This window comes from Anomaloglossus baeobatrachus, chromosome 1 (genome assembly GCF_048569485.1).
Source record: "Anomaloglossus baeobatrachus isolate aAnoBae1 chromosome 1, aAnoBae1.hap1, whole genome shotgun sequence".
Lineage (NCBI taxonomy): Eukaryota > Metazoa > Chordata > Amphibia > Anura > Aromobatidae > Anomaloglossus > Anomaloglossus baeobatrachus.
The window spans coordinates 242,751,715-242,873,610 of record NC_134353.1 but is presented as its reverse complement, the minus strand read 5'-3'; the positions used below and the strand labels follow the sequence as shown (position 1 = coordinate 242,873,610).

The 121,896-nt window shown below is 44.7% G+C and overlaps 1 protein-coding gene across 2 annotated transcripts; it reads left to right on the top strand.

Moving 5' to 3' along the window:
* The first annotated feature begins 9,942 nt into the window (after window positions 1-9,942).
* On the top strand, window positions 9,943-112,072 carry INTU (inturned planar cell polarity protein). Of its 2 annotated transcripts, none has more exons than XM_075336186.1 (16): window positions 9,943-10,297; window positions 44,857-45,416; window positions 52,225-52,310; window positions 56,606-56,809; window positions 75,971-76,089; window positions 81,030-81,119; window positions 82,269-82,346; window positions 82,580-82,769; window positions 94,907-94,960; window positions 95,260-95,322; window positions 95,552-95,770; window positions 96,440-96,943; window positions 99,827-99,927; window positions 107,956-108,145; window positions 111,258-111,403; window positions 111,737-112,072. In XM_075336186.1, exons 1-16 carry the CDS (start codon window positions 10,209-10,211, stop codon window positions 111,846-111,848), a joined length of 2,805 nt encoding a protein of 934 aa, XP_075192301.1. In that variant the 5' UTR covers window positions 9,943-10,208; the 3' UTR covers window positions 111,849-112,072. The 2 variants fall into 2 exon arrangements, with proteins under 2 accessions (XP_075192301.1, XP_075192292.1); XM_075336177.1 differs by lacking the exon at window positions 9,943-10,297 and adding an exon at window positions 25,635-25,881.
* The last annotated feature ends 9,824 nt before the right edge of the window (window positions 112,073-121,896 follow it).

Genomic DNA, 121,896 nt, shown 5'->3' with positions numbered 1-121,896 from the left:
CTTATGAGATTGCACGTAGGTCGTTCATTTGCTGTCACACGTGCGTTAGTAGTCTATGTTAAATTGATCAATTTTGTGTGCGATCCTTTAGATCATGTGTTCTGTGACGTATGCATTGGGCACCCTTTTTTTTTTTTTATTGACTTGCCAAGCGTGTGTAATGTGTAGGGATGCATTTTTACTATGTCATCTGCCATTTAGCTCTGCTACATGGCCGCTAACAGCAGACACAGCCAGCCATGTAGCAGAGCTGAATGGCAGATGACAGCAGACACAGACAGAGCCGCACGATCAAAATGAACTCGGGTTAACTTCACCTGACTTCATTGTCATGCTGCGGCTCTGTCTGTGTCGCGTCCTGATTAGCGGTCACCTGTGAAGGGCTCACCGGTGACCGCTAAACTCCTGAGTAACTGAATTGAGCAGCCCTCTCTCATATACTCACAGATCCCCGATCTCCGGCGCGGCGCTGGACGGCATTCACACTGCTCCGGCGGCTTTCACTATTTTGAAAAAGCCGGCCGCTCATTAAACAATCTCGCATTCCCTGCTTTCCCCGCCCACCGGTGCCTATGATTGGTTGCAGTGAGACACGCCCCCACACTGAGTGACAGGTGTCTCACTGCTCCCAATCACAGCAGCCGGTGGGCTTGTCTATACTGTGCAGTGAAATAAATAATTAAATAATTAAAAAAACGGCGTGCGGTCCCCCCAATTTTAAAACCAGCCAGATAAAGCCATACGGCTGAAGGCTGGTATTCTCAGGATGGGGAGCTCGCTTCCAGCTCTGCTGCATGGAGGTGACTGGAGCTGCAGAAGACACAGCCGCTCCTGTCAGCTCCACGCAGCAACTGAGGACGGCCGCGCGATCAGCTGAGCTGTCACTGAGGTTACCCGCTGTCACTGGATACAGCGGTGGCCGCGGGTAACCTCAGTGACAGCTCAGCTGATCGCGCTATTCCCTTCATTAGCTGCGTGGAGGTGACAGGAGCGGCGGTGTCTTCTGCAGCTCCTGTCACCTCCATGCAGCAGAGCTGGAAGCGACGCTGCAGCATCCTGGATTACGCCGGACATGGAGGGCTTTTTCGGGCTTATTAAAGTGGTGAACCAGGGTATATGTTTGTGTTTTTTATTTCTAATAAAGGATTTTTTCGGGTGTGTATGTTTATTTACTGTCACTTACAGATTAATCATGGAAGGTATCTCGGGGAGACGCCTGACATGATTAATCTAGGACTTATTGGCAGCTATGGGCTGCCAATAACTCCTTATTACCCCGATTTGCCAACGCACCAGGGCAAATCAGGAAGAGCCGGGTACAGTTCCAGAACTGTCGCATCTAATATATGCGGCAATTCTGGGCGGCTACTGACTGATATTGTTAGGCTGGGGGGCTCCCCATAACGTGGAGCTCCCCATCCTGAGAATACCAGCCTTCAGCCATATGGCTTTATCTGGCTGGATTTAAAATTGGGGGGGACCGCACGCCGTTTTTTTTAATTATTTAATTATTTATTTCACTGCACAGTATAGACACAGGGAATACGAGATTGTTTAATGAGCGGCCGGCTTTTTCAAAATAGTGAAAGCCACCGGAGCAGTGTGAATGCCGTGCAGTGCCGCGCCAGGGATCGGGGATCGGTGAGTATGAGAGAGGGGGTAAGAGGGATAGACTGACATGGACAGAGAGAGAGGGACAGAGATAGTGACCGACTGACAGAGATTAGTGAATGACAGACATTGTGAGGTGCTTCAGAATGCAGCTTTTCAGCTGCGCTCTGAAGCGGACCTTTTTTAAGCTGCGGTGCAGAGCGCACACCTGCGCACATAGCCACAGACATCAAAATCGTATGAGGGATGTCACACGTTACAATTGAAAAGGTTCGTGCAACAAAACGTTCAATTCTAGACAAAGATACGATGTGTTTGCGATCAACGGTTTTGCGTTCAATCCTGATCGCACGTAGGTGTCACACGCAGATACCTCACAAACGATGCCGGACGTGCGTCACTTACAACTTGACCCCAACGACGGATTGTGAGATATATTGAAGCGTGTAAAGCGGGCTTAAGGCTGTAATATATTGTGGTATAAGGCGTGCACTGTACATTGTGTCTATAAGATGGTAGTATATAAAGTGAAAACAAAGTTTCCTCAAGCCCAGAAATGCACAACCCACAACCTGGGGGCGCACACCTGATCTCGCTCTACGCCTCCTCCGCCCATCAGGGCATGCGCATTTGTGTCCTAAAGGGAATATGTCAATAAAAAATAACTGCCACAAGTGTGTCATGGCCTGATTTGATCTCGGGGAGATCTGGTATCAAAAGGTCACAGCTAATTGAGGATCGCAGATCCGTTTTAGTGCCTCCTTGTCATTTACCCCGAGTTGGAGCATATTTCCTCAGGTACTGAAGGGGTTAAGGTTCATTTCTATTCTGCAGCGATCTAACAGTAGTTGTAGCCTTAGCTTCAGCCATTCCCTTCTGTAATGAATATTCACTCCTCCCTCCTTCTCTATGCCAGCTACAGCTCATGCCTAAGCTGACCATGTGGAAGGAACTCATTCCTGCATAGCTGTGGTGTTGTTTATATTGCAGCTGCCCAGGTTCCTACTGAAGAAACCTAGGATATATTTTTGTTGCGTCTTTCCCCACCTGTTTGTCATTCCTATTTTTTGTTGTCTTATTGTAGTGGCAAGACTAGTGTCTCGCTGGCCCTCACTATTCAGGGTGAGTTTAGGACCAGTGAGGGCCTAGGCACATGATCGTCGCACAGGGGGAAGAACCCATCTAGAAACATTAGGGAGTGCAGGAATCAGCCTCAGGTGAGTGTTACGAGGTGACCCAATTCCTTTCTCCCTGGCGCAACACCTGATGGTTTTATTGTGTACACTTTTGTTTTGCGCTGCTCGCGGGAGGTTTTCCCCTCCCAGGCATAACACTACCCTGGTGTTCCCATTGTGTTGCGCCATTCGCTGTAATACCTTTCATACCTGGCGTGACACCTGTAGTCACATTGTGACAATAGTAATTCAAACTAGACACAAGCTCTTGACCCACCTTCCTACCTACTGCTTATATTCTAGCTGTTTCCACCCTTCTCTCACTCATATGAAGCCAAGCCTCTCAAGCAAAGTAGAAGATGGTAGAGATAGATGGAAAACAAGTGGATGGGAAGTTGCATGAAACGATTTGGCTATGCCAAGGGTGCACTAAGTTCCTGTACTTGATGATCACAGTCATTTTGTGCTGACAGGCTCCCTTTAATGGTTCAGAATAACACAGCTGTCAGAAGATAGCCGCATCCTTCTCATATAGAGAGTTTAGGAAACTCCAGTGTAGATGTACTTATAATGTACAAATAAGTACTTACAGTAGTTGGAAGGTTATTCACAAAAATATAGGTTATCTGCTATATGCTGGAAATACATGGAACTGCCAGAAATAGCAGAGCATTATACTTGGCTTTTTCAGACATTCCCATAGGCAATGGAGATCCGGTCAAGCATGTGCTCTTTCTATTCAAGGTAGGGCCTTGCAAAGCCTGGTTCCCGGGATCCAGAGCCTAGTTTTTGGACCCTTAGCAATCAAAAAGTTATATCCTACTCTAAGGATAGGTGATTTGGGGGGATAGCCCTATAACTACTTTCTGCATTTGGAGGTACATTGTGTCCCGCTACAGTAGGTGGAGATGAGGAAAATGTGCTGTTGAGGAAGAGGAAAATATGAGAATATACTGCTAAGAATTAGAAGTGCAGCTGAAAGGGAAAGGGTGCAGTATAATGCAAGGGCACTGTGAAACGTTAAAGGTTGGTCTAGTACAGTGGTGGGGAACCTCTGGCCCGCGGGCCATATCCGGGCTGCCATGACCTTTTCTGCGGCCCCCGGGCAGATTCCTTTAAATCCGCACATGTGCTGCTGTGCTTACCAATGTGTTCTCCCACTGGCCAGTGCCAGCGAGAGAGGACTAATTGTGGGCGGGTTTAACGCTCTGCATTGCTCGCCCTCTGCCCTCAGGAGCCTTGTGCCCGCCCTCTAGCCTCTGGAGCCATGTGCCCGCCCTCTGCCCTCGGAGCTGCGTGTCCGGCACCTGCTCTCCGTTGCTGTGAGTCCGGCTCTGCTGTGTGTCCAGCACCAGCCCTCTGCTGCTGTGTGCCCTGTCCAGTGCTTTGTGGCCTCCTCCCCCCAGAGTTGCGTGCAACAGTCAGTGCTGTGTGCCCCCCAATGCTGTGTATTACCCAAGGTTTGTGTGTCCCTCCCCCCAGTGATGTCAGAGCTCCGCAAGTGATATCTGTGCCCCCCCAGTGGTGCCTGCGCCCCAGCTCCTCTTGTGGTGTCAGCGCCCCAGCCCCTCTTGTAGTGCCAGCGCCCCTGCCCCTCTTGTGGCGTCTGCGCCCCAGCCCCATTTGTGGCGTCTGCGCCCCAGCCCCACTTGTGGCATCTGCGCCCCAGCCCCTCCTATGGCGTCTGCGCCCCAGCTCCTCCTGAGGCGTTTGCGCCCCAGCCCCTCTTGTGGCGTCTGTGCACCAGCCCCTCTTGTGGCGTCTGCGCCCCAGCCCCACTTGTGGCGTCTGCACCCCAGCATCTCCTGTGTTGCTTATGCCCCCAGCATCTCTTGTGATGTGCATGTCCTCAGCGTCTTCTGTGATGTGCATGCCCCAGCATCTCCTGTGATGTGTATGCCCTCCAGCATCTCCTGTGACTTAAACATCACAGGCAGGGCGGGGGGCATATACATCACAGGAGGGTCTGTGGGCACATACATCACAGGAGGGGCTGGGGACATATACATCAAAGGAGGGGCTGGGGGCATATACATGTCCAAAGCCCCTTGTGTGATGTACAGTACAGACCAAAAGTTTGGACACACCTACTCATCTCTAGAACAACTGTTAAGAGGAGACTTTGTGCAGCAGGCCTTCATGGTAAAAACAGCTGCTAGGAAACCACTGCTAAGGACAGGCAACAAGCAGAAGAGACTTGTTTGGGCTATAGAACACAAGGAATGGACATTAGACCAGTGGAAATCTGTGCTTTGGACTGATGAGTCCAAATTTGAGATCTTTGGATCCAACCATCGTGTCTTTGTAGAAAAGGTGAACGGATGGACTCTACATGGCTGGTTCCCACTGTGAAGCATGGAGGAGGTTGTGATGGTGTGGGGGTGCTTTGCTGGTGACACTGTTGGGGATTTATTCAAAATTGAAGGCATACAGAACCAGCATGCTTACCACAGCATCTTGCAGCGATGTGCTATTCCATCCGGTTTTGTTTAGTTGGACCATCATTTATTTTTCAACAGAACAATGACCCCAAACACACCTCCAGGCTGTGTAAGGGCTATTTGACCAAGAAGGAGAGGGATGGGGTGCAAAGCCAGATGACCTGGCCTCCAGAGTCACCAGACCTGAACCCAATCGAGATGGTTTGGGGTGAGCTAGACCGCAGAGTGAAGGCAAAAGGGCCAACAAGTGCTAAGCATCTCTGGGAACTCCTTCAAGACTGTTGGAAAACCATTTCTGGTGACTACCTCTTGAAGCTCATCAAGCGAATGCCAAGTAGTAATGAAAGCAAAAGGTGGCTACTTTGAAGAACCTAGAATATAAGACATATTTTCAGTTATGTCACACTTTTTTAAGTATTTCATTCCACATGTTTTAATTCATAGTTTTGATGCCTTCAATGTAAATCTACAATTTACAGAGTCCTGAAAATAAAGAAAACTCTTTGAATGGGAAAGTGTGTCCAAATTTTTGGTCTGTACTGTATGTGCCCCCAGTGTCTCCTGTGATGTATATACAGCAGTCCCAGCATCTGCAATGTGATGTATATACAGCAGTCCCAGCGTCTCCTATGTGATGTATATACAGCAGTACAAGTGTCTCCTAAGTGATGTATATGCCCTCAGCCCCTCCAGTAATATATGTGCCCCGAGTGTCTCCTGTGATATATATACAGCAGTCCCAGTGTCTCCTATGTGATATATGTGCCTCCAGTGTCTCCTGTGATGTATATACAGCGACTGTTATGTGATGTATATGATTTACCAATCTTATCACAAAGAGTTGACTGTGTTCCAGACCCAGACAAAAATGAAAAATCAGCTGTGAGAAGAAACCTGATTAGTATCACCAAACATCACAGCCGCACCACAGAGATGCAGCTCCGGCCGCCACAGTAGGGGTGAGTTAATTGTTTGAAAAAATATAGCAGGGCCATTTTCACATTGATAATTTTGTACGGCCCCCGAAGGTTGGTAGAAATTTCCAAATGGCCCCCAGCTGAAAAAAGGTTCCCCACCCCTGGTCTAGTAAAAAGAAGTCATTGATCAGTTGGGATCCAACCTCTTTAACCCTCTCCAGTAATCAGAATGGTGAACTTTTATCCCCGTTAGTATGAAGGGGCAGATTGCATGCGAGACGCCTCTACATTTCTTCTCTAAGTTTTATGGGGGAGTTCATACCATATAGTGCTAAACACCTACTAAAATGCTCCAAGGAAGGAAAAATGGTGAACCAGCATGAGAGTCATTCACACACGAGGCCACCTAATGCCATTAACAGGAATGTCTGATGTTATATTCCATGCAATTTACCCTAATGGTGAAAGTTTTAATGGGGTGTTTGTTTGTTTTATTTAAATGAATTAATAAATAAAAATCCAAAAATGTAACTTAACGTCTAAGTACATTTAATTTGGAAAGGTTAGGGGTTACATTCTTCTGGGAATACTTCAGATTTCACCCAAGATCATATGAGGCTTTGAAAAGAACAAGGTTGCCAGTCAAGGAGGCTTTGTGAGCGGTGAGCTCAGGCACTAGAGGAAGAATGCCGCAGACAAGTGAGGGTATTACTGTTATACAAGGACACACAGGAGTCTAATTAGTGTCTGGGATTTCTTGGGTCCCACTTTTTAGGTTTCCAAAGGCTTCCCATAGTTTTTCATTATGGTGATTTATAAAGTATTTTTAATTAAAGAGAAATGTCTTGGAAAAGAAAAAAAAAGTCAAAATATCATTAAAGGAAGGATATGATCAGAACATGATCTGTTGTGTAAATCAATGTTTTGTATTACATGTATTTTTTACATATTTTGGCAATTTTTGTTTACATATCACAACTTGTATTAAAAATAAAAAATAGTAATCTTGCAATTTTCACTCTGGCTACCGGGGCGCATTTAGACTCTGCCTTCCTATGGTTTCAAGAAATAACACATGTGCATAGCCAGAATGGTCAGATCCAAAATATATTTTATATTGAAGGGTCTAATGAGTGTGTGTGTAAAGGTTATTGTGAAGGGAGAGTAGACGAGACAGAGACCATTGTGACTGGTGGATTCTGTGTTACCTGCTATGTATAGAAGTGTTACCGGTAATTGGAATCCTGCCTCTGATAATAAGAAGCATTGCTGTAAACTCTTTCTGAAGAAACAGGCGGTATGAGTCTAGAAAAGATGGCCGTAATTCTCTCATTAGAGATAATCAGTCCAATTATGTAAATAACACTCTGATCCGAGTATCAGTGTAGCACCCAGGGGGAAGGGGGATGTCAGGCACGGGGAATCTCGTACCTGCATTACTCGTCACCGGGCTGGTGTGATGATCTGGGATGTCGTGGTGGCCTGCCCGGCTTCATGCCCCGAGGTGTACACCAATAAGGAGGGTAGATGATGGGGGTAGTAGTAGGATGAGTGTCATGATGCCACCTGTGGTATGCGGCCAGGGATTTAGCCGCCGCTGCTGTCGCTGTCCTCTGGGGCAGATATTAGTAGCAGCCAGAGATAGTATCGCTCCTCACAGGTGGAGCAGGCCCCGGGGAGGATGATGAGAGAAGTAGTAATTGCGTTTGGCGCCGAGGCACAGGGCGGTGGTGCCGGTAATAAAGAGTCCTAGTCTGCTGCTGCGGTTCCAGGTGTCTTTATTCACAGATTATGCCGCTCGCCTGGGTAATACCCGTCACTTGCTGTAATGGGCTCCGCCGACCCCGGATAAGTTGGGAGAAACCACCGGTGTTTGAAAAGAAGAAGAAAGTCCCTTCTCAGAGTGGTCCTTGTAGCTGTGAGGCACCTGGGCTGAGTGGTACACCCCCAGCCCCAGGCCCCTTGAAGAGAGAAGAAAGAAGTGAAGGTGTCCCAGAACTGATGTCCCGGGTAGACTGTCTAGTGATTGTGTGTGTTTGCTCCTCTTCTACCCCCAAGTGGAACCCACCCCCAGGTGGTTGTCCTAGTGACTGGGGACTTTCCATGCTTTGTAATGGCCAACCCCCTGCCTTCCCTAGCACAGCTCCCCAGAAAGAAGGCTCCTAAGCTATATGCAAAGTGTAAATGTGGAACACCGGTGACTAACCCCCTCCGTACCTCGACGCGAATACTGCAACTTGAATGAGCTGCAATACTCTGTGGCGACTGAAGCCTCAGGGGTGCCACATCAGCACAGTGTGGTCTGATTCTCTCGGATGAGAGAATTGGAGCGGACATTGTGAGGAGAAGATGGAGGACAGATTTTGTCTATCTCCATTTTGTGAGTCTGTGGAAATCAAACTTCACTTAGAGATTACCAGAGTGTAGTCTGACGATTTTCATGGAGTCATTGACTGCATTGCCACGTGCATCTCAAATATTGGACCAAACTTGGATATGCAGCAATTTGTTTCCTCAGGCAAACTCTGTCCAAGGAAAAAATCTGACATGCTCAACCCCATAGAATAACATTGGTCCAAGTGCGATACAATGTTTTTTCACATCGCACTCAGACCAAAAATACGGTCATGTGCCCCTACCCTTAAAATATAGTAAACTTTTTTTGACAAACAGGAAATTTGTAAACTTTAAGTTGGTGTATTAATTAGAGGCTCTATAGGACATACAGCAGTGTGTGTTATTGCACCTGGTTGTAATCCCAAAGTCGTCCGTTAAGGCCAAATATAAGTAAATATATATTCCAAGAGTTCCGAGGACCACCACTTACTTACAAGGTGCTCATGGCTATCCATGCATCTTACACAAAAGCTTCTATAGGGAAGTGTTTTATCATATTAAAGGGGTTTTACCACAAACAAATTTAATTTCCAAGTTTATTTTAATCAATAGATCTTAGAATAATAATTTCAATTTGAGGTGTTTAAAAAAAAAGGTTCATGTGCTGAGATCTTATAAATGTGCCCCTGCTAAGTACTGTGTAATGGCCGTGTCTGACCGTACAGGGACATGGTTTGATCATACCACATCTCCTGGGCCGGGTAAGAAGCAAAAGAGAGCATAAAAACAATTCAGTATGAGATCGTATCTGATTCTTTTTGTGAGGTAAAGCATTTCTCTGTCTGTTTTATAAAAATATTTTACCTCACAGAAAGAATAATTTGCGATCCCAAGCTGTAATATCTGTATACTTTATTAATTCATCCACTGTGGAATGATCAGACTGTGTTCCATGTACGGTCACATACGGCCATTACACAGCACATGGCAAGGACACATATATAAGATTATCTCACCACAGGAACATTTTTTTTTAAATACAATCAAATTGTAGAAATTATTATTATTCTAAGATCTATTGATTAAAATTAACTTTAAAATCAATATTATTTGTGGGGAAAACCTCCTTAATACACTCTGTAGTCCTGAATTACTGCAGGTAGAATTGCCTTTAAGTTATGGAAAGCTCACAACTTGTTATAATTTAATGCAAAAGGAAAATGATCTTTCAGAAAGCTAGTAGTGCTCAAGGTCTCATATCCTAGCATGGGGTAAGCCAGCTATACCTGACAAGTCACTGTTGGACAAGTCTCTGAGTCCCCGCTGGTAGGTTTTTTTTTCCATTTCCCTGCCGTCTGTGAAATGAATGGGGAGTGGGAGGGCTAAGGCTTTGGTAAAATCACAACTATGAGCTGCTGAGAGCCAGGAGAGAGGATGGAAGAGACTGCATGTGCTGATAACGCAGCACATAGGGTCCCTAAAAGCAGAGGGGACAAGGGACCTCTCCTTGACTGTGGCCACTCAATCATCTGCTGGAGTTGGGTTGAAAGATGGGGCACAAAGGAGGCTGCAACACAGATGCATTCAGCTTCAAGGCTCTTATTGCTATAGAAATGACCTGGACACTTGAGATCACTATATAAATGCACTAAACAGATAAGAAAGCTACAAGATGGGCACGGACTAAAACATTTTCTCTGTGCTATGAGTCAAGCCCCAAGAGGACAATGTTTAAAGTTGGTGGTCATATTATCCCACGGCCTGTCACTAGGAACCTAGATGATCTGGACTCGGTTCAAAGCATCTTGTTCCACAGGTAAGTCAGGGAAATGACTATTCTTTATTTAGAATTATGGAAAGAGCTTGCAAGTAAAAGAAGATAAATGTGGGGTACGTGGAGACATAACATGTAACCAAACCAGATCACAATTGTTTGTTGGTTATTTATGATTATGTAGTATATTGTAGGTGATCAGTAAATCAAAGGCATGTTAGATGTTCTTAAGCTAGCCAAGGGCATTATTGTTTTTTATTTTTTTTGCTGAAACATGCCACTAATATAAACAAGATTATAACAATATAGTCTTTCGGGACTGGCTCACATCCCCTGTGAATGTCAACCTGTTTTGTGTCCATGACCAGTATTACTGTCGATTGAAAATAGAACGTTGACAACCTGCCAAACCCCCTGCACCTCTCATGCAGCATGTCCAATTAACTAGAAGTGCTTGGCAGTCTCATATCCAGCATATTATTACATCCCACCATTATATTTCCTCACAGGGAAAAATGTTGCCTTTCACTGATACATTGTATCCCCAATGTCAGAAGTGGTGAACATATCGAATGATCAAGGCTGAATGTGATGTGCTCTTCTGACAACTTCCATAATTACCAATTCCATTTTACTAATCTGAAAATGATAAAATATCTACAAAAAAAACAAACAAAAACAGCATATAAAAGGTCTATAGAAAATGAGGCACAGTGAGTATTTCTCTGTACATAAGGAATTGGTTAGGGTATGTCACCGTTCATACTGAATATTTTGAACAAATTAATGACGTACATAAGGATGGCTTCAGGTTTGAAAATCTGCAGCATGTCCTAAAATGTTTCTGATGTTAAGTTGCATGTAATATATCTATTTTTTTTAAACCTGCAACACTATACCATGTGGCAACTAAACGTATGATAACATAGTGTCATTAGAAATGGATTATTCTGGCTGAAAAATCCATGCAAAGAAAAACAACCTTCAAAAATTACATGTTTTTTGTACAGTTTTTATGTCGTTTTTCAGTATTGGTCATTTCTTTTCTTCTGCAGACATATTTAGACAGGTTACTAGCAAAAACATCCAAAGAACTGTCACATTGCTTCTTTTAACATGTGGAAAAAAGCACCCTCTTGTGTACCGGATGAAATCAATAGGAAACTTATTCAAACAGTATGTGAAGTGCTTTTTAATGTGGATTTGAGAAAAATATGCTTGAATATCCACATAAAAAGTCTACTTTTAAGGGTAGGTTCACACAAGCATATAAAATGACAGATTCATCCAGAAATAATACAAGTGAAAAACGGCGCTCCCTTTAATGTAGGTGATCGGATAGGATAATAATACAAGTGGAAAATGGCACTCCCTTTAATGTAGGTGATCGGATAGGATAATAATACAAGTAAAAAACGGCACTCCCTTTAATGTAGGTACCAGGCTAGGATAATAATACAAGTGAAAAATGGCACTCCCTTTAATGTAAGTGACCGGATAGGATAATAATACAAGTGAAAAACGGCACTCCCTTTAATGTAAGTGACCGAATAGGATAATAATACAAGTGAAAAACGGCACTCCCTTTAATGTAGGTGATCGGATAGGATAATAATACAAGTGAAAAATGGCACTCCCTTTAATGTAAGTGACCGGATAGGATAATAATACAAGTAAAAAACGGCACTCCCTTTAATGTAGGTGCCCGGATAGGATAATAATACAAGTGAAAAATGGCACTCCCTTTAATGTAAGTGACTGGATAGGATAATAATACAAGTGAAAAACGTCACTCCCTTTAATGTAGGTGACTGGATAGGATAATAATACAAGTGAAAAACGACACTCCCTTTAATGTAAGTGACCGAATAGGATAATAATACAAGTGAAAAAACGGCACTCCCTTTAAAATAATACAAATGAAAAATGGCACTCCCTTTAAAATGATACAAATTAAAAAAGGCACTCCCTTTCCCATGGCGATTTCCCATAGCGGTGATCCCGCATATCCATATGCACCTCTGCTCCTTTACAACCTATCACTGACCACTAATCTGTGTGTTTGAAAAAGGTCCAGGAAAGGACCAAAACGTCACTGATTGACACACATTGTGGTCTTTTGTTTATTCAAATAAATCTTGGAATTTTCTTTGGAATAGTGCCGGATTTCTTTTCGAATATAGATTCTTCCAGAAAACGCAAATGATTTTTTATTGCTCGTCAAGCATGTGCAATCTGTTATTTGATAGCAGCAGTTAAATAAAATGTATTAGACTATTCAGAGTTTCCCAAGTCACAGAATTGCTATATATGCTTAAAAAAAGGATGCTATATGTATATCCGTGATTGCGGTACCTATAACATCCATTTTCATACGTACCAGAGACACGGATATGCACAGACCCATTAAATTCAATGGGTCTGTGCACACGGGCATGTGTCTGTATCCATGTGTTCAGCACAGAGACAAGTCCGCTTGTCTCCGGAAGCACTGATGTCACACAGACCACACACTGATGTGATCCGTGTGACATCAATGTGACACACCGAAGAAAACACGTTTCTTTGAAATAAAATTATTTTCTATACTCACCTGTCTCCAGAGCTGCTGTCTTTGGCGCTACTGTCACTTGCTCCTGGGCCCACTCATTATGCTCATAAATATTCACTGTACCACGAACCCGAAAGCAGCAGCACCGGAGACAGCAGCGACCGCACACAGCAGCGCCAGGGACAGATGAGTAAAAAGTTCCTGATCTCAGTGCTATCACAGATAGTACATGGAGAACACACATGTGCCAAAATCATGGCACACAGAGGGCTATACGATCCTTCAACACGGACCGTGAAAAATAGGTTTTTATTATGGACGTGTGAAGGGGGGTCTTAGTGGTATATTTTGGTTGATATTATTTGCGTTTATTTATGAATATATCAAATTTTTGAAAATTGCTAAATTTTCACATTTTTTTGTCAAACTTTTAATTTTTATTCCCTTAAACCAGAGAGTTATACCATACAAAATACTTAACGAACAACATTTACATCACCATCATTTTTAATTTTTTGGGGTTTTTTTTGTTAGAAAAGTAAATGGTTACCAGCAATTTGACGTTTCCAATAAAATTTACAAAACCAATTTTTTTATGGACCACATCATATATGAAGTGTCTTTGAGGGGCTTATGTGACAGAAAATATACTCCATTTAAAAATAAAAACTGCACCTTTCAAAGTGCTCAAAACCAGATTTGAGAAAATTATTAACCTTTAGGTGCTTCACAGGAATTAAAACAATATAGAAGGAAAAAAAAGAGCATTTTAATTTTTCACACAAAAATGTTGCTTTTGCCTCAAATTATTTATTTTCACAAAGGTAACAAAAAAAAAATAAACCATACAATTTGTTGTGCAATTTCTTCTGAGTATACCAATACCCCATATATGGTGGAAAACTACTGTTTGGCTGGAAACACATCTATGCGAGTAAAATCAGTCCGACTGGGCTGAAAAAAACTCGGCTGATTTTAGTTCACTTTAGGTCCGAGTGCAACGCAAGTGCGATGCTTTTTCTGAATAAATTAATGATTTTACTAGCGTGTGTAATGCGTGTGTAATGCGTGTGTAATGCGTATTTTTTTACTACGTCATCTGCCATTCAGCTCTGCTACATGGCCGCTGACAGCAGACACAGACAGCCATGTAGCAGAGCTGAATGGCAGATGACAGCAGACACAGACAGGTTAACTTCACCCGACTTCATTGTCATGCTGCGGCTCTGTCTGTTCGGCGTCCTGATTAGCGGTCACCAGTGAAGGACTCACCGGTGACTGCTAATCCCCTGAGTGACTGAAGTTAGCAGCCCTCTCTCATACTCACCAATCCCCGGCGCGGCGCTGCACGGCATTCACACTGCTCCGGCGGCTTTTACTATTTTGAAAAAGCCGGCCGCTCATTAAACAATCTCGTATTCCCTGCTTTACCCGCCCACAGGCGCTTATGATTGGTTGCAGTGAGACACGCCCCCACGCTGAGTGACAGGTGTCTCACTGCACCCAATCACAGCAGCCGGTGGGCGTGTCTATACTGTGCAGTGAAATAAATAATTAAATAATTAAAAAAAACGGCGTGCGGTCCCTCCCAATTTCAATACCAGCCAGATAAAGCCATACGGCTGAAGGCTGGTATTCTCAGGATGGGGAGCTCCACGTTATGGGGAGCCCCCCAACCTAACAATATCAGCCAGCAGCTGCCCAGAATTGCCGCATACATTAGATGCGACAGTTCTGGGACTGTACCCGGCTCTTCCCGATTTGACCTGGTGCGTTGGCAAATCGGGGTAATAAGGAGTTAATGGCAGCCCATAGCTGACAATAAGTCCTAGATTAATCATGTCAATTGTAACAGGAGAGAGTGGACCTTACAATTTGTTGTGCAATTCCTCTTGAATACATATGTGGTGGAAAACTACTGTTTGAGCGCACGGCAGGGCTTGGAAGGAAAGAAGAATTATTTTGGCTGGAATAGATTGCAGATGCCATGTCACATTTAAAGAGTCCATGATTACCCAAAACAGCAGAAACCCCCACAAGTGACCCAACCCCTCAAGAAATGTATTTGAAGGTGAACCTTGAACCCTAGGGTGCTTCACATAATGTTATAATGTTAAGCTGTGAAAAGGAAAAGATATTTTCCACACAAACATGTTGCTTGTTCTCTAATTTTTTTAATTTTCACAAAGGAAACAGGAGAAAATGGACAATATAATTTGTTGTGCAATTTCTACTGGGTACACCAATACCCCATATGTGGTCAAAAATTACTTTTGGACACAGTGCAAAGCTCAGAAGAGAAGGAGCACCATATTGGAGTGTTGGAGTGCAGATTTTGCTGCAATCGTTTGAGGATGCCATGTCACATTGGTAAACCCCCTGACATGCAGTAAAGCAAGCCCCTCATAAGTGATCACACTTAACAAACAACACCATTCAATTAATATATCTAGTGGTGCAATGAGCATGTTGACACCACAGGTATGTCACAGAATTTTTAACAATTATTTTTAGGGACCATATCACGCTTAAAGTGGCTTTGAACGGCCTATACGACAGAAAATATCCAAAACTGACACCATTCTAAAGGCCCCGTTACACGCGTCGATTAATCGTGCAACCGCATGTGCGATCACACACGCCCCCATCGTTTGTGCGTCACAAGCAATTTATTGCCCGTGTCACACAAAGTCGGTCACCCTGTCACACGTACTTACCTCCCAAACGACCTCGCTGTGGGCGGCGAACATTCTCTTCCTGAAGGGGAAGGGACGTTCGGCGTCACAGCGATGTCACACAGCGGCCAATAGAAGCATAGGGGCGGAGATGAGCGGGACGTAACATCCCGCCCACCACCTTCCTTCCTCATTGCCGGCGGGACGCAGGTAAGCTGTGTTTGTCGTTCCCAAGGTGTCACACGGAGTGATGTGTGCTGCTTCAGGAACGACGAACAACCTGCATTCAGGAATGTGACCGATATTTTGAAAATGAACGACGTGTCAACGAGCAACGATAAGGTCACGCTACGATATGTCAAACTATGCCGGATGTGCGTCACAGAATCCGTGACCCCGACGACATATCGCCCGATATATCGTAGCGTGTAACGGGGCCTTAAGAACTGGCTAGCTCAAGTTGCTCAAAAACATATTGAAGAAGCTTATTAACCCTTCAGCTGCTTCACATGAACTAAGGTAATGAGGAAGTAAAAAATAAAAATGTTTTTTTTCCCCCAAAAAATGTTACTTTAGCCCCTAATTTTGCATTTTCACATAGGTGACAGGAGAAAACACACCATACAACTTGTGCAATTTCTCCTGAGTACAGAGATACTCCATGTGTGGCGAAAAACTACTATTTGAGCACACAGCAGGGCTCGGAAAGTAAAGAGCACCATTTGATCTTGGCTACAAGTGGCCCCAATACTCCATCAGTGGTCGAAAACAACTTTTGAGGCACAGTACAAAGCTGAGTAGGGAAGGACCACCATATTGTAGTGCAGATTTTGCAGAAAAAAACCCCCATAAGTGACCTCATTTTACAAACTACACCCTCAATAAATTAATCTACGGGTGCAGTGGTCATACTGACACCATAGGTATGTCAAAGAATTTTATACCAGTAGGCAGTAAAGAAAAAATATTTACATATTTACCCCAAAAATTTAGTTTTCGCCCCTGATTTTATATTTTTCACACAAAAAAATGGGTGAAAATAGCACCAAAATTTGCTACACAATTTCTGCTGAATGTGGTGATACACCATATGTGGCTATACAGTACAGTTTAGCCACATTAGCGGACCGAGAGGCTACCACCCCCTATTTGGATCTTATTTATTGCCTGAATTTATGGACCCGATTTTATGCGAATATTTAAATAAAAAAAACTTGCTCAGCAAGAAGAAATTTTTTAAGTACAAATATTGAAATTCTGGAGTTTTTCCGCTGGAGAATTTAACCTTTCTACGTAGAAGCATTAAAATACATTATACCTGTTATTTTTACACTGAGACAAGCATCTTAGACCCTGCTCCTGGCATGGTATAAGACGCTTGCCGTAGTTGACTGACCTGAAGGTCGTTATGAAGATGTGAATTTTAAGGAATGTGAATAACATTTTTTTCATATGAATTCTCCTGCGAAAAGCTTCATGTCTCAAACGACACCAAGCAGTTAAAAGAAGTGCGCTAACCACTGCTCAGGCGTTTTCTGTTCTGAAAATGCTCTATGCTTTATATAGAAGCTTTTCTCTGGCTTTTTACTAGTGTTTTTGATTGGAAAAACAACCAGCAATTTCTTCATTGTTGAAAAGAAATAAAAATATGACCAGAAAACTACAGTAACAAAAGCCACAAAAATGTTTTAACAAGGCTCAAACAAACCTCCAATGGTCAAAAATGTGAGAAAAGCACTCAGAAAGTGAAAATAAACTAACGGTAAAACATACTCTTAGGGGGAAAAAAAGCCAGCACTTTCTTACGCCAAGATAGGAATACTGCACTTCTTGAGCTATCAGGGAGGTGCACACACCGAGTCCTGTCCTATAATAAATAGTATAAAAAACTTGGTACTGCAAAATTATGCATGTATTTTATTTGTGCATGTAATTTCCAAAATAAACGTTTTGGTCTCATCTGACCTTCATCAATAATACAGATTGTTTTTAGATATAAATAGCAGTAAGACAGCCCTATCGGAATAGTTGGTGCATCTGCAATAGAAGCACACAGACTATTCCGATAGTGCAGTCTTGCTTTTATTTATATCTAAAAGCAATCTGTGTTACTGATGAAGATCATGTAAGACCGAAATGTTTATTTTTGTGGATTGCATGTGTAAGGAGGTAGCCTAGTCATTGCATTCCCCTTGAAGACACCAATCGCGTTAATGTTATGTAATGTGAATTATGCCCATTCTTTAATGTGAAGTGTAATGTGAATTGCATTATTGTGATGGTGATGTGTACTGTTTACATGTATAGTAATATGCAATAAGGTATGATGCATAGTGAATAGCACTGTTATATGAAGAAGATAGAGTTAATTGCTGGTATTGTATTATGATGTGTGTGTGTGTGTGTGTGTGTATAGAAATGTAGGTGAAAGGTTAAGTCTGTCCAGCAACAGACCGCAGGGGCAGAGACAGTTTACAGATGGGATTAGCCAGTAGGAGAGGAGCTAGTGCACAGGGAGGCAGTTTCTGTTAGAACGTCAGTTAGGACCCAGCCTGCAGCAGAGATGTAACTCAGGTCTAAGTTGCAGCAGAGTCACATGACTTGGGTGAAGAGAGGAAGAAAGTTACAGAGGATTACGTGACCGAGGAAACAATTAAGAAAAAGAAGGAGGTGACCATAACACAGACTGATGTAGTGGAGCCGGTTAATCAAACTGACCAAAGGAACAAGTGATCGAGGAACGAAATGAGTGTCTTCAGGGGGTGTCCCCTAGGTGTCTGCAGTAGCTTATACTGTAGTTCATTCTGGTCATATTATCAACATCCCTCTAAAAGGTGTGGTAGATTAAGCGCTCTGGTAGTTGATAGCATTCACATAGGCAGGCAATGCAGTTATCCAAAACATTTTCATAAACTTACAGGTACGGTTTAAACAAAACAGCCTCTCCCGAGCACAAAAGGTAAAACAAAACCAAAAAATGCAAAATAAATAGTCCTTAATATAGCACGGCCTCACCCGCCTAACCAAAACAACACCACTTTCCTTCTGTTAGCCCCATAATGCCACTGACCAGCTGCAGAAGGTCTTTTCCTCTCTCCAGAGAGACCACTTCTGAGAGAGCTCAGCTGCTCTAAATGAGACCTATACTGCTTGACAAAACCAGGGTTGGAGGTATCAGAGTGGTCAGTCCCACCCTGCACTTCCAGCCGCTCCTAAAAACTGGACTCAAAATCTGGACCCATGAAACCCTCAGCACTATACAAGCTGGAGTCTGCTTTCCAGGTTTCACACCACTGAGGCTAGGCACCTTGATGACACATACACATTATCCAATACATGTCTTGCTGTCCTCTTACAGAGGGAAAAGATGTGGAACTGCTTGAGGAGGAGAATGACTTCCAAGGACTGTGATGTAGTACTAGGCTGGGTAGTGTTGGGCAGAAAAGGACTTATGGAGGTCTGAAGGACTGAAGTGATGCTCTGTGACAATAAAACGTATGAGAAAATTTGTGCACTTTCCAATGTACACCATTGATTTCAAGTTTATGTTCAGTAAAACTATGTTTGTTATGAACTTGTGGAGGAAGCCTTTGAGATGCTTTGTATTAATTATTCAAATTTTCTGAGACAATGACCTTTGGGTTTTCATTGGCTGTAAGCCATAATCATCAACATTGATGTGAGACAGAAAAGAGGCGCACGTGGTGTCTTGCCTGGCGGCACCAGTTAGCAATGAAATTAATTCTACTAACCTGATTTGGTTGTGTAAAGACACAACCACTGAAAGCACGTAACCAAAAAGCTGGCAGCTGCAGAATACACGTTAATCGATAATAAAGGTTAGGAGACAGACAGGGTTAATCCGCTTTGCCAAACGAAGGAAGATCACCGAAGATCGATCAAGTTGAAAATTCTAATTTTATTTTCTACGCATTCGGAATTATTCAACTCCTTCTTAAGGAAATTACTGATTTTTCCTGACAGATTAAAATAACTCCGAAACGCGTAGAAAATAAAATCACAATTTTCAACTTGATCGACTTTCAGTGATCTTCCTTCCTTTTGTAGTGCAGATTAAAGATTTCTATCTCCTAACCTTTATTGTATAATCATCAACATTAACAGAAATAAACACTTGAAATAGATCACTCTGTGTGTAATGACTCTATATAATATATGTTTCCCTTTTTGTATTGAATTACTGCAATAAATTAACTTTTTGATGATATTCTAATTTATTGAGATGCACTTGTACATACCACCAAGAGTCCGTACATTCTAGGCTCCACCACATACACACAGATACACACTTCCATTCCCATCATTGGGCTTCTGCGTTATACAAGATGAGTCCTCCAGGGAGAGACGCTCTTTGTAACCACTTATACTCTAACCAAGAAATGGGGGTTCTGAACACAGGACCTGTTATATTAACCTTCGTCAGGCTGCATAATTTTACAACGTTAGCAGCGACCCCTTATCTCGGAAGGGGGTGGAGATATTTTATTGAAATTTGGCCAATATATTCTGGACCAAAACTGCAGAGATGTCACGAAATTTCAGCCCTCTACGGCTTTTGGAAAAAAAAAATGTATTGCAATTTTAAAACGGAATAGTTACAATTGTACCTATTCAGTCGGACAAAGGTTAAGAATTAGCTAAAAATGTTTATCAAAATAGGTTTTATAAACTGCAGAGTCAGTAAGGAGAACATATTCATAGGATCATTTACTTAAATGTAATTTTCACCACAGAGCTCCATGCACTTCATACTAAAGTCTATATTAACACAAAAAAGCTACATTTGAATTAGAAAGCCCCATCCTGGTGTTCCAAAATCCCTATGACAACATTTCCTGTCTTGTGTTAGTGGACTGTAGAACTTAAAAGGGAACCTGCCACCAGATTTCCCCCTATAAACTGTGGCTACCACCAGTGAGCTGTTATATACAGTATTCTAGAATACTGTATACAAGTGCTTTGGCCGCTCTGTATAACATAAAAAAAGCTTTTATTATACTCAACTGCAGCGCGATCCGGTGGACATCATTGATCTTGATCTGGCACCTCCTTTCTTCTTGCGATCGCCATCCTTTGCCTGCTCCATGTGGATGACGCGTCCTACGTCATGCCCAGAGTCGTTCATCCACGCCTGCTCACTCACACTACTCTCTACCCTGCTGTAATATGCAGGTGCGGGGAAAGGTCAAAGAACAGCTGCGCATGCGCACTACAATAATTTTCTTCTGTCCTCAGTAGGGCAGAGATAAGTGTGCAGGAGCAGAATGGAGGACACTGTGTAGATGACATAGGACATGTCATCTACACGGAGCAGGGAAGGAGGACTACAATTGCAAGAAGATAGGAGGTGCCGGACCGAGACTAGCGACGCCCAACAAACAGGACCGCCCCACAGGTGAGTATAATAAAGCTCTTTTTTATGTTATACAGATCGGCTTAGGGAACTTATATACAATATTTTAGAATGAAGTACATAAGGGCTTAATGGTGGTGGCCGCAGCTTATAGGGGACAAATCTGGTGACAGATTCCCTTTAATGCCTTGTAAGTTCTGCCTGCCTGATTTTAGGAATCAAGGAGATACCCTAACCCTAATTACATTTAATGGATATGATTTTTCTTTTTAGTTTGTTAGTAAACCCAACATAAATATTCAAATAATGAAGCTCTCATAATGCTATTATATGGCTATTGTAGGGATTTTAACCCCTTCACCCTCGTGCGATTTTCCATTTTTTGTTTATTCCTCCTCTTCTTCCAAGAGTCATATTTTTTTTTATTTTTCCTTCCATATAGCCATATAACAGCTTGTTTTTTTGCTGGATGTGTTGTACTTTTGAATGACACCATTCATTTGACCACATAATGTACTGGAAAACGGGAAAAAAATTTCAATTGCGTTAAAATTGCAAAAAAAAAAAGTGCAATTCCACAATGGTGTTTTTGAGTTTTTTTATTTACCGTGACGATTATCCAGGTTAGTACTAGTACGCAGATATCAAACATATAATTTTTTTCTTATTTAAGTGGTGAAAAATAATTTTGACATTTGTAAAAAAAAACAACAAAAAAAACAACAAAACTTTGCTTTTGTCTCCTTTTCTGAGACCCATAATGTTTACATTTTTCAGAATATGGGGCTATCTTAGGGCTTATTTTTGTGCTGAGCTGATTTTTTTACTGGTACCTTTTTGGGGCTGATTTAATGTTGATTGTCTCTTATCGCATTTTATGACAATACTGTGGCGACCATTAAACGTATTTCTGTCATGTTTTTTTCTCATTGTACCGTTAACTAATCAAATTAATTTATTTTATATTTTGATAGATCGGGCTTTCACAAACGCAGAGATACCAAATATGTGGGGTTTTTATTAACTGTTTTAATGCTATTATCAGTGTAGCTCCGGCTGTAGACCTTGTGGGGAACCAAGGGAGTGGGGCCCGGGGTAATTACCCAGTTTACCTCTCCCCCAATGTCGGCCCTGCGCCTCGCCTGCATCTTTCCCTCTAACAGCTGTGGGTGAAAGGGTGCTCTGGAAGCGGCTGTTAACCTGTGACATGCCGCTGTCAATCTCTGACAGTAAAGGCCGCTTTACACGCTGCGACATCACTAGCGATGTCGCTAGCGACTGCACCCGTCCCTGTCGTGCGTGCGTCACAGGCAAATCGCTGTCGGTGGCGAACAATATTGCTAGTACGCGTCACACGCACATACCTTCCTAACAACGTCGCTGTGGCCGGCGAACAAAGTCTTTTTTAAGGTTGAGGTTCGTACGGCGTCACAGCGACGTCACACAGCAGGCCACCAATAAGGGCGGAGAGCAGCCGCATTAACGTCACTCCCACCTCGTTGCCAGAGGACGCAGGAACGCTGTTGTTCGTCGTTCTCGGGGTGTCACACGTAGCGATGTGTGCTGCCTCAGGAACGACGAACAACCTGCGTCCAAAATGAGCAACGATATTTGGGAAAGGAACGACGTGTCAACAATAAAGCAACGATTTTTGCCGTTTTTCGGATCGTTAGCGGTCGCTCGTAGGTGTCACATGCAACGTCGCCAACGACACCGGATGTGCATCACGAATTCCAGAGATATCTCGCTAGCAATGTCGTTGCGTGTAACGGGGCCTTAAGGCTAGGGACCCACTTTGCTTTTTTACCTGCGTTTCTTCAGCGTTTTGAGAAGCACCTTTTTCATGCCAAATGGCCTGCGTTTTTCGTTTCCATGATATTCAATGGATAAATGTGATTTCCAGACCCCACTTTGCGTTTTAAAACGCTGCGTTTAATTTGCATATTTTGTGGCAAAAACCATGCGTTCAAAGAAGCAGCATGTCAGTTGTTTTTGCCATTTTGGGTGCGTTTTGCTAACATTGGAGTCAATGAGAATGGTCAAAAACCAAGATTCCTTCAAATTCTTGCGTTTTACCTGCTTTTTCTGTACAGAAAACATGCGTTTTGGACTTACAAAACGCATGCTTTTTGCACATTAATTTAATGATTTCATATGTCCCTTTACACACACACACATAATCCGACAATTAAATTAAAGAAAATTTAGAATTTATTGCTATTTTTCTAATAAATACTATATTACTGCTATAATTTCATTATATATTTCTATTTTCTTTATAATTTATGAAATTATGTATTTAATCCTTTTCTTTCTCTTTTTTCATTATTTTTGACTGTTTAAACTTTATTTAGCAGTGTAAAGATTTACAAAACGCATCTGGCAAAAAGCAGGTGGAAACGCATGTAAAAAGCGCTGAAAACGCATCAAAAACGCGGCAAATACGCATGCGTTTTTAGCGCTAAAATTCTGGAACGTGCGTTTAGAACTGCAAGTAGGTGAACGCAAAGTGGGTCCCTAGCCTAACATTTAGCACATGCTGGCGGGCACGCTGTTCTATCTCCTGCAAAGTGATGGCGGGATGCCGATGTGTTGTCATTACTGTATGTAGAACAAGTGATCACACTGTCGCGGGCGGCGGGGCGCTGCGCTCACCACGCTCGGGTCCAGCGCTGCTGCTGCTCGCTGGCTCGGGCGGTGGGCCGGATCCGGGGACTCGAGCGGCACTCCTCGCCCGTGAGTGAAAGGGGTGGTTTGTTGGTGTTTGGGGTGTTGGTTTGTGACGCCACCCACGGTGTGTGGTGAGGTTGGGGCACCACGACTGCTCTGTACGGGGATCCCGGGAGCGATGACAGGGAGCAGCTGGTATGTTTTCCTCCCCTCCGTGGGTAGGGGGATTTTGGTAGTCCCGGGGCCCGGAGTTGTTGTCTGTAAGGTGGATTGCGGGGCCTGGCCAGGTGCAGGGTCGCGGGGCAGCGCAGTGCCAGACGGCACAGTGGTACTTACTCAGCCAGTAACGTACACGGAGTCTCTGGTAAAACAAACGGCTGGATGGACGAGTCCCACAGATGGCTGCGACGGTCACTCCCGGTAGGTTGGCGGTAACTGTCTCTCCCTGCACCGGTATTATGTTCTCGGCCCCGATGGCTTCCCACCGGTAAACCGCTTCCCAGCGGTAGGTTGGCTAAGGGAGCCCCTGTTTGCCCGCAGGCTCTGGCCCTGGGAGCTCTAGCTCTGGCGGTAGCTTTCTCTCCCTCACGGTTTGGACGGTTGCCTTCAGTCGGGTCTTTACTGCTGGGAAACCCCGGAGGTTCCCGTCGCTGACGGATTTGACCGGTTTAACGGCGACTCCTAGCCTGGTCGGGGTCCGTAGGCCCTGCCGAATGGTGCTGGCTTCTCTTCGCTCTCCGATCCGGTACTGGCGGGCCACCGCCCGTCCCCGGTCCTTACGGTTGTGCGTCAATCGGCCTCTCCTGCAGACGGTCACCACCGTCTGCCAACCTTGCTGTCAGGTGCCCGGGCCACGTACCCGGACACGGCCAGTCAGTTCCTCCACTGCTACTTCCCTGACTCACACTCTCAACTGCCTTCCTTTTCCCGCCTCCAGGACTGTGAACTCCTCGGTGGGAGGAGCCAACCGCCTGGCTCCGCCCCACCTGGTGTGGACATCAGCCCCTGGAGGGAGGCAACAAGGATTTGTGTCTGACCTTGATGTTCCTAACCGGGGTGTGGGGTGTGTTGTTGCAGTACCTGTAACGTCCTGGCTTGTCCAGGGCGCCACAACACCATTGCAGGTTCAAGTCCCCAAAGTGAATTATTAAGTTGAGTAAAAAGAAAACAAATATGGAAAAAAACAAACGTTTAAATCTCCCCTGTTTTACCACAATAAAAATTAAGAAATAAAAACACAGATAAATCCAAACTATGAAATAAAATAATCTGATCTTTAAACAACATAATGATAAAAAAATAAAAATGCCAGAATTGCAGATTTTCGGTTGCCGCAACAACTGAAACAAAATTAAACAGATATAATAACAGGAGATCAAAACATTGTATATACGAGTATACCCCAAAATAATATCAATAACAACAGCTCGGGGCGCAAAAAACAACGGACGGAACACAAGGAACGCAGGAACATTGTGAGCACTGTCCAAAATCAGGGATTAATCTTGCTATACTTTATTTATATATTATACTTATATAGTCTAAATTCGATAATCTTTCAATATTCTTTATTTTTTATATATATATATATATATATATATATATATATATATATAATTATGTTTCTATATCATATAATCTCTCGATATTTAAAATACAAGCCTCATTCACAAGACCGAAGCCAGAATAGACATAGAAAGTGTAAGGGATTAAACAGTGGCAATACAGAAACTAGTTCCAATACAGACCACTATTTGTCCTTCCCCCCACAAAAAAAAAATCCCCAAAATGTTTGTATTTTTTCTCCACAAGTTTTTTAATGCATTTGATTACATGATGTCTCTACAGCTCAGGCTTCTCCCCATAGACTTTACGTGGTGTCTTCTGTCTGCACTGTACTACAGAGGTCCCGGAGGATGTAACCGCCGGCACAGCACACTCTCCCCCTGGAATCTTCACTTTTTTATCCACACAGACTGAAAATATATACGGCCCAATGAGCTCTGGGACTTGGAGTTTACCGACCTATCCAAGTGTACACAAAGCTACACTTACCTAACTACAATAACCAGAATTCAGTGCGCTGGAGCGTATCACGTGTACGGCCGCACCAATCACTTTGTGCTCCTGGAAGGGGCGGATCTATTAACTTACCTGGAGCCGTTGCTATAACGCTCTGCACCTCGGCGCTGGTGTAGGAGGCGGCGCAGCGACATGATACCCTGAGCTGTGCTGTGAAGGCGCGGAGTATGGAAGTGCTGAGGGACAATAACCCCCATGAGGAGGGAGAGGATGATGAGGGAGGAGGATGGGACAGCCGCTCATCATCATATACTGACTGCAGCAGCTGCTCCAGGTAATGCTGTTATGTGGTGACTGCCCCATGACCACGACTTGTCACACCTGACTATAGGGTCCCCAGGAGCAGTAACGGGTCAGTCTGCTGTAAAATGTGCTGCTCCGGCATTACTGGCCCTGGGGTCACAGGACGATGTTGGCCGATGACCACATAGTGCTGATGGAATGGTTATCACTTTTGGCCAATTGGCCTCATGGCACTGGAGGCCTCTTGGCGCTGTTGGCCCGTGGCCTCTTGGCGCTGTTGGCCCGTGGCCTCTTGGCGCTGTTGGCCCGTGGCCTCTTGGCGCTGTTGGCCCGTGGCCTCTTGGCGCTGTTGGCCCGTGGCCTCTTGGCGCTGTTGGCCCGTGGCCTCTTGGTGCTGTTGGCCCGTGGCCTCTTGGCGCTGTTGGCCCGTGGCCTCTTGGCGCTGTTGGCCCGTGGCCTCTTGGCGCTGTTGGCCCGTGGCCCCTTGGCGCTGTTGTTGTTGTAAGCAAAGTGTCACGCCATTGTGATCCGATCCTGCGATCACAGCACAGCTGTGCAGGAGAGGGAGGGATTAATCTCCTTATCTCCTCTATTGTCAGCTGATCCATATATCGCACTGCACTCCGCTTTAGGCCCCCTTCACACTTCAGTGAAAAACACTGACGTTCTTCACTGACGTGTAAAACACGCACGTGTCCCTCCGTGATCCGTGATTGCAAATGGACATTACTCACCTGCCTTCGCTCCCGCTGTCCATGGTGCTGAACTCCTCGGCTCTGCAGTGTCCGCCCACCGCTCTCTGCAGCTACTTCCGGTCGGCTGTTCCTGCTTTCATGAATATTCATGAGCCAGGCAGGAGCTGCAGAGAGCGGAGGCTGCACAGCGAATCGCTGGCAAGGTGAGTGGAAAATGTTATTTGATATGTCAGTGATTTTCTGGTACGTGTTTCACGCATCACACACGGATCACACCATAGTGTGGTCAGTGAGTCATCAGTGATGCCAGAAAAAAACGGACTTGTCTCCGTGCAGAATCACGGACACGCGTGTACGCTGCACGGAGACACGTTCAGTGAAAAATCACTGATGTGTGAGCAGACTCATTGATTATAATGGGTCTGCGTATGTCAGTGATTCTGGTACATATAAAACAAGCACATACGTACCAGTATCACTGACGTGTGAAGGGGGCCTTAATGCGAGTGCAGTGCGATATTTCTCTCACATCCATAGACTTGTATGGGTGCGATTGAAATTGGATAGACATCTAGTCCTATCGTGATAATCTCCTGCTGATAAAACACTTTTTTTTTTTATTGACATTATGGCCTAAGAACTAACAGGTGGTTGCTAGTTACCTTTTTGCTTTGGCTGGTACAGCGCGTCACAGACCGCTTCTTCCGGCGATTCAGCAGCTTCTCTTCCGCTGTGCACAGTTGACTGGGCGAGACTGACGACATCATGCTGGTTGTATAACGGTGACGATCATGTCGTCGGTGCGGCCCAGAACAGAAGAGGATCCATATTAAAAAAAAAAATAATCCTGGAGAAGCCCTTTAAGTGACATCACTGGAATCAGGATCTCAGCCCTTATATCATACAGCTCTCGGTTTACATAACAAACACCTGCTAACTGATTCCCTCTATATACGCCTCTGAAATCCCGTAGCAGACCGCACATACTGTCTGTTAGTTTTACTCCTCATTCACATCCATGATTTGTCATGCGCAAACCATGGACAGGTTATCAGTGTTTCACCAGTGATTTTCACGTATGGATGAAGAAATGACAAAATTTCTCCTATCCATTCCGGTATTACTCGCCGACAGCCCGCAGTGTTACCCGCTGATGCCATCCGTGTGCTGTCCGTGCTCATGCACCAGTAGACTTTTATGGATCATTTTGATCTGTGACATGGAGCAAACTCTGACATGTCTCCATCCTTTTTTGGAGAAACACAAAAAACAAACGTGAACAGCTCAATAGACAAAAAGTGCGTGTTCTGTTCGTGAATAACGCAGATAATACATACGTGACTCGGGAATGTCTAAAGTAGGTCTAAGGCGGGCTTTGCACGTTGCGACATCGGTAACAATGTGTTACCGATGCTGCAGCGATAGTCCCGCCCCCGTCGCACGTGCGATATCTAGTAAAAGCTGCCGTAGCGATTATTATCGCTATGGCAGCTTCACATGCACATACCTGCCGTGCGACGTCCCTCTGCCGGCGACCCGCCTCCTTCCTTAGGGGGGCGGGTCGTGCGGCGTCACAGCGACGTCACACGGCAGGCGGCCAATTGAAGCGGAGGGGCGGAGATGAGCAGGATGTAAACATCCCGCCCACCTCCGTCCTTCTCATTGCAGCCGGGAGGCAGGTAGGTGATGATCCTCGCTCCTGCGGCTTCACACACAGCGATGTGCGCTGCCGCAGGAGCGAGGAACAACATCGTACCTGTCGCACCATCGGCATTATGGAAATGTCGGAGGCTGCAGCGATGATACGATAACGACGCTTTTGCACTCGTTCATCGTATCAAAAAGGTTTTACACGTTGCGATATCGACTGCGACGCCGGATGTGCGTCACTTTCGATTTGACCCCATCAACATCGCACGTGCAATGTCGCAACGTGCAAAGCCGCCCTAAGGCTAAGTTCACGCTCGCTTATGAAAAATTGTCCAATTATAACAGCCATTATTTGCAATGAATCTATTAAAAATGAGCATCATTCGTGTTTTTTTTCTGCATACACCTTGAAATCTATGGCTGAGTCTCATTGAAAGTATGAGACTAGACTTGCAGATAGGAGGGGCTGCTGATAAGACTTTGGCTTTACCCAGAAAGCAAGGATATAGTATGATGAAACTTTACATTTATTCCACATACTCTCCACTGATGTCAACACACTTCTTACATCGGTATTTCAAGTTCTGTAAGCCTAGCAAAAAGAAGGATTTCGGTTGTGCCTCACACTAGGCATCCATAGCAGCCATGGCATCAGAAATGGTATGAAATTTGGTACTCTTGAGGTGTTTCTCCAAGTTTGAAAACAGATGATAATCGGAGGGAGCTAGATCTGGTGAATAAGGTGGGTGGTCAACCAGCTGGAAACCCAGCTCTGCCAGTTTTGACGTGGTCGGTTGTGCAGTGTGAGCGGGGGCGTTGTCTTGCAGGAACAAGATTCCTTTGGACCGCTTGCTGTGCTTCTTGGCCTTCAGGGCTGCCTTCAGTTGGTCCAAAAGTTCAATGTAATACCTTGAATTGATGGTGGAACCCTTTTTAAGGTAATCCACTAGCAGGACACCCTCCTTATCTCAGAACACAGACTCCATCACATTTGTGGCTGATTTTTGCACTCTGAACTTCTTTGGACGAGGAGAACCACTGTGCCTCCACTCTTTTGACTGCTCCTCATCGATAGTGACCAGTCGATCCAGGAAGCTCTTATCAGTCTGGAAACGGTGACAAATGGACTGGGAAGTTTTCACTCGCATGTTTCTCTGATCTGTTGTCACACACTTGTGGACCCACGTTGCAGATAGATTCCTCATGTCCAAATGTTCATAGATAATGACACAAACACGTTCACAGGAAATCCCCATGATGTCTGCTATTGCTTTAGCTGAAATTCGTCGATTCTCCAGGATGAGATTGTGCACAGCATTGACGATCTCCGCAACAACAACCACTCTTGGTCGTTCCCCATCATTAGTGCTGAAGTGGTCCATTTTAAATTTGGCAACCCAGTTCTTAACTGTGGAATATGAAGGGCATTGATCCCCCAATGTATGCGACATAGCACAATGAATATTCGTTACCATAGAAACAAAAAAAATCACAAAGCCAAAGACTTATTAGCAGCCTCGTGTGTGTGTGTGTGTGTGTATATGTGTATATATATATATATATATATATATATATATATATATATATATATATATATTTCTATATCTTTTTTTTTTTTTTTTTTCCCCAAACAGACTGTTGGTTAGCGTGAACTGCTAAATTAACAGTGGTCCATGTGCTGTGTGCGTGTGGTCCATCTTACCTACAGACAGCACACAGACCCCAAAATGAACCGGCATGTATAGAGGTTGTCCAGGCACAACATAGACCTTTCTGTAGTAACTATCACCAGTATCGAGAGGGGGGTCCAACACCCGGCATCCTCATTGATCAGCTGTTTGCTCTGGCGACTGCTGGAGGTGAACACTTTGGGCCTGATTCCTCAAAGCTTTTCCACAGGTAAATTCTCATAGTTTTGGGGCATTTTGAGGCTGCGCTAATATTGTGCATCTTTTGACGTTCTCACAGCATTTCCGTCTAGCTCTCACAAAGTGGGTAAAGCTGAGATGGAAGGGGGGCAGTGATCACATTCATGACAAGCGGGGGTGTTCCCTATGCCACAATTCTTATCCTAGCAGGAACCAGATTTCTGGTGAGGCGCGTCTGTGTACCTTCATGAATCGGGAGCTTCTGACTCCATGATGTCTCCTCATCAAGACCGTCATGGACAGCGCTGGTCTTAATGAGTCGGGCCCCGCAGTAGCTCCATTCAGTGTTTAGCAGCAGCTGCCGAGTACTGCAGATCAGCTCCTATTTTCTTCATAGGAGCTGTTCAGTATCCAGCCTGACACCCGGTGCCCCCACCAATCTGATATTATAATCTCACGTTTACCTATAAGGCTTAGGGCAGGCATTGCGGTATATGGCCAGTGCAGTATGGCTGTCTGACCCTGGCCACAGTTCGGTCTATGAATACCAGTGTGAGTGACGGCCTGGTGATTGTATACCTGTGTTGGTCTGTATACATGATGGGAACCATAGCACGTTTGTTGGTGTCGTCATATTCTGGGTTCGGTTTCTGTTGCTCAGTACGGCTGCTGTAATATAACCCGCGTCCTCTCCACTGTTCACTGCTTTCATGGATGTGAATGATTAATGCTCACATCTGTCAGCTTCACTTAGAAACTGCTATCAGACCACCACAATAAATCTGAGGAGGGACGTGGATTTCCAGTTTATGAAGAGTGAAGACAAACTGGGCACAAGGTTGTACAGTACGCCTCTTCTCTTGGTGCTGTGTGCTGCATTGTACAGCCTGGCCATGGAAATCAATGAGTGTTTATCTGTGGTATCAGGAGAAGAAAAGACAAAGAATATGCACGGTACACCGACAATCCTTAAGGCTAGTTTCACACTTGCGTTCAGCGCCTTCCGTCACTATGGAGAATAGCGCAGTCCGTTAACGGACCGCGCCATTCTCCATAGAGTTGTATGGATGACGCACTGTAACACAAGTGTCTGCGTTGCATCCGCTGGACGACGCAGCGACGTTATTTTGACGCTGCGTCTAGCGGATTGAACGCAGCAGTAACGTTTTTTGGAGCGTTAAAATAGCGCACCATGACGGATTCCGTTGGAATCCGCCACGGTGTCTAATGATTGTCTATGGTGGCGGTTTCCGCCGCTATGCGCTAAGCGGCGGAATCCGCTGACGGATTTCGTCACGTTCTACTGCACATGCTCAGCATGTCCAGCAGAACGATCGAAATCGTTTAAAATCGCTCCTGGTCTCTGTCCCCCCTCTCCCCTCCTCTCTCATACTCACCGATCACCGGCGCGGCGCTGCACGGCGTTCACACTGCTGCGGCGGCTTTTCCTCTTTTGAAAAAGTCGGCCGCCCATTATTCAATCTCGTATTCCCTGCTTTCCCCGCCCACCGGCGCCTATGATTGGTTGCAGCCAGACCCGCCCCCACGCTGACTGACAGCTGTCTCACTGCAACCAATCACAGCCGCTGGTGGGCGGGTCTATACTGTGCAGTGAAATAAATAAATAAATTAAAAAAAACGGCGTGCGGTCCCCCCCCCAATTTTAATACCAGCCAGATAAAGCCATACGGCTGAAGGCTGGTATTCTCAGGCTGGGGAGCCCCACATTATGGGGAGCCCCCCAGCCTAACAATATCAGCCAGCAGCCGCCCAGAATAGTCGCATCCATTAGATGCGACAGTTCTGGGACTGTACCCGGCTCTTCCCGATTTGCCCTGGTGCGTTGGCAAATCGGGCTAATACGGAGTTATTGGCAGCCCATAGCTGCCAATAAGTCCTAGATTAATCATGTCAGGCGTCTCCACGAGATACCCTCCATGATTAATCTGTAAGTTAAAGAAAATAAACACACACACCCGAAAAAATCCTTTATTTGAAATAAAAGACAAAAAAACCACCCTCTTTTACCACTTTATTAAAATCCCGAAATACCCCTCCAGGTCCGACGTAATCCAGAGGTCCCGCAACACATCCAGCTCTGCTACATGAAGCTGACAGGAGCGGCAGTAGAACGCCGCTCCTGTGAGCTCCACGCAGCAGCTGAAGTGAATGGCGCTGTCAGCGGGGACGTCACTGAGGTAATGCCGGTGTGTGTGTGCGGTGATGATGGGTGCGGTAGTGTCGGGATGTGTGCAGGAATGATGAGGGCTGTAGTGTCGGGCTGCGCGCGGGGCTGTCGGGCTGCGCGCGGGGCTGTCGGGCTGCGCGCGGGGCTGTCGGGCTGCGCGCAGGGCTGTCGGGCTGCGCGCGGGGCTGTCGGGCTGCGCGCGGGGCTGCCGGGCTGCGCGCGGGGCTGATGGGTGCTCTCTCTCTCGGCCCAAAGAAAACTTAACGCAATGCGTTATTTCACTGGAATCCGTGGCCTTTATTATCACACTTTTTGCAAGGTATCCGTCACATGCGTTACACAACGCAATGTGACGGATGCCGTTCAACACAAGTGTGAAACTAGCCTTAGTGGTGTGCAGTGCATATGCCTTGTCTTTTCTTCTGGTTACATTTGTTACAAGCATAGAGCACCCCCTTTCTTTATATACGGTATTTGGACATACAGTAGCTGTGCATCGCAATCTGTTCTAGCGACTTCCCTGAGAGCTGCTTATCGGAGGTGATCCATAGAGAATTCCCTCCTTGTTGTCCTCTTCACGTCACTTTTTCTGTAAGTCTGATGTATATGGCAGGGATGTGACTTTGTGTAAACTCAATCCTGCACATCTAAGAATACAAACATTGTGTGTATATATTAGGATATATGTAAATGGTAAGAGGTATTTGACAACCTTGCAGCCCTGTTCCTTCAAAAACTGTACAAGAATACGCAGAGGAGCTGGGGCTGTTTTGAGGACAAAGGGAAGTCACACCGACTATTGTTTTCATGTATTTTTTTTTTTTTTTTATAGAAATAAACTATTAATACTTCTATTTTTTCCATTACCGTACATGACAACACCACAGGAGGTTGTGTCCCCACCTTGATTAGGGCTAGGAAACATATAGAGGTTAAATAGCCCCCGCCTCCCTCCATCATCAGTGGTTTTCCTGTCCCTAAGGGCATGAAGTAGTTTTCCTGGGGTGCTGTGGCCAGTGATCAGTCACTCCTTCAGTCTTGCCTTTCAATAGCTGGGCAGGCAGGGGTTGCTCTTTGCCTTCCTCCTTTTTTTTTTTTTTTTTTTAAACACCAAATTTTATTCCAAATTTTCATGTGCATTACATCTTATGAAACAATATAGCAAGTATGAATTCACTATTTCCATTAACAGGTTATTGTCAATTAACTATTCCTCCCGTTTCCCTTGTTTCCCCCCCCTTAACTATCTTTCGTCTTTCTTCTATTCTAAAATAACCCCCCCAACAACTTAGCACACTTTTTTTCCTCCTGTCTAGCCCACACGAAGAACACCCAACAACGCCACATTTTGTCATTTTATCATCACCACATGTCTCTAGATGAATCATTTGCCTTCTTATCACTCCTTCACATTATGGCTGTTTTAATTTCCCCAATGTTCCCTTAATGTCTTCTAGTAGATACCACTATGTGTACGTGAAGGGGGTAACTATTGTTTGTAATTCTGTAGCTTCACATTGTGTTTCCATGAATTTTCTCCATTTCTTAAAGAATGCGTCGGTCAAACCGTCTTTGTTTTTTTCTGCTGTCCTCTGTTCAATTCTAAGTAGCATTTTAATCTGCCTCATTACCTCGTCTTCTGACGGAACGTTCCCTTCGAGCCATTTGCCCAGTAAAGCCCTTTTTCCAATTATAGCTATACTATGAAACAGCTTTGGTATTCTCTTTTTTCATTCACTCTTGCCATTTGTTCAACATGGTCATCATGAAAAATCCATATCAATGGGTCCATCGCCACCTCTACCCCCCATATACTAGTTATTAGCGCCTGCATTTTTTTCCAGAATTTTTGACTCTCTGGGCATTGCCAAATCCCATGTAACAGATCCATGTTTAACGTCTTACACTTGGGACAATGTACTATCTTATTAACCTTCTGTTTGTTTGGTATGTTGAAGCCATAGATCGCCCTATGTATCAGTCTAAAATGTGTGTCCCTCCAGCCCTCATTAACCACCTCTTTGCCTTCCTCCTTTTTATGCTTCACTCATTCCTCCTGGAGCGGAACTGCACCTCGGGGCAACCCTGAATGGTGTTGGCTTGGGGTCCTCCCATAGCTCTTCAGCCCGCATCCCTCTCCGCTGTTTCATGCATGCTATGCGTACACTGGTGTGATGCAAGGCACTGGAGTACTGGACCATCATGACGCTTATTGTGCGTTCCAGGGTGGAATACATAGCGTTCTTCAGCAGGAATTTGGGACCGCCTTTGCTGGATCTAGGTCTCTCAACCATGAAAGCTCAGAGGTGATCCACTAAGGCTCAAGAAATGGCACATAATCTATGGGTAATTTTAGAAACTTCTGTAGCTGTACAGTAATGCTTTCATGTGTCTGAGATGGGCATGATGTTTTGTACCTTAATTTTCCAAGAGAAATAAAAAAAATGTAATCTGTTACCATGGAAACATGTTCTACGTGTCATTTCAAAGTAATTGTCATCTATGGATCGAAATGAAAGATCTGAACAATAAAATAACCAAATTTCTCCCTAGCCACATCCCACTATACATGCAGTTATGGGATGTAGATCTATTCATTCATCTGCATTAATTCTTGTGTAGGGCCTAATCTTTGGTCTGGACACCCCTGTGCATTTACAGTGCATAGAGTCTTTATATAAAACCTTTGTTTATGCCATAGACCAAGGTTTTATATAAAGCCCATGAACGTTTCCACATTACAGCCACAAACTTAACTCTCTTTTATTGGGATTTTATGTGATAGGCCGGGGCCACTCGGGGCACTAGTGCGATCCTCACATGACACTCGGCTCACGCTGGCAGCATGTCATGAGTGTCATGAGTGTCCCTACGACTGAGGTTCGATCATGCGATCGGACCTCAGCTGCAGAAGGCGGACCGGCACTGAGGAGGGGTGGGCCAGCGCTGTGGGGGGCGGGCCGGCGCTGAGGAGGAGAGGAAGGAATTTATCTCCCTCTCTCCTCCGTAGCCGGCTATTGCCATTCTCGCCCTGCACTGGCAGTACACCGGTGTACTGCGAGTGCAGTGCGATCTTTCTCTCGCCCCATAGACTTGAATTTGTGCGAGAGAAAGAGTCTCGCATTACAGTCACAGCATGCTGCGATTGTTTTCTCGGTCCGATTAGGGCTGAGAAAATAATTGCTCATGGGTGCTGACACATAGGCCAATATTGGTCCGAGTGGAATGCAATGTTTTATCGCACTCCACTCGGTCCGATTTTCATGCCGTGTGGCTTAGGCCATATACCAACACTAAGCAGTATTTGTGAAGTGTAAAGGAAATTATGCCTGATATTTTCTAAATATTTTAAATATACAAATCTGAAAATTGTGACGTGCATTTGTATTCAGCCCCCGAGTCAACACTTTGTAGCACCACCTTTCACTGCTGTAAGTCTATTGGGGTATGTCTCCTCCAGCTTCACACACCTAGAGGCTCACATGTTTGTCCATTCTTTGCAATATATCTCTAAAGGGGGCTTTACACGCAGTGACCTCGTTAGCAATGTCTCTCATGAAAGCACCCGCCCCCATCGTTTGTGCGTCATGGGCAATTCTCTGCCCGTGGCACACAATATCGCTAGTACCCATCACACATACTTACCTTCCTAGCGACGTCGCTGTGGGCGGCGAAAAGCCTCTTTTCTAAGGGGGGGGGGCGGTTCATGCGGCATCACAGCAACGTCATCTGGGAGGCGGCCAATAGAAGCGGAGGGGCGGAGAGCAGCCGCATAAGTCACGCCCACCTCGTTGCCGGAGGACGCAGTTACGGTGTTGTTCGTCATTCCCGGGGTGTCACATGTAGCGATGTGTGCTGCCTCAGGAACGACTAACAACCTGCGTCCTGCACCAGCAACGATATTTGGGAAATAGGCGACGTGTAAACAATCAACGATTTGGTGAGTATTTTGCATCGTTAGCGGTCGCTCGTACCTGTCACACGCAATGACGTCGCTAACGAGGCCGGATGTTCGTCACGAATTCCGTGACCCCAACGACATCTTGTTAGCGATGTCATTGCGTGTAACGGGGCCTTTACTCAGTGAGATTGGATGGAGACGCCTGTGAACAGCGATTTTCAAGTTTTGTCACAAATTCTCAAAGGGATTTTGGTTTGGACTGTGACTGGGTGATTCACACACATGAATATGCTTATTCTAAACCATTCCATTGCATCTCTGGCAGTATCTTTTAGGGTTTTTGTCCTGTTGGAAGGTGAACCTACACCCCAGTCTCAAGTCTTTTGCCACCTCTAACAGCGTTTCCTCCAGAATATCCTTGTATTTAGCTCCATCCATCCACCCATCTTCTCTGGCCCGCATTTCCTGCAGCATCCCCACAGCATGATGCTGCCACCACCATGTTTAATGGTGGGGAAGGTGGTTTCAGGGTGATGTGTAGTGTTAGTGTTCCACCACCCATAGCGTTTAGCCCAAAAAGTTCTACTTTGGTCTCATCTGACCAGAGCACCATCTTCCACATGCTAGCTGTGTCCTTTACTTTCTTTGCTTTTTCAAACTGCAACTGTATTACTTATGACTTCCTTTCAAAAATGTTTTTTTTTGCCACTCTTCCAAATCAAAATTTGTGGAATCTATGACTACGAGTATTAGGTGTCCTGTGGACAGTCTCCCAGCTGAGCTGTGGATCTCTGCAGCTCCTCCAGAGTGACTGTGGGCTTTTTTTTACTGCTTTTCAGATTATCTCCTTGCTTGGGATGTCAGTTTAGGTGGATGGCAAAGGTGGATTGGTAGTTTTGCATTTGTGCCATACACCTTCCATTTTTGGATGATGGATTAAACAGTGCTCCGTAGGATGTTCAGAGCTTGAGCTTTTTTTTTTACCTAACCTTGCTTTACTCTTCTCCACAACTTTATTCCTGACCTTTTTGGTGTGTTCCTTGGTTTTAATGATGTTCTTTGATCCTAATATTCTCAGCAAACCTCTGAGGTCTTCACAGAACAGCTGTAGTTATACTGAGAATAAATTACACACAGGTGGGCTCAGTTTACTAGTTAAGTGACTTCTGGGGGCAATTAGTCACTCAGGATTTTATTTAGGGATAAAAGACTTCCAGCAGCGAAAGGTAGTCCTAAAAAATGTTGTCTCAGGGGGCTGAATACAAATTCACGTCCAGAATTTACATATTTATATTTTTTTTAAATATTTAGAAAACCATTTATCATTTCTTTTACACTTCACTTGCTACTTTAGTGATCTTTTATCACATAAAATACCAATAAAATTACATTTACGATTGTGGGTGTAATGTGAAAAAAAAAATGTGGAAAAGTTTATAAGGTATAAATACTTTTTCAAGGCACTGTAGATGTCTTAAGGCCTCATTCAGACTTCCGTTTCTTTATGTACGCAAAATCCAGTCTGAGTGCCAATAATGTTTTGGATCCCAGTTTCACCAGTGTTTAGTCAATGTCAGTTTTTACCATCACTGTGGTATAAATAAATTGGAAAGCTTCTCCTATACATTACACTGGTAATCACAGCACATAGCCTGTACACTGATGCCGTCCATGTGCGGGCTGTGATCTTCACCGGTAGAACACTACATGAAACACGCACGTCTGATTGAGCCCTTAGAATTGGAGCTGATTTTGCCAAAGGCTCTGAGATTTGGAAGTTGCACCCATAATGTGCGCCTCTCTGCTCTGTATCCTATTAGTTGACAACTACAAATTGCAGACATTTACAGCGGATACAAAAGTTGTCACCAAGTTTTCCTTATAGGTTGTAAGATGTGTAAGGCTGGTTGTATGGGATAGATAACACTCGTGGATGAAGTGGACCTCTCCAGACTGACTTTGCACATGGATACTTGGCTGACCATGCACATGGATACTTGGCTGACCTTGCACATGGATACTTGGCTGACCATGCACATGGATACTTGGCTGACCATGCACATGGATACTTGGCTGACCATGCACATGGATACTTGGCTGACCATGCACATGGATACTTGGCTGACCATGCACATGGATACTTGGCTGACCATGCACATGGATACTTGGCTGACCATGCACATGGATACTTGGCTGACCATGCACATGGATACTTGGCTGACCATGCACATGGATACTTGGCTGACCATGCACATGGATACTTGGCTGACCATGCACATGGATACTTGGCTGACCATGCACATGGATACTTGGCTGACCATGCACATGGATACTTGGCTGACCATGCACATGGATACTTGGCTGACCATGCACATGGATACTTGGCTGACCATGCACATGGATACTTTGCTGACCATGCACATGGATACTTTGCTGACCATGCACATGGATACTTTGCTGACCATGCACATGGATACTTTGCTGACCATGCACATGGATACTTTGCTGACCATGCACATGGATACTTGGCTGACCATGCACATGGATACTTGGCTGACCATGCACATGGATACTTGGCTGACCATGCAAAGATAAAGCACCACTCCAGCATTTGTTTATTTTTTTCAGCACTGGAGTGGTGCTTTTAATCTAAGCCCCCTGCCATATGCTCACCCTCCGGCATTTTCATCTTTTACCAACGCCGGTCCAGTCCCGTGGCACCATCTTCTGACCATAATTTCCCACTGGCTAAAAGTCACAAGCTCTCAATGCATCTCTATGGGAGCAAGAATGAGGCTCTCATAGACTTGCATTGAAGAGTGACTTCTGTCTTGCTCCATGAAACACTGGAGCGGGCAGGCAGGTGACAAACTGCCGGAGACTGACGAGAGCAACGCTGATGGAAGGTCAAGACACTGGAAGGGGAGAATAAGAGTAGGGGCAGGGGACTTAGATTAAAAGCACCACTCCAGTGCTGAGAAAAAACAAACAAATGTTGGAGTGGTGCTTAGAATCTAAGCCCCTGCCCCTAGTAATATCTTCACCCTCCAGTGTCTTCACCTTGTTACAGACGTCGCTCTAGTCCCGCATAGCCATCTTGTTACTGTAATTTCTCACTGGCTCAAAGTTAGAAGTTATGTGACAAGCTCAAAATGCATGGGGAGCCAGAATGAGGCTCTCATAGACTTGCATTGAAGAGTGACCTCCGGCTTGCTCCATGAAACGCCTGTAGCTGGTGACATGTCACATACGGAGACCGAAGAAGGTGAGGACACTGGAGGTAGAGGCAGGGTACTTGCATTAGAAGCACTACTCCAACAGTGAAGAAAAAGGCAAATGCTGGAGTGATGGGAGTAAAGAGGTTGTCGGACCCCCATGGCAGCGGTTTATATCCCTCAGGATTTAGTATGTTAAAAGCTAGTAAAGGTACCGTCACACTTAGCGATGCTCCAGCAATCCCACCAGCGATCTGACCTGGCAGGGATCGCTGGAGCATCGCTACATGGTCGCTGGTGAGCTGTCAAACAGGCAGATCTCCACAGCGATCAGAGATCAGCCACCAAAGACCCGTGTAACGACGCTGTGCTTGGTAACCATGGTACATATCGGGTTACTAAGCAAAGCGCTTTGCTTACAGTTACCCGATGTGTACCTTGGCTACGCGTGCAGGGAGCCGGCTTCTAGACGCTGCGGACGCTGGTAACCAAGGTAAATATCAGGTAACAAAGCAAAGCCTTTGCTTGGTTACCCGATGTGTACCTTGGTTACCAGCGTCCGCAGAAGCCGGCTCCCTGCACATTCAGATCGTTGCTCTCTCGCTGTCACACACAGCGAAGTGTGCTTCACAGCGGGAGAGCAACCACCAAAAAATCGTCCAGGACATTCAGCAACAACCAGCGACCTCACAGCAGGGGCCAGGTTGTTGCTGGAGGTCACACACAGCGACATCGCTAACAACATCGCTGTTGTGTCACAAAAAACGTGACTCAGCAGCGATGTCGCTAGAAATGTCGCTTAGTGAGACGTGGCCTTAAGTTTCTTTTTTTTCCTTTTCGGTCCTTAGTAATCTCTGCCGATCTGTGTTTTTCATGTGAGGAGGTAGATACTTGTGCATAGTGTGGTGTATCCTCCGCACTGCTGGGGCGGGATTTCTATCACTATGCGGCTTGCATTTTTGGCAGCTCATTTGTGTGGATGCGCTGTTCATCTACTACTATGTTACATCTGGACTGTGCATGTGTAAATGAATGGTATGTTTGGGAAGTAATCCTGTAATGGAGTAAGCCCTTTAAAGGGAACCTGACATCAGAATTTTTCCTATTGAGCTGATCTCAGGGTCTTGTCAATGTAATGTCCATAATAAAGATGTTTCCTGTCTTTATTTTAATTTAGTTGAGATAGTGTAATAAATGTATATCTAAAATATACATACTTGTATAAAAATCCATTGCCCAGAGTTTTGGGGGCGTTTCAGCCACCCTCTCTAGTCCAGAGCCATCCTTTTGAATTGCTCGTTCCATGGGCCGGTGACATCAGAGGCGATGACGCTGAAATCCCGCACATGCTCTGTTGCTGGGTGCGGTGAACTACTCATCTAGAGGCTGGGGTGTATGCCCCTCCTGGGAATGTGCTAACCTGGTACAGGGTGGACTAGTGCATGTAAGTGATAGGCAGCGTGCCCCAGCCCGATATATGATCAGGCACATGAGGCTAACAATTTGTGGTCCGCATAGTTCAGCACTAAAGCGGGCTTTACATGCTACGATTTCGCTACAGCGATCTCGTTGGGGTCACGGATTTTGTGTTGCACATCCGGCCGTTGTAGCGATGTCGTAGCGTGTGACTCCTAGGAGCGATTTTGGATCGTTGAAAAAAAGTCCAAAATCGCTCCTCATTGACATGGGGGTCCGCTGCCATTTATCGCTGCTGTCGCAGGGGCGAAGTTGTTCCTCGTTCCTGCGGCAGTTCACATCGCTACATGTGACGCCGCAGGAACGAGGAACATCTCCTTACCTGCCTCCGGCCACAATGCGGAAAGAATGAGGTGGGCGGGATGTTACGTCCCGCTCATCTTCGCCCCTCCGCTTTCATTGGGCGGCCGCTTAGTGACGTCGCTGTGACGCCGAACGGACCGCCCCCTTAGAAAGGAGGCAGTACGCCGGTCACAGCGACGTCGCTATGCAGGTAAGTATGTGTGACGGGGGTGCCAGATTTTGTGCGCGACGGGCAGCGATATGCCCGTTTCGCACAAACGATGGCGGTGGGTCGCATGCTAGCGATATCGGGCCGGATATCGCAGCATGTAAAGCCCCCCTATGTGTTGGAGTGTCCAAAGGGGTAATGTAAAGCCCAATTTGTGGATTTTGTTTTGGCTTTGACCATGTACACTATAAAGTGTGTTTACACTGAATTTCACCTGGGGACAATAGTTTACTGAAAACAGAAAAGCCTTTTAACCTTTTGGTTACTGTGCCTGTGTATCATAGCACATTCTGTAGAATGAATTAGAGGGAACTTGTCAGGACCCCCTATGCCCTCCAGCAGTATTAATACCTATATACCCAAATCCCCCCCCCCAACCAGCCCTGTATAACGCTATTCACTAATATTAATGTTTAAGAAAACTACTTATAAACCTCACTGTCCCTATGCTAATTAGGCCTGTGACTAGTTACAGGGGCATTGTTACCCTAGACTAGTCGGCCCTCTTTCCATGTTATTACGCCCACAGAGGTGTAATACCATGATCTCCATGAGCTGGTGTCACCACCAGCTAATTGAAATCTAGCGCATGTGCTCAGCTCATTTTGGCAGTGTCAGTGCACTTCAGGCGCACGGTGGCCACTTCCGCCTTCATTAGACACACTGCGCATGATCGGCTCATGTAAACGCCTTTTGAATATACGATCATGCGCAGTGCACGTAATGAAGCTGGGGTGCGTATGCCCGACTTTTGAAGTGCCCTGAAGCCGCCAAAATGAGTCGCACGCATGTGCGACATTTTTTTGGAACTCGCCATGACGTCAGCTCATGGATATCATGTTATCACAGGGGTGTGATAACATGAAAAGAGGGCCAACTAGTCTGGGAAACTAGAGCCCCTTCGACTAGTCACAGCGAGGTTTGGAAGTCGTTTTTGTAATGCTGCTGGTTTTGAGGGCATAAGGGATCTGACAGGTTCCCTTTAACAGTGAATCCATCAATAGGCTTCTTATAGTGGCAGGGCTGCTAATACATATCTGTCCTCTAAGCACACGTGGGCTGATTTTGTAGTTGTGATCATCCATTAGGTTAGTGTTCAGGAGAAGAGAGATAAGGGTATGTGCCCACGATCCGGACATGCTGTGTCCTGGTCGCAGTGTGGCCTGGGGGGCCACGAATGTTCTGCGCAGGAGACCGCAGCTACCCGTGCCCATGATCCGAGTTCGGGTCGCTGCGGTCTTTATCTCTATTCTCCCTGCAGAGAACATGCTGCTTAGTGGGAAGCCGCAGGTCAGTTTACGCTGCGGGAAAAACAAGCACAACAGGCATGGGAGTTCTAGAAATCATCCACTATGCTTGTACTGCAAAACACAGTGTTTTGGATGCAGCCACAACACCCTGTGCCCAAAAACACTGAACCCTGATCGTGGGCACGCAGCCTAAGCGTTACAATCGCAGCCATTACAACAAGCTCATTCTGTAGTTTGCTATTTACCCTGATACATTGGGGCTGTAAATATATTGTTAATTGTTTTCTACTCAAATACACATGCATTAAAAAAAAAAGGCCACAAAGTTTTCCATGGCCATCAGGAAACCTAAGAATAAATTGTAGTGGAATTTCATCTTTTTTTGAGGGGGAATGAGGAATATCAAAGCATTTTTCAAGGTTTGGGTTTGAAAAGTTGAGACGCTTAGCAGAACAAAACCCTGAATATAGATGGTCTTTGTGCCCCAAGACTCACAAAGTAAGGTCCTGTCCCATGAGTGTGAGGAGAAGGCCGCAGCCGCATTAGAGACATGCCATTCATGTTGTACATTTGTAAAGAATAGCCCTGCCCTTGTGGATATGCTTGTTTATTCAGTCTTCTATCTGAAAGCCACAAATGAATGAGGCTGTGCTGTGTAAATGCTGTTTAGCTGCGGCTGAATACTAAATCGCTTATATGAGCCCTTTCTGTCTCGGGAGGATCATCTGTTTTTCATTCCCATGGTTTATTTAAGAAGAAAAGTAAGTAAGGAATGGTCTTATGGGATGATTCTCTGCCCATGAAGTGACTTAACCAGAGGTGGTGACTGGCACAGGATACACAGGAGCCAAGCGCGCGCGGAGACGGGGCACAGGAGCCCCATCGTATGGGGACGGGGCACAGGAGCCCCATCGTATGGGGACGGGGCACAGGAGCCCCATCGTATGGGGACGGGGCACAGGAGCCCCATCGTATGGGGACGGGGCACAGGAGCCCCAACGTATGGGGACGGGGCACAGGAGCCCCATCGTATGGGGACGGGGCACAGGAGCCCCATCGTATGGGGACGGGGCACAGGAGCCCCATCGTATGGGGACGGGGCACAGGAGCCCCAGCGTATGGGGACGGGGCACAGGAGCCCCAGCGTATGGGGACGGGGCACAGGAGCCCCAGCGTATGGGGACGGGGCACAGGAGCCCCTGACTGCTCTAACTGTAAAGAACCCTTTCCTAAGATGCTACAATCGCCTTTCCTCCACCGACATCCAGCAGTCTTCATCAAATTGGTGTCGATGTCGACTTATGCGCTAATTGAGATCTCAGCTCATCATTGAGCCGCGGAGTAAATCTGGGCATGCGCCGCTCTCTGCACCATTTTGCTGGAGACCAGGAAATGTCAGTGTGTGCATGTGGTGCTGTTTTACTAAAGACCCCCAGGTGATTGTGTGCAAACCCACCCTTGGTGAGTGTGGTGCTAGCACAAAGTTTTATAAGCGAGGCTCGTACAAAGGGGGAGTGACCGCAGCAGAGCTGAAGACTTTTCTCACAGTCCTGCCCTGTTGTACGACAAGAGTATTGCACCAAAACTTCTATAATGAATTAAACAAAAACCAGTCTGCAGATTTCTGCACTACACGTATCTGTTAAATCAGTATAACCGCCCCATTATGGCCATATCTTTACTTTAACATATTAAATCGTGATGACAGGTTCTCATTAATAAGAACTTGGAAGCATTATTTTGTAATATAAAGACATGGCTGTAGTGGCGCTGTAATACTGATTAAATTGGTATATTTAGTGAAGAAATCCACCTTCTTTATTCACCGTTGGTAGTTTTCTAGTTAGATTTTTTTGTGCACAGGGGTCAGAATGTACACTGAATGTTCTCCTCCCTATCTGTGATTCCCCAGCCCCTTTGCTTTCATATAGTCTGTGAATAACAGGTCACTGCTGAGATGTCACAGAGGGGGCAGATCATTCACAGACTGGTGGCAGGCCGAGGGGCGGGGAATCACAGATAGGGAGGAGAAGACCCAGTGTACAGCTCCAGCCCCTCTGCACTGAAATCTAATTAGCATAAAACTTTATATGGTGAATAAAGAACAGGGGATTAACAAGACAAGTGCTTACCTTGTAGTCATAGCGCACCTCTACCCCAGCACCTTACTCCTACGAGTCAGGAGGCTGAACGTTAGTACCAACCCGTGCTCCTGCTTATGATATTTTTGTTTTTCTTGACTCTATTTGTAGTGACCTGGAGCCGGAGTGGTTGGAGAGCGTAGAGCGGAACGGAGAGCTGTTTTATCTTGAGTTGAGTGAAGGCGAGGAAGAAGCAATTCTACCTCTGAATCCAGCAGTAAACCATGTCCGATTTTGTGAAAATGTAGCTGAAGTTATTTCCGAAAATGCCAAGAAGAATAAAAATGAACCACGTTTTAAAAAACTTGCAAAAATTTTAAGGAATAAACACATTAGCAAAAAGAGGTCTTCTAGACTAACTGGACCAACAGGGCCTACTTCTATCCTCAAGCACCAGCCCAGCCTTAAAACTGGAATGCTTATTCATCAACAGTATAAGGACATTTGCCTATATGTCAATCCGAACCGAATTGTTGACGGTGTTTCGTATGAGAAGCTATGCCTCCTCCAGAGACTAATCGGGATTGTTCATCAGTCTTCAAAGAACAGCAAGAGATTGGAAAAACAAGGTGCTCCTGATACACCACATCGGTGGACTAGCACGGAGAAGCTGGTTGTTCATGGTTTCATTCCAGAAAGTCCATCTATTCGTTGTGGCCAAATCCTTATTGGTAAGGGGGCTTTCATTGTTTATATGTCATATCTACACTGGTATGAAGAGAAACGAGGAAATTCAACAAGGACTCAGCAAACCAGGATTGGAGTAAAACTTTCTTTTCTTTATTAATCTTCAAAAGATAAAACTAAAAGGCCCACAAGGATCAGGAACCAAACTGAGTGGCAGAGAATTAACGCAAATGGGAGCACGCGTTTCGGCGGTCTTGTCCGCCTTCTTCCCGGTCCAAACCAGTTTGTTTCCTGATCCTTGTGGGTCTTTTAATTTTATCTTTTGAAGCTTAATAAAGAAAAGAAAGTTTTACTCCAATCCTGGTTTGCTGAGTCCTTGCTGGATTTCCTCGTTTCTCTTCATACTAATGGATTGACTCCTATCCAAGTCCGTGTAGAAACTTAACTACCAGGTGGGAAGAGACCCGTGAGCTTCATTGCTGGAGCTGAACCTTGGCCTACATTTTCTGTCATATCTACACTAGCGTAAACCAGAGCTGGCCATACACATTGGATGGCTGTAGGTCGATCGTTCATCTGACAGCTATTTCTCCCTTGTACACTTGTTACTGTGTTCTCTTCGGGAAGAACAGAGTAAAGCCCTCCATAGAACAACGAGAGACAGGGCAGCACTCACCGATAAACTAGGACTATTTTATTTTTTAATGCTGACAGGTGAGACGGACATGAGGGAATGCAGGGAGGGGAGCACGAGGACGACGGTACCGTTTCGCACCACTAGGGGTGCTTTCACGGGTCCGTATGGACCCGTGAAAGCACCCCTAGTGGTGCGAAACGGTACAGTCGTCCTCGTGCTCCCCTCCCTGCATTCCCTCATGTCCGTCTCACCTGTCAGCATTAAAAAATAAAATAGTCCTAGTTTATCGGTGAGTGCTGCCCTGTCTCTCGTTGTTCTATGGATATACTTGTTTAAACTGGGCAATAGCACCTCGGTAATGGACGTTGTTGGATCCATCAAGATGAGAAAAAATGTTTTTCTGTGACATCTGAAAATCTAATGGATATAATCAAGGCAACTCCATACTGAACTGTGTTTGGGACAGAAATACCACACTACCTCCAGTATAGGTAAGCAGTGCGGTGCACAATCTTTTCTTATTTTTCAGAGTAAAGCCCTCCCGTAACACCAAATAGCTGTCGGACAAACGGTTTGGCTAGCATCTTTTTCTCCCAACTGTCCTACATACTGGAGAGCTTCTGTGTTTATTTTGTGGGAGCCTCTGCCAGACCTCTCTGGGGGAGGCTTATCTCCCCAAGGACAAAAGGATTGTCAGCCCAAAATCAGACATGTTTGATACTCCTCTATCCAGACATCATCCTTCAAGTTCCCCATACTCTTAGCTGAACCCATCGCCATCAATATTGGCCAACGTTAGTCTGTGTATGGGGCAGTAAGTTGCTTCCAGAATCATTTGGCAGCGGCTTACCTGGAATTCTCATAATTCTGTAAACCCCACCCCCCCCCTTTAAATCGTTATCTCTCAAGGGGAGAGGCATGAGGCCTCTATAAAAAAAATAGTGGGACAATCATGGTGAAAAACAGCAGGGTTGATTAACTTTTACACCGTTTTAGCATTAAATCTGGAAGGTTGGAAGAATATAGGGTACTCCGTAAATACTGTGTTGATCAAAAAATGTAAAAGTCAGCCCTTCACGACAAGGTGTACCCCAGTCTGGGCGGTCCTATCCTCTAATATTTCCATCACGACCTATGACGTATATTTAACTCATAGGTTGTGTCCTTTGCTTTGAGCAGTGGACGTGTAGCTAACCGGTTCGGGTGGATCGGAGATCTGCCTGCCACTGTTAACCAATTAAATCCCACTATCCGTCTCTGACAGCGAGATTTCACATGCGCCAGCGGGGAGCGCGTCAGTACCCTATCCCATCGGCGGGCCCCGTGACGTGATCACGGTTCATTGATGGGTTGTCATGACAGCCAGGGATCAGCTGATGACCCCTGTCTCTGTCATGACAATGACCGCGAGTGAGCTGATGCTCTGCTCTGTATAGCACAAATGTGACGCCCTGGCCTAGCCAGGTAGTCACAGACACAACACCATACACCCCCTTCCCTGGACAGGTCACACCAGTCCATCATTAAATCCTTGTTGCCACCCTCCAAGGTTGATGTTCACACCAGGTGAGGCGGAGCCAGGTGGTTGACCCCACCCACCGAGGGGTTCACAGGCCTGCAGGCGGGAAAAACACAGTCAGTTAGAGAGTCCTGTTGTGGGCAGTAGAGTGAGAGGAGTGGAACTGTTGGTGTCTGGGTTGGAGCCCAGGCACTTCCAGCAAGGTAGGCAGACGGTGGTGGCCCCGAAGTTGGCGAAGGTCAGCGGAACCGTAGGACCGGGGTCGGGCGGTGGCCCGCTGGTACCGAACTGGGGAGCCGATTGGAGCCAAGCACCAGGCAGGGTACTCAGACCCCGACTAGGCTCGAAGCCAACCTTTAGTCAAATTTACTGATTGCAGTCTGGACGTCAGGGGTTCATTCCCACCCAAGACCCGAGTGAAGGCAAAAGCCCAACCATTCCGGATAAGTGCCACCGCCAAGGGCCAGAGATCCTCAGGCCCAGCATCTGTGGGCAAAAGGGGCTCCTCCGGCACGTACACGTCGGGGAGCGGACTACCGGTGCCCAGGCATTGGAGTCAAGATACAAAACACAGGTGCAGGGAAACGACAGCCACCATCAACCCATCCAGGGAGAACACCGCAGCCGGCTGCGGGCCCCGTCCATCCAGCCGTTTGGTTTACCAGAGACTCTGTCCATCTGTGTGTGAGTGAGTACACCTGTGCCATCCGGCACCGCTCTGCGCTGCACCGCAACCCTGCACCCTGCCAAAACCCATCCTGCGGAATCCTCCTCCCTCCTATCTGGCCCCAGGACCACCAGCCCCTACCCACGGAGGGGGTCAACCCCTAGCTGCTCCCTGCCATCGCTCCCGGGAACCCCGTCACCAGCAGCGGTGGTGCCCACCATCACCACAACACGTGGGTGGCGTCACAAACTCTCTACATCCCAAAAGAAACCCAATTCCCCCACTTTTCACTCGAGGGCGAGGAGTGCTGCTCGAGCCCCAGGTCCGGCCCGCTCGAGCCACCGAGGAGAAGGCACGGGATCCGAGCGCGATCTCCCCGACCAGCCCACGCGACGGGGAAGCTGGCCCCCACCCCCGACACAAGCGATCAGATGATCGTAGTTTCAAGCTCTCTACAGGGACTAGTAACTACAATGAAAAGTAAAAAAAAAGTTTTGGGAAAAAAAAAAAAGTTTGAATCACCCCCATTTTTCTCTATTGAAAATAAAAGAAAACAAACAACACACACGGTATTTGGTTTCGCTGGGTTCAGAAATGCCCAATCTATCAAAATATAAAATAAGTTAATACGATCATTAAACAATGTAATGAAAAAAGAACTAAACCCCAAAATTATGTTTCTATGGCCTCCGTAGCATTGCAATAAAATACAATAAGAGGTGAGCAAAACAGCGCATCTACCCAAAATGATATCAATAAAAACACCAGCTCAGGGCGCAAAAAATGAGCCATCTCTGAGCCCCAGATCTCGAAAAATGAGAACGTTATGGGTCTTAAAAAATAGCGCCAAAAGCTGGGGTTTTATTTATTTATTTATATATATATATATATATATATATATATATATTATATATTATATTATATATATAATTTATTTTAATAATAATATATATATGTGTGTGTGTGTGTATGTATGTATGTATATATATATATATATATATGTATATGTGTGTGTATGTATATTTATTTTAATAATAATATATATATTTATTATATATATATATATATATATATATATATATATATATATATATATAAATATGTATATGTGTGTGTATGTATATTTATTTTAATAATAATATATATATTTATTATATATATATATATATATATATATATATATATATATATCTCAGACTTCTGAATATTTTTTGCTACTTAACCCCTTCACCCCCGGTCAATTTTTCCATATTTTTGTTTTGTTTTTTCCTCCCCTTCTTCCAACAGCCATAACGTTTTTCTATTTTTCCGTCAAAATAGCCATATGAGGACTTATTTTTTGCGGAACGAGTTGTACTATTGAAAGACACCATTCAGTCTGTCTCATATTGTACTGGAAAACAGAAGAACAATTCCAAGTGTGGTGAAATTGCCAAAAAAAGTTGAATTATGATTGTTTTGGGGGGGTCTTTTATTTACCACATTAACTATATATGTTTGTAGATCCAAAACCTGTATAGAGTTACTTTTATCTAAGTGGTGGAAAAAAAATCAGAAAAAAGAATTGCGCTGTTTTTGATCACCTGTTATTGCATTTTAATGCAATGTTTCGGTGACCCAAAAAATCTAATTGTGGAGGTTTGGAATTTTTTTTCTCACTACTCCGTGTACTGATCAGATTCATTGATTTTATTTTTATTAATTGATTTTATATTTTGATAGGGCATTTCTGAACACGGCGATATTGAATGTGTATTAATAATAATAATTAATAATAATACATTTTTTTCATTGAGGCAAAAGGGGGTGATTTGAACATTTGTGGTTTGGTTTTTTTTTTGTTTATTGCTTTTACTAGTGCCCTTAGCGGACATTATGATTACACTGTCCGATGGCTGCTCATGATCAGAGCGATGATTCGGCATCTCTCTGATCGACAAAAACAGAAATGCTGATCTTCTGTGAATGCTGGCATTCACAAGAAATGAGTTATGGCAGCAAAAGGGGTCATTATCTGACCCTGCGCTGCCATGCCAACCTGTTGGCGCCCATGATCGTGTCATGGGGCTGTCGATTGCATCGTGGAATGCCTCAACCCCTGCTGAAGCGCATTAAATTGTGCTGTCCAAGTTTAATAGTGCGATCTAAGGGTTTAACAGACGCTGGTGGATCAGAGATTCACCCCCTCCTGTTAGCCTCACATGTCTGCTGATCAGATCAGCAGACATAGTACATCCTTGGTTTTGAAGGAGTTAAATTGAAAGAAACCTATACATGTTTGTTATCTACAAACTCATACTGATCTGGGGAATCCATCATGCCAGGTCAGTTTTACCATATAGCGAACATGGTAAATAAAAAAACAAAACCTAAAATAATTGTTGAAATGCACTTATTTGGCAATTTCATCGGACTTAGAATTGTTTTCCAGTACATTTATTAGGTAAAATGAATGGTGTCATTCAAAAGCGCAACTCATCATATGGCTAAGTTGACAGAAAAATATAATTTATGGCTCTTTCAAGAAGGGAAGGAAAAATCTAAAGGGCAAAAATGGAAAATCGCCTGGTGTTGAAGGAGTTAAAACCTCCTCTTGTGTCTGTTGACCTTAATCCATTGGGGCAGAGCAGGACCGGGGTGCGACTGTGCAGACACCTGCCCATGGGAAGCTATATCAATGAAGTGCCTGGCCCAAAAAAGTGAGTGGGGGGGGGGGGGGCACTGTACCAATTATTTATTTGTAATTAAAACAATGTTTCGTAAGTCCCCTATGTTATTTCTATGTGCTATTCTGTGTCCTTACTGCAGGGTATATGCTCATTTTGTTTCTATCTTGACTTTTCTAACATTAGTGAACTATAGCTATAGCCCATTTTGTCCTTTTATTAATTCCTTTTATAGAGTTTTATCCTAATTCTTCTCATGCTACCATGGCATTATGGGCTCTGATAGTAGTGTGACACACAGGCTGTAGGATTGTCAGCAGATGGGAAAATTGATGACCATAATATATAAGCGGTATTCCATTTTAGCAGACAGAATATTCCTCTTGTTCCGGGGCTTCCGCACCTCCTCGCAATCATTCATTACCCTGCGGCTCCCATCCTCCTGCAGTCACACAGAATACATTCCTTTGCAGGGGTTATCTCACCATGACAATCCCTTTCAGTGTGATGCCGGCCTTGCCATCAGCTGGTAATGCATATGCATTCAGAAACCCCCAGCAATCAGCTGTTGTCAGTGTGGGCTTCATTGTGGCATTACATCCTAGTCACTGAAGGAAACCATCTACCATGTAGGATATGCACAGACCAGATCTGCCAGATTTTGCTGCCGGCACATATACTTGACCATGAAAATATTGGGTTTTCTTTAGAGACCATGTCTTTCACTGGGAACCAGAAATCCCAGTATCATTCAGGTGAACTAGAGATTACCTGTGTATACCAGTAGTGATTGTATCACGCAGGACATAAGTGAATCTGTCATCAAGTTTTTGCTACCTCCTCTCAGAGCAGCATGGTGTAAGCAAAGGGGCCCTGAATCCAACAATGCATCACCTAGATTACTGGAGGCAGCGGTTCTGACAGTGTTTTTTAGATTTAGCAATGCATCAGATCTTCGAAAGATGGCCTTACCCACACCAGGCTCTGTATGTACATTTCTATAGATAGTGAGCTTCTAATTACAGAAGGGAGCGTACCAGACTACCTAACCTAGTGGGGCAATGATGAGGTCCTGAAGCTAAAACAAACATTACAGATAAACCGCACGGACCTTGATAACAGAGCCAGCTTTACGGCATGCTGTCTTTAGATGACATGGCAAAAATCTGCTGACAGATTCCCTTCGTGTACCCTGAAATCTCTTACATAAAATGTATTCAGATGCACCCATTATGGGGGCCTCATCACCGCTTGTATGTGTCTTCAGCAGTGTTAGTACAGCACCCGTGACCGGCACCATTGTGTGAACACCATTTCCCTAGTTTATAACCATCTCCTGGATTTGTTCTTCTCATTTTAACAGGAGATGCTCTTATTGCTGTCAATGATGTAGAAGTCAACACAGAAAATATAGAGCGGGTGCTGTCTTGTATACCAGGGCCCATGCAGGTAATATTCTGGCTACTCTTGTCTATGCTTTTTTTTTTTTTTTTCTCAGAACCAGAAATTGTGTGACTGTTCTCTAGTCATGTTACATATTACAGCCACAAGTAGAAATAGACCCTAAAATTTACATGAATTTTATTTATTTTTTTTACTTCTATGTTTGAACTCTTGTTTTTTGCACTGCGAAGAAAAGTACAGCAAAAACATTGCAGCAAAAAAAGCTTTGCCTATATTGAGTTATTGAAAGTGCTAAATAAAAACATGTCGGCATTAATCTTTTCATTGTTACATGTGCATAGCGCTGAGGCCAAACGTTTTGAGACGGACAGAAATTTTGATTTTTCACGAAGTTTGCTGCTGCAAAGAAGAGAACTTTACAGAAAGTAGAGTGATTGGGCTCCAGAAGATTGGGGTAAAGTAGAGTGATTGGGCTCCAGAAGATTGGGGTAAAGTAGCGTGATTGGGCTCCAGAAGATTGGGGTAAAGTAGCGTGATTGGGCTCCAGAAGATTGGGGTAAAGTAGAGTGATTGGGCTCCAGAAGATTGGGGTAAAGTAGCGTGATTGGGCTCCAGAAGATTGGGGTAAAGTAGAGTGATTGGGCTCCAGAAGATTAGGGTAAAGTAGAGTCATTGGGCACCAGAAGATTGGGGTAAAGTAGAGTAATTGGGCACCAGAAGATTGGGGTAAAGTAGTGTTCTCTGATAAAGCCCCCTGGAGACTGTTTGGAACATCTGCCATGAGCTTCACAAATCCATTCATATGTGGGGGCTTTTCATCCAAGGAGAGGGCTCACTCTCAATTTTGTCTAGGTATGCTGCCATGCACAGAATAGTATTAAACATCCTCCAGGATTCCAATGATGTGGAGCAGTCAGTAGATAAAGAATGCATTTGCCCGCATGGACACCATGCTACACCGGAAAAGGGATAACTAAGTGGCTCGGTGAAAAATTTCATTTGTCTATTGCGAGGAAACTCCCCTGAACCAAATCCCATTGAGAACCTGTGGTCAGTCCTTAAAAAGTGAATGGACAACCAAAAACAAGAAAGGTTGATAAACTATAAGTACATGTATTGATTAGACAAGAAAGGGTTGTCATCCGTCAGGATATGGTTCAGAAGCTGCCAATGCGCCCAGTGTGCCAGGAGAAATGGCAGACGTCTTGAAAAATAAGGGTCAACTCTAAAAATGGAGTGTTTGCAAAATAATTATACATTTGTCAATAAAGTCTTAAAACTTTGGAAACGCTGATAATTGTATTTCAGCAAAATGTGAAATCCGAAACTTGTTAGTGTCAACTTTTCGCCACAAATGTAAACAAAAAATTATGACTGAATCTTAAAAATAAGAGAACTGAAATTTAAGAATGTATCTTTGTGTCCTTAACCCCTTCACGACGTACGATGTATATTTACATCATAAGTAGTGTCCTTCGCTTTGATGCGGGCTCATACACCGAGCCCGCATCTTTCCCCACACATGCCGGTTGATCTGATTAGCAGAAATGTGGCTCTAACAGGTGTGGGTGGAACGGAGATCCGCTTTCGGTTGTTAACCAGTGAAATCCTGCTGTGAATTTCTGACAGCAGATTTAACACACCGTGTGGGAGTTCATCATTCCCCGCTGCGAAAGGTAGCTCCGTAACGGGATTTCAGGACGCCGATGGATTGTCATGATAGTTGGGAGTCATCTGATGACCCCTGTATCTGTCATGAAGAGCTTCCTGTGCACACTAGCTGCGAGCTGGCATTCACAAAACAAATCGGACGATCGCAGCTTCAAGTCCCCTAAGGTGACTAGTAAATACAATAAAAATGGAAACATTTTAAAAAATTAAACATAAGTTCAAATTACCTCTTTTTTGCCCCATTTGAAATAAAACAAAAAATAAACATGGTTGCAGAAATGCCAGATCTATTAAAATATAAAATAAATTTAATCTAATCTCTTAACAGCGGAACAGGAAAAATAATCTAAACCCGAGATTTGCGTTTTTTTTGTCCTCCACAACATTGCAAAAAGAGGAGATCAAAACATCACGTCTACTCAAAAATGGCGTCCATAAAAATGCCAGCTGAGGATGATAAATTGGTTTTCCACTACTCAGACAATCCTTTTTCAATCTGTATAGTGCCCCCTTTTAAAATAATAAAACACACTCATTTTTAGTGCTGACACTCTTTCCCAGGATCACGTGATTTCTGTGGCCAATCAGCGTCCGCTTCACTCTCCCCGCCTTCAGGCAAATCGCTTACATCTGAAGGAAGTGAGCGCTGCCACTTACTACTTCAGATGTATGTGATACATATGAAGGCGGGGAGAGTGAAGTGGCCCCTGATTGGCCACAGAAATCACGTGACTTAACACTGTTACACAATCCTGGAAGAGACCATGCCAACACCACAGGAATGCTTCTGGCACTGGAGGGGAGTATAAAAGTGTTATAATTTCAATGTTTTGGTTTGTAGAACTGATGTTGGTCAAGTATACAGTGGGTACGGAAAGTATTCAGACCCTTTAAACTTTTCACTCTTTGTTTAATTGCAGCCATTTGGTAAATTCAAAATCTTGTCAGGAAAAAGAACAGAAATGTAGAAATTTTTGCAAATTTATTAAACAAGAAAAACTGAGATCACATGGTCAAAAGTATTCAGACCCTTTGCTTGGTATTGAGTAGAAGCACCCTCCTTTTGAGCTATTGCAGCCATGAGTCATCTTAGGAATGATGCAACACGTTTTTCATACCTGGATTTGGGAACCCTCTGCCATTCTTCCTTGCAGATCCTCTCCAGTTCCGCCAGGTTGGTTTGGTGAACGTTGGTAGACAGCCATTTTCAGGTCTCTCCAGAGATGCTCAATTGGGTTTAGGTCAGGGCCCTGGCTGGGCCAGTCAAGAATGGTCACAGAGTTGTTCTGAAGCCACTCCTTTGTTATTTTAGCTGTGTGATTAGGGTCATTGTCTTGTTGAAGGTGAAGCTTTGGCCAAGTCTGAGGTCCAGAGCACTGTGGGACAGGTTTTCTTCAAGGTTATTTCTGTACTTTGTGCTGCATTCATCTTTCCTTCAATTGCAACCAGTCGTCCTGTGCCTGCAGCTGAAAAACACCCCCATAGCATAATGCTGCCACCACCATGTTTCACTGTTGGGATTGTATTGGGCAGAAAGAAGAGAGAAGATCGAAACACCCCCCCCCCCCCCCGATCATACTCACCAGACGCTAACCGGGAGCAGGTGAGCGCATCAAGGTCCTGTGGCGGAACGCACACACACGCATCACACACACGCATCACACACACGCATCACACACACGCATCACACACACGCATCACACACTACAAAACGCATCCACACATTCACCACATCCAGCGATATCACCTGCTTCTCGGTAGCGATACTGTGCAGTGCAGTGACCTTCCAGGACCTACGGGTGGATCACATGGCCGGAAGCATGTGGTATTTTCGGATGTTGTGAGTGTGTACGCACGCGCGCGATTGTACTGGTATGTGCGTTATCGTGTGTGTGTGAGAGTGTATGCGATCGGATGTGCGTGTGTCGGCAGGAGGCAGAGGAGGACAGCGTGCTGCACTGCTGCTGGAAGCGCCCACCGGAGAGCACAGGGAGGAATGATGTGAAAGGTGTGTGTGTGTGTGTGTGTGTGTGTGTGTGTGTGTGTGTGTGTGTGTGTGATCTATGCGAGTATCAGCCAGACGCAAGGGAGGCGTGCAGCACACCTGCTGGGAGATCTGGGAGCCATACAGACAGGGCTGGTAAGTATGACGATCCTGGGAAGGGGGGGGGGGGGGTCTGCTTCTTGTGGGGGGTAAACTTAACGCCAACCCTCAACCCTGTCTCCTCGAGACTAAGACACCCCCTGAAAATAAGACCTAGTGCTTTTTTCAAGGCAAAAAAAATATAAGGCGGTGTCTTATTTTCTGGGAAACAGGGTATCAGTTTAATTAAACACAGCTGGACTCCAGTGAAGGAGTAGAACCATCTCAAGGAGGATCACAAGGAAATGTGATTTAAATATGAGTGTCTGAGCAAAGGGTCTGAATACTTATGACTATGTGATGTTTCAGTTTTTCTTCTTTAATAAATTTGCAAAGATTTCTACGTTTCTGCTTTTTTTTTTTCTGTTAAGATGTGGGTACAGTGTACATTGAGAAGAAAATGAACTTTTTTGAATGTACAAAATGACTGCAATGAAACAGTGAAAAATGTAAAGGGGTCTGAATACTTTCCGTACCCACTGTAGATTTTATACTGATTTCATTTATACTGCTTTTCTCTTAAAAGGTGAAACTGACGTTTGAAACAACCGTGTTCGATGCTCAAATTCCATCTCCAAATATAAGTCCTGTGCCACAGCCACCTATGAGCAACATGACAAAGCTGATCTGGGGCGAAGAATATACAAACCACCAGAAAATCTTACAAGACATGCCTCACATAGTAATGTACCTGTCACTAAGGCTCGACTCTGACAACTCAAAAGAAGAGGTAAGTGACTTTCTGCTAAAGTTTTTAATTTCTTTGGCCAGGCAAACACACTCAGGTTCAAGCTGATTCCACTTACCTTGAGCAATGATGTTTTTCCACCTTATAGGGAATCTGTCAGCAGGTTTTTGCTACCTCATGTAGAGCAACAGTGTAGGAAAAAAGATTCTGACTCTAACGATGTATCACTTAGTTTACTGGGTGAAGCAGTTGTGCCACAGAGTATTTAGATGTAGCAGAGCTCACCGAGCTAACCCTACCCACACCACGTTTTTCTGTGTACATTTTATGTTACCAGTACCAGTCAGCTGCTAATCAGTGCTGGTAGTGATAATGTTCTGCTGATAAAACACTTATTGTATTGAAATAGCACATAGCTTAATAAGGGACACATCCCTGAAATAAATGTCTTCACCCCTACCGCATGCTACCATCAGATTACATAGCAAAGACCTGCTGACAGATTCCCTTTTAATAGCATTGATTTGGAACAGTTGCACTATAATCGCCTTAATCACTGACTCGATCTGTATTTACTACTGCTGGTGTCTGATGGTACGTATCTATGAGGCTCCATTCTCGCATCCATAGTACACACCATTGTGCTGTTCGTTTTTCTCAGACAGATGACCAGTAGTTTTGTTGATTTGTACACACGTGTTTTAAAGACTTATCCATGTGTCTGAGCCACAAGACTCGGAGCATGTCCTATTACCCGATATTGGGGATCAGACTTGGTGTTTAAAGGATCTGAATAAATACAGATGTCAAAAACCAGACGATGGTGTTTAATCTGTGTTTCACCTCTGTTTCACAGATCCATTTTAAATTGGAATCTGTCATCACATAATGTAAAGACAGAGACCCTGATTCAAGCAATCTGCCACTTATTAGGCTGTTTGGTATAATTTTGATAATCTCCCACTGATAAAACTTATTTTTATTACTAGAGGACTAGTAACCTTGCTAGCTCCTCCATATTTATGACCTCTTTGTAGCCCCACCCTCACCTTTTGATTGACAGCTTTCTGCCAATGCACATTGTATGCAAAATGCTGCCAATCACTGATGTGGGCGGGGTTATACAGAGTTCAGTATTCAGAGAACTTGTATATCTACAGCAGATAAAACCGTGATTTTTATCAAAACCTCAGCAAGCAGCCCAGTAAGTGACAAATCATTGTAATCGGGGAATCTGCCCCTACATTATGTTGCACTCACTTGGGGTAACAAAAGCCTGGTGACAGATTTCTTTTAGTCCATGGATAAACACAACTTCAGACAGACTACTTCTTTCAATGTTTAAAAAGGGATGAGAAAAAAAAGATGCAGGAAGCATGAGACGTGATAGAAATAGTGTGTTTTACACGGATGTAGAAATAGACATTGATGTGTGAATGGAGCCGTATGGTGAGATCAAGCAACCATTTACAGCTAGACCCATATGGAGAGATTTTCGGCGAGTGTGGACTTACACATCATGATGAAAATTGGCTTAAATACAAATTTTCATATGTGAAATGTGGCATAGCACAGAAATCTAGTGCTTTCCCATATGGAGCCAAGGGGAGGGATAACCTTCCATAGTGTACCTTCTTTTGCTAGGATCCATTTACGTCCGCTCTTTAAAAAGAATCTGTCAGCAGGTTTTTATTTAATTTGAGACCAGCATAATATGGAAACCCTGATCACAGGGATGTGTCACTTACTGGGCTGCTTGATGTACTTTCAGCGAATCACTACTTTCTCATGCCGTGTAGTCCTTGTGCTCTCTATAACCCCGACCCCATCTCTGATTGGCAGCTTTCTGTCTATGCACAGGTATACAGAAAGCTGCCAATCAGTGGGGTGGGTGGGGTTATACAGAGCTCAGCATTCAGAGAACTGCTAGGTCTTCAAATAAAAAACTGTAACAAAAAACCCAGTAAGTGACATACCATTGTAATAAGGGTCCCTGTCTTTACATTATACTGATCTCAGATTACATAGCAAAATCATGATGGCAAATTTCCTTTAATATCAAAATAACCAATTAGTCACTGAGAGCATGAAAGAATTTTCATAAACTCTGAGGCTCAGGATGAACATTCCTATACCTTCTACTCAAAATAAGAAAAACCATGAACTTATTTCTAAGATGAAACGTGGTTTGGATACTAGCCTGTGGGTGGTAGGGAGCATAGATCTGCTGTTAGCAATAAAATCAGGCACCTGAATATCTTATTGTTATGGGATATCCTCTTCTGATTCTTTCTCCCCTTTTATCCTCATTACCCTCATTATTTGGCAGATGCATAAAGTGGTTTTCCACCCATTACATTGATGGACTATGCCCTGATGTTTGATCTGCCTAATGAGGCGTCTGCTACTTATAGAGACGACAGGACCGACCTGGCTAGTTAATTTTAATCATTGGGTCCCAAGGATTGACCTCCGTCTATCTGACCTTTCATAGAATGTTTGTTTATTTTTTTGCCCATGATGATCAGTTACATATATATATATATATATATATATATATATATATATAGATAGATAGATAGATAGATAGATAGATAGATAGATAGATAGATAGATAGATATAATATATATATATATTGCCTTATTCATTCTGTCTTGCTTCAAAATGACGTCATTACAGTGACAACCGTCGCCACACCGCGCGCTAAAGAGCCTGCGACCAACGGCTCAGCTAACTGAACAGCCCGAACTACAGGCCGACAGGACGACGCCCGACACTTTTCCCCCCCACCCACACGGAGCCCCGACTCCCCGGTGAGTGCTGCACCCCCGGGAGCCCACCACACCGGCAACCCAGCCATCACATACCCACCGCTCGCCACCGCCCCACGCACACATTACCCCACTCGGCTCTACTCTGCCCTCCGCATGTATACACTGAAAACACACACACGAATAGTCACCTGGCCCCAGCACTGACGTCCTCAGCGCCATGGCCCCGCTCGGCTCCACCCCCCGCACTCCGCCTTCCGCATGTATACATTAAACCCACACACACACAAATAGTCACCCGTCCCCAGCCATACAGTCCCCGGCACGGACGTCCTCAGCACCACCCCGCTCGGCTCCACCACCCCCCGCAGGATGGGGGCACATGTCAGGATAGTGGCTGCACCACGATGAGGGCACATACCAGCATTGGGCCACATCACAGCATAAGCCCACATACCAGGATGGGGGCCATACAAGGATGGAGACTATACCAGGATGGGACACAGACCAGGATGCTGCATATAATTGCCTTAAGCGGGCTTTACACGAAACGACATGGCTAACGAGATGTCGTTTGGGTCACGGGATTCGTAACGCACATCCGGCCTAGTTAGCGATGTTGTTGCGTGTGAAACGCAGGAACGACCGTTAAACGATCAAAATTACTCACCTAATCTTTGATCGTTGTCCGGTCGTTCTAATCCTGAATATCGTTGCTGTTGCAAGACGCAGATTATTTGTCGTTCCTGAGGCAGCACACATCGCTATGTGTGACTCTGCAGGAATGAGGAACATCACCGTACCTGCGGCCGCCCGCAATGAAGAAGGAAGGAGGTGGGCGGGATGTTCAGCCCGCTCATCTCCGCCCCTCCGCTTTTATTGGGTGGCCGCTCAGTGACGCCGCTGTGACGCCGAACGAACCTCCCCCTTAGAAAGGAGGCGGTTCACCGGCCACAGCAACGTCGCTAGGCAGGTAAGTATGTGTGAAGCGATGATGTGCGTCACTGGCAGCGATTTGCCCGTGACGCACAACTGACAGGGGCGGGTGCTTTCACCAGCGACATCGCTAGCGATGTCGCTGTGTGTAAAGCCCACTTTATTCTGTCTGTCTGTCTTGCTCCAACTCTACACCGTGTTGGCATATATCTACCTGAACCAGTTTTTGGCCATGGACAACTGTACGTTGCGTTTTCAAGAGTGACAATGAGATCCAACGTCAAAGTGCAAGTTGTTGACACCCCTTTACAAGGAAAGTTACTTACAGAGAGTGAAAAGGTCTTCACACAATGTGGTGTATATTTTTACTTAACTTTACACTGTTCATGGCCTTCTTTCATTACAAGCCATTGACATCATTAAACATTAGACTCATCTATTAAAACTGTTCCTTCTGTTGTTTGTCATTTTATAACCAATAAACAATTATAAGAATACTAAATTAAACCTAACCCATCCAGTCCATTCATCACCTTATTATTCAATCTGCTAATCTACATACACATTCTAGACTACCCGATACGTTAGAATCTGGTCACCTTCTAGTCTGTTATAAATATCCCTTGGTTTTATAGCGTTAAGTCAGCTTCGTCGGTTAAACATGCAGTAATGTAATTCGAGAATTTACACTCCCTTTAAGTAGGACCTGTCATCAGTTTGATATTTTATTCCTGTTGCTCACCTGAGTATTCGATATTTTTGCATATCCATCATACAGTTGCAGAGATCTAGTTTAGAGTTTTGTATTTACGGCTAATCTTTATGGTCTTTAACAAGTGGGCATGGATCACAGATTGTCCTGTGAGGGTACGCCCCCCCTGAAAAGAAAAATGTCAAAAATGGAAAAAAAAAATACCCAGGAGCAATGGGAATAAAATAAGAACAAAAACTGTCCATTATTGACCTGATGACAGGTCCTCTTTAATACCATGCCAATCATATCACAAAGAAATGCCTCTAGAAACAGTGTTGCCAGTCTTCTTTTACAGTATTATGGGTCCCACATACAGAAAAATGGGCTCTTCATATTCCTCCATACAGAAAAATGGGCTCCTCATAGTCCTCCATACAGAATAATGGGCTCCAAATAGCCCTCCATACAGAATAATGGGCTCCAAATAGCCCTCTTAACATAATATTGGGCCCCACATAGTTCTGCATACATAATAATGGGCCCCATATAGCCCTCCATACAAAATAGACTCCTCATAGTCCTCCTTACAGAATAATGGACCCCACATAGACTTCCATACAAAAAAATGGGTCACCACATAGCCCTCCATACAAAATAATGGGCTCCACATAATTCTCCATAAAGAATAATGGGCTCCACATAATTCTCCATAAAGAATGATGGGCCCCACATAGTCCTCCACACAGAATGATGGGCCCACATAGCCCTCCATACAGAATGATGGGCCCCACATAGTCCTCCACACAGAATGATGGGCCCACATAGCCCTCCACACAGAATGATGGGCCCACATAGTCCTCCACACAGAATGATGGGACCCACATAGTCCTCCACACAGAATGATGGGACCCACATAGTTCTCCATAAAGAATGATGGGCCCACATAGCCCTCCATACAGAATGATGGGCCCCACAAAGTTCTCCATACAGAATGATGGGCCCCACGTAGTTCTCCATACAGAATAGCTTTGCGGGCGAAATAAAATCGGCCTGCTAGCCAGATTTGGCCTATGGGCCATAGTGTGACTTGTGGTGTACAGCCATCCCCAGCCTTCCCTTACGAATGAAGCACTTGCACAGGTTTCATCACCGGCTCCCTGCATTCATTTTTCCATTTATAAATGTGTTAATAGATCTCGTCTGGCTACTGGTGGCCATTTATTGCATACAGTCTTTCTAGTGCCATGAGTTTGTGTAGGTGAATGGCAGATCAGGGTTTGTCCCTATACTCAGGTGCTTAATAGGTTTCACATTGAGCTGATAACCTTCCAGTAAGCTTCTCTGCTTCTAGTCCTCTGGCCAGCAGTCGTGTGTATAGATGTCGTGTGTGAATCATGGGAAACTTTATATAAAGTTACATTCTGCTAATTGGATTGGATTTATGTATTTGTGAGTTATAGGCAAAGTGGTGTTTGTCTGGGGCTTACACACATCACATGTTTGTACCAAACCTATACTCTGAATGCTGGTCTTAAAAGAGGCGCATCCCATTATGTCAGTGGGGTCCATTAGGCACCAGTGTTATCCATCGTTCAATGGATGTGTCTACACTTTGGTTTACAGCCCAGTATCTGCTGCTTGTGATAATATAAAGGCCATCTTATACATTTCTGCCATACGTGCAATATGCTCTAAATCTATAGTAGATGCTGGGGTATATATGAGTAACTTCATCCGGTGTCTGATCTGGGTGTATGAAGCGCCCGCCCAGGAGCTGAGCCTGCTCCACACATTGATGGTTGCTACCTTTTTCTACAACTATCTCCAATTCCTGCTGTTTATCTACTTAAAGGGAAGGTGTCGTCAATCTGCTGAAATCAGACTGTAGAAGTAATGTAGAAATATATCTCACATTACAGCTGCAGTAAAAGTGGGTGGAATCTGCTCTCCTGCGTGTGATGTCACCTCCCCCTCCCAATCTGGGTGTTTCAAAAAGGATAAGAGAATGAAGTTTAGGATCACAGTGCGGAGCCATTTTGTTGTTGGCCGCAAAGTGATTATAATGTCTAAAGCAGGGTTCTCAAACTCGGCTGGGTGTATGGGCCGCACAGAGGAAAAAAAATAATTTGGGGGGCTGCATTCTTTGCAGGACAAAGAGACATTTTTATTGGTATCATATATAATATAATTATTTTTTTTTTTACACACCTTGGGATCACTGATTTTGAACATTTTCACTTGTTTATTATAGCAAACGTGCACATTCTTTGTTTAAATATAAAAAAAAATATTTTTTTTTTCCATTTTATTCCTTTCTTGTAACTAAGTGTTACAATTAGCACTATATAGAAATTTTGACCAACATCTTTTAGTAATGTTCCCCATCTTGTTGTAACGTGCCCATCCTTGTCTCCTTGTAGTATTGTGCCCCATCCTAGTCCCCATCCCACAGTAATGTGCTCATCCTTGTCCCCATCCTAAAGTAATGTTCCCCATCCTTATCCCTATCTTGTAGTAATGTGCCTCATCCTTGTCCCCATCTTGTAGTAATGTGCCTCATCGTTGTCCCCATGTTATAGTAATGTGCCCATCCTTATCCCCATCCTATAGTAGTGTCCCCAGCCTTGTCCCCATCTTATCGTAATGTGCCCATCCTGTACTAATGTGTTCATCCTTGTCCCCATTCTATAGTAATGTCCCCATTCTATAGGAATGTGTCCATCCTTCTCCCCCATCTTATAGTAATGTTCCCCATCCTTGTACCCATGTCCCCAATCTATAGCAATGTCCCTAATCTATAGTAATGTGCCAACCTTGTCCCCATCCTATAGTAATGTCCCCAGCCTTATCCCTATCCTATAGTAATGTTTCCCATCCTTGTCCCCTTGTAGTAATGTCCCTATCCTGTAGTACTGTGCCCATCCTATAGTAATGTGCTCACCTTGTCCCCATCCTATAGTAATGTTCCCATCCTATAGTAATGTCCCCAGCCTTATCCCCATCCCATAGTAATGTGCGCACTTTGTCCCCATCCTGTAGTAATGAGTCGGGAAGTGGCGGCGGCGCCTGAAAGGGGGCAGTGGCTATAACTTACCGATCGCTCTCCAGTCCTCAGCTTCCACAGACGCCGGAGTGAAGGTGAGGGGGGCGGTCTCCGGCACCAGATCCACAGTGATTAGAGAGATCGGTCACAAGGTCGGTCTCTCCAATCAGAGCTGGGGGCGGGTGAAACAGACGTCACCCAGCCCCAGCCAATGATCGGTGCTACAGCTGCACTGGTAATGGCTGGAATTCAATGTTTCAGCCATTTTCAATGGCTAAAACATTACAGTGGCTGTGATTGGCTGAGTGGCGTTCGTCAGCCAATCACAGCCTCTGTAGGTCCTGGGAGGAGACACCAGCCCTCCTGAGGTCAGGCAGAGGTCCCCTCCTCCCCGAATCTAAGATATTTGCAGCGATCGCAGCCACCGGGGCTCCGAGGCCGCGATTCCGCCATGACGTACTGGGTACGTCATGGGTCCTTAAGTACCAGGGAGCAATGATGTACCCAGTCGTCATAGGTGGCTAAAGGGTTACATGTGCCGTGCTTCACACACACACACACACACACACACACACACACAACATTGTTCTCACCTGTCCCGCGTTCCCCCGGCTGCCTGATCTCTGCTTCGTGCGGCCCTCAGGCCCGTGCCCCTGTTCACTATCGCGGCCGGTGCAGGGGCCACAGCCACTGTCAGTGATTTATGTCAGATGATTGTATTGCCGGCGCGAGAGTGCAGCGCCTGCAAGACATTCATCTGACATAAATCACTGAAAGTGGCTGCGGCCCCTGCACCTACCGCGATAGTGAACAGGGGCACGGGCCTGGGGGCTGCACAAAGCAGCCTGAGGGGCCGCATGCGGCCCGCGTGTTTGAGACCCCTGGTCTAAAGTGTCACCGAGGACAGCTGCATAGTGCTCCGCTGTCTCCCTCTGTATGCCCCACTGCTGGCTGTCTCACTCTCTATGCCTCGCTGTATCTCGCGCCCCCATATACTGTGCTGTCGGCCGGGATCAGAGGTCCGAGGGGACAAACGGTGAGGAGGGGTGATCCGTAGTGCAGTACCGCTCCCAGCCGCATGCACTCACCTCAGACCTGCGCCCCCGACAGGATGTCCTGTCAGCGATCACAGTACGAGCAGCGGACGGGGGCCCAAGGTGAGTACAAGTGTGGAGGACGGGTGAGCGGTGGTGGTGGTGTAAGTGGGGGAGGGGGGCTGAACGGCAGAGTGGAGGAGCAGCACGCCAGGATCAGTAATGGTTCAGTCACCATTGCCTGGCATTGGTACTCACCCCATCCGTCCTGGCGGGTGACAGGAGTAAAGTGGAGCACACAGTATACGCTGTGTGCTCCACAAAGATGACGCTGATCTTCTCCTTCTGCTGTGATCTGGACAGCCCAGGGGGCACGTCCCATTTCACATCAGACGCCGTCTCTAATGTTACTAAATGGGGTCGCAATCCGACCACTGTTATCTATGCACAGGGGGCTGCCATAAAGGAGGTGAGTAACTGTCGTTACAAACACCAAATCAAGATGGCAGCCCCCTGTGCTTCAGTAAAACTAGAATTAAATAAAAACTAAATAAACAGTGATTTTAATTTTGTATTAAAAATACTTGATTTGATAATCACTATTATTAATACAAAAATAAAAAAACGCGACACCCTACCTTTAAATGCCGCTGTCTCATACTGGTGAGATTATTAAGGTGCGATAAACCTGGTGGGGCATACAGTCATCCTTCTATCACTGATCCAATCAATGCCATCTTAGCAACCCTTTGAAGTTCAGCTAGAGAGGAGGCTTTATGACGGCCCATTATTATTACTATTTACTTCAGTACTGCAGTATTGCCATGTGAAATACCACTCCAAGTTTCCTATGGGGTCTACAAAAAATGACTTTTTTACAAAATATTGAAGAATTAAAAAAACAAACCCCACAAAAAATACAAAAAAAAATTAACCCGTACGGTAAATGTGATTTTAAAAAAGGTTTTTTTGTTTTTGTTTTTTTTTTTTCAATAAGTCCTCAGTCTTGGCTTTAAATTGCCTTTTTGGAACTATCAAGCCATCGTATTTGCACCAAAATGATACCAATGAAAACATCAGCCCACCGTGCTAAAAAGCCAGCTCTGAAGCAGCTCCATTGACAGAAAAGAAGTTACAAGTCTCAGAAGATAGCAGCAAGAAACAAGTTTTAATTTTATTTTTTACAAACTTCTCAATTATTTATTTATTTTTTTTTTTTTACTAATTATGACAAAAATTAATTTTTATTTGTTTAACATGTACTGATCTGGAGAACCATATTGTTGGGTCTTTTTAGCCTCACACTGAACGCTGTAAAGATTACAATGTAAAAAAATGAATACATTTGCAGAATTCCGTTTTTGTTTTTTGTTTTTTTTTTTTACTCCAGATTTTTTGGATTATATTTATTTATTTTATTTTTACTATTTTTCAGTACATTATATTGTAAAGTGAATCGTGTCGTTGAATACTTCAACCCATCCCGCAAAAGACAAGTATTCCTGTAGCTGTTTCCCCAGAAAAATAAATGCTCTTGGAAGAGTAGGCGGAAAAATTAAAAGTGAAAAATCAAAAATTGTTCACAGTGTAACTACTGTATGTGAATAAGGCTGCACATCAAACAGATAATGGTATAATGCCTCAAGCATATGGAAAAATATTGGAATATACAATGAAAAATGCTACTTGCTAATTTGAACATGTGAATAATGAATTGCATACTTGCCATGAATATTAGGAAAAAGGAGATATTTAGCAATTGCATTGATCAATGTAACCGAGCCCCAAAACCTCGTCAAGGTACATCTCTATATTGGGGTCCCTAGCTTTGTGACCCTAACTGTGTGTCATCTCATTGCAATTAAAAACTGCTGTGGGTGGAGAGGGGTAACTAAGGGTAACTAAGCAGTTTTTAATTGCAATGAGATGACACACAGTTAGGGTCACAAAGCTAGGGACCCCAATATAGAGATGTACCTTGACGAGGTTTTGGGGCTCGGTTACATTGATCAATGCAATTGCTAAATATCTCCTTTTTCCTAATATTCATGGCAAGTATGCAATTCATTATTCACATGTTCAAATTAGCAAGTAGCATTTTTCATTGTATATTCCAATATTTTTCCATATGCTTGAGGCATTATACCATTATCTGTTTGATGTGCAGCCTTATTCTTGTATAGTATGTATTTTTTGGCTTGCACTCATAATATATATATATTAGTGCTCACTTCAGTTATCCTATTCAGTTATATGTAGTTTTTTTTCTGAATGTGAACACAGCTCCGCCCCTTTCGGCCATGTTTTTTCCATCTCCTATATAAGAAAGTCCTTAGTTACCCCTCTCCACCCACAGCAGTTTTTAATTGCAATGAGATGACACACAGTTAGGGTCACAAAGCTAGGGACCCCAATATAGAGATGTACCTTGACGAGGTTTTGGGGCTCGGTTACATTGATCAATGCAATTGCTAAATATCTCCTTTTTCCTAATATTCATGGCAAGTATGCAATTCATTATTCACATGTTCAAATTAGCAAGTAGCATTTTTCATTGTATATTCCAATATTTTTCCATATGCTTGAGGCATTATACCATTATCTGTTTGATGTGCAGCCTTATTCTTGTATAGTATGTATTTTTTGGCTTGCACTCATAATATATATATATATATTAGTGCTCACTTCAGTTATCCTATTCAGTTATATGTAGTTTTTTTTTTTCTGAATGTGAACACAGCTCCGCCCCTTTCAGCCATGTTTTTCCATCTCCTATATAAGAAAGTCCTTAGTTACCCCTCTCCACCCACAGCAGTTTTTAATTGCAATGAGATGACACACAGTTAGGGTCACAAAGCTAGGGACCCCAATATAGAGATGTACCTTGACGAGGTTTTGGGGCTCGGTTACATTGATCAATGCAATTGCTAAATATCTCCTTTTTCCTAATATTCATGGCAAGTATGCAATTCATTATTCACATGTTCAAATTAGCAAGTAGCATTTTTCATTGTATATTCCAATATTTTTCCATATGCTTGAGGCATTATACCATTATCTGTTTGATGTGCAGCCTTATTCTTGTATAGTATGTATTTTTTGGCTTGCACTCATAATATATATATATTAGTGCTCACTTCAGTTATCCTATTCAGTTATAACTACTGTATGTGACATAAGATTGTACTGTGCGGGAAGCTTACTGAATGTGCAGTAGTCACAAACTAGTTGTATGCATTGGCAGAATATCTACAGATACAGTACTTTAGTGAGGCCGATGCCCATTGATGGGAGCTTACTGTGAATGCACTACAATGGCGCATGCGCAGGATTTTAGCAACATGTACAATGAGCGCCATCAATCTAGTCAGAGCAAGGGAAGCATTTGGGACTCTGTTTACCCTCAAAACACATTAGATGGCCTCAACCGATTGTTCTGCCAGCACTATACACAGGAGTGCTCCCGTGTTCTCTGTGAAAAAGCCTCTGCCAGACATGTCTGCTGGTCGCTTTTCACAGGGAGAAAAAAAAGATTGATATAAAGTGGGCTTTACACACTACGATATTTCTAACGATATGTCGTCGGGGTCACGTCGTTAGTGACGCACATCCGGCATCGTATAACATATATTGTAGCGTGTGACAGCTACGAGCAACTGTGAACGGGCAAAAATACTCACCTTATCGTTGCTCGTTGACACGTCGCTCATTTTCAAAAAATCGATAGTCCTTCTGCGTGCCGGTTGTTCATTGTTCCTGAGGCAGCACACATTGCTCCGTGTGACACCCCGGGAACGATGAACTACAGATTACCTGCGGCCGCCGGCAATGCGGAAGGAAGGAGGTGGGCAGGATGTTTACGTCCCGCTCATCTTCGCCCCTCCGCTTCTATTGGGCGGCCGCTGTGTGACGTCGCTGTGACGCCGAACGTCCCTCCCCCTTCAGGAAGAGGATGTTCGCCGCCCACAGCAAGGTCATTCGGGAGGTAAGTACGTGTGACGGGGGTTACTGACTTTGTGCGACACAGGCAAGAAAATTGCCCGTAACGCACAAACGATGGGGGCGGGTGCGATCGCACATGCGAACGCACGATAAATCGAGGCGTGTAAAGCCGCCTTAAGACATGCCTGATCTTAAACTCCCCCAGCGATCAATATCCAATGCTCCCAGACATTAGCGTCGGCCAAACTCGTTGATATTAGGTATGGGGGGGCTAAAGTGAAAACGGCTAGTCATGGGTGATCTATGTGCCACTATCGGCAGCCGTAAAGGTGTTTTCTCATGATCGTATCATTCTAGGTTATTAGTTTAGACGTTCATAGCTGCTTTCATCAGTCCTGTAACGGTAACATAACTGAATGTGGTTTAAGGAGAGTATGGCCACCTTCAGGACGTTATTACTTGTAAATGTCCACTTCTTGTAGATCAGGAGCACTGTGGACTTCCTATTACATCTTAGTCTCCCCATTTTTGTTGCCTGGAGACCAGTTTCTGGCATTTTCATTGAGATAATGTTTCTTTTGTGCTTCCTTCCTTTTTTTATTTTCTTTTTGTTTTATATAAAGCATGAGTGTCTGATGTAACAGATTGTTTCTCTGAGCTGAAATCCAGAGGCCTAATTAAATTAGATTAGAAGAATTGGCTGTGGCCGTCTCCTTTTGTAGGATAGAGAATCTTTGCGCTAGTATTGAATTCGGCTGTTTTCTTTCTTTTTTTTTTTTTTTTTTTTAGCAGACTTTATGAAGCTCCATCTATTTTAGCTGTTAAAAATAAAATTCTTTACATTAAAAAAAATGTTTCATTTTTTTTTGTACACCTTTTGAGAATAGCTGGAGGGATGTTGGAAAAATAGGTCTTTTATGACAGGTTGCAGCGGTGACATCACTACTACAGTCGATGTGACCCCTGCAGCCAATTGCTGGGCATAGCGAACATGTTGATGTAAATAGCACAAGACTCGAGCGCACAACGTCGCCGCTGCTGCCTGTCAAAGACTGGGGGCAGCCCTACCCCATCCTGACAAATTCACCTACCCTTTTTGACCCCAATCCTCCCACCTTTTTCTTTCTCTGACCTTCTTCCTCTTCCTCTTCTTCTTTCTCTCCTTCTTTCTCTTCTTCCTCTTCCTCCTCTCGCGGAAATGTGCACAGTGTGACCGCTGGCGACGTGTTGCGCATGCGCGAGATTATGGGCGGCGCTGTGATTTTCATCAGCAAGTACCCGCCCATAATCTCGTGTTCGTGCTTTCACCGCCGCCTCCACCGTTCTGCGCAAGCGCTGGCCAGCTTACCTCACGTCACCTCTTTGAAATTGCGTGATGGGGGACGGCCTAAAGCGACAGGGAGGCAGACTAACGGCCACCAGAGAGCCCGCCTCTGTGTACCATTATCAAGATCTGAATACAAAAAGGTACCACTTTACAAAGTCTTTATTTTGGTCAGAAAGGGTGCACATGACAGGAACATTGCTAGAATGCAGCCCAGGAGCTGCACAGGGGGAATCTTTTAGGTTTAGTGCAAAATTTCTGATGACAGATTCCCTTTAAAGGAGCGATTAATTTTTAGTTATGTGTATTCCCATCTCCAAGATATTATTACTATATGTAGTAATAATAGCAAATACCTCCAATTAGAGATGTAGTATAGTTCTCCTGATTATACCTTTGTCTCTTATCTCATGTGCAGGGCATTGCAGGTTAGGTATCCATGGTTACGTCCATACATATAGTCACAATTAGTTGCTCAGGGCCATAACCATGGATACCTAAGCTGCAATGACCTGCACATGAGGTAAGAGACATGGCTATATCAGAAGAACTATACCACATTTCTAATTGGAGGAATTTTCTAATACTGTATTATTGTAATAATAATAATAATTAGTGTATGCTCACACGAGTGTATGAATCTGACTAGTGCAATGTGAGAAAATCTCGCATTGCACTCGGAACAACGTTATTCAATGAGGGAGAGCAGATGGTCAGCTTTTTTTCCTCATCCAGATTCTGAATGAACGAAAAGTCACTGCATGCTGCGATTGTCAGCGAGAGACTTGTCACTTGCACCCATACAAGTCTATGGGTTCGAGTGAAACATGGGACTGCACTTAGATGACATTCAAGTGCAGTGTGATATACGCACATGCTGACAATGGAGGAGATGGGGAGAGTAATCCCTCCCTCTCCTCTGCAGCTGTGATCTGATCGCAGGATTGGATCACAGTCACATGACACTTGGCTCATGCTTGCAGCCGAGCGGGAGCCAAGAGTCATTAGCATATTACATCCGATGCACTCGCATACCATCATGTGAATCCAGCCTTACACCTACTAAATATTGGGATAGGATCTTAGAGATGGGAATACCCCTTTAATACTATGGCCATTTAACAGGCAAAATCTAAGATAAAAACAAAATGAGCATATCCCCTATACTATTTTGATCAAAAAGGCGTAAAAGCCACTTACTGTGACAAGGTGTACTCAATTGGTACGTCATAGGTCGTGGCTTGATGCGGACTCACACACCAAGCCCCTGCTTCTTTCCTTGCACATGTTGGCTGATCTGATCAGCAGACATGTTCCTCTAACAGGCGTGGTGGTTTGGAGATCCACCCACGGCTGTATCCAGTTAAATGCCACTGTCAATCTCTTGACGATGGGATGTAACATGCACCTGCTCGGAGTGCGTCATTCCTCGCTCCCATGAGCCAATGACCCCGTATACCTGTCAGGACAATCTCCCTTTGAATGGTGGCTTTGAGCTGACTTTTATAGGAGACCGTGATTTCTGCTGTACAGAGAAATGCTACTACACTGCTCTTTAAAGCACAAGCGATCAGACAGTCGCAACTTCAAGTCCCTTAGAGGAAGTAGTAAATGAAAAGGAAAAAAAATCTAATTTGTGCCATTGAAAGTAAACCTTAAATAGGCCAGGCACCATACACAGTTCTGCAGGCTACTAGTCTGTGGTGCCCCTCCATGAATAGAGGCCTCCAGTGCGCTGATAAATGACACTGGCGGCTTCATTTTTGTAACACTGGTTATTTTTCTTGTTCCCCACATGAAGGGACGCACTACCACCCTAAACACCGACAGCAATAAAAACCTGACTGCTTCTGCTATTGTGGGGAATGGAAACTTCGCTTCTTGAAGCAGAACATGTGCCACTCATTGGATTGTTATTTTAATTTTTCACTTCAGTAGTTTGGGAAAGTCGGAGAATATGCTGAGCACACAGTCCGGACTGTAGGGATTATCCACTGGTGAAGGCCGGGCCTTTTGAAGTGGGGAAATCTGGTTTGAATCTACTATTTTGGTCCAAGCCACATCAATACCTTTTGGAGACGCTCCGAAGAAATACAGTTATATGCGGTCTGCAAATGAAAGGTTTATTTTTGTGAAATAATATATGCAGAACGTCTGAAATAAAAATGTTCTTCATAGGTGTCTATAAATATAAGTTGCAGGGCCATAAAACTGCGTAGGAAGCTGGAAGTCACCCACTGGATATGTCCCTATATCATAACATTTCACAAGTTTCTTTTCTGATGTATGTGATAAAGGTTTGTTCTTACTTTTTTAGTTGCTTTGAGTTTTAGTATGCCTTACACCAGGTAGACAGAGTTTGTGTGTAAGGAAAGAAATTTGAAACGTGTTTTCTAGACTTTCAAAGCAATGACATTTTTAATCCATGTCTAATTAACATAATGGAAGCAAAATACAATGTGATAACTGTGGCGTACATTTAAAGGGAACCAGTAATGTAAAAAAAACCCACACTATTAACCTGAAGATATGGGGTTAATCTGCAGGTGATTAGTATTTTAAGACCGCCCGGTGTGGCCGCACCGAGAGCCCGAGCCACCGCACTGAGAGCCCGGCTGCTGGGAAGATATTAACTCTCTTCCTCCTGGCAACCTCCTGCTTTCAGTCATAGAGGCATGGCTAGTTCGGTATTAGTCATCACTCAGTGCATAGTGAGCGGCAGCTGTAACCACTCCCCGGTACTGACTGACAGCCAGCTCATTACTGTCAGTCAGTGTTCACTATGTACAGAGAGGGGACTGAAGCTGTACCCCTATGACTGAAGGCTTGAGGTCTCCGGAGCATTTATGATCATTTCCTCCCAGTAACCGGGCTCTCAATGCGTTGGCCACTCGGCACCAGAAAGCTATAAACCTGCAGATTAACCCCATATGTTCAGGTTAATAGCTTTTCTTTTTTTTACATGACCTGTTCCCTTTAGCTGAAAGAATGCTACAATATGGAAAATTAATTAAACAAAGAAGAAAGGGGAGTGTTAAAAGGCCCATATGATATGCAAAAACATGTACAGACTCCTTGTAAATATCAGAGTAATAATTTATTATACAAATAATAGTGAACAAGGAGATAGTAATCATGGTGAATATTAAACATACATGAGTGCAGGAAAGATGTCCCAGAGAACAAGATGGTTCCCAGACCAAGGGCCTCTGCCACACAGATGGGCCCGCAGCAATCCCATATCAAAGATCTTTATAATCTAAATCATCACTAAGATTGCCGCTTACCCATAAATAAAGTGCAATAGTGCTTTGGCAAATGCCAGGACAGAGGTCCGGTGCAGAGGAGGAGACCCCAACGCGTTTCGCTGAGTCTGCTTCTTCGGGGGTCTCCTCCTCTGCACCGGACCTCTGTCCTGGCATTTGCCAAAGCACTATTGCACTTTATTTATGGGTAAGCGGCAATCTTAGTGATGATTTAGATTATAACCTCTTTGATATGGGATTGCTGCGGGCCCATCTGTGTGGCAGAGGCCCTTGGTCTGGGAACCATCTTGTTCTCTGGGACATCTTTCCTGCACTCATGTATGTTTAATATTCACCATGATTACTATCTCCTTGTTCACTATTATTTGTATAATAAATTATTACTCTGATATTTACAAGGAGTCTGTACATGTTTTTGCATATCATATGGGCCTTTTAACACTCCCCTTTCTTCTTTGTTAAATCTATGAGGGCCACTCCACGTACGCATAATTAATTTTTACCCCATCTGATACCCTGAAATTTTGTCATATAATATGGAAAATTGTCCCCATGTTCTGATTAAAGCACCACTTCAGCTTTTTTTATATTGCAGCGCTGGAGTGGCTCTATAAATCTAAGTCCCCTGCTCCTGTATTATACTCCCCTTCCACTGTCTTTATCTTTTTCCAGTATCGCTCCGGCCAGTCTCCTGTGGTTTGTGACCTGCCGGCAGCTCCAGTGTTTCATGGAGCGCACCAGAAGACATATCAATGTAACTCTATGAGAGTCTTATCCTGGCTCTTATAGAAATGCATTGGAGGCTTGTGACGTAACTTCTGACTTCTGGCCAGTCAGAAGTTATTGGCACAAGAGGAGCGATGGGACCAGAGCAGCACTGAAAAAGGATGGAGGACAATGACTATAATACTGGGAGTACGGGACTTGTATTTAAAGCGCCACTCCAGCGTTTTTGGGGTTTTTCAGCCCTGGAGTAACACTTTAAGGAGGTTCATAATAAAATTTTAAGAAAAACCTTGCATACCAACTGTGATTGGGGAAAAGTCGGGGAGGTTGATTGATGCACCACTTAAAGGGGGTTTTCCAGGCTTAAAATATTGATGACCTAACTCAGGGATACGCCATCAAAATCTGATTGGTTGGGGTCCAACCCCCAGCACATATCCCCAATCAGCTGTTTTAAACTCCTGGGGTGGTCTGATGTAATAAACCTTACTCAACCAAACCGCATAGCTTTATTCATTATTCACACGGTCTAGTGGCCGTTTTCAGGAACTGCAGCTCTGCTCCTATTGAAGTGAATAGCAGCTCAGCTGTAGTTCCTGTGAACGGCCACTAGACTGTGAAAAGAGCCTCATTGTCTGCTCTGTTCATTCTTACAAGTAGGGGTCCAGCATAGGTCATCGTGAATTTTAGGTGTAGGTAGAAGAATGCTAATTATGTTTGATTTTGGTAATCTGCATTATTTATATAGATTATATAAGAATGACTGAGAAATGATCCACACTGCACAGTAAAGTGGATTGGCTTACACGTAGCAAGTGAGAAACTGGAATAGGGCAACCCAGTTATTCTCTAGTGCAAACTCTTGGGTCAGCCGTAGCCACGATATGGCTGTTAACAAATGGCTATCTTTCCATCCCCTTTTATTGGGGAAACAGATTGTACAGGTAACACCCAAACTGCTCAATCCTTCAGATGATTTTCTTGGGTTACTGAAGTGAAATATAAGAATTTCATATGTTTTATACTTTTTCCATAGACTTGATGTATTTGTCAGTAAGACTCAAAATATCTACATTGTTGTCCCTAAATTTTCAAGTGTTCTGCAATTCGCCCTTCCATGCTGGATATCCGCTTCTGGGCTTAATCCTGCCTTATAACACATTCTTGTCTGATCAGCGCTTGCAGTTTATCACAATTTCTTGCGGGTGGGGGTGCAGACCCTTTGTTTGAGGCTCGACCACTTGTTCCCAATGGGATTGAATTTGGGGAGTTTCTTGACCAAGGACCAAAAATTTCAGCCCCCTGAATGTGTCGGTCTCAAAACCTCTGGCCACGACTCCAGAAATCTTTGCCTGGTGATCTATGTTAAAGTGAATGAAGAATTGGTTTATTGGGGCAGAAATTAGTTGTTCCTTTGTATTGTAGTGTTGTGTATGACAATGTGCTAACTGGTGTTCATTTAACAGCAGGAAATTCTCTACCAGTATCCGGTGTCAGAAGCCTCGCAGAAGCTGAAAAGTATACGAGGATTATATCTAACACTAAGTGATATGCTGCAAAATGTAACCGGAGCCCGTATTGTGAGGTAATGGCAGCCATATCTTCCATCTATCGGACCTTAGATAATTACAGCAATTCTCTGTAATACATTTACTAAACTGTACCAGCACATATTAGTCCTTAAAGGGGTTGTCCATGTGAAATAAAACTGGCTAGTGGAAAGGATATGTAGAAAAATAAACTTAAGGCCGCTTTACATGCTGCGATATCGTGACCGATATCGCTAGCGTGGGTATCCGCCCCCAACGGTTGTGCGACATGGGCAAATCGCTGCCCGTGGCGCACAACATCGCCCAGACCCGTCACACTACTTACCTGCCCTGCGACGTCGCTGTGACCGGCGAACCACCTCCTTGCTAAGGGGGCGGTCCATTCAGCGTCACAGCGACGTCACAGCTGCGTCACTGAACCACCGCCCAATAGAAGCGGAGGGGCGCAGATGAGTGGGACGAACATCCCGCGCGCCCACTTCCTTCTGCATTGTGGGCGGCCACAGGTAAGGAGAGGTTCCTCGTTCCTGTGGTGTCACACGTACCGATGTGTGCTGCCGCAGGAACGACGAACAACATCGTTACTGCTGCAGCAACGATATTCGAGAATGGACCCCCATGTCACCGATGAGCGATTTTGCACGTTTTTGCAACGATGCAAAATCGCTCAAAGGTGTCACACGCAACGGAATCGCTAAAGCGACCGGATGTGCGTCACAAATTCCGTGACCCCAACGAGATCGCTTGAGCGATGTCGCAGCGTGTAAAGTGGCCTTTAGTCAAATACTGCACCAACCAGCATAGACTGCACTGTGCATACATGTGGTTATGTCACCATTCTTACAGCTGGCTGTGATTGGCTGCAGCGGTGACTTGAGCAGTGCATCATCTGATAATTTATAATGACTTGCTGCTCAAAAGTCACCGATCACAGTCCGGTGGCTGGTGGAGCGGTGACATCCCTGCTCCCTGTCTCCGCGCAGACCATAGAGCGGCCTGTGTTGAACCACGTGGGTGCTGGGAAGTGAGTGTGCCCGAGTATCTTAGTTTTATGTAAGAAATATCACCCTGGGCAAAGTTTTAATTTAGTTGGACAACCCCTTTAAACTGGATTCTTCTGACGAGTATTGAAATTCAATTTGTGTAGTTAGGTCCAGAAATATTTGGGCTCTGTGTGTCATTATAGTTTATTTAAAATTAGACAGCTGAGATGAAATTGAAGTGTTAATTTTCAGGTGTAAATAAAGGGTTCAATAGTATGAATCAGCTCACCGTGGAAAAAGCTCAGTCTTGATTTCGTCCTGGAGCACGGACAGGCACTGCCACAGCCCAAAATAATGCAAAAGATGAGGATGTCCAGCTCTTCAGGCAAAAAATCACGTCTTTATTTTATCATGCAGACACAAAGAATGACATGACCATCACAACGCGTTTCAGGTGAAAGCACTCACCCTTAATCATGAAATGTTCATGATTAAGGGTGAGTGCTTTCACCTGAAACGCGTTGTGCTGGTCATGTCATTCTTTGTGTCTGCATGATAAAATAAAGACGTGATTTTTTGCCTGAAGAGCTGGACATCCTCATCTTTTGCGTAAATAAAGGGGTTCAGCAAAAATATCCTGTGAAATGTTTACGGTAGTAATTGCAACCACTTTCTACAAAGTCTCTGCATTGCAGGGGCTCAAAAGTAATGGGACAAAGTAACTTTACCATAAATGATTTTTGGTACTTTATAGAAAACCTTTTGCAGGCAATGACTGCCTGAAGTCTGGAAGACCTGGACATCACCAAACGCCGGGATTCCTCTTGTTTGTGGGCCTTCCTGCCTTAAGCATGTGAAATGCCTGTGCGATAGGATTAAATTCTGGTGACTGACTCTCATTGCAGAATATTTCATTTTATTTTACTTAAACTCCGGGGTTGCTTTGCAGTATGTTTTGGGTCATTGTCCATCCGTACTGTGAAGCGCCGTCCAATCCTTGCTGCATTTGGTTGAATCTGAGCAGAAAGTAAAGCCCTGTACATATCACAATTCATCCAGCTGCTTCTGTCTTCAGGCACATCATCAATAAATACTAGTGACCCAGTGCCACTGGAAGCTGGAAGCCATTCTTGCCTATGCCATCACACTGCCTCCACCATGTGTTGCAGAGGATATGGTGTGCTTTGTATTATAAGCTATTCCAAGCCTTCTATATACTTTCTTCCCCCATCATTATGGTACAGGTTGATCTCAGTTTCATCTGTCCAAGAAATGCTTTTCCAAAACTCAGCTGGCTACATTAGATAAGTTTTTGTTGGTTTTTTTGCAAAGTCTAGTTTGGCCTTTATATTTTTAAGGCTGATTAATGGTTTGCGCCTTGTTGTGAAACTTCTGTATTTGCGCTCATGAAGTCTTTTCTTTATGGTAGTCTAAGATGCTGAAACACCTCCTTCCTGTAGAGTGTGCTTCACTTGGGTGGATGCTGTGAAGTGGGGTTTTTTCACTATGGAAAGGATTCTGCTATCATCCACCACTGTTGTCTTCCGTGGACGTCTAGACCTTTTTGAGTTAAATAGCTCACCAAGGCTTTTGGTTTTTTTTTCTATATCAGAATGTACTTAACTGTTGATTTCGTCACTCTTACCGTGTTTCCCCGATAGTAAGACACCCCCGATAGTAAGACGTAGTGGGGGTTTTGGGGGGGTCGGCTAATGTAAGACGTACCGTGAAAGTAAGATGTAGTAAAACTTTATTTATTTATTTTTTTCTTCTTTACAGTACAGTTACAGCGGCCGAGCGCTCAGCTGAGCGCCCTGACTTGCCGGCGGCAAAGCGCTCAGCTGAGCGCCCTAACATGCCGGCGGCCGAGCGCTCAGCTGAGCGCCCTGACATGCCGCCGGCATGTGACAGCTCTCAGCTGAGAGCCCTGACATGCCGGCGGCAAAGCGCTCAGCTGAGCACCCTAACATGCCGGCGGCCGAGCGCTCAGCTGAACGCTCGGCTACCGAGAAATGTTGAAATGTTGCAGTAATGTTGTCCGTGGTCCATCAGGACCATGGACAACATACAAAATCACGCAGCCTCAGTGCCCTCATGTGCAGCCGCTGGTGGTTAAGTTTCCTTAACTTGCGGTACACTTAGGGCGCAATCGCGGCAAGCCCCCATACGGTACATTGCATGGAGACTTGCTGCGATTGCTGTGGGATTATTTCCAATATAAGACATACCCCGAAAGTAAGACATAGTGGCACTGTTGGGGGTAAAAAGAATGTAAGACACTGTCTTACTTTCGGGGAAACACGGTATTATTTCTGCTATCTCTCCGAATTATTCTTTTTTTTTTCTCAACCTAATCATGGTCGTCTTCTCTTCTATTGAGTGCTCCTTTGACCGAATGTTGTGGGTTCATAGAAAGCAACAACTTCCAATACAAATGCCACACCTGGAATCAGCTCCAGGCCCTTTTACCTGCTTAATTCATGATTGATTCTCAAGGGAATAACCTAAGTACCTTTGGTCCTTTGAAAAAGAGGAGGCTACATATTAGAGCTGTAATTTGAAACACTCCAATAAGGATGTGAATAACTGCAAATTAAAGCGGAGTTCTGCACTTTAAGCCCATATTAGTTATTTAACTGTATCTTGAATATGTTTTGGTAAACAGATAAAATTCCAAAAATTGTATCACTGTCCAAATATTTCTGGACCTAACTGTATTTTGTTATTTCTCAGATAGATGGTCATCCTCTCTTTGGTCATCACCCTAGTAGTCACAGGGGTTGTCCTTTCCTGTCTGTGACAAAACTAAGAAAATTCCTGTACAGTTGGGCCCAATTCACATACTCGAGCCTTCCAGAAGGAAACTTCTGCTTCAGACAGCCATATAAATTAGCTATAATAACGTACAATGAAATGACATTATGTGCAGTGCTTTCTGTGCAGATTTAGGTGATATAAATGTGAGTGATTAGGAAGTCGCATGTCTGTGGGACCCTAAGGTCTTCAATAGCTGCTGCTAAGGACCGCGCTGCAGGACGCTACACTGTCCTTGTTAGGGATTACACTGTGTACATAGAGATTGTAGCATTAAACTAGTGGAGGGGTGAATCAATTTTTTTTTTTTTTTTTTCTTAAGTGGATGTTTTTTGTTTGTTGGTTTTTGTTTTGTTTTTTTATTTTCATGTTCCCTTGCGATACAGGGAAATATAGTTGAGACACAACAAACAATCAATAAGGGCTGGCAGTACTCCATCTTTTCTGGTGTGGTAACTGGAGTTGATTTTGTAGAAAAAAGATAGATACATCACGTCCCACCTATATTTGTACTGTGTCCATTGGAAGGCAAATTATCCCTATGATGCTGGGACTAATATTGGCCCCAAATTAGAAGAGAAACCCTTAATGACTCCAAGTTCTGGAATCCGAATGATCCCTGGATCAGTGTTTTTGCCGAAATGAAAATTTGAAAGCAATTTGATATACAGTGACCCCTTTGTATAATATTTTCATCTAATGTTTCATCTGATCAGTATGGCCACTTCTTAGTATAATACAAAACCCCAGTACTACTGATTAGTAGCGCCTCCCTCCAGTACTGTACTTCATCACATCCTGGGACCTCAGGTGATGGTGGTCCCATTATATTTAATGGTACGCCGCAGCCCCTGAGGAAGAGTCTGTTTCCAGCTTCCAGCAGATTTCTGACTTGTATATGTAAGGACTTGTATTATCACTCATCCGCCTACTTGTTTTCTCATTTTGGGTGATATTTTGGGACTTCACCACCAATTATTAGATTTATTGAGCGTTCCGGTGTGCAGTTACAATTTTGAACGTGGTAGTTGTCCTGTGAGACCCCTGTACATGTACATATCTGGGCAGGGGCAGAATATCACACAGGCCGCAGCTGTAGGAAGGACTCCTGCAGGTCCTATTATCAGGGCACATTCGCTTCTTTCATTTATGTTTTCTTTTTATGTTTTTGATTTAAGCACTTCTCTTATTTTGAACAAGAAGTTGGTCCATGTGTCGTACTGGAAAGAGTCTGAACATTTATTCCTAATTTCTCTTCCAGCAGAGAGGTGAGGAGACGTCTTGTAATGGTTATGATTATGTGGTTTTCCACTGGAAACTATGGCTTTTCAGTGGTAAAATCTAAATTATATGGCTTTGTTCACATGTTCGAAGTCAGTCTTGGTTTTATCTACAATGGTTAATATGAGGTTTAATAGGTTTATAAAGGCATTGTCCACTATTCGCACAACCCCTTCTCGATCAGTATGTTCCTTCAAATAAAATCATAACACCTATACTCCCCTCCAGTGCTGGCGCCATTGCAGTGGTATTGGCAGTGGCTCTCCTGGGGCTCTCATGACTTTGTCATATGATCCCTGCGGTTAATCAGCAGGGAACTTCACTATCTCCTCCTTCAGACAAATCAGACATCTGGACAATATGATTGAGAAGTCAGCGCTCTTGCTCTCTGGATATCAATTACATCTGAAGAATGGGACAATGATGCTCCCACTGATTGGCTGCAGGGATCGTGTGACATTATGTCACACAAGTCCTGGGACAGCCAGTGCCAAACCAGAGGTGAGCATAAGTAATATTGTTTTCTCTGAGGTGGCATACTGACTAAGAATGAGTTGTCTGAGAAGTGTGAACACAGCCTGATGCATTTATGTAAATACTTTCGGACAAGATGAGTCTTTGCTCCTATTTTCTGTTGCTCCCAGATGTGACAAAAATAGCAACAAGAAGAGGAGATAAAAACTCCCCCCAAAAATGTATTATAAAATGTACTCACAGCAAAAAAGGGCAACCTGTCCAGTTAGCCAAGGCCAACACATCTAATGCACAAATAGGATGCAGACAAGCCTCTCAACATGATGGACACTTCACAGGTGCAAGGTAAATTGCACACTAGTGGCGCGCATAGGGCACTGTTCACACTTGTATGCGCATAGTGTCCAGCCAGCAACCTATTACCACGCCCTTACTATTAGATTAGGCGGGTTACTCGGACACTACTCACTGCAGCACGTAAGGGACAGAAATTCCACTATGCACGGCCGTATAAAGAGGCCCGGCTGCACCCCGCATAGCTGCATTCCCAGATGTGACACCATAAACATGGAGTCTTTTTACAGGAAGTTCACTGTGTAATACTGCTTTAATATGTGTCTTTTGAATACATTTTTACTTGTAAACTTTCTTTGTGTTGTTAGAATCTCACTTTTACATCTGAAGAACATGACGGCCGATGTAGTTAGAACATTAAAGTTCCTGTACAAGTCCTTGGATAGGTAGGTACAGCCGAGTCTATTTGTGGGCTTGAAATGAGAGGAGCGGGAGAAGATTGTCATGCTAAGTATGCGAGGTTGTGTGTAATGGCCAAGCCGTTCTTTGAGTCCCTCCCACAGTGTTTTTGTGCATGCTATATGATGTACGTCCAAATGGATTTTTCATCATGACGTTTCCCTTTCAAGGACAGTATTGTGTGCATGTCTTTGATTTCGGCTCCACTTTTGTGTTGCAGGGCCTTCTGTCAAGCGGAAAATGGGCCTCGTCTTGATCATTTCTTTAGCCTGTTTTTCCAGCGAACAGTGAGGCTGTCCAGTTTACGTGCAAACCCAAGTCAGGGCCCGGAGTCCTACGATGCCTGTAGCTCTCACTTAACTGACAACCTTCCAGGAGTGCGATGGCTGTCCTTACCTGAAGATATCAAGGTGAAAATTCCATGCACAGGTTGACTTTTACTATGTCACCATTGTATAGTGTAGTAGTATACTATATATAACTGTTATTTATGGCAATAAATCTGGCATTCCGTTTTTACAAATTATTAAAAACAACCCACTACAAAGTAGTGTAAGTATGAAAGGGAAAGGAGTAACCTTGATTATCTTGTTACAGCGTCGAGGGGTCTGGTATATTGGGCAGCAGTGAACAGTCAGTTATTGAGTTGGAAGCAGAAAAAAAAGCGTAATTAACTTGAGCGACTTTGACAAGTTCCTAATTCTGTTATGGCTATACTAGTATTGCTCACCATTCTTTAAGGGATTGTCCAGAGAAAACAAGTTATCGCGTTTCCACAGAAGAGGTGACAACTTACTGATTGGAGGTGCGATCACTGGCAACCGCATCATTTAACGGGTCTACTGATAGTCTTGATGCCACAACACATCATCACAGATCTTGTGATTCCATACCTCGACAGATCAGACTGAGTTTGGCAGCATATGGAATCTGCTTAATTTTAGGAAGGTGTCTTTATTTTAGAATTTTATTTTTATATAGTAAATTAAATGTTGTCATTCAAAACTACAACTCGTTCCAAAAAAAAATAAGTTCCCATATGGATATGTTTATAGGAAAGTAGAAAAAAAAGGGAGTTATAATAGAAAGGGAGGAACGAAAGAAAAAAAAATGGCTGGGAAGGGGTTGAAAAGAATAGTAGTAGTATAAAAGGAAGTACAGTATATATATATATATTCTTTATCAGCAGGTAGGTATGATAAATGCCACTTTTTCCCAAAATTAAGACTGTCTTATATCATTTTTTGCCCCATAAAATGTGCTAGGGCTCATGTTCGTGGAAGGTTTTATTTATGGGGAAACCTGGGTTGGTTTGGGGGTAAATTTACCCCCTAAAAAGGCAGACACCTCCCCACGAGAATCACACTTACCAGACCCCGGACATCTGCGTTACACTCAGGTTCTCCTGTGATCTACAGCAGGTGCTCCAAGCAGGTCCTCGTGTGTTCCACAACAGATCGCATCCCTCCGCTCACATACAGACCAGTCCAATCTCAGTAACATCACACACACACCCAATCACAGTAATATCACACACATCCAGTGATACAGAACTGCTTCTGGCCAGCAGGGGGACCTAGGACCATGTGGAACATGAGGACTTGCGGTGGGACGCATTGAGGACCTGCTCCTCGATACGTTCCACCGCAGGTCCTCGATGCGTTCCACCGCAGGTCCTCATTTTCTACAGTGTTCCAGGTCCCACTGTGGCCAGAGCAGTACGGCATCACCATGTGTGTGCGTGCACCTAACAGTGATGCAGATCTCTGTCAGAGAGCCCATACTCCATTAGCACCTGCCAGCTGTAGCTGTGCGGGGTCTGGTGAGCGTGATTGCGTGGCTTGTTTCTCTCTTTTGAGGTTGTCTTCCCTTTGCGGTTGTCTTTTTTTTTCTTTTGGTGATGTCTGCTTTCTTTAATTAAGTGTTCTGCTGTATTCGTTAACTTTTTTAGCTGCATGGACTCTTCATTAGTGAACCACAACTAAGGCTTATTTTTGGGGTAGGACTTAAACTTAAACCATATATCAAAAAAGCTGAAAACTCCTGCTAGGGTTAATTTTCGGAGTAGGGTTTTTTTTTGGGAAACGTGGTACATGGGTGGTTTTCAGCTGGTAAATAGAAATCAGCCTGCTATATTCCACTGCCAGACTCCACCAATTGTATTTTCCCATGTAGTGAAATGTGCTTGGCCCCTTCACTCGCCATTTGGCATTTTAATGTGTTTCCTCCATGAAATCTACTAAAAGCGAAGCAGCTCCAGGTGTATCGTGTACAGTTCATCTGTAGTCGCACATTTATCCCTAGACCCAGATTGCTTTTAGCCTCCTGGGAGTTTATGGTCTTAATTAAAGCTGAGCGGCTGCTGTGTCTGATGGGTACTGGAAGAAGTCCATATTATTTTGGCTGTTTGGAAGCAAAGTCTAATCCGCTTTCATTTTCGCTGGCCGTTCATCCAAAGTCACATAGTTTGCACCAAAGGAGTATTGTGCATTGTGCAGAAGGTCATCACCTTACAGAAAGCAGGTCCCAATCTTCTCACCGTCAACATGGAAGAAATTCTTTGGCACCCAAGGTGTTACACTGTGCTAAACCTTCTATTTATTTAGAGACATTGAGGTTGGCAGAGTGAATTATTAGTAATGGTTATAACACTCGTGCTCAGATGTTAGCTTTTCTTGGGTTGAGACTAAAGTTGACTTGCCTTGATGGACACTGATGTCAGAATGGCACCCCTGTGTAATACATGGTAGATGCTTCTGTGCTACAAGTAGGATCTAACGTGACCCATGGTAGAGTAGGAGGATTTATGTTTGTAGGGTCTATATGGAATTAGGGCTTGTTCGCACGTAAATACTGAAATTTCTGCAGCAATTTGACAGCTCAAGTGTGCTTCAAATCGCTGCAGAAACTCTGCATAATGAAATTAGTGTTTCAGCAGATTACACGCCAATTTTATGCGCTATGGATGCTTTCTCTCCCATAGACAGAGTGGGAGCTGCATCCAAAGCGCACAAAATAATTGACATGCTGCATTTTTGAACGCACGGATTTGGTTCAAAATTTTAGCATCCAATTCGCTGCGTTCAAAAAAGCGACGTGCTCACGGATTATGCACAATCTATATAGATTGTGCAGGGGACGCAGGACGCATGCATTTACGCCGCAGTGCTAAATGCAGCGTAAATGCATGCTATTACGCAACGTGCACATGAGCCCTTACATGTGATTTTTAAAAGTTACTGAAGAGTTTGTAGTGGCCTACAGTGGGTACGGAAAGTATTCAGACCCCTATAAATTTTTCATTCTTTGTTTCATTGCAACCATTTGGTAAATTCAAAAAAGGTTAATTTTTTTCTCAATAATGTACACTCTGCACCCCATTTTACCAGAAAAAAACCCCTAGAAATGTAGAAATTTTTGCAAATTTTATAAAAAAAAGAAAAACTGAAATATCACACGGTCATAAGTATTCAGACACTTTGCTAAGTATTGAATAGAAGCACCCTTTTGAGCCAGTACAGCCATGAGTCTTCTTGGGAATGAGGCAACATGGTTTTCACACCTCTGCCATTCTTCCTTGCAGATCCTCTCCAGTTCCGTGAGGTTGGATGGTGAACGTAGGTGGACAGCCATTTTCAGGTCTCTCCAGAGATGCTCAATTGGGTTTAGGTCAGGGCTCTGGCTGGGCCAGTCAAGAGTTGTTCTGAAGCCACTCCTTTGTTATTTTAGCTGTGTGCTTAGGATCATTGTCTTGTTGGAAGTTGAACCTTTGGCCAAGTCTGAGGTGCAGAGCACTCTGCAAGAGGTTTTCTTCCAGGATATCTCTGTACTTGGCCACATTCATCTTTACTTTAATTGCAACCAGTTGTCCTGTCCCTGTAGCTGAAAAATACCCCCCTGGCATGATGCCACCATGTTTCACTGTGGTGAGGTATCTGGTTTTCTACAAATATACCGCTTAAAATTATCACCAAAAAGTTCTATTTTTCTCTCATCAGAACAGAGAATCTTATTTCGCAGAGTCTGGGAGTCCTTTGTGTTTTTTTTTTAAAACTCTATGCAGGCTTTTATATGTCTTGCACTGAGGAGAGGCTTCTGTCGACCACTCTGCTTTAAAGGCCCAACTGGTGGAGGGCTGCAGTGTTAGTTGACTTTGTGCAACTTTCTCCCATCTCCTTGCTGCATTTCTGGAGCTCAGCCACAGTGATTTTGGGGTTCTTTACCTCTCTCACCAAGGCTCTTCTCCCATGACTGCTCAGTTTTACTGGACAACCAGGTCAAGGAAGGGTTCTGGTGGTCCCAATCGTCTTCCTTTTAAGGATTATGGAGGCCGCTGTGCTCTTAGGCCCTGTGCGCACTGGAAAATGGAATTTTCTAAAGAAAATTCCGCAGGTATTCAAAGATTACCGCACCCGCGGTAAAAAACCGCAGCAAACCGCACCCGAAAACCGCATGTGGTTTGCCGCGGTTTTACCGCGGCATTGTTCGCGGTATTGCCGCGGTTTTGCCGCGTGCGGGTTGGTATGTGCTTTATTGCATTCAATGCAATAAAGCACATTGAAAAAAAAAAAAAAGTAATTTCATTCTGAGAGAAATAGACAGAAGAATAGCTAGACAGACAGAGGGATAGATAGAAGGGTGATAGAGGGATAGATAGAGGGATAGATAGATAGAGGGATAGACAGAGTCCCTGTGAGCACACTCTGCATTTCTCACGGTCGGCAGTGAGTTCACATTACCGGCCGTGGGAAATGCCCTGGAGTTACCTCTGCTGTCTCGCTGCGAGGCTGCATTCAGCGCTGTGTCAGTCGTGGCTGGATGTAAGCATCGCAGGACGTGGATTACGTCGGAGCTTTGTTTCGGGAGGGGTTAATAAAAGGGTGAACGAGGCTTATTTGTGTTTTATTTAAAATAAAGGATTTTTCTGTGTGTTTTTTCACATTACTTACGGGTTGATCATGTCAGCTGTCTCAGACGCTGCCATGATCAAGCCTGGAGTTAATGGCGGTGATCCGCCACCATTAACTCTTTGTATTACCTTGACTGCCACTGCTACACGGCAGCAGGAAGAGTCGGGGACACTCCGGTACTGCCGCATAATGCATGCCACAGTGCCGGGGCAGCTGCGGCTGATATTCTCGGCTGCGGGAGGGGGAGTGAGGCGGGGGACATTAACCCTGCCCCTCTCCCTCCCCAGCTTGAGAATACCGGGCCGATGTGTCTGTGTCTGTGTTCTATGTCTGTGATCTCTGTCTGTGATGTGTGTGTGTGTTTACTCTCTGCTCTGCTTCCTCTTCCTGTAATGCAGAGGTTCCCAACTCCAGTCCTCAAGGCACACCAACAGTGCATGTTTTCATGTTTTCAGGATTTCTTTAGCATTGCATGGGTGTTGGATTCAGCACCTTTGCAGGTGATTAAATTATCACCTGTGCAATACTAAGGAAATCCTGAAAACATGCACTGTTGGTGTGCCTTGAGGACTGGAGTTGGGAACCTCTGCTGTAATGACATCACTTCCCTGCAAAACCGCAGGCAAGCGATGTACATTACCGGAGGTAAACCGCAAAATACCGCAGGGAATAATGCAGGAAAACGCAGTGAACCGCACAGAATTTGCTGCCTGCGTTATTCCCTGCGGGATTTCACGATTACATTGGAGTCAATGGAGTGAAATCCCGCAGCAATGTGCGGAAAAGAATTGACATGCAATTGTTTTTGCTGCGGGAATCCCGCAGCAAAACATGCAGCTGTCAAAATCCGCCTAGTGCGCACAGGATTTTTTTTTCCCATAGGTTTTGCTGGTAATTCACTGCAGAGATGTTATGAACATTTTCTGCAGCGAAACATGAAGCAAATCCGCAGAAAATCCGCGGCAAAATCCGGTAAGTGCGCACAGGGCCTTAGGGACCTTGAGTACTGCAGAAATTCTTTTGTAACCGTGGCCAGATCTGTGCCTTGCCACAATTCTGTCTCTGAGCTCCTTGGGCAGTTCCTTTGTCCTCCTGATTCTTATATGGTGTGACATGCACTGTGAGGTCTTATATAGGCAGGTGTGTGCCTTTCCAAATCAAGTCCTATCAGTTTAATGAAAGACAGCTGGACTCCAATGAAGGAGTAGAACCATCTCAGAGCAGATCACAAGGAAATGGACAGCATGTGACTTAAATATGACTGTCTGAGCAAAGGGTCTGAATACTTAAGACCATGTGATATTTCAATTTTTCTTGTTTAAAAAATTTGCAAAAATTTCTACATTTCTGGGGGGGCTTTCTGTCAAGATGTGGGTACAGTGTATATTAATGAGTTTTTAATTAAGCAAATGTCTGCAACGAAACAAAGGGTGAAAAATTTAAAGGGGGTCTGTATACTTTCCGTACCCACTGTAATAAATGGGTTTCAGTCCATTATGTGAAATGTTAGCATAGTGTCCATTCAAGCCACCTTGTCTTATGACGGGAGCTGTAATTAATTTGTACCTTCAATATTGTGCTGTGGGACACCAGCCAATATGTAGCTTACATAGCGCAACTCGAATGAATCTGGACAGGTTTAACTCCTAAGCATCCAGAGAACACCACAAGCCATAATATATGCTCTAATACATAAGGAACCAAATGGAAGGTGGCACCTTGAGAACACTGTGGAATGTGGAATATACAATATGGCCAGACATGGCATCGGTGTACAGAAGCTACACCATTCCCCAAATATCAGCAGCTTCACTTCTATTTGGATTAAAGGCAATTTTCAAGCAACTTTTCAGAATAAACTGTCCTGTGTGCATGAGCAATAACACTATATCTGACCAGTATATGACTTGTGTCCTTCCTTTTCAGCAGTTTTCCCCTCTGCAGACTATTTCTAATGTGAGAGCCAGAGAAGCAGACTAGCTGCTGTGATCTCTTCTATACACAGCACACTGCACATACACATTCCTGCTTTTCATTCATAAAGTTTTGATGTGAGATGATAGAAACATCAGATAGCTCTCTAACAACTGCCTCCCTCTGCCTGTTTCCTTTCCCTGCTCCTCCCTTCTCTACCGCTCCCCCTCCTCATAGAGTATAATGGGCTGAGTCACACGATGCTAGCAGCTCGCCTTGTCTGAGCCAGACTGATTTGAGCTAGTATTTCAGAGTGACGACAAGTTTAGGGAGGAGGGGAAGAAATGGCTTATAAGTGGGGAAGGAATCTGATTTCTCTAATGAGGTATATTACTAAGCTCATTAGATTTGTCTGTATTATTGATTCATGCAGTTTGTTGAAATTCCAAGTATATTTTCAACACCGGAGTGAGGTATGACCAGTGATGTGTCTAGAGGGGATGACTGACCCATTTACTTCCATTGCTAAGCCACCCCACTGATGTGATGCATCTTATGTATAGACAGAAAAGGGAACGATCCTGGCTACTGAAATGAGCCCCCTCACACACATTCCTATATATCAACAAGGTAAGCTGTCTCCTGTGTCAAACACATTAAGAAATAAATTGGATCTGTGGGGACCTGGCCATTATCCTAACTCTAGTAAGTTAGAATATTGTGTATATGGCCTACCACTAGCTGGACCCGGCTCCCGCGGCCATCGGGGAGCTTAGGGAGAGAGTCAACACTATACTTCGGTTTGAGAGGGAAGTATACCTTAAAAGAAATGCGCTTAAAAAATTCTACAAAATTTGGGGGACGTGGCTGGATACTCCTGGTCTTCCCTCCCCGCCACAGTTGCAGGATGGCATGGGGGGATCAGGTCCTTCTCCTTATAACACTATTATTGGTTCATTAATTATTGGTTCATAAATTTTTGGGTTAGAATGCTCTCCTTTATATTCCCGAAAGATGTGTGGCGGTTGGGGATGATGGGACCTATTTACGATAAGGGGTGTACGCTAAAATGAATTATCTATCTTGTGACATGTATCGATGAGGGGTGTGGGACGCAGGTGCACTGTTTGCCTGTGTTTACATCATTTGAATGTAAATTTTCAATGTTATTTTGCTGACCGGAGGCGGTCTGATCCCTTTTCCCGAATTGTTCTTCCAGGGGAAGGGACTGTTATATGTCATGTGTGGGGTTTTTTTTGTCTAATAATTATAATTATAATAATAATAATAAAAAAAAAAAGAAAATTGTGTATATTCATATTTTTAACACCCGTTAAGACATTTTGTTCAAGTAGATGCCCCTTTTTAATTTTTTATAACTGATGTGTATGCACTTCCATTAACCTGGGTACAGCAGCATCTCGCTAGATAGAGCTTCCCAGAGCTGTCCAGTAACGAGGATAAAGTATACACATATGTGTATAAGTCCTACAGCTCAACGGGACAGACACAGGCATGTGCAAATAGCTGTGATTGTCTCGCTCCATGTAGTGCGAGGTATGTAACAATACTAACCATAACTATTCAGAGTCTCTGAGCTGTTTTTAGCATTACCATAGATACTTTAATGTACATTTAAGTAAAAGTTTATTGTGCGGGGGGTTTAGTGTCAGAGACAAGTTTAAAGTAATAACTAGAGATTGCTTAGTCCTAATTCTATGAATATAGGGGCCTTGACATCCCCTTCGGGTCAGAGTACAAGGTTTCTAGGAGACACCAGAGCAACTAATCTTTTATTCTTCTGACCCAAGCAACGTGGGCAATTTGCTCTTAGTCTCCATGCTGAAATGCAATTGTGTTAGGAAATGCTTTTTACGAAATAATTTTCCACTTTTGCAAAAAGTATTAAACTCTATGGGAAAATGTGTTCTATAAGTGATGGGACATCTGTAATACAGATCGCCATTATGTGGATGCGATAAAAAAAGTTAGATCTGTGTCATTGGTCTTGTCAGGACAGGTTTTGCTGACGTTTCTTTAATTTGTTTTGCCTGGTAGGTTCCTATATCACGCGTTTCTTGTGCCTAATGTGACACCAAAAATATCTGCAGAAAATAAAAATACCATTTCACTTTAATTGTAATTGTTGTTTTTATGAACCATATACCAAAAAATGATCCCCATGTGTGTTATATGGCTGGTGTGTAGAACAGGCCCAGCTCTCGTTAGTGGGAAATGACCTTTAGTGAACAAGTATACTGTAAGGGGCACTTTGCACACTATGACATCGCAAGCCGATGCTTGCGACGCCGAGCGCGATAGTCCCCCGCCCCCGTCGCAGCTGCGGTATCATGGTGATAGCTGGCGTAGCAAACATTATCGCTACGCCAGCTTCACATGCACTTACCTGCCCTGCGACGTTGCTCTGGCCGGCGACCCGCCTCCTTATTAAGGGGGCGGGTCGTGCAGCGTCATAGTGACGTCACACGGCAGGCAGCCAATAGAAGCGGAGGGGCGGAGATGAGCAGGACGTAAACATCCCACCCACCTCCTTCCTTCCGCATAGCTGGCGTGAGCCGCAGGACGCAGGTAGGAGATGTTCCTCGCTCCTGCGGCTTCACACACAGCAATGCGTGCTGCCGCAGGAACGAGGAACAACATCATAGCATCGGTCATTTCCAAATTATGGAAATGACAGACGCTACACCGATGATACAATTCCGACGATTTTGCGCTCGTTAATCGTATCAAAAAGGCTTTACACACTACGATATCGCCTGCGACGCTGGATGTGCGTCACTTTCAATTTGACCCACCGACATCGCACCTGCAATGTCGTAGTGTGCAAAGTGCCCCTAAGTCTTTTCCCCCAATTTAGGAAGAGATTCACTCTTAGGTAGACATTAGGTAGCATTCACAACTACAATATCATTTTGGTCCAAACCTGCAGTTTTAGTGATGTCCTAAAACTCACAGGGAATAGACAACAAAAAAAAACAGCCTCTTCTGACCACAAGGGTATAATAACAAATAAACAGTTTGTTCAGCAAGGACGTAAATCTCATTGCAGCTCACCCGAACAGTTTACATTCCATTTTCCTGGAGCAAACTCTCACCAAATAAGGGGGTACAGTCCTACCAGTCTTGGTGTTCCTATAGCTTCACGCACCAACAAAAGGGTTCAACTCCATACAAAGCTCACATTACACAGCCTGGTCTCTCAGCAGTTTCCACACACTGCACTTTGAGTCTGCTAGGGATTGAGCAGAGTCTCCCAGGTGAACACAGCCTGGCTCTCTAGACATGGCTAGCCAGGTGCACCTAATTAAGACCTGCAGTGCTAGGAATTAACCCAGTCCAACCAGACTTCACTACATACCCTTTGAACAAAGTCGAAGGCTGGGCACCATCTACCAACACACAGAGCCTACAGGGCTTTAAATTGATCCAAGCGTGAGGTTCATCCTTGATGACATGAGAGTGGCCTAATAACCACAAGAGACAGCCCTATATTGGAGTACCGCTCTTTGGCCATGCTGTCTTTATGAAGGTGACAAATTCCCTGCTACTTTTACATCCAGAATGTAGGATTCTGACTGGGTGAATAAGCGAGGAGCTTCTAGCGGGTCGCTATCCTTCCAGGGTTTTAATAGGTTGCCATTATATATGGGAAAGGGCTTCCTTTTCCCTTGTGGGTGGACTTAATACTTGACCTCTTCTGCCTTTTCCACCACCTAATAGGTTCCATACCCAGAGGCAGGGACCCTATTCCCCCCTTGGGCATGAATACAAGAACCCAATTCCAGGCTTAAATTTTCTTACTCAACCAACCGTTTATACCCCCTGGATTGTGGCTTTAGGAAGCGCTATTTTACCTGCCTTCTCATTTTGGTCCCTCAACACAACAGATCAGTATACCTGGCCATTTGTGGACATGGATATTGGCTTCAAGGGATGCTTCTCCATCCTCCTCTCCAACCAATACAGTGAAAGGAAATTTGCAATATACATATTGTGACCTTGTTTTCATAGCCGTCTCGTGGCGCTATAGCAGACTATTCGGTGATATAGCTTTAGCCCATAAGTCGCAGAACAACGGAAAGTCACGTCCGATAATATCATGCGATAAGCCCTTGACCACTCCCACTTCATGTGACACGGATTTACAGTTTGTGCATATGTCGACCTAGGTATAGTTCTCGGCGTCACCATCTATATACCTTATTCCTATCCCCTCTTTAGGAACTAGCACTTGCGGAAGTTGGGCCCTTACCAGGGTCACCAAATTTCCAGAGTCCAGACACCGTAACACTATTCACCATCCCTTAACACAGCTGAGGTCCCTCACCAGGGTACAGTACATCACTGCCCATGGGATGTGCCAAATATGAGTAGCACCGGTCTATGGAGCAGTCTATTAGGTCAGAGGTAAATGAACAAACTGCTGATAGATGAACCGGACCACGACACCTCCAGCAGAAAATGGTACGAGAAGTACCTTTTTGAACCCGGCTTTGACCCCCACCTGGGTCTTTATGTCCCTCAGATATGGATTTGGACCACTTCTTTTGCATATCCCAAAAGGGTGACTTCAGGTTCAGTTGATTGCTTAGGGAGTTCTCCACAGCCAAGTATCTCTCCACAAGAGTCATGAGGTTATCTGCATTCTGGGGATGTCCTTGGGCAACACAGCTTTGCACAGCTTTCAGTAGTGCATGGATAAATCAGTCCACTACTACTCTCTCCATCATCTGTCCCAGAAAGCAGGTCTCGGGCTGCAGCCATTTTTGCACCAGATGTGACAGGTCGAACATCTGGAACTGAGGTGGCTTGTCCTTTTCGTAGAGCCAGAGCGCACCCATTGTGCTCTGCCAGGGTTATGCCCAACTGTGGAATAATCTCCACTTTCAGCTTTTTGTATTCCTTGGCCTCCTGTAGGGCAAGGGCATAGTATGCATTCTGTGGTTTCCCAATACGTTATAGACCTAGGACCTTTGTCCATTCTTCTGGGGCCACTTTTGCCCTGTCTGCTATACTATCATAGACAGGAAAACCTCGGCATCGTCCCCCAGAGGTATTTTCTGCAAGGCCTCTTGTGCTGTTCGCCTCACACGGATACCCCCACTTTGACTGTCGGGAGGTGCCGTCTCCTTGGCTTGGATAGTTTCTTCCAAGAGAGCCATCCAATGCTGCTGCAGTAACTCCTGCATCAGGAGTTTTTAATCAATTTACAGTCAGTTTTCGTGAAGCAAACTCTCCACAAATAATGGAAGAATCCTACCAGTCTCGGTGTTCTCCTCAGCCAGTGTTACTGTAGCTTAAAGCACCAACAGAAGTGTTCAACTTCATGCACAGCTCGCATTAAACACCCTGGTCTCTCAGCAGTTTCAACACATTGCAGTCTGCTCAATCCATAGCAAACTCCGAGCCCCCCAGGTGAACATAAAGCCTGGGTCTATAGACATAGCAGTGCACCTAATTAAGACCTGCAGTGCTAGGAATTAATCCAGTCCTTCCTGGCTTTGCTACAGGGTTTGGCGTTTCTGGTGATATGCGAAGTCAAATATGTAAAAATCTTTTTGTTCCATTTTTATTTCTTTTTTTTAAATCAGCAAGACATATTGTCTGTAATCCAATGTTTTCCGAAGTCAGTAAAACAGTCTGTCATGTAGGTATTGTATCACCACATTAAAGTCTAACATTCCTTTCCTTTAATACTTCAGACGGAGATTGATACAGTACTGAGTGACTTGGAGGCACTTGATTTTGCAGAACTGGTAAGTTCTTTACATTTGTGGTCTTATCAACCTACAATGGGATGATACTATATACTGACGTGAGAAAATGAGATTAAGTATTGTTCACAATGAATCAGATTTATCACATTAGCTGATTTTTATGTTGTTGTTGACAGTGGGAAATAAACATATGATTTGCCAGCATACAAAGTCATCCATTTCCACCTTTATAGAATCTCTTGTTTTGTATTTGATGTTGACAATTTCATTGTCATCTATGGCTTCAATGTATAACCATCTTTGAATGTTATTGTAGTGAATGTTTTCTACCATTGCAGTCTGAAGATTACTATGAGATGAGACGCTTGTACATGATTCTAGGAACTTGCCTGTTTTACAAGGTAAATTTGATTTTGAAACCGTTAGAAACAAGTCATTTTCCGGTACAGGGGTATGGATTGTTGTAAAATAACAACGCATGGGATCATGGGATCATTAAGCTTTACTGCGAGCTGATGAACCTATAACCGGTGGGGAAGAGGATTGTACATGGACCATGCACTACATGTGAAGAAGAGATGGTATAATTGTGCTGTCTACTTAAAATTGTCCCCCTCCCTACCTTTTTAGGGTTATCTGGTAGCCAATCACTTACCCAAGGAAGATCTGATTAATTTTGCCCTCTATTGTCGACATTATTACTTGTTATCATTGGCGTCAGAGCGGATTGGACAGCTTGTGGTATGGAGGGAGGTGTATCCTTGTCATCATATGGAAAAGTATGGATCACTAAGCAGAGATGAATACAGTCAGCCGGAGGCACGGTACTTCCTTCTCATCGTAGGCCTGGTAAGCATTTCTCCAAAGTATCTGCAGGATCCTGTCTTTTCTTTTTGTGACTAATTTTGCCATGTATTTGTCTGAAAGTAGTATTCATTTTTACTATATTACTCTTTATTTCCAATCAGTCTGAACAGACAGATGCAATGTAAAGCACAGGGTAAAGGCTTAACCCATGAAATAAGAGTCAGCCTTCTGACTACCATTTGCTGCCATTAGACTATAAAGCCAAATAAGTAAATTTTCACTGTGAGTTACTTAATGTCTAAAATACTTAAAAGTTTAAGGAGAGTCTGGAAGATTTAAATACAAATATATACATTTTATGGGTACTGCATGTCTGGAGATGAGAGCAATGGCATAACTTAAAGATCATGGGACCCAATGCAAAAGCTTCAATGGGGCCCCCAATTATTGCAAGTCTTTAATAGCATTGGTCTTTTCATATAGGCCAAAAGGACCTTTGGAACCACCTAGGCTCCAAGGCCCTTGTGTGACTGCAACCCCTGCACTGATTGCACCCCTGAATCGAAGGTTGATCCAATCTGTCAGAATATATTAATGTGATGTGGAAAATATAAATATAAATGGACTCTTGCTCTATTTCTATAACGTAAGTACATAAGCATATTTTTGTTAGTATTTTAGAGGTTTTTAACTGTTATGACTCTCTTGCAGAAACACTTCATGCTATGCACACTACTAGAGGCTGGCGGCTGCGCATCTAAAGCTGTTGGAAATCCTGGGCCTGACTACATATACGTGGACCAGCTGAAGGCATGTCTTCTTCAACTGGAAATGCTGGACACAAGTATAGAAGAAAGGCTGAATGCGTCTCCAAACCCGTGCCTATCATGTGCTGACTGGTTTCTTCCTTCTGCACGGGACAAGTTCCACAATGTTGTCAATTCTGTTATAATTAATAAGCTTCAGACTCCCAAAAAAAACAATCAGACATTGAGTAAGAAGAGTCTAATTCCCGATTCCCAGTCTTCTCTAAAAACTCGTAGGCCAAGTCCTACTCGGAGTAGTGGAGGATCCGATAATGGAAGTGAAGGTTTAGGGGAAAATGCTGGTGTTGGATTCCATTCCACTCCAGACTTGACCCGAAAAGTCAAAAGAAGAGAATCTGAAGGCTCAGGAGGCTCAGAAGGAAGTGGAGGAAGTGGGAGTGTTCTTACAGTAGGTATTCATTGTCACAGGGTGCAGTGCACCTTACCTCTCATTTAAAGGGGTTATTTCTCGTACTTAAATGGTTTAAAACAACTTTGCAATTTTCTGCTATTTAAAAATCTTCTTCATTCTAAACAACGGTGGGATTTTTAATTTTATAGTGTACACCTTGTTGCCAAGATTACCGGCCACATTGCTGTCTCAGAGTGGCTGGTTACCTAGGCAGGAAGAAGTGCCATTTGCAGTCTGTATGCTATTGTGAATCCAGCCAACTTCAGTCCCATTGTGATGCTCCATCGTTGTAGAGGCAAAGCTGCCTCTAATAGCAGCAAGAGAGCGCTTAGATGAAACAAAGGGTTTGACCAGTGTTTCCCACAAAATCCAGTCCTCACGTCCTCCAGCAGGTCATGTTTTAGGATTTCTTTAGCATTGAACAGGTTATGGAATAATTATCAAGGCGTTACCTGTCCAACCCTATGTAAATCCTGAAAACCTGACCTGTTTGGGGCCGTGAGGGCTGGAGTTTGGGAACTACTGGATTTGACCATGCCGCTGGTCCAACTCTGCAGCCTTCAGCAGCACACTGCCCTTGGCAACCCAAGAAGTTGCAAGACAGAGGAGTGGTGCTCTTCTGAAGAAACATGTTAATAGCTGTGTATAAAGTGATCAGTAGTGATGAGCGAGAACTACCATGGTCGGGTGCTCAGTACTAGTGATGAGTGAGAACTACCGTGCTCTGGTACTCAGTACTAGTGATGAGCGAGAACTACCATGCTCGGGTGCTTGGTACTAGTAATGAGTGAGAACTACCGTGCTCGGTACTCGTAACAAGCAGCTGGACTCTCAGATGGGTGTGACTTGTGTATCCAGTATAATGAAAGATCGTCCGGAAAAATGCTTGAGTTCCCTATTGGCTTCCACTTTACTGCGTACACGTCTGAGTGTTCGACTGCTCTTTAAGAGTACTGTGCACTTGAGCGTGGTAGTGCTCGCTTATCACTAGCAATGAGCATGGTAGTGCTCGCCTGTCACTAGTGCTTAGCCTAAATCAACTAGTTTGAAATGTTATATCTTAATCAATGTCTCACTGAACAAAAGACAACACTACCTGGGTGTAATTATTGTAGCATCAACTAATTTGAGCAAAACTGAAGATTTTATAATGAAAATTATATTCTTAGCCTTACTTTCATGTCATGGGTTAAAAAATGTTCTATTAAACGAAGTCATTTCAAAATTTTGGAAATTGTTCTTTTGGTCAGTGAGGTATTGATTAAAATCTTTTTCAAATATTTTGTTTTTATTTTATTTTGTTTTTAATATTATGTTTTTCCAAAAATAAGCCCTAGCAGAGCTTTTCAGCATTTTCGGAGCAAGGCTTAAATATTAGCCCTTCCCCTAAAGCCCGAGCCCCAGTTCACTAATGAAGTGTCCGTGCAGCTAAAAGAAAAGTTAGATACTGCAGGACACTTCATTATAGAAAGTGGACACCCCGTAATCCTTCTCATCAGATGCAAGGGCAGAGGACCTGCAGTGATTGCACCCCCGCACACATCCGATCTCACACGCACAAACATCCGAACACACACACACACAATCAGATCGCATACACACATCCTACTCGCACACACACATCCTACTCGCACACACACATCCTACTCGCACACACATCCTACTCGCACACACATCCTACTTGCGCACACACATCCGATCTCACACACACACATCTGATCTTGCACACACACACACATCTGATCTCGCGCACACACACACACACACACACACACACACACACATCCGATCTCGCGCGCGCACACACATCCGATCTCGCGCGCGCACACATCCGATCTCTCTCACACACACACACACACAATCAGATCGCGCACACAAACATCCAATCACACAATCAGATCGCACACACATACCACATCCAGCGACACTGATTTCTTCTAGCTGGCAGAATCCTGAGAGGCAGTGCATTGGAGTGCAAGGACCTGCCATAGTGCTAGCTTACAGGACCTGCGACACGTGACTTCCTCCCAGAAATATTCTGTAAAGGTTTGTGGGTGTGTCAGTGTCAGTCAGCCAGGCAGCCAGAAGCAGGGGAGAACGGCGTGCAGCACCCACCAGAGATCACAGGAGGACCTTGGAGCCACGCAGATGTCCGGATCTGGTAAGTATGAGTCTCCTGGGAAGTGGGGTTTCTGCTTTTTTGGGGGGATAAACTTACCTCCAACCGTGTTTCTCCAAAAATAAAACCACCTCCAAAAATAAGCCATAGTGCCTTTTTTGGTGTACAAAAAAGTATAAGACAGTGTCTTATGTTTGGAAAAACACGGTATGTGTACTTATTTATACTGAACACTGTACATGACATCTTTTAGGCTCACCACCTCACTACTCTACTACCACCACGACTACTCTGTAGTTCCTTCAATATTTTTCTTTTTTGATCCTAAAGACATTTTACCTTTTGGTGTACTTCATGTAGGTAAAAATTGGGAGATTTATCAAATTAAACTTGCCAGATATTTTGCAATACTATCTTAAGGCCTGGTTAAACGAGATGATAATTGGGAACAAGCATTTGATGTGATACTGGTTTTTCGATTATTGTTTTTTGTAGATATGCTGGCAAAGATGCTTGTTTATCGGGTGATTGAATTATTCATATGGGCAATAAAATCCTTATTGCCAGCAGATTTTCCTGTGTAAACATTAGAAAACATGATATTCTATTCATGCAGAATGATCTCATCAACACTCATAGAATTCAGTTTAGGCCATTTAGTTACCACCGACAGGTGTAATTGTCCCCTTAGGGCAATGTACAGAAGTGTGACTAAATACATTTTCTTATATATTGACTTTTATATTGTATTTTATCTACAGATCAGCAAGAAAAAATACACCCTTCCAAATCCTTTTAATTTGGGAAGTTTGAGAAGGAACCTTTCAGAGCGAGAAGCAGAAGATCTGTATAACACTGTGAAGTAAGTGACACGTTAAATGGGTATTCCAGCCTCAATAATCTGCCTATCAACTGGATAGGATATAACATGTACAATAGCCAAAAAAACCTCATTTTACCTAACCCCAAAAACTCATTTAATTCCCATTCCTCACTATTGGAGGAAAAAAAAGTATATCTCCCTGTTAATAACAAAGACTGAGGGGGGTTCGCAATATTAAAAATTGCCGAAAATATTCTTTTTTTTTTTTTTTTCTTTTTGTTTACTAGGGAGAAGCTCTTAAATAACCAATACCTTGGTATAAAAACTCAACTACTCTCCTGTATTCTCTTTCAGCTTTGAAGTATAGCTGAAAATACACAACTGAAATGAAGGTTGATCATACCAAAAATCAAAACCATAATCCAATAATAGTGAAGCTTTGCGTATCTCCATGTTAGATTAACCCAGTTGACATTCAGATTTAGACATTTGGGACATAGATGGCAAGATCACAACTGAGAACCCAGTATGGACCCACACTGATCCTATCCAGCAGATAGATTACTTGTTTGGGTCGGAGTACTCTTTAAAGGGAAGGTGTTGTAAAAAAAAAATTCAATAACTGAAAAAATATAAAGTATTAGTGTTTAAATAAAATTATTTGTTTTTAATTGAGAAAAATATATAAAAAAAAAAAATTAAAAGTTTGATATTTTCCACTCTTAAACACTAGGGGGAGCAGCTGCTTAAATCCTGCTGTAGAGCTACTGTAGAACTAGCTCACATTACAACTGCAGTAAAAGTGGGTGGAATCTGCTCTCCTGTGTGTGATGTCACCTCCCCCTCCCAATCTGGGTGTTTCCAAAAGGATAAGAAGATGAAATTTAGGATCACAGTGCGGAGCCATTTTGTTGGTGGCTGCAAAGTGATCCTAATGTCTAAAGTGTCACCGAGGACCGCTGCATAGTGCTCCACTGTATCCCACGCTGCGCTGTTTCCCAATGCCCCGCTGGCTATTCCCCAATTTCTCACTGTATCTCGCGCCCCCATATACTATGCTGCCGCCCGGGATCGGAGGTCTGAGGTGACATGCGACGAGGGGGGCATGATCTGCAGCCTAAGCGGCACAGCACTACAGATGTCACGCCAAGCTCACCGCTCCCAGACGCATGCACTCACCTCAGACCTCCGCCCCTGGCAGCCTGTCTTGGCAGTGATCACAGTACGAGCAGCAGAGGTCCGAGGTGAGCACACGTAGGGTGGGGGTGGTGAGTGGCAGAGTGCGGGGTGGGGGTAGTGAGTGGCAGGGTGTGGGGGTGGTGAGTGGCAGGCTGTGGGGTTGGTGAGTGGCAGAGTGCGGGACGGGGTTGGTGAGTGGCAGAGTGCGGGACGGGGTTGGTGAGTGGCAGAGTGCAGGAGGGGGGTGGTGAGTGGCAGAGTGCGGGAGGGGGGTGGTGAGCAGTAGTGTGCGGGGGTGGGTGAGCAGCAGAGTGCTGGAAGGGTGAGTGGCACAGTGGGGAGCAACACGCCAGGATCAGTTGCGGTGCAATTACCGCTGCCCGGCACCAATAGTCACCCCATCCATCCCGGCGTGTGACATAGAGGAAAGTGGAGCACACAACATACCTTGTGAGCTCCACAGAGATGGCGCTGAACTCCTCCCTCTGCTGTGATCTGGACAGCCCAGGGGGCGTCTCCAGGTCACAGTAGGGAGCTCTCCTGTGTTATGTATAGAGGTCGGAGTCCGACTTTCAGAGTCAGTGCTCTGGGCGCTGCCATAAAGGGGGTGCGTAACTGTCGTTTCTCACAGCAAATCCAAGATGGCAGCCCCCAGTGCTTCAGTAAAACTAGAATTAAATAAAAACTAAATAAACTGTGAATTTAATTTTGTATTAAAAACACTTTTTTCCCTGCCGCCCATGACAGCACCACATGAGAGATAGGTTCCGCCCACATCAGGACAGGAAACCCACTGATAAAAAGGCGGTACCTCTCCTCCACATCAGTTTGGTTTCCTGTCCTGGTATGGACAACCCATTGCTGTCCCAGGTCCGACCCGGTGTGGAAGCCTGGTACTTACCTGAAGCCGGTGCTCGGGCCTGGCTGCACCCCCCCTCGGTCTCAGACCTCTGCGGCGGTGAGGCGCGGGCCTGGAGCGGGAGCTCGGCCCGGCGTCGCTCCAGGGATGTGCGCACTCACGGCGGCCGCTGGAAGGCTTGTCCCTGCTGTGCAGCACGCTGGAGTGAAGCTGGACGCTCCGGCCGGAAGTGACGCGATTCCATGGTGACGTGCGCAATGCGCCCAGGAAGTGACTGGTGTGCGCATGCGCACTCGGATCCAAGATGGCGGCGCCCATGTAACGAGACAAATGTGACCGGCGCTTGGGACTGGTGAGTTTTTTCTCCTCCATTGTTCCCATTATGGCAGGAGATTCACCCCGCAGCAAGGAGCAGCGCAAGGAGTCGCCACAGCGTGGCTCGGAACGCGGCTCTGCGGATCGTTCCCGGAAGGCTGTCTCCAGTCCGGGCAGCGTTCGGTCGGTGGGTCCCAAGAAGTCCAAGAATCCGCCTCCTGATCCGGTATTGCCTGGAGTCGTGGGGGTGAGTGGACTTCGTGGTCTTCCATGTTTCTAAGTCCCCGTTTCCGTGTCCCCTCTCTTGTTAGGTACCGACTAAATGTGCCTCCAAGCAGCGTCACAAGGAATGTGCCATATGCCAATCCTCCCTGTCTTCGGATTACACCAAGGCCCTGTGTGCAGGCTGTATCCAACAGACCCTACTCAAAGAGGGGCCGGGGTTCTCATCTGAATTACGTTCCATTATCAGAGCGGAAGTACAGGAGTCCCTTAAATCCCTTAAGGGGGGCAAGAGGCGCAAGAAGTCCCGTCATCATAAGCTGTCTACTCCCGATACTTCGGCGGGTTCGGCTCAGGGCTCTCGGTCGTCGGGATCCTCGGGATCCTCCTCCTCCGATTCTGGCTCCTCTTCCTCTTCCGATGAAGGTGGTCGTCCTTGCTTTCCTACAGCAGACGTAGGACCTTTGGTGAAGGCAGTACGTTCGACCATGGGTATAGTGGACCCCAGGGGGCCCGAATCTACCCAGGATGTCATGTTTGGGGGCTTGGATTCCAGGAAGCGTAAGGGGTTTCCCATTCCCCAGAAGGTTCAAGATCTCATTACTGACCAGTGGAAAAAAGTGGACAAGAGGTTGAATCTTAGCTCTTCCCTTAAAAGGAAGTACCCTGTGGATGAGGAAGCGTCTACCTCTTGGGATAGAACCCCAAAAATTGATGTCGCTATTGCCAAGGCGTCTCGTTCCACTACCTTGCCGTTTGAGGACTTGGGGTCCCTTAAGGATCAGCTGGATAGGAAGGCTGATGGTTTTCTGAGAGGTACATGGGAGTCTACGGCTGGTGGCTTGCGCCCGGCCGTGACCAGCGCCTGTGTTGCCCGGTCTTTAATGGTGTGGCTTCAGCAGTTAGAAGACCAGTTGCGCAATGACACTCCTAGGAAAGATATTATCTCGTCCTTGCCCTTAATACAGGGTGCTGCTGCCTTTATGGCTGATGCCTCGGTTGATTCTTTAAGACTATTTGCCAGGTCGGCGGCGCTTTCCAATTCCGCGCGTCGGGCCCTCTGGCTGAAAACTTGGAAGGGTGATGTCCAATCCAAGGGGCGACTATGCAGCATGCCTTGTGAAGGTGCCTATCTTTTTGGCTCTGGCCTGGACGACCTCCTCACTAAGGCATCCGATAAGAAACAGGGGTTTCCAGTTTTTCCGGTGGAGCCCTCTCGCAGCCGGCCCTTTCGGAGGCGTCAGTTTTTCGCAAAGCAGTCTCAAAAACCGCAAGATCAGTGGAAGGACCGTAGAAAGACTACCTCGGGCTTTCTCTTTGGCAAGCGCTCCGATAATAAGCCCAAGCCCTCTCAATGACGCCTGTCATCAGGTAGGGGGTCGGCTGTCCCTCTTCCTCCATGCATGGCAGGCAATCTCCTCCAACAGGTGGCTCCTTCAGATTGTGGAGGAAGGGTTAAAATTGGACTTCCGTTCACCCCCTCGGGGGTCTCTCATAATAACATCCTTGCGGTCCCCAGAGCGGCAGATGGCCTTGGAAGTGGAAGTGCTAACTCTCCTCTCGAGGAAAGTCGTTCAGGAGGTCCCCATAGGACAAGAAGGGGACGGCTTTTACTCCACTCTGTTTCTGGTTCGGAAGCCGGACTCCACCTTCCGCACCATCTTCAACCTGAGGACCTTGAATTTGCATCTGGTGCAGCGAGCCTTCAAAATGGAGACCATGAGGTCAACTGTCAGGCTGTTGTATCCAGGGTGTTTTATGGCGGTCCTCGACTTAAAGGACGCCTATTATCACGTCCCTATTTTTCCGTCTCACCGGCAGTTTCTCAGGTTCGCACTGCACGTCTCCGGGAGGCTGAGACACTTCCAATTCGCAGCGCTGCCATTCGGGCTTTCCATGGCCCCACGGATCTTCACCAAAGTCCTCGCGGAGGTCATGGCACATGTCAGGGAACAGGACATATTGATCATTCCGTATCTGGACGACCTCCTGATAGTGGGTCAGTCGGAGTCTCTATGTGCGGCTCACGTGACCAGGGTCATCTCCATCCTGGAAAGCCTGGGGTGGGTGGTGAATCAGCAGAAGTCCAGACTCCAGCCTCTCCAGTGTCAAGTCTTCCTTGGTCTCGTCTTGGACTCCACCAGCCAGTTGTGCCACCTGCCAGAGGACAAGGTCGCCAGGATCTTGTCCTCTCTCTCTTCCGTAAGGAGTTGCCCAAGCATGTCCTTACGGCAGGCTATGTCGCTGGTCGGGACTCTTACCTCTTGCATCCCAGGAGTGTGGTGGGCCCAACTGCATTCCAGAATCCTCCAGATGGAGGTCCTTCGGTTTCAGAGACTGTTTGGAGACTGTTTGGAGAACCAATTGACCCTGTCTGCAGACACCTTGCACTCCCTGGGTTGGTGGCAGGACCCCTCTCACCTCCGGATGGGGGTTCCTTGGCTTTCCCCGGTCACGGACACGATAGTCACAGATGCCAGCCATTGGGGGTGGGGTGCCCATCTACGCCAACAGGTGCTTCAGGGTCCCTGGGACGCTCAGTTGGTCAGACAGTCCTCCAACTACAGGGAGCTCATGGCGGTTCTCAAGGCACTAGAGGGGTTCCTCCCCTTCTTGAGAGGTCGCCATGTTCGGATCCTTTCAGACAACAGGGTGACGGTGGCGTACGTCAACCATCAGGGCGGCACCAGATCCCCTTCTCTTCTGACTCTGACTATGCACATCTTCCAGCTGGCCGAACAACATCTCTCCTCCTTGACAGCTCTTCATATCAAGGGGACGGACAACGAGGAGGCAGACTTCCTCAGCCGGCACTGTCTCCGTCAGGGGGAGTGGTCCTTGGACCCGGAGGTCTTTCGCAGGATCACGCTTCTATGGGGTGTCCCTGTTCTAGACCTGTTCGCTACCAAGGCGAATCGGAAAGTGGACAGGTTCTGCTCTCTCAACCCCCGAGACGATCCTGTTGCCCTCGATGCCTTCCAGATGTCTTGGTCTCACGGCCTCCTGTACGCGTTTCCTCCCCTGATCCTGTTGCCTTCGGTTCTCCGGAAAATCCAGACCGACAGAGCAGAGGTTATTCTCATCGCCCCCTTCTGGCCGAAACGGGCGTGGTTTTACTGGCTGCGGACACTGTCTCTGGTGGATCCTTGGGTTCTCCCGGACGCCCCTCATCTCCTGTCCCAGGGCCCAGTCCGTCACCCCCCCGACCCGGCTCTCCATTTGACGGCTTGGCGTTTGAGCGGCGGCTGCTAGCTCGGCGGGGGTTTTCCTCTTGCTTAATCGATACTCTTCTTTGCAGTAGGAAAGCGGTCACCACGGCCATTTACGGTAGGGTCTGGAAGCGCTTTCTCCTTCAGTCGGGGGCTCGGGCGGAGGGCCCCCCTCCTATCTCGGCTATTCTAGAATTCCTCCAGAGGGGGTTGGAGTTGGGGCTCTCCACCAGTACGCTCAAGGTGCAGGTATCGGCCTTAGGGGCACTGTTTCATTGTAGTCTGGCGCAGAATGAATGGATTTGCCGGTTCATTAAATCTAAGTCCAGGTCTGTACCTGTTCAGGCTCCCAGGGTTCCCCCATGGGACCTTAATTTAGTGTTGGATGCCCTCACAGGGCCTCCGTTTGAGCCCTTAGGGGAAGTCCCTCTCAAACTGCTGTCCCTTAAGGTTTTTCTCCTCGTCGCACTCACCTCGGCCAGGCGGGTGGGGGATCTCCAAGCCTTGTCTGTGGTTCACCCTTATACCCAGATTCTGGATGATAGGGTAGTGTTACGGACTGATCCCTTCTACTTGCCCAAGGTTTCTACACCTTTTCATAGGTCCCAAGAGATCGTGCTCCCTTCCCTCTGTGACCCCCCTCGGAACGAGAAGGAGGCTAGGTTACACACGTTGGATGTCCGGAGGGCCTTAGTCACGTACTTAGATAGGACTAGGGAATGGAGGAAGTCTCAGGTCCTGTTTGTCACTTTTCAGGGGCAGTCCAGGGGGCATGGGGCTTCTAAGGCTACCTTGGCCAGATGGGTCAGGGATGCCATCGGTTTGGCGTACTCGGCTAAAGACGCCACTCCTCCTCCGGGCATAAGGGCGCACTCCACTAGAGCAGTGTCTACGTCTTGGGCGGAGAGGGCGGATGCCTCTCTTGACCAGATCTGTCGGGCGGCTACTTGGTCGTCTCCTGGGACTTTCTTTCGGCACTATAGGCTGGACTTGTCCTCCACGACTGACCTTTCCTTTGGGAGACGGGTCTTACAAGCGGTGGTCCCTCCCTAAGGTGGTTGGTCTATATGAATCTCTCATGTGGTGCTGTCATGGGCGGCAGGGAAAAATCTTAATTACTCACCGGTAATGGGATTTTCAATAGCCCATGACAGCACCCTTAGTTCCCCCCCTATTCACTGGTTGTGGGCACCCTTCGGGGAGTGTTAGAGTTATTGGTGTTTTTTCCTTGGGTGGTGGTGTGATTAATCTGTTTATTGTGTTTTGTTGGTCCTCTCTGGCTCTGAAAACCTACTGATGTGGAGGAGAGGTACCGCCTTTTTATCAGTGGGTTTCCTGTCCTGATGTGGGCGGAACCGATCTCTCATGTGGTGCTGTCATGGGCTATTGAAAATCCCATTACCGGTGAGTAATTAAGATTATTTCATAATCACTATTATTAATACAAAAATAAAAACACGCGACACCCTACCTTTTAAGTATAATTTATATTGAAAGATTTGCAGGTTGAGCTAATATATTGATAACGGGTAATTGCCAGCATTGTCTAGACCAGGATGTCTCCTGTTTATATACTGGGGGCTTTACCAGACAATGGTAACACATGGGCATCATAAGTGGTCAGAGCCCATGCCAGAAGTCTATTCATTAACCCATTCATATTTTTTTTGATCAATAAATGATTGCTGCAGCAAGAGAGAGGCCTACAAAAACGAGCATGACAAAACTGGCTCCACACTTCACGCTGAAGGACTTCTCAATTGTGTTTTAATCATAATTCCCAGTCACACACAACGACTTACCGGCGATCCCGACAACGATACGTCCTGATAAGGATCGCTGGTAAGTCGCTGGTGAGATGTTACACAGTCACAGTAACGACACAGTAACGATACAGGTCGCAGTAGCGACCTGTATAATGATTTCGGCGGTCATTGGGACCTTGTCACACAGCATCAAACACAGCGATATGTCTTGCCCAGCAGGACATTGCCTTTGAAGAAAATGGTCCAGACCGTTCTGCAACGACTAGCAATCTCACAGCAGGGCCTGATCGCTGGTAGGTGTCACACATAACGAGATCACTGGCGAGATCGTTGCTGCGTCACAGAAACGGTGACTCGGCAACGATGTTGTTAGCGATCTCGTTGTTTGTGACTGGGCCTATAGGGGGAATCATGGTGACACGTTTGCTGTAAAAAGCTAATATTCTGCTGTAATAGAGGTATTAGTCACACCTAGTCATGTTATGCATTGAAATTTTTTTTTTCTCTCAATATCAAGAATAACATCAGGGTCGGAGAATACACTTTTTCATTACATATTCCTGGAAACTGTGCAGGGAGTGTTCATCTCTCCAACACACAGAGAGGTAGAGGACCTGAGCGGCACCATTCACCCACTACTGATCAAGAACTTCCACCGCTGCTGCCTGTCTATACGCTCCGTGTTTCAGCAAACTCTCGTGGAAGAGGTATAGTGCTCTTTAAATACAGTGGAGTTACATATTCTCCAGTTATCATTATTAAATGCACCTTAGTGAATCAGAAATATATATTTTAAGTCAATATTTTTGTATGGTTTGCAGAGTGTGTGGCTGGGTCACAAAAAATATGTACTGCTGATATTTTGTACACTTTCTCTTTTTCTTTTCCCTCATGCATTAAGTGTGAAATTTAGTAACAATGGCTGCTCACAATGTGTAATTTGGTATGCACTTTGCAAGTTTGAATAAAGCTTTGGGTTTTGTTTTGGGTTTTTTTGTAAAAAGGGGGGAGTGTTCTCTTACTATTGGTCTTCTTGATTGCACCCCTCCCTGCCTCCTGCTTGCAATGTTTCGGTGTGCTTCTGTTTGATTGCAGTTCAGATCAGCACCATTGGATCCCACCTGCTTTAGAGTTTGCAAACACTGCTCTGAAGCACCTTGTAAGCGCTGCACACATTGCCTGTCAGTTCAGCCTCTGCTGTTAGACTGCAGAGGTTTCTGATAACCTTGGCAACATGCAGTAAACTAAATTAAAAATGCCTACATTCTTCAGAACCGATTTTTAATAAGTAGAAAATTGCAATGTTACTTGTTTTTACAAGCACTTTGTAATTTTAAAGGGAACCTGTCAGCAGAAATTTTGCACTAAACCTAAAAGTTTCCCCTTCTGAAGCTCGTGGGCTGCATTCTAGCAAGGTTCCTATTGTTATTGTGCCCCCTTTTAGTCCAAAATAAATACTTTATAAAGTGGTACCTTGGCGCACGGACAATGCGCGAGACCTAGGGCGCACTGGGCGGTGTCCTGAGGTATGAAATTGAGCGATGGGGGACAGCGTAAAGCGGCAGGAGGCAGAATAACGGACACCAGACAGCCCGCCCAGTGTACGATTAACAAGATTTGCATACGAAAAGGTACCACTTTATAAAGTATTTATTTTGGACTAAAAGGGGGCACAATAACAATAGGAACCTTGCTAGAATGCAGCCCAGGAGCTGCAGAAGGGGAATCTTTTAGGTTAAGTGCAAAATTTCTGCTGACAGGTTCCCTTTAACCATTTATAATTTTGAGACAACCCCATTTATGATGTTGAGACACGCACAAGCAGCATGAATCAAAGCACGCCTGCATTATTGTAGCTGTGTATGTTTTCACTCTGAGATTCTTCAGTTTTTCAGAGAATGCATACTTTGAAAAGCCGGCTGGCGACTATATGTCTCTGCTGACTAGTCCATGACCTTTCCCCTGCAGTTTCTCCTGAAATGGATATTTTTTGATTGACAGTTCTGTAACCATGTACACATATAGGGAAAGACCTGTCAGGGGAAGCAGGGCAAAGAGAATCAGTCTTGGTCCAGAGGCATTTTTTCAAAGTATCTCTTCTCCACCTCTACCCTGGTGCTTTATGCAGGAAGGTGTATTCTGTGTCGGTACATGATCAGGTCAGTGTATAAAAGAGGCTTGCTGCTCATTTCATTAGCTATGCCAGCCCTTTTCTGTGTTCAGGTGATGTATAGACAGGAAAAAGCTGTGGATATATGGAGCGCAATAGGGTCTTACTAGTGTAAAATATGGTGACTTTTTAATAGGAAAACCGCTCACCTGGAAAGGTTGTGAGACTCACAACCAGTATAGCGACATATAACAGCTGCAGCCGATCCCACGTGCCAAAGGCAGAAGCAAAACAAAAACCAGGATAATTGTGGTATACTCCGCGCTGCTGTACAAATAATCACTCCAAATAATAAAAGCAAGGGTGATGGTTTATTATACGCGTTTCGAAGAGATATCCCCTCTTCTTCCTCAGGAAAATCCACCGATAAACATAACAGAGATAGTGATACATTGATACAGGGGAAAAAAACTACACAATTATCCTGGTTTTTGTTTTGCATGTGATGTATAGACAGAGAGGGAGACTGACTTGACAATTGATATAGGCCAATCAGCCAGCAGTCCTAGTGCATTTCTGCAGTGATCACAGGTGAGGAAATAGAGCTGCCAAAAATTGGGGCAACTTTTTAAATAAGAACTCCCAAGAATATTAAAGTGTGTGTATAAATACAGTATAAGTGTATGGTATGTAGTGTGAGTGTATTAGTCACTGCTTTCTCCTGGATCCATTTCCATTCTGCTCCTCTTTTCAGTGATGTCACTACTCTGCAGACTCTCCAGGTCACACTGTGCTCTGCTCCTCTTCTCAGTGATGTCACCACTCTGCAGACTCTCCAGGTCACACTGTGCTCTGCTCCTCTTCTCAGTGATGTCACCACTCTGCAGACTCTCCAGGTCACACTGTGCTCTGCTCCTCTTCTCAGTGATGTCACCACTCTGCAGACTCTCCAGGTCACACTGTGCTCTGCTCCTCTTCTCAGTGATGTCACCACTCTGCAGACTCTCCAGGTCACACTGTGCTCTGCTCCTCTTCTCAGTGATGTCACCGCTCTGCAGACTCTCCAGGTCACACTGTGCTCTGCTCCTCTTCTCAGTGATGTCACCACTCTGCAGACTCTCCAGGTCACACTGTGCTCTGCTCCTCTTCTCAGTGATGTCACCACTCTGCAGACTCTCCAGGTCACACTGCACTCTGCTCCTCTTCTTAGTGATGTCACCACTCTGCAGACTCTCCAGGTCACACTGTGCTCTGCTCCTCTTCTCAGTGATGTCACCACTCTGCAGACTCTCCAGGTCACACTGCACTCTGCTCCTTTTCTCAGTGATGTCACCGCTCTGCAGACTCTCCAGGTCACACTGTGCTCTGTGTGATCCAGAAAGTGGCTTTTACAATGTAACAAGGCTCCATAGGCTTACATTGTAAAAGAGGCTAGAGTGAGCCACATAGTATGAATTGTGGCGACATCCCTGAGAAGAGGAGCAGAACGGCTCTGGATCCTGGAGAAAGTGGCATTAGGTGAGCATATTAATACACTCACACTAGATATCATACACATACATCTAATAAAAAAATATTCATTGGAGTGCTTCTTTAAAAATAAGTATATTAGTCTGTTCTTATTAATCTCAACCTTTTGAACATAAACTAATATTCCATTTATTACATTGTAAAAATCCTTCTCTTTTTGCTTTTACTAAAACCTGTAGGTACAAAGCAGTTCCAAGGCAGACGTGTGCAGGGACTTCTTAGGACTCGGGCCCGTTAAAGAACATGGTGTTTTATTTGAATGTTCTCCTGAGAACTGGACAGACCAGAAGAAAGCCCCTCCCAAAATGTCTTACTGGGTAATAGGGTAAGAAACGGTGACGTACATGTTCCATTTTGACCAGTGATGTAAAAATTCTTTACTAATTATAATTTTTCTTCAAACCCTAATGTTGAGAAATACTCACAGCCACTTGTTTGGTCAGAGATGAGGTGTGCAGTATAGTGAAATGCTGTTCTGATCACTAACAGGCAGCCGGTTGCTATGTGCCCTGGAAAGAGGGGAAAGTATGTAATTTTTAATAGTGTTGTGTTAGTGGTGCAGAACAGAACAATGAGCCAGCATACATGGCAAATCACTTATGTCCATCACCAGATAATTAAAGCTGCGCATTGAATGACCGCTGCTTCTTTCTTCCAGGAGACTTTTTCTGCAGCGTCAGCCTCAGGAGTTCTATGTCTGCTTTCATGACTCGGTGACGGAGGTTGCGGTGGAGCTGGCCTTCAAGCTGTCCTTTGGAATGCCACTTTAGTCCTGGACTTAAGCAAGATCTCTGTTCATCACCAGCACTTGATATACTCCATGTATTAGCCTTACCCTTGCACTTGTTACAGATTTGTACGGGTCTTTTCTGTGGTTTTACATTTTTATAGATGATTCTGTATGTTGACATGTTGCTTGTTTTAAAGAAAATATTTAAAATGAAATATTTTAGTAATGAAAGTTTTTTTACTTTTTCCTATTGATATTACTGACTAGATATATTGACTTATTTTCTACTTGAAACTTTCATTGTCAAAAAATAAAAATGTTTGCACTTACTATTTTTTTCTGGAGTCTGGTTTATTTGACGATTTACTGTAACATAGAGGAAAACCAACACGTGTGATTGATTCCACATTAAACAGATTCCAGGTGGGTAAAGACACAAGATTCACCGAAACTGGCGCATTTCGGGCCACCATGGCCCTTATCCATAACATACAGGTGGATACAATAATGGAATAACAACCAATCACGAGTTACAAATCGATCAGCTGATGAAATTCAATAAATAAACCTTCACCAAATCATACAATTATATGCTATCCATTATAGAATAGCCCATTTAACTATAAATGGTTAAAAGTGATAAATTATAGGACTGTAGCTTTTTTTCAGAGTTGGTGACACCTTTTAAAGGGAACTGGTCATCTGATTTATGCTGTCCAAACAGCCAGCATGAATCCAAGCCAGTGTATGCTTGTAGCCAGGTTGTTCCTGTGCGCCAAGTTACGCAAATCTCCTCCTGGGCTGGTGGGAGGACACTGTTGTTTATTCAGGTGAGGGAAAGTGGTGGCAGGATAAAATAGGGGTGTGACATCATTACATTGATGATGTGCTTGTCATGGACGGGCACGAAGGAGGAATTTGGTAGGATGGTGGATGAGTTAGTGTCAATGACTTTAACCTCAAATTTACCTTTGAGATTGATCAATGTAGAATCCCATTTCTGGACTTGGAGATAACGATTGATGAGGGGGTTGCTGTTCACACCAATAGGTACAGAAAACCAACGGAAACAAATAGCCTCCTTCTCTGGGATAGTAATTATCCACTTCCCCTTTGGAAAGATATTCCGAAGGGGCAGTATCTAAGAGCTAGGAGGAATTGCTCCGATATTCACTCCTTCCGAATAGTGCAATAAGGTGAACCTTAGTGCAAGATAGTAAGAAATAGCAGGAGAATGGGACAAACAATGTCATTAATAGGGGGGTAGAAGAAAAGAGGAGCCAAAATTTGCTACCTATATTCTAATTATTAACCTAACCTGTCCTCGGATGTCGGCACCCTAAAAGTCGATATAGCGCCCCCACTCATCAAAGGCTGACTCTAAAATGTCCCTTACCCCTGCCTTCAGCTAAATATTTCTACAATAATAGAATAAAATAAAAAAAAGGCCTGTTCAAAACTTAGCTTTTCAAATGAACAGAACAGGCCTGATGACGCTGCTGAATTAATCAGCTCCCCTTTCTCAACACATTTCTCCCTTATGAAAATATGGTTCATCAGGAGATCCATAGGAGATGGGTACAATCACCCATAGCTGGTGAGGTCAATGCTCCATGAGGGTAGATCGTGGTAGCAGACAAGATAATATTCTGACCTCTTTCCAAGGGGTTGGCCCATCAAGTTCCTTTTTCAGTCTGACTGATCACTTAGTACTCTGTCCACTCTTTCCCAGAGTGTTCGGATTATTAGTCTGAGCCTTCTCATAGTAACTTTACATACTCAGTCAGCTTTTTGAGCAGTGTCTTCTCTGTGTTAGGTCATATTGCACAAGTGAGCCACATGGTTGTCTGACCTCTTCCCAGTGTATTTCACATCAGGAAGCATACAGCTTTTTGGCATGTGTATCACCCAAGTGAACAAGTCTGTACTCTGATCACACCCTGGCTGGGTGAGTCAGACCACCTCAGGTGAGACTACTCAGCAGGAGATGGCACATACCCAATGGGAATCCGACCCTCTCCCAGGGCAGGTGCCTTTTCATGAGTGATGCAGTTAAACCGGAAACCCACAGTATTACATATTGCACAGACGAATCATTCGGTACTCTGACCATTTTTCTCAGTGACTCAGTACAACAAACAAAGCATCTCATAGGGCTGATAATACACGCAATTTGTTTTGTACTCTGACCACTGTCTAGCCCAGGGCATCTGGCCATCAAGCAGAGAGTGCTTTGTAGGACATTTAGCACATTCTGACCTGGTATCTAGGACAAGGCCGGAGTATTAAGTCAGACCAGCTAACTGAGACCCCTCAGTAGGGTGAATTACACAGGTCTCTGACCACTTCTTTACACCTTGGTTTGGTGAATTCTTACTTCTGGGGTGCTGTATAACTTAAAGCCAAAATCATTTCCTCTGTAACAGAACCCACAGTTTAGTGCATCTCTCAAGCAGTACCAGGTAGCTTCAGATTGTTGAGAGGATAGCTCCCTTTTATTAAGCTTTTTCCAATTGTGATGTGTCCAAATTTATCGGAACTATGCTGTCCTTAAAGGGAACCAAGCACCAGGATTTTCGTATATAACCTAAAGCCAGTGCTAGTTTGCCAATAGTTTGTTTGCCAATTCAGAACTACCACTTTGGTGCCATCTAGTGGAAACTGCTATGTATTACATGTTAGTTATTTTTATTACAGCGCAACAGCAGACTCAATGTAATTTAAAGTATTTAATTTCAGTGTTTAACCATGTAAATCCAAATCCATAATCTGATTTAAAGAATATTAATTCTTAAACTTGGGAATACTAAATGTGTTTTTATAAAATTGATTTGCTACTTTATGGAAACAAAAATAAAGTTTCTTTATACAAAATAGGTTTTGGAGAAATGTAATAAAATTTAATTTAGAGAGTGCAAGAGTATTCAAGAGAGAATAGCTTCACCTATGGGTGTTGAACTTGGTGGCATAACACCTGGATAAACCTTGTCTGATGTAAAAAGCTAAATTTTAGGCTTTGTTTTAGATGCTAGCATTTCTAACTATACAGTGTGTCCACCCATATCCTGTCCACCACCATTAACATGAGAACGGCGGTAGCTATAGGCATAGAAGTGGTATCTAGGTACAGTAAAGTAGCCATGCACTACCCAATGAAACCACCTATAGCGCTACCTGGTGGAAAACAATGGAGTTAGCATTTTTATCTCGAAAACGGAACGAGATAGTGAAAAAGTGAATTACAAAGTTATAGGGCATCATCAATTCAATACGAATCGACACCTTGCATACAGAAATGCTATGATTAGAACATAAAAAACTCACAAGGCTGCGGACGTGAAGCGATACCTCCATGGAGACCTTCCTACAAGTCATTGGGTATTGTGGCTGCATGGAGTGGCCTCCACGCTCATCTGACCTGACCCCATTGGACTTCTTTCTGTGAGGTCACATCAAACAGCAGGTGTATGCGACCCCTCCACCAACATTGCAGGACCTCTGACGACGTATCACAGATGCTTGTGCAAATGTGTCACCTACCATATTGCACAACGTGCAGCAAGATACAGTGTGCTGTCCAGAGTCCAGATGTGCATTGCAGCTGACGGTGGCCACTTTGAGCATCAAAGTTAAATGAGCACCATATGCGTGACCAGCATTCAATGTTTTGGGGGAATCATGGGTTTCATATCATAGAATTTCTGTATGCAAGGTGTCGATTTGTATTGAATTGATGATGCCCTACAAATTTGTAATTCACTTTTTTTCTCTATCTCGTTCCGTTTTCGTGATAAAAATGTTTTCCACCAGGTAGCGCTATAGGTGGTTTCATTGCATAGCGCATGGCTACTTTACTATACCTAGACACCACTTCTATGCCTATAGCTGCCGCCATTCTCAAGTTTATGGTGGTGGACAGGATATGGCTGGACACGCTGTATATGAGTAGCAGAAAGAAAGGGTTAGGTAGCTTAGTCACAATATTTTTTTTTGTTCTCAATAACTGCAGCTTAATTTCTGCCACAGACATTCTGCTGCAAATCTGCAACGGCAATGTCTGCATCATGGTTCCCTCATACATGGCTCACGTTTAAGTGATAAATTTACTGTAGTGAAATGGTAACATTAGGCTTATAATCATTATTATGATGCAGTAATGAATCTGTTGAGATAGAACATAAAAGTAGGCATTAGACCTACCGGTAATGGTATTTCCAGGAGTCCATCATGACAGCACCACAGGAGGGTTGCCCCTATCCTCTGTAGGGACAGGAAACACACGAGGTTAAAAGGCTCCCCCCTTCCGCTCCTGCCCAGTGCTTTTTCAAGAATCACACCAGGATGGATGCAATTTTAGTTTATTAAACTCTGGACACACATGTTAATGTCACAGGTATACAGGGAGGGATACTAAGGGTGCTGTCATGATGGACTCCTGGAAATACCATTACCGGTAGAATGCCTACTTTCCAGGTCGTCCCTCATGACAGCACCACAGGAGAATACAAAATAAGACGCCTTAGGGAGGGACCAGTGCCTGTAGGACTTTCCGTCCAAAAGACATTCTCTGTGCCGAAAGGACATCTAACTTATAATTCCATCAGAAGGTGTTGGGCTCTGACCATGTAGCTGCTGCACAAATTTGTTCTAAAGATGCTCCCGCTCCCCAAGAAGTGGAAAGAGCTCTAGTGCAGTGGGCCCGAAGAAGCCCTGGAACTTCTAACCCCTCTGAGGAATAGGCTAACCCGATCAAAGACTTAAGCCATATAGCCAGGGTACATTTTGAGGCCTTCTTGCCCTTATTCTTTCCCCAGAATTGAATAAACAATAAAGAGTCTACTCTCCAGTCCCGAATTGACTCCAAATAGGCCAAAAGTGCTCTCCGGACATCCAGGGAATGAAGTTCCTGTTTCTTTGCATTCTTCGGATGGGCAAAAAGGAAGGAAGCATCATCTCCTGATTCAGAGACTCTGAAGACATCACCTTCGGGGAGAAGGTCGGATCAAGTTTGAGACTGATACAATCAACTGTGATACGTAGCTACGGCTCTTGAAGGGACAAAGCTTGTAACTCTCCGACCCTCTTTGCTGTTGTAATTGCAATCAGGAGCAATGTCTTGAATGAAATTTCCTTAAGAGAAAGCCCATCAATGGAATAAGGAGGTCTGCAGAGAAATCGAAGTACCAAGTTGAGGTCCCATGGAGGTGAAGATCCCTTAAAGTGGGCCATAATTGTTGGGCACATAAATCTTGCAATCCATGGATGAAGCGCCAACTGGTAATCCAACAAGACAAAACAATTACTGATCTCGGGGAGACCAGCCAGAGAAAATACTGCCAGTAGCCAGCGAGGGCGCTCAACACAATGAAATCCTAGGTATATTGCCCCCTGGGAAATATGCAAATCAAAAAAAGCCTGTGAAGCCTCTGTTAGGAGTCTCAACACAGAAACCAGCCAGATATCCCTCTGGGAAGGACCCAGCCAAGGAGTGGCTCTTTTTAGGAGACCACCATAACCACCATATTAAGTGGCCCTTTCAGCCAATATCCAACTTTTTGACAAGTTTAAAGATATGACAAGGGAAATACCACTGGTAATAACTGGTAATCCAGGAACACACTGAGAGCAGCAATCTGTACCTTCAAAGTACTAGGCTTGAGGCCTTTATTAAAGCCCGACCGGAGAAAATCGAGACTCTTCGCTATATCCAGAACAACAACTGTGGCTGCATCCCCCACAAAGGAACAATAGGTCCTCCATATTTTCTGGTAAATTGCTTTCATAACCGGCTTTCTGCTGGAGATCATCGTGGAAACTACCTAGTCTGAGAGACCTCTGGATCTTAAGATCTCCCGCTCAGGATCCAGGCTGAGAGGTGGAGCTGGCGTAGGTGGAGGTGCCGTAAAGGACATCGAGACAGCAAGTCGTCCTGAAGTGGAAGCATATGCGGTGGTTCCAGTGCCAGAACTTGCAGAAGTGTAAACCAGCTTCTTTTTAGCCAATAGGGAAGGAGAATGATTACTGTAGCCTTGTCTTGCTGAATCTTCCATAACACTCGAGGAATCAACAGAAACTGGGGAAAAGCGTAACTGAGAACTTCGTCCCATTGCTGAGACAGTGTGTCCACTGCAACCGGATTGTCGTTCGGATTGAGGGAATAAAAGCTTTGAACTTTCGCATTTTGTCTGGAAGCAAAGAGATCCACCGAAAGCTGACCCCAACTGTGAATGAGCCTCCGGAACAGCTGCTCATTGAGACGACTCTGTCAATCTCATCTGACACCGGCTGAGATAATTTGCCTCTCTGTTGTCTGCACCCCTGAGGTAAACTGCTAAAACTGAACGCACTGTCCTCTCCAACAGAAGAAAACTGTCATCCGCCAACTTTTGTAGGAGAAGATGCTTGGTCCCCCCTTGGTGACGGAGAAAGGACATGGTGGTGACTTTGTCCAAGAAGACTTTGACGTGATCGCCTTTCAGCATCTCCCTGGACCGGCGAACCATCTCTAGAACCGCCCCTTAGCTCTCGGTAATTTGAACGGTTTGTTCGTACTGAAAAAGGCCAAGAACCTTGAAAGTAGGTCTGACTTACTCATGCACCCCAACCCATGAGACTCGATTCTGTTGTGATGTGAATGCAGGGTTCCAGATGCCAGTGAACTCCTCTTCTGAGATTTGTCAGGTCGCACCACCATTCCAGGGATTGTCGTGCACTGTCGGAAAGTGGAAAACGGTGCTCCAGAGATCTGTCGACTGTCTGTCACTTTCAGAATGTTCCTCTGCAATGGTTGAGAGTGGAACTGACTCCTGTTCACACAGGTTATGCAGGACATAATGGGACCGAGAATTCTCATAGCCTGGCGGACTGTAACCGACTGGTGTTTGGAGAATTTTAGAATCTCTGAGCTGATAGAAAGCACCTTCTTTTGAGGCAGGAAAGTCATCTGACTTACTGAATCCAGTACACCCAAGCATTTCTGACAGGTAGTCGCTTGAAGGGAAGACTTCTGAGGGTTCATGATCCAACCGAGCCGGTCCAAGGTGGCCCTGGTAACTAGCAACTGACGATCCATCTGGGCTGGAGATTCGGCGACTAGTAGGAAATCATCCAGATAAGGAATGATATTCACATCCTGAAGACGAAGGAATGCGACCATATCCGCCATGACCTTGGTAAATATCCGAGGAGCAGACGACAGGCCAGATGGTAGGCAGTGAAACTGGAGGTGGATAATCTCGGAGCCTCGCCTAAGGCCGAACCTTCGATATCTCTGACTGAATAAATTAATGGGGAGGTGATAATAGGCGTCTTGCAAATCTAAATCTAAAAGAGTAGAATAGTGACCCTGGAAAATCGGATCGGGAGGTACACGAGTAACTGCTCCTATTGACAACATTTTGTTTATGTCTGCCCATAGACGACGAAGGAAAGAAGGGGAGCCCTGATCTCTTATCTTTAGAACCCTTAGACTGCCAGAACTGAGACCCTTTCTTAAATCGATGGCCATGCCTGCGGGCAGGAAAGGACCTACGAAAAAACTGGGATATTTTCTCTTCTTCTGGGAAGCCCTTCCATATCTGAAGCCTTATCTAGAATTTCATCTAGCACGGGGCCAAAAACACTTAGACCTGAGAAAGGTATAGAGCACAATTTACTCTTGGAGGTTAAGTCACTCGACCAAGACCGAAGCCATAAAGCCCGTCTTGCTGAGTTTGACAGAACATTGTTCTTTGCAGAAAACCGCATGGTCTCTGCAGATATATCTGCCAAAAATGCTGTAGCCATCTTCAAGAGGGGCAAGGAGACTAGAATAGAGTCCTTAGAAGAACCTTTTGTAACATGTTTCTCAACTCAAAGTCCTCCAGTCACACGGCCATGGATCATGCCACATAAATAGCTGCCACGTTCGCTTTTATAGTGATCGCCGACGCCTCCCATGCCTTCTTCAGAAGACCATCCGCTCTGCGGTCCATTGCGTCTTTTAAACCAGAGGAGTCCTCAAAGGGAATGTACGTCTTCCTCAGGACTTTAACGACTGGCACGTCAATCTTCGGTACCGTATTGCATAATTGAACATCTTCTGCGTTAAACGAAAGACGATATCTGAATTTTCAGTGAACGAATAAAGGCCGCTCTGCATTCTCCCACTCTTCTAAGATCATATCCTTAATATGTGAATTTACTGGGTAGACCTGTGAACATCTGGATTGGAGACCAGCGAACATGTGGTCCTGCATTGAACCCGATGGCTCAGGTTCCTCAACTTGCATAATATTCTGCACCATACGTAAGAGTGTATACGTATCATCCATATGGAACAAATAACTCTTCTTCCCACTCCTCGGTAGAGATGAATCCTCCTGAAATTCCTCTTATGAGCTGCCTGATTTTGACGACATATCTTCAGAAAATGGTTCAACATCCCACCCGGGACAGTTGCGCTTCCCATGGGAGGCTGCCTGCAGTGGTGTCAATGAAACCATAGACGCGTTAACTTCCTCTCTAATCATGGTCCTCATATTATAAAGCAAAGAGGACTGTTCCTCCTGGATGACTGACTGGATACATGAAGGGTACATGCGTTTTGTATAATTGTCAGCCAATTACCCAGCACACACAGGACAACGCTTGGATCTTTCTTTTTTAGTAACAGTAGCCACTGCCAGGGAATCCTTGCCCTAATAAGATATAGGGGCTAATTAGTAGAGAGACAGTCAGTAGTGTGCAAGGGTACCTGTTAGAAGAATCCCTATGCGGACCTGAGGGGGATCTGACACAGCAGAATTCTTGACCTGGGATCCGGCGGTCGTATAGTCGGGGGGCTTCTGCAATCCCATACACCACCAAGCACGCTGCAGCAGGGACACATACTTCCCCCCCCCCTTTTTTTTATACATTACCAGATCCAGTCACCGCAGTCCTCTTCGCTCCAAGCCCCTGGGCCTTCGTGTCCTGCCGTGCTGAGTCCCGACCCGGAAGTGCTCTGTGCACTTCTGGAGTGAGCCGACAGTCTGCACATGTCAGAAAACCACAGATGCTGGGAGCTCCTGCTTCCACCAGCTGGCTGAGGGACCCATGGGGGGTTTTAGCCGCTCGTGGGCCTGCTTGACTAGGAGGAAGGAAGCCTGTGCAACCGCATACCCCGGGATGCCGGTGAGTAGATTCCACACTGAACGCTCTTGCATGCTCCCTGTCCTGTAGGGACAGGAAAAAACACTGGGGAGGTGCGGGAGGGCGGAGCCTTTTAACCTCTTGTGTGTTTCCTGTCCCTACAGAGGATAGGGGCAACCCTCCTGTGGTGCTGTCATGAGGGACGACCTGGAAATATATTTATTGGAATACAAGTTTAGAACGCAAAGTTAATAAATTGTAAATATACAATACACTATGCAGCATTTCACAAAACATGTACAGAATAACATTTGTGCAGTTTATCAATTTGATCTGAGAAATATCACCTCCATCAGATCCTCCTTCATAGATGACCTCAAATCTGACCTAATTATTTTAAGGCTAGTGAACAACCTCTACACGAACTTTGATTTTTGGCAAAGCGGTGACCACATGGGCAAAATCTTTAACAATCTCAGGGTATAAAGGAATTGCCTCATGCACAGTCCATTATGATTAATGGTTGAAATGTTCTACTTCTTTGAGAGCAAATGAAAAATTTTGCTGAAATATGGCCAGTCTGTTTGCTATGGGAGTGGAATCTTTTTCCCTGCGGCAACACTTTGTCTGCCCCATGCCATCCAAATACTTTTCAAAATTAAACTCATCTGATGAGGCTGAAGATATGGCAGCAGTAGCAGTGGATGACACAATTCCTCATCTGATGAGGCTGAAGATATGGCAGCAGAAGCACTGGATGACCCAACTCATCTGATTAGCCTAAAGATATGGCAGCAGTAGCCCTGAATGACAACACCTCTTGCTTTTGGCCGTCTGGTAACAACTCACTCTAACCACAGCCCGTTGGCGCTTCTTTTCGTTTAGTAAGCTGTTGATCAGCAATATACGATGACTTGGGTCCACATACACAGCTGCCAGAAGAATTTTATTTTCTAATAGCAGTGTGTCTCTCTGTT

Coding starts and splice junctions, on each gene's coding strand:
- INTU (XM_075336177.1), top strand. CDS start 25,775: ATGGAAGTGCTGAGGGACAATAACCCCCATGAGGAGGGAGAGGATGAT. Junction 45,417..52,224: donor TTGTGGCCAAATCCTTATTG/GTAAGGGGGCTT, acceptor TCATTTTAACAG/GAGATGCTCTTATTGCTGTC. Junction 81,120..82,268: donor ATTTCTCTTCCAGCAGAGAG/GTGAGGAGACGT, acceptor TTGTGTTGTTAG/AATCTCACTTTTACATCTGA.